We start from the raw sequence: 143228 nt of genomic DNA on the forward strand, positions 1-143228 counted from the left end.
GATGGAAAGTCAAGGATGATGCTCTGACTAGCCGGTCAGGTACACAGGGGTGTTTGTGGCTTGGTTCATCTGAAAGAAACAGGTCCCTGTCAATGTTCCCTCTAATTTTTGACAGGCCGTGTGCGCAAAAAATGTCTTCTGTGCAAATTGTTGTGCGTGCGGTGTTTCGCCGTGTGCGCAGGGTTTAGAATCTGTGTGCGTGCGCAGACGCACACAGCTTAGAGGGAACAGTGGTCCCTGTGCCACCACATAGATGACATAGGCATCATTGGTGCTGAAATATAATCAGGGGTTGGCATGATATCCTTATATCATGACACTGCCTCCGAATGTTATAACACTGGGTCATGACATGTCAGTGATGTAAAGGCATTTGCACCCTTGTGCTGATGTCACGTTGTGCCTCAGAGGACAAGGTAATAAAGGCAGCCAACCTCCTTCTAATTCTTTGAACTGTCCAGTCATCTCTGTCCTTATTTTTTAAAGCATGAGGTCTCAGCCTTCGGATCATGTCCCCTTTGGAAGGATCACAAGCATATGTCAAGGCCCTGGCCCTTCCCAAATTGCTAATTAGATTAGACTAACCAATCCTGACTATATCCCAGCTAGACTGAAAAGAGTCCCAGTATAAAAATGGTTGAGAACCACTGTTATCGGGTATTTGAATTTTGGCAGAGCTACCCCATTTGAAGGCTCTAAGCAGGAATATTTTCCCCCCCTCCCACACACAACACATACTAAAAAAGCGAAGAGCCCCCCCCACCCCCCCCTCAAGCTGCTCAGAGCCCTAAGCAATTGCTTAGTCTTCTTATGCCTAGTGCAGACACTGTTTAACTAATCAGAAGATAAATCCCACATGTATCTAGGTTGGAATTTCAGAGTTGGCGTCAGTTCACAAATCTGACTGTGCATATCATGCCCACTTGCCATTTATCCCTTCCCACTGAACCCTTAGGCCTTTGCTTCTATGTATATTTTAGCAAGACGATAATGGGAGATTAGCCTGCATTTGGAGTGCAGGGTTCATGCAGAGCTCTGAAAATGTAAAATGCTTTAGTGGTGCCACGTGCTCTTTCACTGAGTGAAATGAAATGCCCGTTAGGTGGCAGCAGAGGATATGTAATGATGAGAGAGGGCTGCAAAACTATAAGCAGCTTGTGCCACTGTGAGACCCCTTTGTGTATACCTTACCCTCCACACTCAGCGATGCATGCATGCCCTAAACAAAGCCCATCCCAAACCATACACGCTCCATAAGGTTCACACTATCTCTATGAGCTTGCTAGGATGCCCATATCAGCAGTACATCATTATTTCAGTTTGTTACAGGTGTATCCCACAAACACACGCTGTCCCCAAGTGAGGTGGGGTTCCACTTATAGAGGGAACAATTGGCCTGTGTCTTTGAAGGAGCTCCAGTCACCCAGCTCAGATATATACCTACGCTGTGCAGACTGAAAGGCCTAGTACCTTTTCACCCACATGGTACAATACAAGGTACCTATCTGGGGCTAGACATTCCTGTAGCCCTTCTCTCAACTGCAGAGCCAAGAGGGGCAGGTATTTCATTCAGACCCACATCTCTTTCTCTTTACAGTTGGAGTGAGACTCTCAGAGAAGGAAAAACGTTTATTTCTCTTTCCAAAAGAGTACGTTCCTCCAGGGGAGAGTTGGGATTCCCATTAAGGTCAGTGAGAACTAAGTCTATTTCTACATGAACATGGGGACTGGGTTCACCTCTTATCCCAGTATGAAGAAGGTCTCTCCAGGGGAAGGAAGAATTCAACTAATGGTAAAGTAGGATCCACCTTTCCCTGACACAGTCTTTTGCAGGTATCACTTCATTGATTTCAATGTAATTACTCCTGATTAACACTGGGGTAAGTGAGAGGAGAATCAGGCCAATGTTGTTGTTTCCTGTTCAGTACCCATCTTTGCTACAGAGAGAGAGCTTTATCTTCCAGACCTCTCTTCCACCCCAGTTGAATCTCACCACCTCTCACTCCCCACTGGATGCTGGACACATGAACAGAGAGAAGCAAAACACAAACCTGCTTTACTTAACCAGCGTTTATTATAGCCAACAGCTGGGGATGATTTCACCAGCCACCATCTGAATTTTGCTGCTAAGCAGACACCTGCCCCTCTGGAGAACCTGACATCTCCCTTACAGAACAGAATATATGATGGTACAGGTGAAATTTCAGAAAGTTGCTTATGCATAACACTCATAAAAAGATACCTGCATGAATTTGCAAAGAGGAAAGATACATATTGGGGATCGGCAAACCAACTGAGATAAACCTGGCACTGACCCAACCCAACCCAACCCTGAACTGACCCCTTTTTTTGTTGAAGATTCATAAAAATTCAATTAACTTTTTGTTTTATTTTTACAGCTGCCTCTGTATATTTGTTGTTGTTGTTGTTGTTTCAGCCAGGACCAGAAACATAAGTGCCCAACTAATTCTGAGGAACAGCTTTTTCTTTGGGTATTTTCAGCCTGACCAGAAACAGGGTGTACCAGAAGTAGCAGAGATTTCCACCCCAATTTTGCAGGCCCAAGAAGCTCAGTGAAGTATATAAAATCAAGGTGCTTAGTTGAATGGAATCACCAAACCTTTATAAATCTCCCCACTGTATTTTCCATTGACTGCATCCAATGAAGTGAGCTGTAGCTCACGAAAGCTTATGCTCAAATAAATTTGTTAGTCTCTAAGGTGCCAGAAGTACTCCTTTTCTTTTTACCAAACCTTTAGTGGTTCATGTGTTGTCACAAACATACACTTGGGCTGATCATCCCATTCTGGAACCTGATGGTGGCAAACTGCTGAACTTTCCCCATCACAACAGGAAGCATCAGGACCCTTCCCTTTCCAGTGAGTGCATAAGGATCGCTGCTCTCCACAGCACACCCACACACACTGTTGTATTGCTCATATTATTCACCCCTCATCTTGTATTTTTTTGGCAGGGGAGGGAACACAAAAGATCTTGCTGCCACCCTTTGTCATATTTTGAGTTTCTTCAGAAGAATCTCCTCTTTCTAAACTTGCTCTGGAACTTCTGTGGGAAGCAGATAAGATGGATTCTCCTCACCTTCCTTTCTCTGAAGAAGCTCAAAATACCATGGGAGGCCACAGAGGGGAATGCCTTTGGTAGAAGGATCACAACTAGTATTCAGCAGTCTCGGACTGGAAAATGGATATATGGGGTAACTTTTGCCATTGTGCTCTCATCAGTGCTGAGCAGAATTGAAGTGGGCCCAATCTACCTCTCCCTTTTCCTTCCTTCCCTTCCTCCCACTACCCCAGTCTTTATGGAGGTCAGACTGAACCCTAGCCAGGTGAGGGAAGGGACAGTCTCTTCTTCAGAATCTCCCAAAGTAACGCTGATATGCAGCATGAAATCCCACATGTTCGGACAAGTAGTCACAGGGGGCATAGTTTTCACACTGTTCCTTCCTCAGCTCCATTGGGGATTTGTACAATTCATAGTACCTGCAGTAGACAAAGAGAAAGATGCCACTCATGACTCATCAGACTCCTATGCCACCTGCTGAACTCAGGGAGAATGATTACCCAGCATTCCCTAGAGATGGACTCCCTCATAGTGAATATGATATTTACCTACAAAGGGTTAGAACCTAGTCCCTTTGATTAATGTCCAGGCATGGGAGGGAGCTCTATCAGTTGGGGATTGAAGCCAGTTCCCTATCTTGTCCACAAGGCTCTAACAGCTAAAGATAGAACCCAGGCTCCCTGGTTATTGTTCCAGGGGAGTGGGTCGGGTCTACCAGCTGGGACTTTACCCCAGGAACCTTAGTTATCCTTTCAGAAGCTTTACTAACTGGGGATTAAACCCAAGCCTTTAACTACCATCCAACGATGCTCAACTAGAAATGTCTTATCCCTCAGGGCCTCTGTGAGATGTAGCTTGGTGACCTCTCCCAGGACGTATGTGAAGCATGTTCTTGTGTCAATCTGTCAGCCAAAGTTCTCTGAGTCCCTGTCTCCAGGAGTGCTGTAAAAAAAGGTCTGCTTGCTATAGTATCTGGGCCTAGTCAGAATGAAAAGCCAGTCTGATCTGACCTCATCCCTGCAGCAGATCTGAGCTCAGAGCAGGAACTGAAGGCAAAGATGAAACCTCCTCAGTGCGCCCTGTGCAGCGGGTTGCTTTGGTTTCTGATGCAGGCTAGAGCAGCCTCTAACTTGCACCCCACTCTCCCTGGCCCCTAAGGGCAGTTCAATTAGCCAGAATTACCAGCAGCCTAGGAATGCTAGCCAAGTACACCCCTTCCTGAAATACTCCAAGCAACGCATCTGGCATGCCCCTGTGCTGGGGGCTCTTACCGGAGGTGATGTAAAGCTGACTATGGTCATTCTATGTCTGTCAGAGACTCCTCAGGGGATATTTATGGCCCTTTAAGGAAGAATGGGCCACTTGTTTCCAGTAAGTGTCTCCGGCATCCTTTTTTTCTGCTTCTGCGTGTGAGGATGTTATCCCAGACATGAATCAAATTCCTTGCCAGATCCCACTGCCTTCCTATCTCTCTCTGAAATAATCCATACACAGTTCAGTCCTGAACCCAGCTGGTGAGGTAGGGAAGATTTTACCTTTCATAATAGGGGTAGGACCTCTTCTGCCTCCTCACAAAGGCATTGGCTGTTTCTCTTTTTACCTTGACACCTGCCACGGGAGAATAGAACGGTGGGTTAGAGCTTTGGGGCTGCCCTCCTTTAGACCAAATACTAGAGTGTCCTCTGGAGATGGAACTCCTGCTATCCCTCATCACAGTCACTCCCCACCCTACTTCCCAGTGCACATCTGCCTACCCCAGCCTCCACAGTTCTGTCTCCCTCTCTTCCACAGTTGCAGGGACCTATCTCCCCCTCCACTCCAACCTACTTGGTCTCAGGGCCAAGTTCCCCCTTGGTCATGAACTCCAGGAGCATGAGTCTCTTGTCACTTACCCTGATGTAAATCTGGAGCAAAGCTATTGCAGTCAGTGGAGTCACAGGAGCAGTAGGAGAAGAGACTCAAGCCCCAAATCTGCAGGGACATGGTTCCCTCTCTCTCCAGTCCTGATGACCTTAGAGTTTTGCCTTCTTCTATACAATCTGACCCAACCTAATATGGACTGTCCCACTGGCCATTGCACAGTGAAGCCTTGGTACCAATGTCTTCAGAGCACCCCAAGGTGACTGAAGGCAGTGGAGGTTGTGTCACTGACTGTTGCCTGCTGAGACACTGGTGTCCACGCAGCCAGAATACCTTTAAGTGACTGTAAGAAGGCTGTGCTTATTAATATTGGTGCCCATGTGTGCAGAGTGCTAGGAAAGATTTTGAGACTATTGCCAACGGGGAAATACACCGCTAATCTCTGCACAGAGAGATCCTAGCGCTCGTGTGTGGAGAGTCTTGAGAGAGCAGAGGACCCTGCACCCCTTCCCCCAGCACACTGAGCACTCATGGAGAGTTTTGGATACCTGTGTTTGGGGAATGCTCCGAGATGGCTGCCAGGCTCTTCCTGCATAGAGGTTGTACCATTCCCAGCTCAGCTCAGCTCCTTAACCCAGGCTTTCAACTGCCAGCAAAATGTTCTTTCTGATGCCAGATTAGTTGGCCAGTGAGAGAGCCCAGCTCATGGGGAGAGAAGGGGTTATCTCTGGGGACCAACTGGCAAGCTGAGCTCAGATCAGGTCTGAAATACCACCTACAAATAAACCTTCACTGTAAGAAGTGCCAGCAATTACAACCTCCCTTGTAAAGGTGTTTCTCTCTCTCTCTCTCTCTCTCTTCCCTCCCCTCCCCCCATGTTTTGATTGGTTCTCTGGGAAATTCCAGCTTTAATTATCCCCAGCAGCAATTTATCCCTCGACCTATGGGACAAGAGAGGGGAAAGAGGGGGCCAAGAGAGCCAGGAGATAATTTTCCTAATGGATTTCTGTGAGCCAGGCTGCAGAGCAGAGTGAGGGACAGGGGAACATTTCAGACCCTAAACTCAGGTCCCACCCTGAACTGAACAGAATATGCACAGTCAGTACATAGTCCAAACGTACCCTTTTTCTGCTAGTTGAAATTGCAGTGATACAACATAAAGCTCAGCCTAAACTTTCTCCCAACACTTGACTGTTCTTAGGTTTTCCCTCAAGGGACCTCTCTGTCCCAAACCCTAGCTCTCTTTGTCACTCCATCTCCCTCATATCCCAGTGGAGCTAATAAGCTTCTCTTGCCACAGCAAGTCAGCAGAACTACTAACTGAGCAGCTTGGTGCATGTTTCTAACTCCTGCATGTTTCTAACTCCAGCCAACAGAGGAGCCCTGCCATTCTGTGACATCCATTATGGGTATCCCTCTGTTCTGCTATTACTTCAGCTAGCTCACACCCTAATCCCCATGTAGCTCCCAGGGCAACATGATTGTTGACTGGCCTGCCTCATGTCCTGGTTTATCTGAGAGTTGAAAACCTCAGCCTGCTCATGTCACTGCTGCCTGCTTCCTACTGTTTGCAGGGTCTTCAGTTCCACCAGGCCATGTGAAAATTGGACCTTTAGTTGTCACGGGTGTTCTGCTGAGGCGAGAGGACTCATGATGACACCTGCTATAGATCTCAGTGTTGGTCAAGGAAGGAGAAAGAAACGAGAGGATTCCATAAGCATCTCACTCATTCCCTAATCCTGATAATGGGAAAGATGGAGGCAGATGCAGGGCTTGAGACACTTGCAGAGATGGGGGAAAGTCATAGCAAGATACTCACCTTCAACACCGTGTGATTCCAAGGAGTCCTTTGAATCTGGAAAACAAAGAATAGGAGTCAGGGGATACCATGCAGGAACCAAACAAGTGACTCCAGTCCTTGGCCCCCATTGGATGACTGTATCTCCCTCCCTTATTGGGCAACACCATTTCCCTTCCCACATTGGGAATTTTTATCTCTCTGCCCCCACTAGGGCCTTGTCCGCACTAGAAGTCTGGGGCAAAAATTTCCCACCATTGCTAATACTGGTTCAGCTCTATCAGTGTCACCAGAGTTTATAGGGTATCTCTGCATGAGAGCGGGAAGGTGTAAATTCCAGCTCACAAAGATATACTTGACCTAACTCTGATTGAGCCCCGTGCACTGCAAACAGGAGTGTGGCTGCAGCAGTGTGAGCAGCTGGCGGGGCTATCCCTCCAAGTATGATCCTGTCCAAGAACATAGGTACATACTCAGGATGGCTAGCCACTCCTGCCGATCAGCGTTAGCACAGGTATGTCCACCAGCGCTGGAATCATGTCTCCAGCTCTAGTGTAGACATATGCATAGTGTCATTTCAGCTTGCTTGGAGCAAGATGACATAGTGATAAAAATGCCAAGATGGGAAGCCTGTCTACATTAGAGATACGATCAAAAGAACTTCAGTGGTGGTAGAAATAATGGGAAATTTTGCCCAAAATGCCTAGTGTAGACGCAGCCTGGATGGCACCATCTCTCCTCCTTCTCCACTGAGAAGGTGTGTTTCTTTGTTCTCTCTGAGGAGCTGAGGGTCTTTGACAGAATGTGAAGAGGAGGCAGGTATTAAAATACTTAGGAATAGTCCTGCCCTCTGGAGCACTGTAGACCAGAACTGAGGTACAGGGAAGAATGTAATGTCTGTGTTCGTGTCACAACACCAGCTTTCCAGTCATCTAAAGAGGAACATAAGAACGGCCATACTGGGTTAGACCAAAGGTCCATCTAGCCCAGTATTCTGTCTTCCGACAGTGACCAATGCCAGGTGCCCCAGAGGGAATGAACAGAACAGGTAATCATCAAGGGATCCATCCCCTGTCGCCCATTCCAGCTTCTGGCAACCAGAGGATAGGGACATAAGAACATAAGAACCCACTGTATGTACCAAATTCATTCTTAATTCTAACCTTCGATGGTCCCTGCAATCACCCAAGGGGAATTCCCTCTGATCTTACTGGGGGCCATACTCTGTTTGCCACTCCATACCACACGGGCTCTGCTCTAGTTCTTCACATATCGCTCTTCCACCCATGGCAAATCCCATCTGCTGTTGTATTAGAAGTGTATTTAAGGGGACAAAGAAGATTTAGGAACATAAATATGTTGATTAATTGCTAGATTGTAAACTCTTTGAGGGGAGGGTTGTGGTTTTTTGTTGTGGTTTTTTCCAAAGCACCGTGTGCATTTACACCAGCAAGACACATTTGTTGTCTGATCAGACCCTGCAGACTATTTGTGGAGAAAGGTGCTATTCAGCATGAGTCTGGGTATCCAAGTTTGACCCTAAGTCATTTAGGTTTAGCTTGTGACCCTCAGGCTCATGTTAAATACACCTTACTTAAGTAGTACCATTGACTTCAATGGGTCTGATTTGCAGAGTAAGGTCTTACTCAGCTTGAGCATGGGCATCAGAATCTGGCCGTTACCTAGCAGCGTCTGAGAGCTAACCAGCAGTTTTGCGGTGTCACATTCACCACAGTGAAGAGAAAGGGGAAAATAGTAGATGTCTTATTCACTACGTTCCAAATGAACTCTACCCCCAAGCAGTCCCCAGCTCCTCTTCTCAGCCATGCAAACAACCTGCCACCAGAGGCAGGCGGGGGAAGTTAACCTGGCCAACTTTCTTCTACCCCATCCCCTTCCCTCTGCCCCTAGAGGAGATAAGCAGACTTCACACCACCCCCATCTTTAGTCAAAGCTCCCCAGGCAGCCTCGTCATGGTCATTCTGCCCCAGTACACCCCATGCACCTGTCCCCCAGTGCTGTGCTCATTTGAAGTTCATGTGAGTCTAGAGCACTGACTCCCACACTGCATTGAATCCCCCAGCCCTTAGCCATAGAGAACCCAGCAGAGCAGCAGCCCTCATCAGAGTCTTAGTAATAATGTGATTAATAATAGTTCCAGTGTTTTTCATCTGAGGATCTCCAGGTGATCACCAAACACTAACTAGTTAATTCTCCCAATTACCTTGTGATTTAGGTAAGCACTATAATCCCCATATTACAGCTGGAAAAACTGAGGCACAGAGTGGTAAGTGATTTGCCTAAGGTAACACAGCAGAGAATAGACACTAGGACATTTGACCCCCAGCCTCCTGTACTAGACACTACCAGCAGGTAAGGCAGGCAGATGAAGGATTGTACTAAGGGAGATAGAAAGTAGTGACCACGTTGATACCCCCTTCACCTCCTCCTCTGAGGAGAAGGTTGCAGATGAGAGGGAATGGGGAGTCTTTAACTTAATGCTTTTTAACCTTAGAAAGATTCAGGAGTTCAACTGTGAGTTTTGGCAAAGGTATTGGCCAGTTCCTGTTTTATCCAAACTGTGCCACCTATACCAGGAGACAATGAGTCTTTACGAAATGTCAGAGGGCAACATGCTGTCTGCTGTAGAATGGAGCCCTCTGGAAATCTCTAGGTTTGTGGAGCCAATCTGTATTTTGCACTCCACATGGAAACTGATAAAGGACCCAGACTAATGAACAGACTGGTATACAATAGCTGCTTTAGAGCAGACTGTCCAGGAATGAAGGAGAGAAGCTCTCTGAGGGGAAAACAATCAAAGATTAAAAACTGTGTTGCAAAATATTAACTAATTTCTCACCCATCTGATGCCTGTGAGAGCGTATTTCGTTTACAGGGTCATCTTTAACACAGAGGAATTTAACACTGACGAGAACTGGCGTAGTACAGGCAAGTACAGGGCAAGCTTTCTACCCTTCCTGTCCCATCCCTGTCCATTCTGTATAAAGCAGAGAGAGGCTGAACACTTGCTATTTCAGATCTAGGTCTCCCACCCCGCTCCAGCTGTGCAGCTCACCCCTCTATGGCTACTTCAGCTATTTCCTATTTAAGAGGGTTCTGGAGCTTGCCTCCCAGCTGTAGTTTATATCCTATAACCATATTTTTTTAACAGTATCACTGCCATTTTTTCCATTGTGCCTTCAAAACCTCTCCCAGTCCAACATATTTCAATGGAATTAAAAAGTGTAGCTTTATTTTTCTCCTCAGATGTCTCTGGGCACGGTACAACTTTCCAGGGTTGTCAGATATAACATAGCCTTCCCCAGTGTCCATCCAGTTTAGCTAATTCCTCTCAATTCTGACCTGCAGCGAAATCCATTTGTCCAAAACTGGGGACCTAGTTTTGCTAATTCACCTAAATCCTAAACTGGATTTCTGAGATTGCCAGTCATGCCCAATTGTGCAATAGTTTGTGTCCTAGTGGAGGCAAATGTCTATTTGGGATTAGGCTGGAGACCCCCAAACCCATTCTTATTTGTGACCTATATAATATAACACCTTGCCAGTGCAGTAGCCCATTGTATACTGCCTAGCCCCAATCAGGTCTCCTCTTGAGCAGGCAGTCTTCTCAGGTTTTAAGTGTTCAATAATACACTCAGAGAACACTCCAGGTGAGATAAATGCTGTGTCCCCTTACCTCTTGCACAATAGCAGGAGACTGCCAGGGCCAGGGTCAGGAGTAGCAGCACCAGAAGTTTCCTCATCTTCTCCTTTTTGTCTAACGCGATTCTGCAGCCTCAGAGCTTCTCTAGGAGGGTTCTGGAACTTGCCTCCCAGCTGCAGTTTATATCCTGTGACCATCTGGAGAGATCAGGACTCTGGCCAGAGTCTCTCGAACTTTTACATTCCTGTGTCCCAGCTCCAACACAAAGCTTCGCATTTGCGCCAATAGATATCCGGTCCTGGCAGCCATGTGCACATCCAACTCAGTCCAAAGGCTCATGGCACTTCCAGATGACTTTATGGAGCTCCAAATGCTACTTTTAAAGAAAAGGGGGAAAAAAGCTTAATTACAAACATCCCATAGTTTAGTGTTGAGCGAGAAAGCAATTCCAGCTGCATGGAGGAGAGGCAATTGGAAAGAACCTTCATGTCATGACGTGGTGCAGCCGATGAAGGGCCATTAGCCCATTTTTGCTAATGAAACAATCTTACACCTCTGACAATCTGAATTTAATCAAATCCTGCCTCAGCTCAAATAAGATGATCTTAGTTTAGTCTCTGGCATGCTGAGGTCCCCACAGACGCAGTTTTCCTTCTGTGAGACAAGTGGAAAATGGTAAAACTGGAAATGGCAAGCTTGGCACATTGGCTTGCGTGGAAGGAACTCACCACATCACTCTTCACCTATTCCTCTGACCTGCTCAGGAACTCCTTCCAGACAAAATCATATGGAAGGATCCACTGTGCAATGCTGGGCAGGGGGAGCTGAGCAGAGAAGGCAGAAGGAGGAAATGAAGGTTAGTAATCTGATCTGTTCCAATCTCAAAACTAAGCAGCACTGTGCTCAGTTGTTTCAGGATTGCTTTCATCCAAATCAAGACTGATTTGAAATAATGCCCCAGAATGAAGCTAGGGGCACGTTGCTGCAGGAAGTGGCATCATTCAGATAAGGTATAAAACCAAGCTAAATTTCTGGGGTCAGACAGTACAGCTAGGCCTATATATACCACCTGAATATCCCACAATGCTTTTTGAAAGAGAATTAGCCTCAGTATCCTGGCCAAATTGCAATTTGGCCAGTTACATTCTGTCTGCCTAAATTGCCCCTGTAGTGTCAAGTAGATATGACATGTGATAGTTCCTGTCCTAAGATGTTGTTTGTACACTATTAAATGCCTACCAAAGAGACTGCTGCATGGCAAGGGAAGGAGGAAGTGATCCCTCCAGAGCCCAGTTTTCAAAAATGGGCCCCTCACTCTGCGTTTGGTGATTTTAGACGCCCCAAAGCATGTGTATACACAGGAAATGGGGAGGATGTGGCAGCAGTAGGGGGCAGAAGGAACAGTGAGTTGAAGATTAGGAAGAAGGAATAAGGGGCAACTACATAGGTCTGGGCAGGATGAAAAAAAAGAGGAGATGCACAGCATTGAAGGATGAAAAGGAAATGCAAAAAGATGAGCCTAGAGAGACAAGGTGTGTGAGGTAATATATTTTATTGGAACAACAGAATTCAATTTCCTGGGTTATCTACTATCCTAGGACCAACACAGCTACAACAATATTGCATATGAAAGATGACCCGGTAAGACAAGGCGGTGAGGTAATTGGACCAACTTCCATTAAAAGGTATTACCTCACCCACCTTGTCTCTCTAATGACCTGGGACCGACAGAGCTGCAACAACACTGCAAGTGACCCTGGAAGAGTCGGAAGAGTATCTGAGATGGAGTCCTGCCCCTCTAGGGCATCTAGGTGAAACATAAATGCTTTCAAGAGGGGTCTGGAGCAGTGCCAGGTTTACAATGGTGCCAGTGGTGCTATGGAGCCGGGCCCATGCTCAGAAGGAGCCCTGGCCTGCTCTGCTTGCACTGTGCCCTGAGACCCCGCCAGCCCGCTGTCTCCCCCCACCCTGCCCACCACTTGCTCCTCTCGGCCTGACCGCCGAGGGCTCCTCTTCATCCCCTGGCTCCAATCCGCCGACTTCTCTCTGCCCCCTGACCAGACCCCAGTGCACCTCCGGCACCGGGCAGTCTTTGCTTCCCACCACTTGTGGGGCTCCACCTGTCTCCCTGGAGCTGAGCTGCCCAGGACTGGTTCAGAAGCCTGGCTAGTCTCAGCCAGTTCGGGGGAGACAGTGTGTGGGGCCTGACTGGGCCCCTCCAGGCAAGTGGGTCCTGAGGGAGCCCAGCTGGGGCAGGCCCTGGCCTGGCTGATTGTACCACTCCCGAGGAGCCAGAGCGATTCCCCACCCCGGGACCAGCCCCAGCTGCACTGGCAGCTTAGCTCAGCAGACAGTTGCCTCCCAGCAGGGCCGGTGAGTGCAGCCGGGAGGCAGGGCATGGGGGAGTGGGTGTCTGGAGGGCCTGGGTGGGGGGGTGCTGGGCTGTGAGGGGGTGAAGAAGAGCTGTGTGTGCTGGTGTCTTTTCTGGTCCTGGCCTCTCCCACCCTTAGTTAATTTTTCCTGGTTTGTGAATGGTTGGATTGGCATACATCTCTATCATTCCCCCAGCTCCTGCTGCACTATCCAAGGGTCCATTATATATCTGTGTGTGTATGTGTGCTATACAGCTAGCTCTCTGTGTATGGGTATGAGAAAGTACAGTGCATATGTGTGGAAAACATTTATTAAATCTTAACTCTGCCAAATCAAATGTGATTTTCACTAGACTAATCAAAGGCACATCTACAACCTAGGGGCTATGTTTCTGCCAAATGTTAAGATTCCATCAGCTCTGGAGTTGTTCAAAGAAAGAGGATAACATTTTTCTTAGCAGAATAACTGCCTTTTTCACCCTTTCATACTTGAAAATGGCTCACTTGATTTGGAAGGATGGTTAGAAAAAATATGTCCCTTGACTGAGAGCAAACATATCAAATTTCAGCTGAAAATAGAAAAGCATTAAAAAACAATGGAAAAATGTCCTTTAAAATGGAAACCCTTAGGCAGCCTTAAGTATAGACCTTGCTATGATTCCTATGTATAATATCTATGTGTGTAAGTGTTTAATAATAGATTTACTTGGAGAGCATTATTCAGCTATTAGATTCCTCTGGGCTCTGTACAGATTTTCAGAAAGCATGTGTTTCCTGATAAATAAAGGAGACATAGTTGAAACTCAAGCTGTGTGGAAGTCTGCTTGTTTGTGTCTATAGTTTACATTTATTCAGTTTAATAAGCGCTTCCAGCTTAAGATGATATGTGGTCCCATATATTATGGCAATGTGTATGTATGGAATACATGAAGATGTGGGGTGCTATAAAGGATTTAAAACATGAGTTTTAGATAGCTGGATTGCTCATAATTGGTACAGCCATGAGTACATTATGCAGGTGATCTCAAATGAGCACTGCTAAAACCTTTATACCATACCACATTATGCTTTATTCTCTACATGCCATGTATTGTACGGGGGGAGGGAAAGATTTTATAAACATATCCGAACTCTTTTTTATTGCATTGTGATTGTTTCTTATATCTCTACACAGGTAACTCTGTATGCCTTAATTGGCATTTGTTCATCTGTTCAGAGCTCAGACATAAAAATGTTACAACTTTAAGGTCTGATATCTTGGGATTTTCAAGATCTAGATGTAAATTCTGCTTTGGGTCCCATTGGAAAGTTGGGAATTTCCCCTTTCATGTTGGGTAGAGAACCCATTTCTAAGCTTGATGCATCATGAGATCAGGCCACTGGTGGAGAACTTAAATATTGCCTGAGCTACAGTCTCAAACTTGGGTAAATTTGTGGTCTGGCATATGGGGAAATTGCACATTCTGGGGAAAGAGGCAGGGTGTTTTTAAGCATCTGTTTAGAATGTTAGAATCAGTCTCAGAGGACATAGATTATATGGCAGTATTCAGATGAGGTGCTCCAGGGTCAATAAAACCTCAGCAACATGCACTCCCGCTTCCCTCCCATAGATGTTAGCAGGACTCCCTATGGGCTTATTTCAACTGTTCCCATTTAAAAAAAATAAAAATCCACTATTAAAAATTTTTTCAACCTCTAAAAATCTGTTTCACCTTTTGAAAATAGCTCCGTGTCCCCAGGCTGCACTGCATGTACCACAGATGATTTCAACTTGCTGGGAAACGTTCAAAGGATGGCCTGGCTTGAGGTGCCGGAGTTAAGAAAAAGTTATATGGGGCCTTTCTATCCACCTCCAGACAATTCAAACGAAAGGCAGCTGAGCCACCAGCGTGCAGTAATTGCACTGCTACAGGAATCCTTGGTGATGGTCACCCCCCCCTCATTCCCAGTCCTGACACTGACAGTATACATACCGACCATACACACACAATGCCACCATAGTACAGGAGCCATTAGTAGTGCCTGCTTCTCTCTTCTCTGTTCCCTACCAGCACTGCACCTCTCTCACCACAACAGGAGCCATTAAAAAACAAAGTATTGGTGTGAGTGGATGTGTAGCAGAAAACTGTAAATCCAACTGATGTAACTGATATCGTTCCTCTGAAGTATATGCTTTCTTTTTTCAACAAACCTAATCCACCTCCTCCCTTTGATCTGGGAAGGACTGGGATTGTGTGAGTTTGTATATCAACCCAACCACTGCTTTTAACTCTTTTATGCCATATTAGCTTTTGCCTGAGAACCAGGGGATTTGAGTCTCCTCTCACTGTGAATTTACATTGGTTTAATTCCATTGACTTGGCTGGAAGTCCTGAGTAATGTAAATGAGAGAAGAACTCACCCAAGAAGATTAAACTAAACTGGGTCAGATTCTCAACTGGTGTAAATCAATTTTAGTTCATAAAGTTTGGCAGTGCCACTTCCCACCAGCTGGGAATCTGGCTGTCTCTAGGAGGTTTGCTTTCTGTATGATTTTGTATGTACTTGTGGTTTATAGATGCGGTTAATTTTTTGTTTGTTTGTTTCCCTGACTGCTTGAACCAGACATAGAGAAGATTTGTTCTTTCTTCTCTGCACATTTTCCCCTATATTATTTCCATGCTTTTGTGTGAGTTAGTAAGTTTAAGGAAACAATAGACCATTGATTACTTTAAGGCACAAGAGGCTCCTGAATTCTCAAAACAACTTTCTGCAGCTTTAAAATAACCACTCTTTGCCAGGGCCAATGATCATTCGTTGTTTACCACAGTTCCAAAATAAAGACTTAACCCTGGTGCTGTATAGTGATTTGCTCCCTGCAGTTTAGTAAGGCAGATGCTGCTTGCCGAGGGTTAAGTCTTTATTTTGGAACTGTGGTAGAGTCTCCAAAGATAAGATTGAAGCCTGATTATGAACTTGACGCTGTCCTGCTGAAATAAACCAACCAACCCATCTGAAATGCTTCATGTGTGAAGTGATTGCAGAGTAGACTTTTTGTTGGTGAAAGTGTAAGGCAATTTGTACAAGGCACTTTGGAGTGATGAGTGTTTTAAAGAAATGAGATATTTTTTGCTTCCTGGAAAGTTTCCTATTTATTTATTTTGCTTGTCATATCTCAAAAAGACTTGACCTAGAGATTCTACATTTGTTTAATCCTGTTGGGCTCAGTAACCATTAGTTCCTTTGACTAGTTTAGAAGAGTTAAGAATTTAGGGTCAATTGGTGGCTGAGCCATATACATGTGCCGAGGGAGAGAGGAATGAAAGGAGCCACATCCCCTCTTGCACAGGCCACAAGAGGCCCAGATACAATTACAGTCTCTGTGCTTCCTTTGCATGCCCTAAAGAGAGTGGCAGAGAGCTGGGGCCAGGCACATGGAGGAGAGTAGGCTTCATTCGTAGTAGAGGCCGTGTCAAGCTCTCTGTCTGCGCTCCCCCAGGGAGAGGGCAGATCCACATCACCCCCAACACTGGGATGTTACAACTGGTTGAAAAAAACAGTTTAAAAATGCGACTCTTTCTGTAATATTTTTGAAATGTTTTCCAAGTTCAGGGAAATGTTTAGAAAGTCTAACCATCTCGGTCAGCATCTAAATGCACAATTGAGCCCTCAGTTATTCCATGCAGTTTTGATAATGTTTGAGCTCCCTGTGATTGCATGTCGGACACTGTAATCTACACCTGATGCAACGCAGATACTCCAGTGCTTGCATGGCCCTTTGTTGGCAGACCATGCTCCTCTTAATCTGCAGGCTTCATGTTTCCTAAAGCTCAGATCAGAACAGCTTCTCCATATACTAGGCTAGGTGGGAGGGAACAGCCACCCGAGAGCCACTTGTGGGAAGCAAGAGGAGTCTGAGGGGAATGGGAAGAGAAAACAATTTAGGATGGAGGAAGTGGGCCCATGTGACCACTGCAATTTTCAGCCCTGCAGCCTCAAAGATCTGTAAGGAGCAGGGAACAGTGCACAGGAAGTGTCTATGCAGTAGGGGCAGCAGAATTACCATGTGGACTTTCTAAGCCTCATATAGAGGCTTGATGTGGGAATATTCACTGCCCATGGTTTCTGTCACAGATCCATTCTTAGAAACATTGACTTTTAATTTAAAAAAATCATTAAACTTGAGCAAAAATTGAAAATGCATATAACTTCAGAGAAAAGTGCCTTCAAAGAACAATGATAAATAAAAAAAGATGGAAAGTGTATAAATGCAAAATTCAGGGCACCCAAACAATCTGAAATCAGTTCCATCCTTTGCCACCCTCTGTGATTATCATATAATCTAAGAAATAAATACTGGTGTCATGTACAGTGAGGTAAATCCAGAGTAACTCCACTGAAGTCTATGGAACTAATCTGGATTTACATCCGTGAAACTGAGATTGGCATTTGACTAGAAGGATACTTTTAGGGTATGTCTACACTATGAAATTAGGTCGATTTCATAGAAGTCGATTTTTAGAAATCAATTTTATACAGTCAATTGTGTGTGTCCCCTCTAAGTGCATTATGTGCGTCCTCACTACCGTGGCTAGCATTGACTCACAGAGCGGTGCACTGTGGGAAACTATCCCACAGTTCCCGCAGTCTCCGCTGCCCACTGGAATTCTGGGTTAAGCTCCCAATGCCTGATGGGGCAAAAACATTGTTGCGGGTGGTTTGGGGTACATGTCGTCAGGTCCCCCTCCTTACCTCCCTTCCTCCCTCCGTGAAAGCAATGGCAGACAATCATTTCGCGCCTTTTTTCCTGGGTTACCCGTACAGACGACATACCACGGCAAGCATGGAGCCCGCTCAGCTCACAGTCACCGTACGTCTCCTGGGTACTGCTGGCAGACGTGGTACTGCATTGCTACACAGCAGCAGCTCCTTGCCTTCGCGGCAGACAGTGCAGTAGGACTGATAGCCGTCGTACGTCTCCTGGGTGCTCCTGGCAGACCTTGGTGAGGTCGATCAGGGGTGCCTGGACAGACATGGCTATCCTCTTCTTAGAGCACCGAATGGGAGTGACTCCAGGTCATTCTCTTCTTTAAGTTTCGTCTCATGGAGATTCAGTCCTGCCTGGAATATCATGCGAGCTGGAGGCTTCTGCCTCAGGCTGCTCTCCCAGCCAGCAGCACCGCACAGTTGCATCTACCCCAGCCTACCCCTTGCTCCCATGGCTCATGAAGCCTGGACAGTAGTAAGGAGCAGTTCAACTATAGGCTGATCAAGTGCAGAATGGTGGTAGAATGTGCCTTTGGAAGTTTAAAAGCTCGCTGGCGCTGTTTGTTGACTAGGTCAGACCTCAGCGCAACCAACATTCCCATTGTTATTACTGTTTGCTGTGTGCTACATAATATCTGTGAGAGCAAGGGGCAGATGTTTATGGCAGGGTGGGAGGTTGAGACAAATTGCCTCGTGTCCGATTTTGAGCAGCCAGACACCAGGGCGATTAGAAGAGCACAGCAAGGCATGCTGCGCATCAGAGAGGCTTTGAAAACCAGTTTCATGACTGGCCATGCTTCGGTGTGACAGTTGTGTGTGTTTCTCCTTGATGCAAACCAGCCCCCTTTGTTGATTTTAATTCCCTGTAAGCCAACCACCCTCCCCCCTTCGAAATAAAGTAACTATTGTTTTGAAACCATGCATTCTTTCTTTATTAATTTTTTTTTAAAAAATGAGATAACAGACAAGGTAGCCCGGGTGGGGTGGGGAAGGAGGGAAGGACAAGGCCATATTGCTTATTGTAGCCACACTAAAAATCAAACTGTTTGAATGACAGCCTTCTGTTGCTTGGGCCATCCTCTGGAGTGGAGTGGCTGAGTGCCTGGAGCCTCCCCCCTGTGTTCTTGGGCATCTGGGTGAGGAGGCTATGGAACATGAGGTGGAGGATAGGTGGTTATACAGTGGATGCAGTGGGGGTCTCTGCTCTTGTTGGCTTTCCTGCAGCTCCAATAGATGCTTCATCATGTCTGTTTGCTCCCCCATTAGCCTCCGCATGGCGTCCTGCCTCCGTTCTTCGCACTCACTTAATTCTTTCCTGGCCTCTGCCACTGAATGCCTCCATGCATTAAGGTGTGCCCTATCAGTGTGGGAGGCCTGCATGAGCTCGGAAAACATGTCATCGCGAGTGCGTTTTTTCCGCCTTCTAATCTGCAATAACCTCAGGGATGGAGACAATAGGGAGAGCATAGAAACATTCTACGCTCTACAATTCTGGGGGGACTGCATGGTCACCTGTGCTGCTGAGTGCTGCTGAGCTCGCCATGCTAACCAAACAGGAAATGAAATTCAAAAGTTCCCGGGATTTTTCCTGTGTACCTGACTAGTGCATCGGAGTTCAAAGTGCTGTCCAAAGTGGTCACAATGGAGCACTCTGGGATAGCTCTCGGAGGCCAGTAACGTTGATTTGAATCCACACTACCCCATATTCAACCCAGCAAGGTTGAATTTACCACTACAGAAGTTGATTTTAATAGCCCTTTAGGTCGACAGAACAGGGTTGCTTGTGTAGACGCATTCATTTTTAAATTGACATAATGCGTCTAAAATCGACCTAACCCTGTAGTGTAGACCAGGGCTAAATCATGCATGGCTGCACTTTGGCATATCTGGCTAGTAATCTTGGGCTACTTTTGCACTGCAGTAAAAAACCCACAGCACCAAATCTCAGAGCCCATGTCAACTGACTTGGGCTTGGGCTGCAGGGCTAAAAATTATGATGTAGGCATTCAGGCTTTAGCTGGAGCTGGGCTTTGAGTCCCTCCCCACTCTCATGATCTCAGATCCTGGGCTCCAGCCCAAGCCCAAACACCTACACTGCAATTTTCAGCCCTGCAGCCCAAGCCCCATGAGTCCAAGTCAGCTGACTCGGACCAGCTGCAGCCATGCCACAGGCCTTTTATTGTAACGTGGACGTGCCCTTAGAAATGTTTTGATTAGGGTTTCATATATAGAAGAATTTTAAATGCTTCTGTGGTGTGTATGTCCCAAGTTTGCCTGTGAATTTGACAAAGGCTGAAGTTTGTTTATGGAAGATTTGTGTTTATCATATGTAAAGTAGATGAGGGTCTATGCTTAATCTCACAGTATATCAACAAATGGGCATCTTATACCTCAGAGCCTTTGGTGGTTTTCCACTTCTATATTTGGGTATTTGCATATGAATCTGAGGAAGCCTGGAGCCTTGAATACTGAAGCAAGGTATATTTAGCAGATAGAAAAGACTTTATCTGTTTTAAGATCCCCACAGCTGCAGATATCCAAACAGCTCTGGTTGCTAATGGACTGGGGAGGTATTTACATGTTCGTGTATGGCAGCACTGGCTTCTCTTGATAAAGTCAGAAGGGCTTTGCCACCTCTTTGGTGTTGATATAAGTCACAGTGTCTTAGATGTTTGTGTTCTTCTCTTGTGAATGAGACGTGAAGCCTTGGGTGGTCTGGACATGGTGTTCAGGGATCAAGTTGTGTCTTGATTACAGATGAGGTGTGGACAGAAATGGGGACAAAGTTAAATCTGTTTGAATGAATTTAGCTGGGCATTTCCAAACACTGGTGGTTTTAAGCATAACCTTAACTTTGAATATCCTAGCTTTCTAAAAATTGGGGTTATTTATTATTTATTTGTTTATTTATTTTCAGCTACCATGCTCTTTTAAGACCTTTTCCCCAGCAGTCACCAACTTTCAATCTTAACACATTATTTTAACTTAAAATTAATATACAAGCTCCTTGTCAGACTAGATGATGGATTTTCAGCCAAAGATACACATAGACTCCCTGACACAAGGTGTACCAAGTATATATCTACCACTGAAACAATTTCTGAGGACACACAGATAAGAGAAAGCACTTGTCATGCTGTCTTTCAGAGTAGCAGCCTTGTTAGCCTGCCTGCCCCAGCCGCTTGGTCATAGAAGAAAGGAAGGGAACTGGAAGCAGGCAGGTGGGGACCTGGGGGCAGAGTGTGGGCGGGGCCATGCAAGGCTGTTTGGGGAGGCACAGCCTTCCCCTGCCTAGTCTACCCGCCACCCATGCTCCTTCCAGCGCTGCTGTGCAGCTGCGTTGCTGCTGCCCCTCTGCCTTGAAGCCCCTGGCCAGCCGCTCCTGGGACTCTCCTGCTTGCTGTGCGGGGGCGCTGATGTCAGAGTGTCCCCCTCGCCCTGCCTCCCCCACCGATGTACCGCATCTCCGCAGAGCAGGGGAGAGGGGACAGGGCTCAGGAGCAGGACGGAGCTGCTGGCGGATGCTGTGGTCTGAATGAGCCTGCTGGTGAATGCGGCTGTGCTTAAAGAGACAGTGCACCATCTCTCATAGACTTCCCCAGCAGCCAGCGCACACACACTCTGTGTCTGTCTCTTACACACATCCCCCCCCCTCTGTTTTTGACATACACACACCACTGCCTCTGCCTCTGACACACACACACACCCCCTCTCTGTCTGACAGACACACACTGTCTCTGACACACATACACACACACTGTCTCACACACAGAGACACACCTTGTCTCTGACACACACACGCTCTGTCTCTTTCACACTCACCTCCTAACATATACTTGTGTTATTATTGTTCCTGTTACTTCTTGGTACTTCCTGCAATGCACATGTATCCTCGTTAATTTTATTCTTTCAAAGTGCTGTTATTTTAGTTTTTTGACTGGCATATGCATTTCATAATTTTATTTCTCACTTATGCTTAAATTTAATTCTTTGTGTAGTGAGTTCTAAAAAGCCTAACCTGTCCTGGCTGGTGTAATTATCCCTATGGTAACATTTAAAAAATATATGAAGTGAGCTGTAGCTCACAAAAGCTCATGCTCAAATAAATTGGTTAGTCTCCAAGGTGCCACAAGTACTCCTTATATTAAATCTAGGTTTTTTATTTCTACTGGTGGCGCACATCTGCACCTTTCCTCAATATTGGTGCACATAACCAAATACATTCCATAAGGTGGATGGAAATAATTAGAGGGAATATTGCTGCTGGCCTCTAAAACAGTGGCTCTCAACCTTTCCAGACTACTGTACCCCTTTCATGAGTCTGATTTGTCTTGCATACCCCAAATTTCACCTAATTTAAAAACTACTTGCTTACAAAATAAGATATAATCATACAAAAGTATCCCAGCACACTATTACTGGAAAATTGCTTATTTTCTCATTTTTACCATATAATTATAAAATAAATCAACTGGAATATAAATATTGTACTTACAGTGTATAGTATAGTAGAGCAGTATAAACAACTCATTCTCTGTATGAAATTTTACTTTGTACTGGCTTCGCTAGTGCTTTTTATGTAGCCTGTTGTAAAACTAGGCAAATATCTAGATGAGTTTATGTACCTCATGGAAGACCTCTGTGTACCAAGGGTATGTGTACCTCTGGTTGAGAACCACTTCCCTAAAAGGTACAGTGAAGAATACAGTATGTTTACTCCTAAGCATCTACCACAATATACCTGCACATATATGCCAAATGTGTATACTGTGCCCTGAGGTTCAGGTCTTCTTCTGTCCCCTGGGGCCTACAGATTCCAGAGGAGGCAGCAAGAGAAAGGAGGGATATATTATAGGGATGGTATTTTGCCCTGTGAGCTCTGTTTGATTTCCCAACACAGCAAGAAAGAGGAGCAGAGCAAGAAAGAACAGGGTCTGTTTCATACAATAGTTTCTCATTTTATCAGCTGAGAATATTTCTGCATTATACTTCAGAGCAAAGGGGAGATGATTAAATACAATGGAAGTGTTGGAAGTTCCATCGCTCGAGAATAAACGTTGGGCTGTAGAGTATTCTGTAGCATACAGAACAGACCTGCATCATCATAAATGGGGAAGTTGTATGGACATGGTGTCACTTAGCAGGTCTTTTCCATCATTAACTTCTCTGCCTACATTTTCACAAGTGATTAGTAACTTTGGGTCCCACTTAAAACACCTTGAAGGGGCTTGATTTTCAGAAAGTATTGAGAATCCATTCACTGAAAATCAGGCCTCTTAAAGATGTCTCAACTTAGGCACCCAAAATCACTAGTCACTTGTGAAAATTTAAGCCGATTTCAGACCCCAGAGCAGTGGTGGGCAATCTGCGGCCTGCGGGCTGCACGTGGCCTATCAGGGTAATCCGCTGGTGGGCCGCCAGACAGTTTTTTTACATTTTCACGGCTGCCTGAAGGTCCCAGTGGCCATGGTTCGCTGTTCCCAGCCAATGGCAGCTGTGGGCAGCCATGCAAATGTAAACAAACTGTATGGCAGCCTGCCAGCAGATTACCTTGATGGGCTGCAAGCAGCCCACGGGCTGCAGGTTGCCCACCACTGCCCCAGAGTATAGAGGTCAGAGTCCTGATTTTGTTACAGCCTTTAAAACACATCTGACTCATAGATGTTCAAATTTACCACAGTACTGTTGTTGAGAGAAAAACTAACCCTCCCTGTAGAAGATCCCCAAAGAAAAACACAAAGCATCACAAAGAAATAGTATCAAACCAGCAGTTTATTGGGTAATAAACACCCACATCCTGGCTCCTGTCCAACCTCCTCTACAGCGGCATTGGGCTAATTAACACAAAATCTAGGAATCCTTGGTTACAGGGGAGTGAAGCCGTGGGCAGGCAGGATAACATATAGTTAACAAGCAACTTAATAGGTTTCAGAGACATCGCTCTTTCTAGGTACAGAATCCGGGCTCCAGGCACCAGGGATGGGAACTTGTTACTCAGACTTGCCCCTCCGCTGCCCAAAGTAGCGCTTATAGGCAGCGATGTAGCCATGGCGCATGGCGTAGCGCTCACAGGGATTGTAATCCTCGCAGATCTCTCGCTGGCGTTCCTGGGGGGTCTTATAGCGTTCTCTGATCCTGCATATGCAAGGAAGGGGAAGGGAAGGAGAGATCAAGTTGTCATTTTAAACTTTGCTGTTTGTGGCCAGGTCCTCCTGACCCACCTTCCCGCACATGCCTCTACAGTTCTTTCAGCTCTCCTTGGCTCTGCCAATGCAATAACCCTGCACTGAGCCATTACCCAAGTGCCGTTCACAACAGAAGGGGCCTGTAGAGGCTCTTGTTGGTGGAGGAGCGGGCCTCACTTCCCCAGTAGCTCAAACCTGCTGCTATAAGCTCTTCAGATCTTTCATGTTGCTCAGGATAGGGAAGAGGGCTGGAACATCCCACGAAGGGACCATTTAGCCCTCTCACAGGAGGTCATGTGAACTCATCACCTTCTTTTGAAGAGCAAGTTCACAGAGCTAACCTAATTACAGTGAACTTTGTTTCTGTTATTCATTTGACATAACCACATGGAAATTTCATAACAAGGGCACCTTCTCTCTGTCCAATACTGGGGCAGATACACCCACAGTTAGGGAAGCCATTCCCTTTCTGATGCCAACACAAACTGTTAGAGAAGAGTTTTGTCTTGGGAAAACGCTGGATGTACAACCTGGACCTCATTCTGATCTCTGTTCACTTTAGAGTAGCTACACTGAAATCAGTGGAGCTATTGTAGGTCGACAGCAGTGTAAGAGATCAGAGCTGCCTTTGAGTCTCTCTTACACAGAACTGTGCATTTCAGCTCTGGGTTCCTCTCTTCTTCTCTTTCAGGCCTCAGCCCCAATCCCCGTTTCTGTCTATTTTAGGGATTTGTATGGCCCCCAGCACAGCACTGTCATATCTGAGCACCTCATAATCTGTAAACTGTTTATCCTCTCCACACTCCTGTGAGGTAGGGCAGTGCTGTTATGGGGAACTGAAGCACACAGGGGCTAATTGACTTAACACAAAGGAAGTAGATCAGGGAAATAACTTGGGTCTCCCCAAGGCCTAGATTGATGTCTAACTCTTGGACCATCCTTCCTCTCAGGATTTACACCAATGATTTCCTCCAGCACTTTCTTCAGACTGATTAGTTAATGACCTATGGGCACTGAGAAGAATTCTCATACTCAAGAACACTCCAAGTTAATCTCCCTCTATTTTCAATCAGTTTTGGGTTCCCCAGTGGGACCCCCAGGTTGAGAGGAAAATTCTATCTCTAAATTAGTTGCACTGACCTTCCTCAATGGCACCAACTTAAACTTGGCTTAGGAGAGATCTTCATCTCCCCCAGCCTCCTCTATCAGTGTCCTAAGACCCTACGAAAACATACCTCTCCTGCACCATGAGGTTTCGTCTTGGCTGAGGTCTCATGAAGTCGTTGGCATATCGTCTGTTAATGAAGGGATCTGATGAGGTGAGAGAGTATTTATTTTGAATTAATGTATAGTTGAAGTGAAGATCATCAGCTACTTACAACAACCTGCTCCGCCAGTGTCCCATTCTCACCTGTCCTCCCATTCACAATGAATTCCTGGACCCCATGAACCTTCTATTTTCACTAGCCTCCTGTACTCCAAAGTCCTGTAAACTACCAGCCTCTCATTGTCATGGGCACCCCATGTTCCTCTAGCCTGACATTCTCACCAGCCTCCTATTCTTCATGACTTCATGTTCTCTACCAACCTGCTACTCTTACTCCATAACTTAATGATGGAAAGAGTCCACTGGGTCACTCTGTTCATCCAGCCTCAGCTGCTTGTTTCTTAGAGTCCATTCTCCAGATCTATTTTAAATAACCAGTCAATGGGGCTTCCCTCATTTCTCTAGGAAGATTATTCCACACTCTAATAGATCACATAACTTGATCTTTTTCCTTAATATTCAGCCTAAATTGTCCATTATCTAGTATCATCTCTTTGAACTGCACTGAACAGGTTCTTCTCATATCCCTTTATGGGGTTTACATTTGTCAAATACTTATCCAAGATTATCCTATTTTCTTGGGTTGTCATTTGGCCAAGGTACATAGATCTAGTTCTGTTACTCTTTCTTCATCACCCAGTGTCTCTAGCATGTTAAACATTCTGTTGTTTTTCTATATATTCCCTCCCACTCATTGAAATATTTCTGGTATATAGATTAACTGCATGTCCCAAGGACTCTCCAGTGCCACGTAAACAAACCCTATCACTGACCTGCAGCCCAGGTCAATGCCTCTATAGATACAGCCCAAAGTCATAGTGGCTCTCTCTTTTTTTTTTTTTTTTTTGCTACCATTTCATATTACAGGATTATGCCCAGTTTTCGGATCACTATGAACCTAAAATCTCCTTTGTAATTTACTGCTTTCCACGTGTCCCTCTGCCACTGAAGATCTATACTTTGAATTATTTTTTCCCAAAATGTATCAACTTGCATTTGTCCAGGTTAAATCCTTTATAAAAATAAAAAATAAAAATTCTACCCATCTACATTCTGAACTTGCTTAGGTTGCTCTATATTATTGCTCCTTCCCCAAATTTATCATCCTCTTCAAATTGAATCAACATGCTGTTTACTCCTTTTTCCTGATGAGTACTTGCTCCATGCTCTCATGCCTGCCAATCTTAGCTGCTCCCTGTAGTGAAGAGGGGAAGGCAGTGGGGCGGGGGGGTGAGTACCCTTACAGCATCTAATTAATGGTTTAATACCAGATGTGGCATTGATCTCTGCCGCACCTCTTAGGCAGCTCTTCCCAACCTCAGTACATTGCTGTTTAGCAATAGCATTTTCTAAGACCCTTTTCATGGAATATGTCAGTGATCAGAGCTAATTCCAGTTAGTTTTCAGGTAAGATTTTGTAAGACATTGTGTCAAATGCTTTTCTGGATTCAACATGTATTTTATCTTTTTTGTTTCCCCTTCCACTCATCCTGAAATTCTGTCACCAAAGGAATCCAATTTGTCTAGAGTGGTTTATTCTCCCCTTTCTAATTTCCACCAATTTCCCACTCTCGTGCCTGCCAGTCTCAGCTGAACCTGTAGCAGAGTGGTGAAGACAGTGGTGTATGGGTGTCCCTTAGTTCCCTTCTAATTTAAACAAAGTAGTAAAATTGTCTCTTACTGACAAACTCGTGGGATTCCATACTCTCGTAGGACTCTGGAGAAAGAAGAGAAAAACATTCAGTGAGGCACTGTAGTTCTGGAACACAGAATTTTTCACTCACTATTAATAAACCGAAGGGCAGACAGACTGAGAAGTCTCATTCACTGATTAAAAGGAAAAGCAAGGAAAGGAATAGTGCAACCTAGTGGTCAGAACAGAGGACTGAACCACTGGGTTCTATCCATGGCTGTGCCACTGATTTACTATGTTATCCTTGGGAGCGTCACTGACCCTCTGTTCCTTTATGTATCCCTCTGTATAACAGGTAGGACACCTATTTACTTCACAGTGGGGGCAGGCTGTTTAATTAATGAATTCACATTTGTAAAGCCCTTTGAGATCTTTAGATGGAAAATGCTATAGAAGTACAAATCACCACCAAATATGCATATTTCAGTGCAAGGTCAGATCGGTCCATTAATATGCAAGTATATGCATTCTAGAGAAAATGGGAGACATTCAAAAGGAGAAAGGGAAGGTGGGAGGAAAAAATCTCGCTAGCCATTAACAAAGGAAAGGCAGGCAGTTGAGGATGCAACAGCATGCATCCCCTCCAGTGCATCCACAAGTTGTGTTGACAAAGGAAGGACTAATTTAGGTTTCTTCCATCTCCTCTGTCTATGATCCACACAGATTGGGATTGTCAGGGATGTAGGGATAGTTTGCAGTGGTGACAGAATAGTCTGTGGTAAAGAGGAAGGGTCTGAAGTGCAGGCGGCTCTAGACTGGATGCAAAAGTATCTAGGTGATTGAGCTCTGCAGTAGAGGCAGAGTGGTCTCCCTAGTGGTAGAGGGAGTTCTGGGGTGGAGGATGGGCAAGAGGGCAGCAACAGGGAGATAAACATCAAAGCAAAACATCTGAACAGACCAAGAGGTGTCTATGGCTGGCTGACACTCCAAAAAAGCTTCAATAAAAGAGGTCACCTACCATAGCAGAAAGCTGCCACCATCAAAACAGCCAGGAGTGTGAGGACGATGAGGGTCCGCATTGTGTGGGAGTCACTCTCTCTTGCACTCTCTCGCTCTCTGTCTTACTCTCTTTCTACTGAGGGCAGCGGGAAATTCTGGACAGACTGCAAAGTTAGCAGTGGAGTGTTTATTATGAAAGCAGCAGCTGGGAGGGGAGGAATCAGATGAAGGAGCCTGGGGAAGGTTGAGCCTGGCTAGCACTCGCCTTCTGTGGGACTGTTACAAAACACCCTCTATAAACAGGTCTAATCAGGCTTTGGTGGTGGGATAGGCACGCTCCCTTCCCTGCCCTTGCTGCAGGGGGAGGGTGCAAGAGTTCAAAGGGAGGTGAGCTGTTAACACTGCATGTTCAGAAATGTTGAACTATATGGGTGTAATTCCAGACCCTGAGGAGGACCACACATGTTTTCCTCCCTAATTCCTCCTCTGATCTCCTCTTCTTGCCATCACCACGCTTGATCCAGACACACAGAGCCCGCATTGTCTGTCAGCTCCACGGCTGGAAGGAATGGGACCAAGCCCCTGCTTTCTGGAGAGATGGAGAAATTTGATCTCAAACGTTTCACCCTTGGCTTCCCCTCAGACTGGTCCCTAATGTACCCCAGTTCTGCTCTGGTTGAACTCAATCCACCAGGGGAAAGAGAGAAGTTCAATCCTGTTGTTTCCCCCATACACACCCTACTGTGCCCTTCGTGGTACTCAAACCCTGACGGGATCCCCACCCTCTGCTGGGATTATTGTTAGTTCACATGTATATAGCAGTAGTCCCTAGAAACCTGTCTCTACATTTATTCTCTGGGGTCCACACAAACACTGCTCCCTAAGTAGAATGGGGCCACCTCTTCTTTGGGTGAAGGATGGATCCTTCGCTCTGAGCTTCTGATTCTTGGACCGTGATTTGATGCTAACACTCTTCCCTGCCATACAGGGGACCCAGGTTCAAACCAAATCCATTGCTCTGCAGGAGCCAGAAGTACTGCACAGTCTGCTTCAGCAAACATACTCTGACTTGCTATGTGGGAAGCTCTAGTCCAGTTTCCAGTACCAGGCTAGCTGGCCCTGGGGGGAATCATAGAATCATAGAATATCAGGGTTGGAAGGGACCTCAGGAAGTCATCTAGTCCAACCCCCTGCTCAAAGCAAGACCAATCCCCAATTTTTTCCCCAGATCCCTAAATGGCCCTCTCAAGGATTGGGCTCATAACCCTGGGTTTAGCAGACCAATGCTCAAACCACTGAGCTATCCCTCCCCACTGTCATCTGTAGTCTCATGGCTGCCAACTCAAAGAGAAGAGAGATGGGATCAGTGGTTTCACTTAAACCACATGTGAAGCCACAGCCAGAGCAGCATGTGTGAGGACAAGACACACTGGGCAATGGCTTCATCTGAGCTGGGCAGTGGTAAGAGGCCATTCCAGCCAAATGGAGCTCACTGAGGAGCTGTGATGTAGCTCCCCTTGCCCCAGGCCAGCCTGTGGGATTGCAAGCAGTTTTCCAGGAGTCTGGAGCTGTCACACAGCCTGGGCAGTGGGCACAAATCCAGCTCAGTTCATTCCCTGAGGCCAGTGAGACAGCTGCAGTTGTCACTGTTACTCCTTGTGATTGTGGTTACACGTGTACAATCCTCTCCTGGAGAATTCACACTCTGCATGTGCCTCCATGGAACAGGGACCCTATAATGCACCAGTATTTTGCCAGGAACCAAATGATTCCCTACTGAGCTGAACCTTGGACCTGTGACAGGACCAGATTACTCTGGGCTTTGCCAATCACTCTACCAATGCCAAGAAACAGTTAACTCCAAACTCACAGCTCTTGTCCAGATCCTCTGATCCTCGGGGGGGGAGAAAAAGTCCTGAAAACAGTAGAGCCTGTAACCAGGGGCCCCCAGTGAGAATAAGGTGCTTTTCTTCCTCCTTTTGCCTATCACAGGAGAGGATGACCACATACCACGCCTTCCCCCTTTCTACCACCAGCCCCATTCCAGCTCACACCCATGCACCGATTCCTCATACACAGTCCTCAGCATGGGATGATGAGGAGCCCCCAGTTACTCTGTGGTAAAGAGCAGAAATAGGATCTGATATGCCCTGCTCCCGTTCCCCTCTTATTCCTTTTTCCCCAGCTCCCTTTCCTCTCCCTGCACACCAGCACCTCCTGGATTTGAGAGCAGGGTCTGCTCTTTTTAAGGGAGCCTATGAGCCTGGGTAAGGATTTGTTGCATTCCATGCGGTTCAGGGATTTTTACAGAGTGTGGATTTTATGGGCTTAAATCATGGCCACTCTAGCAGCCTGTGGGAAGGCTGAAGTGAGAGGGATAAGGAGTGAGCTTGGAGAGACGACGACTGGCACATAGAGAGGGAGATGCTGGAAGGACATGCAGAGAAAGGTGCTGGTGATGGGGTTGCACATGGATAAATGCCATTACCAACCCCTCTCCATGTACCTGTCCTGTCCTTCAGTGCTGAGTCCTCAGGGTCACTGCCCCAGCCTCTGCTTTCTTCCCAAGACATTCAGCGCTCCCAGAATGCCTGTGGCATCACACACACCGCCACCACAGAAGTGCGGGCATGTCATAAATGGGCATTAGCCCAAACACTTCGCTTTTATCCACAAACAGACCTTATTGGAAGGCAAATTAACCACCCTTCTGTGCTGTCCTAGGGTGAGCTCCTGTGCTGTTGCTGTGAGAACTGCATTCACTTGCAGAGGCTCATCCCCTGGCTGCCCACCTTACACACACGCATCCCTCCCCAGGGGCTACACCCCATTACCGCACCAGGTGAAGCCACAAATGCTCACACCCCATGGTAGAACACACCAAGCCCAACACCTGACTCCCAGCCTTTGCCATCTAACAGCATCCTGTGGTGTGCAGTAGTCACAGAACAGAAGCTAATATTGACTGCCTGCAAACTTTGTGGAAATTTCTGCAGTCCCTTGGTAAGGGGTAGCGCTGCAAAGGCTGCCCTGGGGCCCTTGTCATGGTGGATGAGATAATAATAGTACATTCCATAGTGTCTCTCTAACATTTTCCTGTTGCAAAGCACTGCACAGACATTAATAACTAACTAACTAACTACAGGGAGGTCTCTGCATACTCACTCTGGACTTGCTTCCTCTTCAGTTTGCAGCTCTTGTCTAAGGGGGAGTTCTCCTAGTGTCCTGTAGCATTAACTGGAGAAGAGGGAACCTTTTTATTTATTATCAGTGATCAGTGACTCCTCCTCTTCTCTGTCTCCCCCGCTGGATCCACCCTCCACCCCCAGGCTCCCACCTTCTCTGCCAAAAACACCTTCTGCCCTCACTCAGGAAACCAGAAACCTCAGGAAATTGAGCCAGGAGAGCGTAGGGGAGCCAGAGTGGATGCCAGTGGCTAATGGGGTCAAGGCTGTGTCTAGAGCAAGCTATCTGGGTCCAAACCATTAACCAGCAGTGGGCAGAGGCTCCCTAAATGGAGGTCTAGTCTCTTTCCTTGATGACTGAATTTACCTCCTCCTCACTAACTCTTCCAATAATCATGCACTGAGTCAGAACCACTCTCAGAAGAGCTGGTCAACAGGAACACCTGCAATGAACTGTGGGATAAGGTCAGAGGCTCCCCACTCCCCCATCCCATCCCCTCACACCTCCCTCACTATTGGCTGGAGTCCCTTCTTAGTGGCACAGTAACGTAGGAGAGAAAAGCTCAGGTGATTTGAGCTCTCTGCCTTGGAGGGGCCTCCAACAATGATTTTCTTTTTCCTCCATTAACAAATAGATGCCTCAGATGAAGTGAGAAGTACCACACTGACAGAGTGAGCTCAGAGAAGTTGGAATGGTGTGGGAGTTTGTCAGGGTGGCAGCTTCTAAATGAGCTGTTAGTAAAGAAAATCTATTACACACACTAAGCAAACAACTAAAAACCTTAGCTTCCCATTTACAAAAAAAAATCAAACTTAGTCCAGTTTAGTCACAGAATAAAAACTGCAGGGTAACTATTGACTTGGAGGACCAGCAATAGATTAATCTATATGGGGGCTCCCCGGTTTATTGTAGAACGTATGATTACTTGCTGGCTAGCCAAGTTGCATGACCCACTGCTCAGTGTGTGTTCCACATCTCCCCTGCCCAGTACACAGAGGAGGTGAGACTGTTACAGCCCCCTGTTACAAAGACTGGCTCGTTAGCTCACGATGCAGCAAGCGACTTATGCTTTTAGCTTGGGAGGCCTCCAGTGTGTTGGCCAAGAGAACAGCTGCCACGCGTGTTCCTGGTGCATGCACCTTCATGGTCCTCACCGCCCAGGTACAGCATCTTGAGGCCAGAATTTCCAAGCTGAAGAACAAGGGAATGATGCAGTTATTCACCGAGACAGCTTGGGGCTGGAGCAAAGACCCAGGATCTGGCCCACTTATTCTTCTAGGGCCATTCCTTGCATAATAGGGCTGAGCGATGTGCTCACCTACCCCCATCCCAGTGCACTGGCCCCATTCCACAGGCCAGCACAGAGGGAAGGAGGGCATCGCTTCACCTGCTCCCTGGGGTAGGGATTGAGGGGCAGAGCCTCACCTTCTCCAATGCCATTTATCAGCTAGCAATTTTCTGCATTACTCTGAGGCTTTAGAACAGGGCACAGTTCACAGACTTCACTTTTTGTGCTTGTGGATGGTGGAGGACTTCCTCCTGTCCACAGACAAGAGAAGCACATCCATAGTCATCCTGCTGGATGCCTCTTTGGGGCATAGATCTTGAAACACGCCTGTTCCAACTCCAAGAGGCTGTGAAGACAAAATGAAACATCCTGAGATGGCTCAAATCTTCCTCTTTGATCAAACCTTATGGATGGTTATGGGCAACTGTTTCTCCCGGTGCAGAGTCTCCTGCCATGTTCAGTCCACTCCCCATGTTAGTCAACATCAAAAGAAAACAAGAGGGACAGCTAGTGAGATAACTGAAGTACCTGGACAACTTCCAGCTCAGCATCTCCTCTACATGAAACATAAACAGCACCATCTCCCTTGAAGTCAAACTGAAATCAGCACCTGGGTGAAGACCAACTGGCTAAAGCTGAAACCAGGGTAAGACCAAGTGATGCTGGTAGGATGTGGAAAGTGCTTTGAGGAACTGCCTTCAGTTCATTAAGTTGTTCTGCAACCATGGGATTTGTTTGGACTACACTCTGCTGTTGAATGCCCAAATAGCATGTGGTTCGTACCAAACACAGCAGCCCTCTTGTTTAGTAACACAGGTCCTCAGGAACATATCACCCCATTGTTTCGTTCCCTGCACTATCTCTCCATTGAATACAGAGTCCAGCTTATGCTTTCTATCCTAATATTAAAAGCTCTCCATGAGATTGGCCCTAGCTACCTGATAGATCAACTCTCTGTCTAAGACCATGACTTCCCACAACAGCTTCATTAAATTGAAACAATAAAGCTGTTACCAATTGTGGGGAGGGGGGAGGCGAGTTGTGAGCCGAGGAGACAGACCTTTCACAGGAGCTGGACCTAGGTTGGGGAGCTCACTACATACAGTGATATGAATGCCCATGGGCCTCACCATATTCAGAACTAAGTGCAAACTTGGTGCCACCGGACTCCTTGTTGTTTTTGTGGATACAGACTAACATGGCTACCCCCTGATACTTGACTCTCTGTACTTGGCTTTCCCTCAATGAGCTCTTCCACACACACACATAGGCAAACTTATCAAGCTATTTCTCCTACAGCCTGGGAAGGAAGGAAGGAAGGAAGGAAGGAAGGAAGGAAGGAAGGAAGGAAGGAAGGAAGGAAGGAAGGAAGGAAGGAAGGAAGAGAAGATTGCGAATGATATTTTTGTTTTACTATTTGGCTGGGGCTCACACACTATGGCATAGGCATCCATATGAGTAACTAGGCTGAACTTGTACATCAAGCAACACATAAAAATTAGGTTAAAAAAAAGCCAAAATCAAGACTCTCACTGTAAAAACACAGGATGCCGCTGAGCTGAGCTCCTGTGGGATGGCAAAACAGAGTTCTTCCCTCCTCTGCACTTTCCTTCCCACCTCCTGCCACTCAAGTTGCGCAATGTCATGATCTGACTCATTCTCTGGAGCCAGATGAGTTTTATCCAGCCTAGTTTCCTGTCCAGACTTGCAGAGAGATAAGAAAGTGACTGTGACCTCATTCTGTTCAAAGCCAGCATCTCTTATTCATCTGCTGGATAAAGAGAATCATATTGGTAGTTTTGGACCAAAGACCCTAGATAGGTTTTTAGATCCAAAATCTGCAGTTGTTTTGAGATGCACAATTGGATTGAATCTATTATTATAAAAAACACCCTATTTTGTCCAACTGGAATGGAAATACCAGTGGCCTACCATCTCGGTACACAGTCTACATGCTTTTTACCCTCAAGGTCTGAGGTGCAGGACCAACACAGGTCTATGCTACCTCTGAAAAGCCCTCACCCTAGATTTCCTCTTTCATAAGGAAATGAGATTTGCTGTCCCAGATCAGACCAAGTCTGTTTTTTTGTCTCTGTTTGCATCCAGTGCCTTGGGGAAGCTGTGGGTGAGGAGGGGAGGCATAATATACCCAGCCTATTGTGCAATGCTGTGCGGGGAGTAGGAAAAAAATCCCTTTAACCAGAAGCATAAGATTGGATCACTCTTATCTTCATATGCATAACTATACATAGTATTAATGCCCATAACATTAAGTTCCAGCAAAAGTATTTGACCTGATGACTTTCAGTGATAGAGAATTCCACAGGCTAACTACATGCTCTTTGAAGAAGTATTCTTATTTTTATTATTATTATTTGTAGTAAATTTACCAGCTGTTAATTTTTATCAAGAGATTCCTTTTCTCGTAAAATGGGAGAGGATGCAAAAAGGATGAGGGTCTGATCAGTTTTCCCTATACTCCTATGTACTATTTCTCCCTTCTGCCATGGTCCTGATTTTGTTTGAATGGGAAACAGAAAGGCTACCAATGGTTTAATTTTACTCCAAGCCCCTGGTGTATAATAATCCTCATCTCAAAACTATCTCACACAGTTCTGCAGAGTTTGTAGTTGCTCACGTAGTAGGGAAAAAAATTAATCTTGGAGACCAAGCTTTGTCCAGTTTTAGCTTGGAGTCCATTGGTAGTAACACAGGAACATGGAGAGAAAACCCATGAGAGAATAAACATGGAGAGTAAAGGAATGGATGCTGCTCTGTGTGCAGGTTTCAGAGTAGTACCCGTGTTAGTCTATATCCGCAAAAAGAAAAGGAGGACTTGTGGCACCTTAGAGACTAACACATTTATTTGAGCAAAAGCTTTCGTGAGCTACAGCTCACTTCATTGGATGCATACAGTGGAAAATACAGTGGGGAGATTTATATACACAGAGAACATGAAACAATGGGTGTTACCAGACACACTGTAACAAGATCAGAGTAGCAGCCGTGTTAGTCTGTATTCGCAAAAAGAAAAGGAGGACTTGTGGCACCTTAGAGACTAACCAATTTATTTGAGCATAAGCTTTCATGAGCTACAGCTCACTTCATCGGATGCATAAAGTGGAAAATGCAGTGAGGATGTTTTATACACACAGACCATGAAAAAAGGGTGTTTATCACTTCAAAAGGTTTTCTCTCCCCCACCCCACTCTCCTGCTGGTAATAGCTTACTAAAGTGATCACTCTCCTTACAGTGTGTATGATAATCAAGGTGGGCCATTTCCAGCACAAATCCAGGGTTTAACAAGAACGTCTGAGGAACAGTGGTGGGAGGGGGGGGTAGGAAAAAACAAGGGGAAATAGGTTACCTTGCATAATGACTTAACCACTCCCAGTCTCTATTCAAGCCTAAGTTAATTGTATCCAATTTGCAAATGAATTCCAATTCAGCAGTCTCTGGCTGGAGTCTGGTTTTGAAGTTTTCTGTTGTAATATCGCAACTTTCATGTCTGTAATCGCGTGACCAGAGAGATTGAAGTGTTCTCCGACTGGTTGATGAATGTTATAAATCTTGACATCTGATTTGTGTCCATTTATTCTTTTATGTAGAGACTGTCCAGTTTGACCAATGTACATGGCAGAGGGGCATTGCTTGCACATGATGGCATATATCACATTGGTAGATGTGCAGGTGAACGAGCCTCTGATAGTGTGGCTGATGTGATTAGGCCCTGTAATGGTGTCCCCTGAATAGATATGTGGGCACAGTTGGCAACGGGCTTTGTTGCAAGGATAGGTTCCTGGGTTAGTGGTTCTGTTGTGTGGTGTGTGGTTGCTGGTGAGTATTTGCTTCAGGTTGGGGGGCTGTCTGAAGGCAAGGACTGGCCTGTCTCCCAAGATTTGTGAGAGTGATGGGTCGTCCTTCAGGATAGGTTGTAGATCCTTGATAATGCGTTGGAGAGGTTTTAGTTGGGGGCTGAAGGTGACGGCTAGTGGCGTTCTGTTATTTTCTTTGTTAGGCCTGTCCAAGGCTGACAAAGGAGATGCTGTTGTCATCATGAATAGGTTGGAATATGAACAAGAGGCTGCTCGGCAGCTCTCCAACACCACTTTCTACAAGCCATTACCCTCTGATCCCACTGATCTCCTTTTCTTTTTACTGTAACAAGAGTGATCACATAAAGTGAGCTATTACCACAGGAGAGCAGGGGGGAAAAACCTTTTGTAGTGATAATCAAGGTGGGCCATTTCCAGCAGTGGACAAGAATGTGTGAGTAACGGGGGCCGGGGGAAATAGTTTTACTTTGTGTAATGACACATCCACTCCCAGTCTTTATTCAAGCCTAAGTTAATTGTATCCAGTTTTCAAATTAATTCCAATTCAGCAGTTTCTCATTGGAGTCTGTTTTTAAAGTTTTTTTGTTAAAGAATTGCCACTCTTGTTACAGTCCAGGCTGCCTAAAACATCAACAGACTCTGTTGGTCCGACAGGAGAACATGTTCCAGAGTCAAGGGCCCTCCAATGAGGTATCTGAGTTGTATACATAGCAATGTCTGAACTCTCTGAATCTTCAGGATGGAGTCTGTGACTGACACTGTATGGAAACCTAAAGGCTCTGGGTTCAAGTTATTGTATAGGTGACACTTGGAATCCCTGAGACCCTTTCAAAGCACTGACACTATTCTGAGTTAAGGTCCCAAGCCTAGTGAAGGGTGTGTTTTGGTGTCTCACAGGATGGGAGAAGGCAAAAGGACAGGACCGGCCTGGTCCTGTGAAACTTGCAGACCCCACAGGACTTCCATGGTAGGCCTGAGGTCTCATGAGATTTGGCCTGTAATTTGGAGCCATGATAAGACTCATGTGCTCAGAGCCACTTCCTGTTTGTTGGTTTCCAGTAGTCAAGCTCCCCCACCCCTCCCTTATCTCGGTCGCTGCAGGCTGTGCTAGTTGCTACTTTGGGGCTGGGAAGGAATTTTTCCCTATGCCACCAGATTGGCCAAGGCAGGTTGGGTTTTTTTCACCTTCTTCATGGTGAAACCTAGGGGTTGGATTTTGGGCGACCAGAGGGCTGGAATTCTCCCCCCGCCCAGAGGTCACAGTTTGGACCTACGGGTGAGTCATTTAGTTGCCACAACTTTTGGCAAGTGCCCAATGCAGAAACTTGCAGATATCGACTCCAGATCCAAAAAGGTAACGTAATGGGCATCCCAAGGGCATCTCCTTACAAGGTGGGGGCATCGTGTCTAACCCCCTGGGGGCAAATACAAAGCTGGGGCTGGGGCACTACCCCAGAGGGACCACCCAACCAATGCGCTTGATGGCGGTGCTGGCTGGGGGTCAAGGTCCCCTCTCATCTCAACCCCCAAAAGGGAGGGGGATGCGAGTGTGCAAGTGGAGGAGCCCAGAGACTCTCCTAGTGTCATGATTGGATTCCCCTGCAGTGAGAGCCCCTAAGAATTGGCAAAGAATCCACAGGCACCAACTTTCCAAACAGCCTTAGTAAATAGTCTGCGCTAGTGTTGCACGCACTGGGACCTGAACCCATGCTATAGCAACAATGGGAGATTTAACAAAAGGCTCAGAGAGGACACAGCAAAATTAGAAGAGAGAAGGGAGTGACTCACACAGACAGAGAAACAGCTAGGAGGTCTACTTCAACTCCTTCTCACCTACCTGAAAATAAAAACCAGTGTTTGTGTTATTGCCTTTATCACTCTTTTGTCTCCTCCTTGGCACATTCAATCCTGGGGTTTGAAATTTACTTTAAACTGCTCCTGACAAACATGTCCCAGCCAGCCTTGGGACTGATGCCATTTCCTATCTTGTACTGCCTGGCTAATTGCACACCCTGTGATTGTTGGTGCCTCTGAGAAGGCCCCAGGGCTGAGCCAGCATTCCTCCTGTACTGCCTAATAGAGGCGTTGGCTGCTTCTCCTGAGACATGCAACAACAACATATGGGGCTGTTCTCATTGATCCCAGCAGAGATAAGAGGCTTTATGCTGCTCAGGACTAGGAGGAAGAGAACTGAACAGGCTCTCAAGCCAGGCTGGCAGCTTGGGGCAATCAAAACAAGAGATCTAATTTCCTAGGTAGCTAAGAAGAGAGATCCATTCCAGTTAGCTTCAAACCACCGTATTAAAGGTCCCAACTAAGGCTGTATCTAAACTGCCACTTTCAGCACTAAAACTTTAGTCATTCAGGGGTGTGAAAAAACACTCCCCTGAGTGACAAAAGTTTTAGCACTGAAAAGCAACAGTATAGACATCGCTCGTTCGGGGCGGTTATTTTTTGTCGCCGGGAGAGTTCTCCCCCAGCGATAAAGCGTGACTACATTGCCCAGGTCACAGTGCCGCCGCAGCCATGCTGTAACGTGGGCAGTGTAGACATATCCTAAGGCTATGTCTACACAACAGCTTATGTCGACATAACTGATATCACTCAGGGGGGTAAATAAACCACCCCCCCCCCAGGCGACATAAGTTACACCAACATAAGCACCGGTGTGGACAGCGCTCTGTTGATGGGACACCTTCTCCAGCTCACATAGCTACCGCATCTGGTGGAGGTGGTTTTATGATGCAGACAGGAGAGCTCTCTCCCACTGGCATAGACTGAGCATCGTCACTGCACGTGCTGCATGGGTGCAGCGGTGCTACTTCAGTGCTGTATGTGTAGGCAAGCCCTTAGTGTCAGGAAAAGACACTGAAGTAGAAGTCTTGTGGCTGTGGGACTGCTCTGCTATATGACTATCCCAGGCAGAGGTGATGGCTCCTGTTTCCTATTCAAATGTTACCATTAATCCTTATTTTGTCTCATCGGTACCGTTTGAACATTCCCAATCTATTAAATGTTAGAGTCCTTTATTATTACTGCATGTACCATTCATCAACGACCCACTGCCTCTTGTGAGCTGGGCAGGGGCTTGAGTGGGACTCCCTCCCTCCTAAGCAGCTAAGAGCAGGGGAATGAGGGATGCATACCGGGAAGTAGCTGGGGCCCGTTCCCCATGATAAAGCTAATCTAGCTGTGTACTCTTTGGAGAGAGGCAAAGGCTGGCAGCCAGTTCATGTTTACATGGAATAAGAAACAAGATTAATGTCTGGTTTGGCAGCACCCTGGAAGACGGCTGGAACACTAATGTCAGTCATGGGGAGAAGTGGCTCAAAAACCCAACCTGTCCCATCTAACGTGTATTTTGGCTGGCAGGTCTTGGCTGGCTGATAGAAGAGAGAAAAGGACCCTTCCCCTGCTCATTGCTTTTCCCGCCTCCTCCACCTCTTTCCACTCACAAACGCAGTCCGTTTTGGTACACAGCTAAACAAATCTTTCCAGCCCGCCTTAGTGACTATATTTTATTTTGATGGTTAGTTTCCTTTAGCCACTGTGGCCCTCCCCCTCACCCCCTGCCACATCCCTCTTAACACACCACTCCCCTCTCCCTGCCAGTCTGGGGTTAGATTGAGTGGCTACTTGGTGATAGGCCATACCAGCACTTTTCTGGAGCCCTCATCCATTTCTGCAGATGGAACATTTCATTTGACAAAACTGGCATATTTCAACATAACCCCACTGAAGTCAAGGCAGCTATACTGATTTACACTAGCTGAGGATCTAGCCTTGAGTTTCTAGCCCTTTCAGTTGTGGAGAAGCCCTTCTGAATTTGACTCGATGCAGCAGTGTCTGCAAACAGCCTGCAACAATAGTTCTATGAGCAGTATGAATCTCTTGAGTGTTGACACTGAGCCACAACGATGACCATTCACATGCCAATAACAGTTTCGCCACTGAGCATTTTAGCAAAATCATCTAATTTAGGACTGGTGTCTGATTTTAAGAAAAGTACCATCACATTTACCCCTTAATCTGACCTTTCCTAACCCATCCCCCCCTTCCAATCCCCTCAAACTGCCCTGCAGACAGTAAAGCAACCAGATTAGGGCTCCTTCGTCTACACAACAGGAGTGGATTAAAGGTTAAATGTGTTCTAGATCAATGAAAAACGCAGGATCTAAACAATGTTCTCTGAACAGTAGGGAGCAAAACAAAATTCACAAGCAGGGAAGAGGGATCACCTGGAAGAAATAGTTTGTAGATGGCAGCTCCTTGCAGCAGAGAAAGGTTGGAGCAGGAGAGAGGCAGCAGGACACTACATTGTCAAAAATAACAGTGTAGGCGTGGGAGGCACTGCTTGGGCATGTAGAGAGCCATGTGGGGCTTATTCCCAGAGGTTCTGGAATGTCTTTACTCGCCTAAGCAGTGCCTCACCATCTACACAACTATTTATACCCGTGCTGGGGGTGGGGAGCACATAGTGTATTTACTTGACACCTGGATGTAAGTGTAGACATAGCCCCAGAGCCTTTCCCCACCGCAGGGAAAGACTCCAGCAGCAAAGAAAGGTTCTGGTGTGGGGAGGCAATGGGGAAAGGCTCCGGCTGCACCTTTCCCCCACTGCCTCTTCCCTGCCAGATCCTTTCACTGCTGCATGTAGCTGCACACCACAGCGTGGACACAGCCTGCTTTTCACTGTGGAGTATTGCTACATCTCTCCTACATGCCACCGCAAGTGTATGCAAGGCCTTAGCGTGTGAGTCCTGAATGGGATCAGTCATCAATCCACTGCTGCTCCTCCCCCCGCTGGTTCACTGGAAAGAGTTTCCATATCATGTCATCCCCTTATTTTCTGCGTCTAACTACAAAAAAATACCCACTTTGTAAAAAAACCCATGTTAGTTTCTTCCTCTCCCTTAATCTGCTGTGGTTTCCTCTTCCATCCCAGCCTCCCTTGGCTTCCTCACACTCCCTGTGTCCCTTGTTTTCAGGATTGCCGACGCTTACGATTTCATCACGAGAAACATGATTCTGGCGCCTGCTGGAGTCCGTCTCACAATGCTGCGGGGAGCTTCAGCTGGCAGGCATGTAATTTCTAAACCCAGCCTTCACGCCTCCTGGGAAAGATTCAGCCACGCAGGGCTGCAGCAGAAGCCAGGCAGAAAATTGAGATGGAGGCTTGGGGTGCATAATTCATTACTGAGATGGGGTATGGGCCCATGTGGGGCAGAGAAGGGCACAGAATTAATTAATTAGAATTTGGGGAAAGCTGGAAGCTCCACGCTGTCAGGCAGCCAGCGAGAGCTCCAGCAGGGGGGCCAGAATCACCTTCCTCTCTACATTTGGGAGAGTTGACAATACTGTAAACTGCCTCCCCCCCACCACCACCACCACACACACACTGCAAATGGGTTCCAAAATCAAAAGACAAACTAAAAACACAATATAATCTTTTTTTAAAAATCATGATTTGAGGGTCAATTTAATGATTTGGGGGGAGGGTCTGATTTGTGATTTTTTGGGGGGTTGGCAATGCTGTGGTTTCTTACCTCCTCCCCCCACCCCCTTTGCTGCTTCAAAGCGACTGCTTGCACCTTGTGTCAGTAACTAGGCTCCTTTGGGGCTTTTTAGGAAGGGAGTGGGGGTGGGTGTTTACCATGAGATAAAGCCCCTTCCCCGTCCCCCGTCCCCCCCCACACATACACACCTTCCCAAACATAACATAAACTGTCTGGAACTTGTTTGCCAGTTGCAGACAAATTCTTACAAACAGATTTAATTTATTAAACAAAAATAAACTGGAGGCTGAGTCAACTAGAAATAGAACGAGCCACTTCAGGGGTTGGGTTTTGGATGCCCTGGTTTGTAATGCAGGGATGGATTGAGGCCAACTTAAGTTAAACTCCCACTCATATATTTCCGGGGAAGAGTTGCAAAAGAGGGGGGCTCCTTCAGTGCACAGGTCTCAAAACAGCTGGTTCATTTGCTCTGGGGGCGTTTTTCTTTCAAAGTTTGCCTTAGAGCATGTTCTGGGTAAAGGGTTCTAATGAGGAGTAGTGGGTGTGCTGAACAGGAACACAGTATCCATGACAATAGACCATCCAGACATCATGTGCAACTGCTCACTTGTATAGATCCAACCTCTGAAACAGCCCCAGATGTCCTGTCTAGTCTGTCTTTTTGTGCCACAGTTTCCCCTTCTGCTGCATGAGAATAATACTTCACTACAACAAAGGTGTGTCGTGTGTCTTTAGTTAATGTTGGCAAAGCAATCTTTAAGTGCTAAATAGTATGATTAGCTTTTATTATTAAAAGAGTAGTCAAGCATCTAGGTTTTTCTGCTTCCTGAGGCTCACAGGGCAGGGCCCACTGACAATAACCCTTCTCAAATATCAGAGCCACATATCAGTAGATTTTGCTTAAATCTATTTATCTTCCTGTTCTTCCTTTGGTGACCACTAGCGAGAATGTTTGGCCCTTGCCCTCTCTATAACATCCCTTCCTATAGACACAGAGAATTATCATGCCTCCCCCCATTCCCTGCCACAGTTAGTTGACTGAACATATTCAGTTCTTTCACGTGTTCTTTTTTGCTTCCATTCTCCAGAACTTTTCTGCTTTTCATTGTCCTCCTCTCAACTCTTTCCGTGTCTTTTCTGAAATGTGATACCCAGAACTAAACTCAATCCTGCAGAACCAAGTAGAATGGAATAGTTACCTCATTTGTTTTGCAGATGATACATAAAATCATAGAATCATAGAAGTACAGGACTGGAAGGGGCCTCAATAGGTCACCTAGTCCAGACCCTGGCACTCAAGGCAGGACTAAATAATAACTAGACTATTCCTGACAGGTGTTTGTCTAACCTTCTCTTAAAACCTCGAGTGCTGGAGATTCCACAACCTCCCAAACAATTTGTACCAGTGCTTTACTATCCTGACAGATAGGAAGTTTTTCCTAATGTCCAACCTAAACCTCCCTTTCTGCAATTTAAGCCCATTACTTCTTGTCCTATAACAGGTTAACAAGAACAATTTTTTATCCTCCTCCTTATAACAACCTTTTATGTACTTGAAAACTGTTACCATGTCCCCACTCAGTCTTCTCTTCTCCAGACTAAACAAACCCAGTTTTTTCAGTCTTTCTTCTTACGTCATGTTTTCTAGACATTAAATCCTTTTTGTTTCTCTTCTGTAGACTTTCTCCAATTTGTCCACATCTTTCCTGAAATGCGGGGCCCAGAGCTGAACACAATACTCCAACTGAAGCCTGTCAGCGCAGAGTAGAGCAGAAGAAATACTTCTTGTGTCTTGCTTACAACACTGCTAATACATCCCAGAATGATGGTTGATTTTTTTGCAACAGTGTTACACTGTTCACTCATATTTAACTTGTGATCCACTATAACCCCCAAATCGCTTTGAACAGTATTCCTTCCTAGGCAGTCATTTCCCATTTTGTATGTGTGCCATTGATTCTTCCGTCCTAAGTGCAATACTTTGCATTTGTCCATGTTGACTTTCATCCAATTTACTTCAAACCATTTCTCTAGTTTGTCCAGATCATTTTGAATTTTAATCCTATCCTCCAAAGCACTTGCAACTCACTCTTCCCTTCCACCACCACCAGCTTGGTAATGTCCACAGACTTTATAAGTATACTCCCTATGCCAAAAAGAAAAGGAGTACTTGTGGCACCTTAGAGACTAACCAATTTATTTGAGCATAAGCTTTCGTGAGCTACAGCTCACTTCATCGGATGCATACTGTGGAAAGTGTAGGAGATCTTTTTATACAGACAAAGCATGAAAAAATATCTCCCCCCACCCCACTCTCCTGCTGGTAATAGCTTATCTAAAGTGATCACTCTCCTTACAATGTGTATGATAATCAAGTTGGGCCATTTCCAGCACAAATCCAGGTTTTCTCACCCCCCCCCCCACACACACACAAACCCACTCTCCTGCTGGTAATAGCTTATCTAAAGTGACCACTCTCCTTACTATGTCATTATCTAAATCATTTAGGAAAATATTGAACAGAACTGGACCAAGAACAGAGCCCTGTGGCACCCCGCTCAATATACCCTTCCAGCTTGTCTGTGAACTACTGATAACTACTCACTGGGAATGGTTTTCCAACCAAGTTATGCACCCACCATATAGTAGCTCCATGTAGGCCACTGGTTCTCAAACTTTCTGTATTGGCGACCCCTTTCACATTCCAAGCCTCTGAGTGTGGCCCCCCTATAATTTAAAAACACTTTTTTATATTTAACACTACTTTAAATGCTGGAGGCAAAGTGGGGTTGGGAAAGGAGCTGGGCTGTCAGCCCAAGCCCCGGCCGCCTGGAACTCACAGCCTGAGCCCTGCCATATGTGGCGCTGGCAGCTCACAACCCCTATGTAATAACCTCACAACTCCCAGTTTGAGAAGACCTGATTTAGGCTACATTTCACTAGTTTGTTTATGAGAAAGTCATGCAAGACAGTATCAAAAGCCTTACTAAAGTCAAGATATACCACATCTACTGCTTGCTCCCTATCCACAAGACTTGTTACCTTTCAAAGAAAGCCATGAGGTTGGTTTGACATGATTTGTTCTTGACAAATCCATGTTGACTGTTACTTATCTCCTTATTATCTTCTAGGTGTTTGCAAATTGATTGCTTGATTATTTGCTCCATTATCTTTCTGGGTACTGAAGTTAAGCTGACTGATCTGTAATTCTCAGTGTTGACCTTATTTCCATTTTTATAGATTGGCACAATATTTGCCTTCTTTCCATCTTCTGGAATCTATCCCTCTTCCATGAGTTTTCAAAGATAATCGCTAATGGCTCAGATATCTCCTCAGTCAGCTCCTTGAGTATTCCAGAATGTATTTCATCTGGCCCTGCTGTCTTGAAAACATCTAACTTGTCTAAATATTTTGTAATTTGTTCTTTCTCTATTTTAGCTACGGATCCTGCCTCATTTTTCATCGGTGGTCACTGTCAGACATCTAATCACTGCTAACCTTTCTGGTAAAAACTGAAACAAAAAAGTCATTTAGCACTTCTGCCATTTCCATATTTTCTGTCATTGTCTCTCTCTCCTCACTGAGCAATGGGTCTACCCTGTCGTTGGTCTTCCTCTTGCTTCTAATGTATTTGTAGAATATTTTCTTGTTACCCTTTTTGTTTCTAGCTAGTTTAATCTCATTTTGTGAATTGGCCTTTCTAATTTTGTCCCTACTTGCTTGTGTTGTTTGTTTACATTAATCCTTCATAATTTGAGCTGGTTTCCACTTTTTGTAGGACTCTTTTGTGAGTTTCAGATCATTGAAGATCTCCTGGTTAAGCCACGGTGATCTCTTGCCATACTTCCTATCTTTCCTACGCAGTGTTATAGTTTGCTCTTGTGCCTGTAAAAATATCCTTGAAAAACTGCCAATTCTCAAATTTTTCCCCCTTACACTTGCTTCCCATGGGATCTTACCTACCATTTCCCCGAGTTTGCTAAAGTCTGCCTTCCTGAAATCTATTATCTTTATTCTGCTGTTTTCCCTCCTACCTCTCCTTAGAATCATGAACTCTACCATTTCACGATCACTTTCACCCAAGCTGCCTTCCACCTTCAAATTCTCAACCAGTTTCTCCTTATTTGTCAAAATCAAATCTAGAAAAGTCTTTCCCCTAGGTGCTTTTTCCACCTTTTGAAATAAAAAATAGTCTCCAATGCATTCCAGTAACTTGTTGGATAATTTGTGCCTTGCGGAACTAACATCTGTTAATACAACCCAACATGTCATTGACCTTTTTTGCTACAGCATTGCATTGTTGATTCAATTGGACAGGGCCAGCTTTTACATTCTGAGGGTATCTCTGACAAGGTTAGTCTTAGGGAGTCCATATCCAGGCAACTTCTATTTGGGATGTTTGTGTCTTTGCACCATGCCTTTGCATCACTGTGTGACCAAGTTGCACCATCACATCGTGATTAACTCAGCTTGAACATATTAGTTCAGTGCCACTGTCAAGGTTCCTCCCCCACTCTGAACTCTAGGGTACACATGTGGGGACCTGCATGAAAACCTCCTAAGCTTACTTTTACCAGCTTAGGTTAAAACTTCCCCAAGGTACAAATTAATTTTATCCCTTGCCCTTGGAATATTCACTGCCACCACCAAACTCTAACTGGGTTTACTGGGAAACGTAGTTTGGACACATCTTTCCCCCCAGAATCCTCCCAACCCTTGCACCCCACTTCCTGGGAAAGGTTTGGTAAAAATCCTCACCAATTTGCATAGGTGACCACAGACCCAAACCCTTGGATCTGAGAACAATGAAAAAGCATTCAGTTTTCTTACAAGAAGACTTTTAATAGAAATAGAAGTAAAGGAATCACCTCTGTAAAATCAGGATGGTAGATACCTTACAGGGTAATTAGATTCAAAACATAGAGAATCCCTCTAGGCAAAAGCTTAAGTTACAAAAAAGACACACAGACAGGAATAGTCATTCTATTCAGCACAGTTCTTTTCTCAGCCATTTAAAGAAATCATAATCTAAAACATACCTAGCTAGATTACTTACTAAAAGTTCTAAGACTCCATTCCTGTTCTATCCCCAGCAAAAGCAGCATACAGACAGACACAGACCCTTTGTTTCTCTCCCTCCTCCCAGCTTTTGAAAGTATCTTGTCTCCTCATTGGTCATTTTGGACAGGTGCCAGCGAGGTTACCTTTAGCTTCTTAACCCTTTACAGGTGAGAGGATTTTTCCTCTGGCCAGGAGGGATTTTAAAGGGGTTTCCCCTTCCCTTTATATTTATGACAGCCACCATACCTCAAGGCCTGAAATGAATTTGAGACTGTTCAGCTGTGATGTTACCAGGGCTTACAAATGACAGGATGCACCTATGAAAATGAGACTGTCACATGCATTTCAAAATGGTCGTGACCCTGTCCTATTAAATCACTCTCTCTGTCATTGGCCTAAAACTTTAAACCCCAAATTTATGTCCATCTAGCTACATTGCTCAGTGGTGAAAAATTCACACCCTGTGGAGATGTAGTTAAGCCAACCTGAGGCCCAGTATAGATACTGCTAGGTCGATGGAAGAAGTCTTCTGTCAACCTAGCTACTGCCTCTCAAGGAACTGGGTTTAGTACAGTGAGGGGAAAAACGCTGTCGCTGCTGTGACAAGTGTGTACACTACAGCGATGTCGCTGCAGTGCCACAGTTGTGCCTCTGGAGCACTTGCAGTGTGGACGTATCTTTTGTACATTTATCAACCACTTTGGTGCTCCCCAGATCCTTCTTTGCTGTACTGCTTCCTCAACAAAGGCTTTACTGTATCAAGCCATGGCTGATATATGTGTTCCTTTGACTTCTCATAGATTTTATCTCCTAACTTGTAATCGAAATATTTTCTCTCCTGCCAAACTCTCTGATTAGGGAAGGGTTGAATAATTGCCACAAGGCAGGTTGGAAATCCGAGCTTCCCAGAAACCAGGAGAGCACTAGAGTTATTAACTGAGAAACCCTAAATGGGAAAGTCATATGATGGAGGCATATGTTCCCCTCCAGGACTCAAGAGAACAAAACTGTTACTTGTAAAGGAATGTTCCTATTGGCAGGGGAGCAGCGAAGCCCAGTGGGGCTAGCCTGTTTAACTTGATTGTCTCCAAACCCAAGCCATAAGCATCCCTTTTGCAGATTTGATCCAGGGCAAAAGTTTGCAAACTGCTTGTGGCAGCACAATGAAGGGCAGAGGTTTTACAGGTGAAAGAGGAAGGCTAGTCATGTGGCTAAGGCCCTGACCTAGCGCTCAGGAGATCTGGCTTCCATTCCCAGCTCTGCCACGGACTTCCTGTGTAGCCCTGGACAAATCAATTAACCTCTCTATCCCTCAGGCCATCAGCTGTAAAATGATTGCTGAGCAAAGCAAAATCCTACACTCAACTTGATGGCATTTCTCTGTTTGGATGTAATGCAATAATATTTGAATGCCATACCCAATCTATGCCAAAATTTCAGGGAATGTTCTAGGCTTCAGTGGACAGAACACTGTTGATTTTGGTGAAAATTGGCAAAACGGTAAGGGGCAAATGGGGACACATGGAGGTCCTAGCATCTGGTTAGGTCTGTAATTGTCTATAGATCAAAGAACTGGTTGATGACAGCCATTTACACCTTCCAGTATAACAATCCCCCCCCCATCCCATCTCAGCTCTGTCCAATAAAGTTGAACACGTTGACACCCTGAAAAATGTATATCCCAGACAGAAAGAAAAGACATAATGGTGGGGAGAATGGGGGGCACACAGAACCCCTGCCAAAGGGAACAACATATAGAGGCACTATCATGGCAAGGAATGGGGGACACATAGAGCTTCTGGCATGGGGAGAGAAAATGGGGGACAGTGATATGGGAGTAGTGAGACATAGACTCCATATGCAGGCTTTTTTAAAGCTTCCATATTGTCCTGGTTGGGCCTATGTCTCTGCTCCACCTTTGGGGGTTGTAGATTCATTATAGGTGCGGCTGGTAGCACTGCCTATTATTAAGATTGTCCAAAAGCTTAGTACTGTTAAGCTAGCGAACAGGAGCAGCAAATAGGGGCGTTTTGCAGGAGAGTTCTCCAATTACTCATACAAAATTATGGGGGTCTAAATTAGCTGTTACCACTTAAGAAATAGATCCTGGGAGTCAGGGGATGGATCATTCAATAATTGCCCTGTTCTTTTCATTCCCTCTGAAGCATCTGGCACCAGCCACTGTCAGAAGACAGGATACTGGGCTAGATGGACCATTGGTCTGATACAGTATGGACGTTCTTATGTTCTTAACACTTCCCATTATAATAAGGGATTTTTTATGTTTGTATGTGTGTCCGTCCAACTCGAGTGAAAAAAAGAGTAATCCAGAGGCAAAGCTGACTTTATATATTTGAACAGAGCTAGAAATCCAGCCTTGAAAGTCCAATTGTTTATATGCAGTATTTATGAGGACCTGACATGGCTTGTCCAAGACCCCACATGACAGTGAAAATATGGGCATGAAGAAGGCACAAGCTTTTGCTTAGTGCTCCCACTGCAGCTACATGAATCAAACTCAGATCTGTTGACTCCCAGGCCGGTGCCTTAATCACAAGACCTTCCTTCCTCTGGTATAAGTACGGTAGGACTCTTCACATCTTCCAGTTGATCTGAGGAACAATTGTCAATGATTTAAAGTGTTCTATCGCTCTGCTTACTGATTTACAGCCCATTCTCTATTTATTTAGATTGCAGGATCCTGGGCGAAGGGACTGTGACTTCCTTTCTGTCTGTACAGGACTGAGAATACAGTTGGAACTTATAATATATAATAAATAATAATGATATTCCCACGGTGAATTCTTTATGCATCCCCAGATGAGTTTCCTCTGCCCAGGCTACCTGAACTAAGAAGTGAATTGAGGCTGGTTGGGTCCTGATTCAGCAAGGTACTGTAGCACTCGGCTAACTTTAATAACAGAAATATTCCTTCTGAAGTCAGTGGTTCTTCTCAGCTACTTAAAGTTAGCTTTCAGAGTAGCAGCCATGTTAGTCTGTATTCACAAAAAGAAAAGGAGTACTTGTGGCACCTTAGAGACTAACCAGTTTATTTGAGCATAAGCTTTCGTGAGCTACAGCTCACTTCATCGGATGCATAAAGTGGAAAGTACAGTGAGGAGATTTTATACATACACACAGACCATGAAAAAATATACATTATACATGTATACATTATACATATACAAGGGGAAATAGTTTCACTTAGTATAATGACTCAACCAGTCCCAGTCTCTATTCAAGCCTAAGTTAATTGTATCCAATTTGCAAATTAATTCCAATTCAGCAGTCTCTCGCTGGAGTCTGGTTTTGAAGTTTTCTGTTGTAATATCGCAACTTTCATGTCTGTAATCGCGTGACCAGAGAGATTGAAGTGTTCTCCGACTGGTTGATGAATGTTATAAATCTTGACATCTGATTTGTGTCCATTTATTCTTTTATGTAGAGACTGTCCAATTTGACCAATGTACATGGCAGAGGGGCATTGCTTGCACATGATGGCATAGATCACATTGGTAGATGTGCAGGTGAACGAGCCTCTGATAGTGTGGCTGATATGATTAGGCCCTATGATGGTGTCCCCTGAATAGATATGTGGGCACAGTTGGCAACGGGCTTTGTTGCAAGGATAGGTTCCTGGGTTAGTGGTTCTGTTGTGTGGTATGTAGCTGCTGGTGAGTATTTGCTTCAGGTTGGGGGGCTGTCTGAAGGCAAGGACTGGCCTGTCTCCCAAGATTTGTGAGAGTGATGGGTCATCCTTCAGGATAGGTTGTAGATCCTTGATAATGCGTTGGAGAGGTTTTAGTTGGGGGCTAAAGCTGATGCCTAGTGGCGTTCTGTTATTTTCTTTGTTGGGCCTGTCCTGTAGTAGGTGCCTTCTGGGTACTCTTCTGGCTCTGTCAGTCTGTTTCTTCACTTCAGCAGATGGGTACTGTAGTTGTAAGAATGCTTGATAGAGATCTTGTAGATGTCAAGATCTTTGTAGATGTCAAGAATTATAACATTCATAAACCAGTTGGAGAACACTTCAATCTCTCTGGACACTCGATTTCTGATCTCAAAGTGACTATCCTTCAACAAAAAAACTTCGAAAACAGACTCCAACGAGAGACTGCTGAATTGGAATTAATTTGCACATTGGATACAATTAACTTAGGCTTGAATAGAGACTGGGACTGGTTGAGTCATTATACTAAGTGAAACTATTTCCCCTTGTTTATTCCTTCCCTCCCCCTCCCCCCCCCCCCCCCCCCCACTGTTCCTCAGAAGTTCTTGTTAACTCCTGGAAATGTGCTGGAAATGGCCCACCTTGATTATCACTTCAAAAGGTTTTCTCTCCCCCCACCCCACTCTCCTGCTGGTAATAGCTCATCTTAAGTGATCACTCTCCTTACAATGTATATTTTTTCATGGTCTGTGTGTATGTATAAAATCTCTTCACTGTACTTTCCACTTTATGCATCCAATGAAGTGAGCTGTAGCTCACGAAAGCTTATGCTCAAATAAACTGGTTAGTCTCTAAGGTGCCACAAGTACTCCTTTTCTTTTTAAAGTTAGCTGTGTGCTTAAGTGTTTTGCTGACTCAAGCACAATGCTCCAGAAATGTCCTACTGCCCATTCTCTTCTGTGTTTCAACTCTCATAATGGTACTTACCCTCTCAGCTCCCCATCACCTTCCACTACTGTCCCAATGTTACTGACTGACTGAGCCCAAACCCTCTAGCTACAGCCTAGAGATTGGGAGCAGGGTATTAAACGCTAATGGAAGTTATTGTCCAGGTATTATACCTCCTGAGAAGTGAGTCTGTCCCTCTCCTGTTCATGTCTATGAGGTCACACAATCACAGTGGCTAGATACCTTGGGCCCATACCTCAAAACTGCATGTCAGAGGCTTTTGAGGAAAAGGATCGAAGACAGACCCCTTCTTTCAGCAGCACCACTGCCACCCAATGCTCCTAGTCCAGGGTCTGTTGCGGGCAGCACGCTGTGGCTTTCTGTATTGTCACAGTATTGGACTACGGCAAGGTCGGGGAGGAATGGGAAGCGGTTTTGCCCGCATTGTGGTTCAAGGATTTGTAGGTTTACATTTAGCCCTCCAGAAGACACAGAAGGAATTAAACTCACCAGTGTACATAGCAAGGCTCTTTAAAAATTGTCCCTATAATTAGCTGTGTACACTGATGGGACAGTCACTGGGGAGGCTTCTTCTGCTCAGGAACATGTTTCCATAAACACAGCTCCATCTCACTTCCTGTTTTGTTTTTCTCCAGCCAGTGTGGCTGACGAGTAATCACCTTGCACTGTGAAAGGCACAGCAGTGCAGCTGCTCTCCCCACTAAAAGCAGTGGTCTAGCCTCCTCTGAAGTGTCCTTGCTGGGCCACTTCCCCATTTATTTTTATTTATGCAGTACCACAGGTGTGCGTGACATTTATAGCATATACCAAGACAAGGCCCCTGCCATGAAGAGTTTACAGTCTAAGGCCCTGATATTGCCATGGGCTCTGCCCTGCAATGAGCCCCTGCAATGGACAGAACCTCGCACCCATGTGGAGCCCAATTGAAGTAAATGAGTCCCCACACATAAATCAGAGTCTAGAGTGTTAGAGAGCACATAATTAAAATAGCACAGCATGTGAAGAGAGGGAATAGAGACGAGAGAGGTGCAGTGCATCTCTCTGCTTGCTGTGAGTTACTCTGCCTTTCCTTGCACCATGACTTTCGCAGTGTTCTGACAAGATGCTGGCTTTGGTCTCTGAGCTGGGGAACTTTGTTTACCGCACCAAGGAGAACAAACCATGCTTTCTACTCCAGTTCTTCCCTCTGGGCCAATCTCTCAGGAGGGCCTGTGGTTTCTCAGCTCTGCAGTACTTAGGCACTTCTCTTCAAAGCCACGTCCCGTCTTGAGAAATAATGTAGTGACTGTTTGTTGGGAGCTGGAGCATTTCAGGCCAAGAATGCTGAGCCAATCGCAAGGCAAGCTTGCTGCATAGATGTGAAGGAGCAAAGCAGTAAGAAGGATCATAGAATCATAGAAATGTATGGCTGGAACGGATCTCAAGAGGTCGTCAAGTCCAGCCCTGTGCTGAGGCAGGACCAAGTAAACCTAGACCATCCCTGATGGGTGTTTGTCCCACCTGTTCTTAAAAACCTCCACAGCCTCCCTTGGAAGCCTATTCCAGGGCTTAACTACCATTATAGTCAGAAAGCTTTTCCTAATATCTACCCTCAATCTCCCTTCCTGCAGACTAAGTCCGTTACTTCTTGACCTACCTTCAGTGGACAGGGAGAAGAATCGATCACCATCCTCTTTATAACTGCCCTCAACAGATCTGAAGGCTGTTGTCAGGGCCCTGGTCACTCTTCTTTTCTCAAGACTAAAGATGCCCATTTTTTTTAACCAGACCTTATAGGTCATAGATTTCACTTTCAGCGTCCCCTGCTAGTCTAGTCTTGGGACTCAGCACACCTTAAGAACATAAGAATGGCCATACCTGGTCAGACCAATGGTCCATCTAGCCCAGTACCCTGTCCTCCCACAGTGGCCGGTGCCAGATTCTTCAAAGGCAATGAAAAGAACAGGGCAACTATCGAATGACCCATCTCCTATCCTCCAGTCCCAGCTTCTGGCAACCAAGGGTTCAGGGACACCCAGAGCATGGGGTGGCATCCCTGACCATTTTGGCTAATAGCCATCGATGACCTAGCTTCATGAAGTTATCTAATTTTTTTATTTAACCCAGTTATACTTTTGGCCTTCACAACATCCCCTGGCAACAAGTTCCACGGGTTGACTGTGCATTGTGTGAAGAAGTACTTCCTTATGCTAGTATTAAACCTACTGCTTATTAAATTAATGGGGTGACCCCAGGTTCTTGTGTCAAATGAAGGTGTAAATAACACTTCTTTATTTACTTTCTCGAAATCACTCATGATTTCATAGATCTCTATCAGATCCCCCCCCCCCCCCGCCCCGTCATCTCTTTTCTAAGCTGAACAGTCCTTGTCTTTAATCTCGCCTCATATGGAAGCTGTTCCATGCCCCTAATCATTTTTGTTGCCCTTCTCTGTACCTTTCCCAATTCTAATATATCTTTATGAGATGGAGTGACCAGAACTACATGTTGTATTCACAGTGTGGGCGTACCATGTATTTATATAGTGGCATTATATTTTCTGTCTTATTATGTATCCCTTTCTTAACGGTTCCTAACGTTCTGTTAGCTTTTTTGACTGATGCTGCACATTGAAAAGATCTTTTCAGAGAACTATCCATGATGACTTTAAATTTTGTCTACATTGCAATTAAAAATCTGCAGCTGGCCCATGCCAGCTGACTTGAGCTTTCAGGACTCAGACTAAAGGGCTGTTTAATTGTGGTGCAGACATTCAGGCTTGGGCTGGAGCCTGGGGTGGGATCTGAGTTACCCAGGAAAGAATTTTCTGTAGTATCTGGCTGGTGAATCTTGCCCATATGCTCAGGGTTTAGCTGATCGCCATATTTGGGGTCGGGAAGGAATATTCCTCCAGGGCAGATTGGAAGAGGCCCTGGAGGTTTTTCGCCTTCCTCTGTAGCATGGGGCACGGATCACTTGCTGGAGGATTCTCTGCTCCTTGAAGTCTTTAAACTACGATTTGGGGACTTCAATAGCACAGACATAGGTGAGAGGTTTATTGCAGAAGTGGGTGGGTGAAATTCGGTGGCCTGCATTGTGCAGGAGGTCAGACTAGATGATCATAATGGTCCCCTCTGACCTAAACATCTATGAATCTATGAACCTTGTGAGGATCCCAGAAGTGGGGCTTCATCCCAAACCCGAACATCTAAACCACAATTAAACAGAACTGCAACAGGTGCCTTGGAGGGCTGGGCTGCCTAGCAGTTAGAGCACATGGCTCTTCGTGCCCTGCTCCCCCTCCCTCTTCATCAGGCCCCAGCCCAGGGCCATTTGTATGTCAACCACTGAACGCGGTAGAGGGCCTCCCAGTAGGGAGTCAAATCTAGTGCCCTGGGTTACTTCCCACCAATCTGTTCAGTTTGGGATGTGGCCCCCTAGTCCTATTTTCTGGGCAATTTGCCTCCTGTAGGGTCCTCTCTTGGGTGGCACCTTGCCAGGGTCCTAGGCTTCTTCAGGCGAGGCAGCCGCAGTTTGGTGAGCGCGAACCCCACAATGTTTCTGCAGTTCGCTCACTCAGTTACCTCAGGTGCTGGAGGCTCCTAGGTCCCCTTTGCAGTCTCCCCAAGCTGGGAAGACAGTGCCTCCTCCCTGTTGGCTGCCTTGGCTGGCAAGCTAGTGCTCCTTCCCCTCAGGGAGGGATACAGCTGGGTCCTGCGTCTTTTCCAGTCAGCCCCAAACTCAGCCAGGCTTTCTCCTTTTCTCCCTCTCTCCAGGCCTGGCATTGGCTGCACCTGCAGGTATGAGGCTGGGCTAGCTGGGCCCAAAGGCTCCCTTTAACCCCTGCCATGCTGACTGTCAGTTTTTCTGCTTCATCATAAAAAAACTTAGCCCAAGCTCTGCGAGCCCGAGTCAGCTGGCAAGGACAAGCCATGCTTGTTGAATTTGCAATGTAGGCATACCCTGTGATCTCTTTCTTGAGTGGTAACAGCTAATTTAGACCCTATCATTGTGTATGTATAGTTTGGATCATGTTTTCCAATGTGCATTACTTCACACTTACCAACATTTAATTTCACCGGCCATTTTGTTGCCCAGTCACCCAACTTGGAGTGATCCCTCTGTAAATCTTTGCAGTAAGCTTTGGACTTAACTATATTGAGTAATTTTGTATCAGCTGCAAATTTTACCACCTCACTGTTCACTCCCTTTTCCAGATCATTTATGAATATGTTGAACAATACTGGTCCCAGTACAGATTCCTGGGGGACCCCGCCAATGTTCTCTCTAATTTTTCCCACCCATGTGCAGAATGAATTTTGTTATGCCATATTGGTGCACATAACAAAAGTCATGTGGCGGGGTGGGGCCGAGGGGTTCGGAGTGTGGGAGGGGGCTCAGGGCTGAGGCAAAGGGTTGGGGTGCAGGGGAGGTGAGGGCTCTGGCTGGGGGTGTGGGCTCTGGGGTGGGGCTGGGGATGAGGGCCTCAGGGCGGGGGCAGGGGGTTGGGGCGTGGTGGGAGGAGGGGATGGGCTCTGGCTGCAGGCTCTGGGGTGGGACCGGGGATGAGGGGTTTGGGGTGCAGGAGGTGCTCCAGGTCTACATCAGGGAGATAGGACTCCCCCCAGCTCTCTCTCCCTGCAGCAGCACCTGGGCTGGGGGGGAGAGGCGCCTCTCTCCACCGTGGTAGGTCTGGGCCGGGGCTGGGTTCAGGCCGCCCCTCCCCTGGATGCAGCAGGTCCGGGCCTGGGTTTGGGCCAGGGGAAGGGCACCCTGGCCACAGCAGGTTCAGACTGGGAGAGGGGCACCCCGGCCACGGCAGGTCCGGGGCTGAGTTGGGGCTGAAGGAGGGGTGCCTCCACCCCGGCCATGGCAGGTCCGGGCTGGGTTCGGGCCATTCCTCCCCCGGCTGCAGGTGATCCGGGCCTGGGTTCTGGCTGGGGGAGGGGTGTCTCGGCCACCCCAGGTCCAGGATTGACTTGGGACCAGGAGGGGGTGCCCCTCCCCAGATCCCGGCAGATCCCGGCTGGGCAGGTTCCCTGAGCACGTGTGCAGTGGCTACGCAGCTTACAGAGAATTTAGGACCCACTATTTACTTTTCTCCACTGTGAAAACTGACCATTTCTTCCTACCTTTTGTTTTCTGTCTTTTAACCAGTTTTTGATCCATGAGAAATTTCTTTCTTTTCCCATGACTGCTTACTTTACTCAAGAGCCTTTGGCGAGGGACCTTGTCAAAGGCTTTCTGAAAGTCCAAATACACTAGATCACCTTTGTCCACATGCTTGTCGATACCCTCAAAAATTTTAATAGATTGGTGAGGCATGATTTCTATTTACAAAATCCTTGTTGATGCTTCCCCAACATATCGTGTTCATCTATGTGTCTAATGATTCTGTTCTTTACTATAATTGTGATCAATTTGCCAGATACTGAAGTTAGGCTTGCTGGCCTATAATTGCCAGCTTTGCCTCTGGAACCTTTTTAAAAAATCAGCGTGACCTCAGCTATCCTCCAGTCATCTAGTACAGAGGATGATTTAAGCAATAGGTTACATATGCCACAGTTAGTAGTTCTGGAATTTCATATTTGATTTCCTTCAGGACTCTTGAGTGAATACCCATCTAGCCCTAGTGACTTGTTACTGTTTAATTTACCAGTTTGTTCCAAAACCTCCTCTACTGACAACTCAGTCTTCTCAGTCCTGACTAGAGGTAGGAAGGAAATGATTTTCCATCCCTTGGAAATATTTGGGATATCAAAACAATCTTCTTTCCCAAACTAGGATGAAGTTTAAAAAGGGTTCATCTCAATTTAGACCATTTTAATTTTTTTTTATTTTACTATAATCAGTTTAAATTTCAAAACCAAAAGTCATTTCAAACCAGCGAAACAAAACTTTTCATTTAAAAAATTGTCGAAAGAAAACATTTTGCCAATTTTGAAACTTTTTCCCCAACATTTTTTCAAGTAAAAAATTTAGTTAAAGCTGACCCTTGCCCAGAAAAAGTTTAGGTTTTGATGATTCAACATTTCCCAGTGATAAGAAGTTTCATTCAGAAATTTCAAACTAGTTGTATACCTGACCCACAGCACTTCTTACTATTCCATTCCTCAGAAACCCACCACCTGGCAACACATCATTCCATTATAGTCTTTGGTTCCCACACAGTTCTGCCTTTGTACCTTAATCCAAACTAGCAGCACTTCTTGCTTTTCCAATTCTGCACTCCCTGGCAGCTGTGCCAATGTACGTCAATCCCACCCCTGTAGTACCAAGTGCAATTCCAGCCCTAGACCTCCACATAGAAGCCCTCAGTCTAACTGTAAAACAGAAATATCTAAGTCAAACATAGGGCACTCCGAATATAAGTTGAGGAACATTATTTACTGAATAATCTGACTAGTTAGATACAGCAAGGTTATTTAAATTCAGCCAAAAGAGAGACTTGAACCTGCTCTTTTAGAGATATTTAGGCTTATTACTTAAATTAAAAAAAAATCACACAAATTCAGAGAATTCACTTTCTGCTTTATTTAGTAAAATGTAATGCTATAGGTCATGTAACCTCAGGCGACAAATCAGCTTCTAGACCCAGAGAGATGTGTAAGGGAACCCCAACATGGTACCAGTGCCAGATGAGGGGGAGAGAACCATGTATTAAGGGGGCAGAGACAGAGTTATCAGGGAAACAGAGCTGCCAATCTCTGCATAAACTTTCTGCAAGGCGTGTTTTTGACACGGCAGTTTCATCATATTGCCTCTTGCTCTCATATATGGCAAGAGGCAGTGGGAACCCAGAAGGACCAATGCAGTACAGTGCCATGGTTCCTGGAGCATTAAGATGAGCGAGGGTGGAATTGGCAATTGAGAAGGAGAGAGAGATACCTAGAGAGGAGAAAGAGCATATATGTATATGGAATGGAGAAGGGTTGATCACAGTTGACTTGGCCTCATATTCCTATTGTCTCAGGGTCTCCAGAGATGTTGGGCACAGTGAACTCTTCTTATACTGAGTGCAGGTGGCACTGGGCAGAGCCACAGTCTTTTATCTGGTGATTGAGATGGGAGTCAGAGCTCTGTCTTCTCCTCTGGGCTGGGATCTTCTTTCTAAAATACAGTAGGGGCAGGAAAGCTGGGTTGATACCATCATGGTTTTCCGCACAGAGATTAAGGGGGGAAAATATTTAAATTCCTGCTTCAACAGCCTATGTTGCCTAATTTCCCCATTCCATTTCAGTAGCCCCTGAGTTACTTTCATGGGGCAGCACAGGCCATGGGACCTCTGGCACACAAGGGCTCTTAGTACAGCAAGCTAAGCCATTATAAAAGCAATAGAAGCTCAGCACTGAATGAAAATGGAGGTTAAGTTTCCCCTCCCTCTGCAAATGGGTGGTGATTAATCTCAGGTAGATTTGGCCCAACTTTGAGTCCTTTGATCTGAAAGGTTCTTGGTGAATTTTCATTCTAAAGCCACGTTCTGTCTCCCTGACCCCCATTATAGCTATATTCAGGGTCCAAACGCATTCACCCCTGCTCCTAATCCCTGCATCCTGATGCAGCCCTACTCTTCATCTCCCCAGGCACTGCTCTCAGGAAGGGAAATGGCTTCCTTAAATGAGACTCTCACACCAGTCCTGAAGTCAAGGAATATGACACCTTATTGCTCTAGGCTAAAAAGTAAAAGTTGGGGCAGACAGAGGCTCTCCAAACCCAGTCAGCTGTACTATCGCTGAGATCTGATGCCCAAGCGTGGTGGAAGAAATGACACAGGCGAGGTTGCAGAGAGCTAAGAGCATCCTGCTCAGAAGCGTGTGAGCAGCAATGCTCTCCCACATACTGTACACTCACCCTTTGCTTTCTCTCTAAGAAGCCATTGCAGAAGTCCTGCACACGCTCCACTGTGACCTCACCCAGGGGCAGCACATCCTGCTCCTCATCTGGCATGTGGAATATAGCCAGAGCTGGCAGCTGGGACTTCTTCAAGTTGAAGAATGATATCACACGTTCATTGCCCTTCACCTTGCTGTCCACCAGGATGAAAAGAATCTGCATTGGAGAGAGAGCAAACTAGAGACCCTGAGGGACAGCAGACACACATGATCACACAAAGATTTAGTAGGATACCATTGTAATTAACTGTAGATACTAGACCTCTACAGCCACACTCCTGCCCCTGCGGGGCTTGAGAGTGCTACTACAACCCTGCCTGTGTCTCAGAGAATGCAGCTTTTCCTCCAGTTGCCACAGAAACAACAACTATCTTGCCTCTTTATCCAGCCCTGCATGAAGCCGACTGATAGCAGCACTACAACTTCAAGACAAACGCGGAGGTAGCATACAATCTGTTCTCTACACCAGATTTACAGCACCTAGACCCTTCGCAATGTCCGTTATGATGCATGTAATAAACCCTCTTTGTCCTTGGTGTTTTCATGTTTGTTTTCTACAAATGTTTGAGCATTCAAGCTTTCCTAGCCCGGCTGCTCTTGAAAAGTGCGTTTTTAGCTCAAATCGTCACTCAAAAGCTAATTTCAAATTGTGGGCCAAACCCTCAGCTGGTATAAATTAACACAGCTCCATTTAAATCAATACCAGTTTATACCAGCTGTATAGTCAATTATAAAACTCAAAATTAATGCTCTGCTGTTAGTTACAGTATATAACTCCAGGTTTCAGAGTAGCAGCCGTGTTAGTCTGTATCTGCAAAAAGAAAAGGAGGACTTGTGGCACCTTAGCGACTAAACAATTTATTTGAGCATAAGCTTTCATCTGATGAAGTGAGCTGTAGCTCATGAAAGCTTATGCTCAAATAAATTGGTTAGTCTCTAAGGTGCCACAAGGCCTCCTTTTCTTTTTGAGTATATAACTCATGTATTGTTATGCTTCCATTCCCTGAATACCTCTCAACCTTCAAACCTGCCGAGGTGTGACACAAGCCATCACTATTTAAATGGCCAAAATATGTAATGGCTGAGTTTTGTTGAGTGCTGCAGCATAGGTGACACATCGTATTTATTATTAATTATTATTATTATTATCATCATAAAATGTGTTTTAAAGATTGTTTTGTCACTGTGTGAATCAAAGGAAGTAGTTTTGCAATTGCGTACAATGTGTTTCCACACACCAGACATGCCAAACCCACAAAAATAATGCAGAAATTGGGCTTCTTTTTGGCTTAATTGGCTTGCGAGTTGCTTGTTGGCTAGTTTTTGGCTTGTAGCTTGTTGCTTCTTTTTTTTTGATCAGCTCCCGGCAAGCAGGGGCAAAGGGAGGAGAGAGTCAGGGGTGCACAGCGGGCCCACCACAGTCCCAGACTGCACGCCAGGGAGATCTAGTCACATAGAGTGTTGGGGCTCTTAGGGATTGGCTTGTTTTGGCCTTGTTTTTAAATGGGATTAGCTTGATTTTTGGTTTATTGTGAAAGTTGGAGTGCTTATTTACTGCATGAAAGTTGACAACTGTCATCCTCTTGTGCAATAACTACAGAAATATGTGTTCAAATGAGACCAACTTATATTGCATGGAAAGAACTTGTCTTTTACACTTAACTCCTAACACCTCTATCTTCGTGGACTGGCAAAGCTGAGTTTTCACTATTCTAACCATAGTGAAACCGCTTTCAGGGTCAACATTTGAATGGAGGAGGCAAAGTAAAATAATGAGATGTCTTCTGAAATGAGGCAGTCTTTCAGATGCACATAGCTACTTCAGCAATTCCCTCCAGTATTTTGACATACAGGAATGTGGTCCACTCACTGGTCCAGTGAATTTGTCAATAACCTCAAACTGATATGCTGTTAAATCATCCAATAATTGGTCACAGTATTTTCAGAAATTACAAACACCTGGGCATCAAACCAAATCTGGTACCAAGGCCCCTAGATCTGAAACTGCCCTTGCATTTTTCAACAAGTGATCCTCAGGGAAAAAAATTCTTCAGCATCTGCACAAGGCAGCCATTTAAAACATCAGTCTGTGTCCAAAAAAATCCATCTCCTCACTCTCTTTCAAGTGCTTCTTCACATGATGTCCAACTTTGATATCACGGCTGGGAAAATATGTTGTTAGGGTCATCCAAAACTGAAAGATCATTCTCCTATAGAGCATTATGCTGTCGAGTAGCAGCATGTTTCAGTTTTCCAGCATACTGCTGAAGCAGTCTCTGGATATCCCCATGCAGTGTCACCAGCTGGGTTGGGTATCTATACTTGGAGGTCTGGTATTAAATGCAGAAGTGGATCCAGTGTATAGTTGAGGAAGATGAAGATTAGTTGGATATAGTCCTGTAAGGATAGAAATCAGCTCCACTTTTTCTGGTCTTTTCTCTAAGGAAAGAAAATAGGAAAAGAGGGCAGACCTCTTATGCAGTGTGTGACTGATTACTTTGTGGAATTTCAGCTCCCTGATGGGAACATGTTTTATGATTATGAGTGGGATTTCATTGGCAAAGAGGGCAAATTCTTTCAGCTTGTGTTGGCTCTGGTAATTTGGAGCAAAATGACAAGACCAAAATCAGCCATCAGCTCTTCAACAAACAGTGAAAAAGCTTAGCTGCAGCTATCTGCCAAGTGAGGTATCTGCAGCCTGTATTTACAATTTTTTGATTTGCTTCTTTTAGCCATGAATAACACAGAGTTGTGTTTCCTAGTCATAGAGCCATAGAGTCTGATGAGAAAAATAAAAGGGTTGTAGATGGGCATGCTAAACTTCTGAAGTGTTCCCATTAGATAGTCAGATGTGCCAGTTCATGTTCCTGATGTACAGTGTACCATGTCTAGAAATTAAAAGACATTGCAGCCTTTGTTTTCATACAAGAATCCCACAAGGATAACCAGCAGGGTCTCATGTCCCAGGTCTGTATTCCGATCCACGCACACACCAAAAGAGACATTGTGACCAACAGCCACCACATCATTTTGGTACCAAACTCCAAGCTTATCCCTTGCAGTGGGGATATCTTTTGTTGCTCCATGTGTCATCTTCTTGAGAACATCTGCATCCATGCAGTATTTCTTTATGAACTTCACCAGTCGTTCTCCAGCAGTAAATGGCACATTGTATTCACCTAACATGGAAACAAAACCATTGTGCCTCCAAGACATTTATGTTCACTTCAAGTGATGAAAAATCTGACACTGTCACCCGCTTGGCATTTTGGCAGTGCTTCTCCGAATTGACATGGGGTTGACACCTAATGATCATCAAAGCTCATACAGAAGGTATGTTTCGATCCCTGTCTGCTCTCTGTCACCATTCAAAAGTGCTTTTCCGGGTTTGTGGATAAGTAACACACCTCCTCTCTTTTCTCTAGTGACTTATCACTGGTTGAACATCTGGCTTCCTCTTCTAGCATTTTACAATCTTCAGGTTCCACTCTAAAGCAAAAAGAAATATGTATTGGAACAATAGCCCAGCAGCTGCATCATGTATCCGCCTAAAGCAATTCAAGGTACGGACTCAGACTGTCTCCATTGGGTGGGGGGCACTTCAGGCCCTCTCCACTGTGGGATCCCAGCCAACCCCCCCAAATGGGTTCCCCAGCTGAGGCTTGAATTTCCTCTCAGTTGAAGAAAGGACCTCACATTGGAGATGACAGGAATGTTTCTCACACACTGGCAGTGATGGCTGAGTGACTTCTTCTCTTCCAGTCAGTGGTGTCCTCTTCAGCCTCTGGTAGGTCCAGTCAGCACCAGGGTCGTCTTCTCTTCCTTCTCCAGTCATTCTGGTTGTTGGCAGGATCTTCTTCCTGGACTGTCTGGGCATCAGCAATGGAATGCAGGCTCTCATTTCTTCCTTAGCTGGCAGGCTCAGTCGGCAGTGGTGGATGACAACAGGTGTTGATGCAGTGCTATAGGGGACTGAAATCTGATACCTTTTACAGCGATGGTTCTCTGACTGAATTACTAATGTGACTAACCACCACAGTGCAAAGTATGAATATTTACAACAAATCCTTTGCCACCAATCACAGAACAAGATTTATTCACTGATCATCAATGTTCCCTCTAATTTTTAACAGGCTGTGTGCGCAAAAAATTTCTTCTGTGCCACCGCCAAAGCAAAAAAAAAAAAAAAAGCCGTCGCCGAAGCCGGAGTGCGTGCAGTGTTTCGCCATGTGCGCAGGGTTTAAGATCTGTGTGCGCGCGCTCACACACACAGGACTTTTGAGAATCTGGGCTTTAGCCTTTTTGTGCCTCATCTCCCCATCTGTAAAATGGGGATAACAGCACTGTTGTACCTCACGTGATCTCATGTTTGTACATTACAAACATTTGTACGCTGTCATCATGAATGTGTATTCCTCCCTCCGCTTTTGTTGTCTCTGAGCTGACTTACACATAGTTAGCCCTTTTAATCTTTCCTCAATGATAATTTCCTCTGGATCCCTAATTTTTATTAGTTGTCTCTGAATTCCCTTCAGTGTCTCTCTCCTTCTGGTAATGTGGTGCCCAGAAATAAACATCAAATTCCAAGTGTAGTGGCACCAGTCATATAAGGCCCAGTTCTGCCACCCTTGCAGTCAGAAGAACCTTACTCCACAAAGAGTCCCATTGGCTTCAATTGGCAGAGAGACTATGGCTTCCCTGCTTCATTATATGATGTCTTTGAATGTGCAGCCAAGGTTTCTACTGTCCATTTTGGAAAATCATGTCCAATTTGCTGTCAGCTAGCACCTCTACTTCTCCTTCATCGTTATTGCTTTCCAGAATTCTCCCTCCCATTGTCCACAAATGCTATGGATTCCTTTTCTCCAGATGTGCTACGATCAAATCCTTTATTATTTTCTGCCCATGTTTCCTGCCCATCTGTCCTGACTAGTGTTTGCAACTTCTTCCAATTTAGTATCCTTCAGGAACCTCATTATATGCTGTTTATTTCTGCTTTTTGATCATGAATGAAGATGCTAATCTGGCCAGAGTTAACACAGTACACTAGAAATCTCCACTCCCACCAGAGGAGTTGTATATCTTCACACTTCCAAATATTCCATTACCTGTTCTCTATCAAAAGTTATTTTTACTGGGTCTTCTTTCCATATTCATTGTTCAAACTTCTTGCTATATGATTTTCATTTAAGACAGATTTTCAAAAGAAAGTGCTGTATCTCAGCAATTTCTGAGTCATGATTAACTTCATTCCTCTCTTCAGGAAGTTTGCTCAATTCAGTAAAGCTCTTAAATGCAGGCTGAACTTTAAGCATGTATTTAAGTCACACCAAAGTCAATAGAATTTAAGCAGGTGATTAAAGGTAAACATGTGCTTAAGTGCTTTGCTGAATAGGGATGCTTGGTTGAATTAGGGCCTAATGGGCCTACTTTCTCCCTAGTACTTTTCCCTAATACATTTGTAGAAGCCCCTCCTTCTTGCTCTTAACCCTTCTGACTAGTATTAACTCCTTTTGATTTTTTGCTGCCCTTTTCCCCCCAGTACTCTTACATGACTGTGTATTCCTTTTTTATTTGCTCCCTCTTTTTCCATTTCCAGCCAAACTAATCTAACCCCAGGCTTTCGAGCAGTCCTTTATGAAGCCACATTGGCTACTCCTTATCTATCATACTCTGACATTGCACAGGCATAAATGGCTACACGAGGTGCAAGGTAACGGAGATCATCTGTCCTGCCTCCCAAGCTTTCTCTTTCATCTCTCTTCTTTAATACCATTGACATCAGCAGCAGCCTTCCCATTATCAAGGCTCACAGCCTTGGAGTTATCTTTATTTCCCATCAGCAGTCCAGCTATCATGGTGATGGGACATGCTAGAAAGTGGTAGATAAATGAGATCAGATAGACTGGACTCTCCTCAGAGCTAGGCTCTCATCAAAACCTGCCATGACTTCTTGTACACCCAGGTAAAATTCCTCCCTTCCTCTTTCCCAAACTGATAAGACAATCACCTGTGCCCTAGTTAGTGCACTCATGGATTACCGCAACCTCCTTCTGTCTGACTTCCCATTTCTTCCTGCTTTAATCCATTCAAAATGCTGCCAGCAGAACAAGGTTTTTCAGCCATTTTTATCAAATCTCTCCACCTTCTTGATACCCTTTCTTGGGTTTATGTTTACTTCCACATCAAAGTTATGCTTTTCCTCTTCTCCTTCAGCCCCTGCCTATACCATTACCACCACCCCTTCTTCCTCCCTCTCTTCCTCCTGAGCTTCATTTAAAATCACTTTAATTCTTTGCTCATTCCCATTTTCTGCCATTTTTTGTCCTACCCCATACGTCTGGAACAGCTTCCCAGCTAACATATCCAAAGCTCCCGCACTCTTGAGGCTTTCAGCTAGAACAGCCAGTCACTGCTCTGCTTAAATTGGGTTGGTCTGTGTTCTGCTGAGGTCTGTTTTGTTTTTCTTGGATTGTTCTATTTATTTTGCTTTGTTCCAGATTGTGTTCTTAGGGGTCCATTGTGAGTTCAGATACCCTTCCAAGTCACAGTTCCTTCCCTACTCCCTGCTTGCTATTCAGGGCTTGTAATTTACTGCTGGCCTGTAGCAATAGTAAATAACTTACCCGCCCCCACCCCCATGCTGGCTCAGCTTCTCGGGCAAACAGGTAAGGGGTGGAACCAAGGCTCCACTCATGCTCCCATCCAGTCCACCACCACTCCTTGTTCATCTGCTCTGGGAAGAGAGTAGGCAGGCAAGTAGCCCTGCTTACTCCTTTGTGCCCAGACCTAAAGCCCAGGTAGCCCCCGTAGGGATGTAAGCAGTGGTTCTTACTCCCTCTCAGGCCTTTGTGTGGGCGTGTCAGCCAAGTCACCATCTAGCCCTATGGGGCAGGGAACTTGGTATTGGTCTGGTACAGTCCTAGTGTTATGCAGAATTATGTACATCTCTGGCGCTACATACATAAAATAAAATAACAATAACAACAATAAATAATGGGTCAGCTCCTGAAATCTTCCCTCTCTTTTCACTCAGGTAAACTCCCATTGAGTTCTGCCTGAGTCAAAACTAACTAAAAACTGAGTGAGGAGTCAGGACTTGGCTGGCTAATAATTTATAAACTATCTGGATCTCAGAACACCATTTGGAAAAGTGCCTTGTGAAGTCTTGCTTGGAAAGTGAATTCATATTAGCTTGGAGCTGGACATGTCACAGGAATGGAAAACTGGCTGTGGAACCCTATTCAAAGGCGTATGATGGTAAAGAGCAGTGCACTGAATTAGACGAGATGTCTAGGGGTGTGTAGCAGGGATCAGTGTTAGGGCCATGCAGTTTGGAGCTGCGTATAAAGAGACATCATATAATTGAGGAAAGAGGGAACAGTCTCTCGTTACAGGACACTGGTGAGACCACACCTACTGCACAGTAGCATTCAGTGAGTGTCTCACTGCTAAACAAATGTAGACATACAAGAGGGGATTCAATGGAAAACGAGTGGGGGGCAGGAGGTTGTTTGAGATCTATGTAAAGTAACTGCAAGGGATGCCTTTATGACTGGAGCTTAACCCTTAAAACACTAAGAAAAGGAGTACTTGTGGCACCTTAGAGACTAACTGATTTATTTGAGCATAAGCTTTCGTGAACTACAGCTCACTTCATCGGATGCACCCCATGTCCCAGATGACTGGAAAAAGGCTAATGTAGTGCCAATCTTTAAAAAAGGGAAGAAGGAGGATCCTGGGAACTACAGGCCAGTCAGCCTCACCTCAGTCCCTGGAAAAATCATGTAGCAGGTCCTCAAAGAATCAATCCTGAAGCACTTGCATGAGAGGAAAGTGATCAGGAACAGCCAGCATGGATTCACCAAGGGAAGGTCATGCCTGACTAATCTAATCGCCTTCTATGATGAGATTACTGGTTCTGTGGATGAAGGGAAACAGTGGATGTATTGTTTCTTGACTTTAGCAAAGCTTTTGACACGGTCTCCCACAGTATTCTTGTCAGCAAGTTAAAGAAGTATGGGCTGGATGAATGCACTACAAGGTGGGTAGAAAGTTGGCTAGATTGTCGGGCTCAACGGGTAGTGATCAATGGCTCCATGTCTAGTTGGCAGTCGGTGTCAAGTGGAGTGCCCCTGAGGTCGGTCCTGGGGCTGGTTTTGTTCAATATCTTCATAAAAGATCTGGAGGATGGTGTGGATTGCACTCTCAGCAAATTTGCAGATGATACTAAACTAGGAGGAGTGGTAGATACACTGGAGGGCAGGGATAGGATACAGAGGGACCTAGACAAATTGGAGGATTGGGCCAAAAGAAATCTGATGAGGTTCAATAAGGATAAGTGCAGGGTCCTGCACTTAGGACGGAAGAACCCAATGCACCGCTACAGACTAGGGACCGAATGGCTAGGCAGCAGTTCTGCGGAAAAGGACCTAGGGGTGACAGTGGATGAGAAGCTGGATATGAGTCAACAGTGTGCCCTTGTTGCCAAGAAGACCAATGGCATTTTGGGATGTATAAGTAGGGGCATAGCTAGCAGATCGAGGGACGTGATCGTCCCCCTCTATTCGACATTGGTGAGGCCTCATCTGGAGTACTGTGTCCAGTTTTGGGCCCCACACTACAAGAAGGATGTGGATAAATTGGAGAGAGTCCAGCGATGGGCAACAAAAATGATTAGGGGTCTGGAACACATGACTTATGAGGAGAGGCTGAGGGAACTGGGATTGTTTAGTCTGCAGAAGAGAAGAATGAGGGGGGATATGATAGCTGCTTTCAACTACCTGAGAGGTGGTTCCAGAGAGGATGGTTCTAGACTATTCTCAGTGGTAGAAGAGGACAGGACAAGGAGTAATGGTCTCAAGTTGCAGTAGGGGAGGTTTAGGTTGGATATTAGGAAAAACTTTTTCACTAGGAGGGTGGTGAAACACTGGAATGAGTTACCTAGGGAGGTGGTAGAATCTCCTTCCTTAGAAGTTTTTAAGGTCAGGCTTGACAAAGCCCTGGCTGGGATGATTTAATTGGGGATTGGTCCTGCCATGAGCAGGGGGTTGGACTAGATGACCTCCTGAGGTCCCTTCCAACCCTGAGATTCTATGATTCTATGATTGATTCTATGAAATTGGTTAGTCTCTAAGGTGCCACAAGTACTCCTTTTCTTTTTGCGAATACAGACTAACACGGCTCTTACTCTGAAACCATAAAACACTGAGGATTAGTATATTTGCTCTTCAACCCACTCTCTCGCCCACTAATAGGTGCTTCAGCCCTCTGCCAGCAGCTGACCCATCCCTGGGCTCTAACGCAACAGCCCCAATTCTTTCCAGCTTCCATTCCCTCCCACAAAAACCCCTTCCAAAAGGGCTTCAGCTCAACCCCCTGCCCCACTGTTGGTTTCTTCCCCCAACTTGTCTGCCATGCCCAGGACTTCCTATTGCTGCCAGGTCTGCCTCCTAACTAGTTCCATCCCCATGCGCTCCTGTCCAGCCCAACTGCAAGCTGAGAACCAAGCCTGGGAAGGTGGGCTGTTTGGGGAGTGCTTGTTTGTAGTCAGGGAGAGCAGGTGGCAGCGGGGAGGCAGGGGAAATCTGTCTGTGGAATCCCCACTGTGGGAAATCTGTTCACATGCCCAGGGGACCCACCTGCAAATCCCTTCAAACAGCAAATTCACAGGTCTTTTTCCTGGGAACTAATGAGAGCTAAAAAATCGTTGTGGCATTCATGCTATCTGGCCATTTCAATAGCACTTTTCAGTATCCAAAAGGGAGCTCCAGCTGTATAGCCAGAGATCACTTGGCACACCAGTGGAATGTAACCATTGCTGGGGTGAAAGGCAGCAGCTGTTTGTCATCTCACAACAAAATACATCAGCTATTTAGGACAAGAAGCAAAGAAGAGCACAATATCCAGCTGAAACCACAGGGCAGATTTTAGAGATGCAGCGTGTATTGGGCACCTTCCCTGTTAGATCATGAACCAAAGAGGGTTGAGCAGATTGGCTCCTTTTGTCTTGGACTATCACCTATCTCCACTTGCTTCTCCTCTTCCCCACTCACCTGGCCTCTGTTCTCCCTGGGCATGTGGGATGACTTCCTCCCTCCCCCTGGGGGAAGTCACTCTTCTTCCCTCTCAAATAATCCTCTCTTATGGCCTCTCCTCCCCTCCTTTTGGCCTCACCTTTCCTCGGAAGAGTTCCGCTGCCTCCCGGTACCTGCGCACTCGCTCCGTATGGTCCTGGGAGGTTTTGTCTGTGAAGAGGAGGAGGTGGGTCTGGACTGTACTGTTGAACAAACCTATTGCCGTCTGCCAAAGACAAACGTGACACCAACAGACAGACACAGCGATTAGGAATAGTAAATCTGCTGCATTATTGGAGTCCTAAATCCCAATGGCACAGATGAATTCGCTCTCTACGAATCACAGCCCAGGCCATGTTCTCAGATTGAAGTCAAACTCTGGAGGAACTGAAGTTGTGTCCCTGAAGGCTCCTAAAGTCATGGTTTGGGGGACACCTGAGCCAAGGGTCTGGAGGCCCTGGGGCTAAGGCTTGGAGGAAAGACAGACTGTTCAGGGAGAGGGCAGGAAGACAGAGTCTGGGGACAGCAAGCTGAAGCCCAGAGGGGCAAGAATCTGGAATTGGGAGCTCTTGAGGTGCCTGGATAACAGGGACCACAGGGAACTAGGGGTTGCAAGGGACTCGGGACTGGGATCTGGAGGGGATGGGAGTAAGCAACTTGGGGAGTTCATGGAGTTAACCAGGAAGCTTCTCCAGCACCTTGTTTTCTTTCTTTAACATTAGCTGTGAGTGGTGGGGATGCGTCTTAAAATAGAAACTGTTGACTAAGCAACGTGTGAGCTGGGTAGGTGGGAGCACAGAGGGTTAAGTCTCCATCTGCAGCTCTTCAGGAAGAAATGGGTTGGACACCCCCCACCCCCCAGGGAAGGGGGAAAGCAGGCAGCACACACTGGCCCTCTGTGAAGACACTCTGGGTTGGTACCGCCAATGGTGTTTTTTGCACAGTCTCCAGTTGGTGGGCAAATTGTCATCTGACTTTTCCCCCCACCCACTTCCTGAAGTGCCGCAGCCGCTCCCTCAAACCAAACAGAAGTCTGGCCAGGCTGCCTCTGACCCTGTGCCTCTCCATGTGCCAGTCCAGACCACAGAGGCAGCCTGTGTAAATGCCTGCCAGCATTTCTATGAAGGAGAGGAAAGAGTGAGCCGACTAATAGGGATGGGGTCAGGGAGTGCATTTCTGTAACAGCCTTCCATCAGGGAGCACCAGGTCTCAGGTAGTGTGGGAGGGCCTAAGTACCAGAGTTTCACCTTAGCCTAATTGCTAGTGGACTTTCATCCACCCCCATAACACCTCTGCATAATGTTGCCTGAGGGTGGGAGAGGTCAGGACTGGAATAGCAGGGGGCTGCAAGTCAAGCGTGAGGAGAGCTGGAAGACCCTGTGGGAATGGACAGGCCTGGAGAAGCAGGCGGTGAGGTGAGTTGAGTCAGGATTGAGGTGTATTGGAAGTGCTGCTTGAGAGGGCACAGGCCTGGGAAAGCAGGAGGTGTTGCAGCAAGCCAGGGTTCACGGGTCCGGGGGAAGCTGTGAGGGCCCAAAGAATGGAAGGTAGGGAGTTCTGCAGGACTTGCTTTGACCCATGTGGCCTTATATTGTTTGGGGCCTATAATATACTTAAAAGAAACTAGTTTATTTATACATTTGTGAGCCTAGAATAAATATTAAACTAAAGAAAGGCAGGTATATTAGCAGAGCAGGTTGTGCTCCGGGACTGGACCAGCAGGAGGCCCGCCAGGTAAGAACTGTAGAGCTGTGCTGTGGCCTAACGAATGAAACAACATGGGCGCTCCAAGTCAGACTTGAGATGGGTGGGCTAAGTAGTTTGAGAGGGGGGAGGCAGGAAGAGGGGCTGGGGATTGAATTGAAGGAATAATGCTGCAGGTCAGGACTGAATGGCTTTTGCAGAGCTGTGAGATGAAGGGCAGGACTCGAATAATAGATAATTAGCTGGTAGAACTCACCACCACAGGATACCTTTGAGGCCAAGAGTTTAGTAGGATTCAAAAAGGGGCTCGACATTTATATGGATAATGAGACTATCCACAGCTACATTAGACTGTATGTGGATGTTTGACGAGGGATAGAAGTCTTCATGCTTCAGGGCTTAAGCCAACCACTAATAGATCAGAGTTAGGAAGAAATTTCCCCTGTGGGAAATCCTCTGCAGGATTTCCTGAGCCTTCTCTGAAGCAGCTGCTACTGTCCACTTCTGGAAACAGCATACTGGTTTAGATGGACCACAGGTCTGATTCAATATGGTGATCCCTTTGCTCCTGTGAATACAAGGGGGCATTGCCCATCAGGAAAGAGAGGCAGTGGTAGAGGTGTCTGCACAGACACCTGCATGGCTCCTGCACTGTGCTCTTTGCCCACCAACAGTCGCTGCAAGTCAGGATCCTATCATCCCCCCAGAATGAAAAACCAGCCAACTAGACAGAGCTTAAGAGAAGGTGGGTGCGTGGGAGGGGGTTTTGGGGATCCTTAGTTACCACAGGGTTGTACTCTGTCACCAGTCGCAGCTCATTGATCCGAATGAAACGGCTCATCTTGGTGGCATCCATTTTTTTGCCATCGGTGAGTTCCAAATCTTGACGTTTGTCGTCCACCTACAACAATGCAAGGAAACCTTAAATCACTGCTGTTCTCCATTCAGTACCCCTTCCCTGCCCTCTGTCCAGTGGCACGGGCAGACATACACAAATGCTCCTGTGCACATAGACACCTGTGGATGCCTTCATACACACACCTTTCACCACTGGAAACTCTCTTGGGGACCACTGGGCCTATAAATCTGCCATCTTGCTCTTTTGCCCAGTCTCTTCCTCAAGCTTCCCATGACAGGACAAACTCATGGAATAGGAGGAAACACTAAGGGTGCCAGACATCCCTGTATCGTCAACTCAAACTCCACTGGAGCCAGGGGGGATTAGCTGACAATCTCTCCTGGGCCTTCTGGGGAGACAGCATTAAACAAACCCAACTCCCTCCATCGCTCTCGCCCTCTCCTTTAAAAAAGTTCTGCTTATTTCATTCTTTCTAAAAGTAATAAACATTGGCACAGGCCTGTGTGGATTTCCTGGAAACATTGTGCAAGCAGGAAATCTCTCCAATAAAGAGAGGATTTTTTCCAGTACAGCCAAGAGAAAATCAGGCCTCGCAAAGATCATCTTTAGGGAACAATCCCATCCCATCTCCCCCCTCCAACCCTTCATCACTATCTGGAGGCTGTTTTATTGAAAGTCTCTTCCGCTCTCTTCCCCATAAACAGGGAGAAAGGGAAAACATCAAACAACAGCTAACCCCCGAAGTATAACAGCTACACATGCAGTTACATTTCAGGAGACGGCTAAATCAAGGGATTGGGCTGTGGAGCTACAGAACAGTAGAGTACAGCTGAGCCCTTTGGAATTTAATTGCCTTTTCCAAACATGCTGTGCTAGGCTCATGGAACTTGTGTCCACATAGATGTCCCATATTTTATTCGCTATGTCTGCTCACCCTCTACATGTACGTTAGCTGTGCCAGAGGTGTGCAGGCATGCAACCCTTTTTTCCATCCCATGGTCACTGTCACTGTGTCTTTGATCCAATATGTTCCTATGCTCCTTTAAGCCACTGAACTAGTTGCTCCTGAAATCACAGGGGATGATTCTTCTCTCACTTACACTGATGTAAATCAGGGGTAATGCCACTGAAATCAGTGGAGTCCCACTAGTGCAATCCAAAACCAGCACAAGTAAAATCAAACAGGCCCTTGGGGCTGATCCAAAGTCTATCAACACCAAAGGCAAAGGCTCCCATTTACTTCAGTGGGCTTTGGACTGCAACCTATTGATTCCCATTCCTGAGAAATTATATTCAGATATACTCTTGGATTATGCAAAGGATGCATCTCTAAAAAAAAGTGTTGCATTTAACAGTTTAGCTCAGATCCAAATGGCTCTGTCACACCCTACCCTCATAACATATAATTACCTCAATTAATTATGTCCTTTTTCCGTTGATCAAGCCAGATCCTCAGCTGGCAAAGATCAGCATACCTCTACTGACTTCAACAAAGCAACACCAATTTATATCAGCTGAGGATCTGGCCCAGGAGTATAATCATTGTGGTTTAAGTTTGGTACCCTTTATGGTGTTTCCATGCTATGCAAAAATAAAGGAACATTGTTTTATGTCTTTGATTAATTGCTGTCCTTTTGATTTGTCTGCCTGTCTTCCCAGTGCTTCCTCTGATGAATATTTTATTCCAAGTTCCTGTTCCAATTTCTTTTTTCAAAAAGATCTGATCCTACTCCTACACACTTATTCAGAAAAAAAAAATATCTAATATAAACTAACTTTTGTCAGTGGAAATTTTACAAACAAATTGCCAGTCAAAATTTATTCTGGCTTGGGGATTCAATCTGTTGTTTTTTTCCATTAAATGATGTTTCAGTTGCAAAAGTGGAAGAAGCATGCATTGGGAAGATTGTATTTAATGTGAATTGTTTCAAATGTCATGCAATTGCCTCTATCAGTTTCCTCTATCCTCCCGCCTTAATTATCCTTAATCTCTCCCACATTGCAAAAACAAAAGATCCTTAAATGTCCTTGGAAGAAAATGATTATGACTAAGAGCCCATCGTAGAGATAAGTGTTTTTGCAGTTTGTAGCACCTGCTGACAGTAAATCCGGTGTCAACTACTAGATCTCATGTGATATTCACTCATTCTCTTTTACACAGAAGGGGGAGAGATCTAGCTACATTATATGAACTAGCAAAAAGAAAAGGAGTACTTGTGGCACCTTAGAGACTAACCAATTTATTTGAGCATGAGCTTTCGTGAGCTACAGCTCACTTCATCGGATGAACTAGACTATCCATAAAGCGCCTGAGCTCAGCTCAGGAAGTGATTAGAGCAGGCAGAAAAGACAAAGGTGGCTTACACCATCTTTGCACCTGAGGCCAGCTGGGGACAGGAATAGTCCCTGGGGCATCTCTAATTTATGTTCTTCTGAAAGAGCCCTCTATGGGCCATTAAAGCAGCCCAGAACAGCCAGAGCAAACCGTACTCTGGCCACTCTCCTGCCTGTCCCAAATATGCCTTGCTCTTTCCCCCAGCCACTTTGCTGTCATGCCCCTACATCAGGGACTTCAAGGGGATGGGCACCACAGGGAACTCCAATATGCCACAGGCATTTCTGAGTGAGAAAATCTGCCAGCCCTGAGGGCCCTATACACTGGCAGAGCTGGTGTACAGGGGCAGCAGGGAACCCCAGAATCAGGGCCTTTCTAAAGATGCCTCAGATCAGGACATTCTTTACTAGTGAACATGAACAGTGTTTATACAATAACACTATCCATCTTAGATATTTATAGGATACCCAGGCAACATCTAGGCACAACACTAATAAACTTATACTTTCAAAACACTGTACAAACATTCACTAATTTATCATCACAGCATCCCTGGCCTTGTCTCCACTAGCCTTTTCTCCTAATTTTTTCCACCACTGCTAACCCCGGTGGAGCTCCACCAATGGAAGAAACAGCTGAAGCTGTAGGGAACAGAAGGCACCAGTGGCTGCCACTGTTGCATTTTTACTACCATGTCATCAACTACATTTGTTCCGACCAGGGCTAGACAATACAATAGTAAAAATGCTGGTGCCATATCCTTACTGGATCTCCTGCTATTGCTACCTCCAATGAATTAGTAATGGTGGGAAATAGTCAAGTGTAAACACACTCCATTGTGAGGTAGGTAGCTAGATAACTCTTATTATCTCCACTTTATAGCTCGGGAAACAGCAGCACAGAGATGTGTGATTTGCCCAGTACCACACAGTGAGTTAGGGAAGGAGCTGGGATTCAAACCCAAATCTCCCGGCTGTGTCTACAGTCAAACTGTTCCCGAACTAAAGTGGCTCAACACTACCCAATCACTTTTGAAAGTTTTTCCACCGCTGTTTTAATTCACCCCTTGAACAGTTAGGATCCTACTCAAAATGCAAAAGTGAATTGTTCTCCAGAAGCCCCCATCCTTCCTCCTTTGGTCTGGCCTTCTCCATGCTAGCAGAAACCTTCATCCATATCACCCTGAACATGTTCTCTGATACCCAGGCAGCGGTGAAGGGGAAACAGTTCTGTATCTCACCATTACAGAACGGTTTTCAGTGCCCCGAGCAACGTGGGCAGACGGGGCAGAGGCATGAGGCAGACATACCATGCGAAAGATGGAGATGGTATTGCTCGTGATGTTATAATGAGACAGGACCTCGGGGTTGGTGCTGAGTCCAAACGGCACCTCCTGGATTTTTCCTACAACAGTGTGGAAGTTCGAAACTTCTGGCCTCTCTAATTCCTGAAGGAGTGGGAAAGAGAGTAAAAAGGAGAAGGAAGATGGAGACATGGAGGGAAGGAGAGATGGACAAGAAGAGAGAGAAAGGGCATAGTAAAAGGAGAGAGAAAGAGAAAAAGAAGGAGGGGGAAGGAGAGGTAAAGAAAGAGAAAATAATATTAGAACCAGCTGAAGTTACTCACCCAGGTTTTCTTCTCCCTCTTGACATTGGCCAGACAGCTGCTTTGGCAGCAGCTGAGATTTGCAGGGACTAACGGTGACATCTTGTGGCCGCTCAGACTAGAGCGGGTGTAAGCACTCTGCCACTCTACCCTCCAAGTCTCAGGAGAAGAGGGGCTTCGTTTCCAAGCACAGCTCAAGTCTCCCCACCAGAACATGTGTTCCCAATCCACCTCCCCACACCCCACTCACATCCTGCCTGCTTATTTCTAGCTGTGTGCACATCATTGTGGGGAGGGCGAAAGCTTGGGGGTTAAGAAGGGACTGAGTGTCAGCAGCAGGGAATTGGGGAGGCGTCAGGGAACCTGTACTGAAGGTCAGGTAGGGGCAGGTGAGCTGATGGGGTTCAGGGAGAGGGAAGTGGGGGTCATGGAGACTATTGGGTATCAGAAGGAGGTGAAGGGACTGCGGAGGGCTTAACATGTGTTGTATCTGAATCTAAAATCTGACTGTCTGAGGAGTGGGTACTGGAAGAAAGTTGAGGGGCTGGTTCCTTTAGCGTCATCCATTTCCTCCTCCTTAGCAATCAGCATAATCATTGTCCTTCATGTTTATTCTTTGTTCACCCCCCCATACACACACCATCCCCTGCACAGCAATGTGACTGTGTGTGTATGAGTGTAAAAACAGGTCCTGCAAGCTAATCTCTTTTACCCCATACTCTTCCTCCTCATCAGCTTCTTCCTTCCCTTGTTTCCAGGACATTGAAGGGAAAGTCTCCCTCTTTCCCTACCTCAAGCTTCCCGGGCAACAACTCAAAAGATGTACGATCGGGACACCATTTGTCCCGATATTCAAGTGAGGAGGCAGGCGGGAGATGGGTGGGCAAGAGGGGTGAGGAAGCGAACGGGGAGGCGAGCGGCAGGCAGACGCACGGTGAGGAGGAGAGCGGCAGTCAGGTGAACAGGAGGACGCTGGACGGACAGCGAGGAGACTAGTGGGGAGGCGAGCAGTGGGCAGCAGGCGGGTGGATGGAGAGGAGAGCGGTGGCTGCATGTGGCAGGTGGATAGCGAGGAGACTAGTGGGGAGGCGAGCAGTGGGCAGCAGGCGGGCGGATGGAGAGGAGAGCGGTGGCTGCACGTGCCAGGTGGATAGCGAGGAGACTAGAGGGGAGGCGAGCAGTGGGCAGCAGGCGGGCGGATGGAGAGGAGAGCGGTGGCTGCACGTGGCAGGTGGATAGCGAGGAGACTAGAGGGGAGGCGAGCAGTGGGCAGCAGGCGGGCAGATGGAGAGGAGAGCGGTGGCTGCACGTGGCAGGTGGATAGCGAGGAGACTAGAGGGGAGGCCGATTTGTCCTGGGCCCCGCACCGCTCTAGGGATGGCCCTGGATATAATATCGAAATGGCTAGCTGAAACAAGGCATGGAACAATCCTCCCTGAGAGTGAGTTTGGGAGGCTTCCAGTGAAAAATTGGGTTTGATTTGGGCCTGTGGCCATCGCATTTCTCACACTTCCAGGGCATGTGCAGTGATAGTACTCTTTTCCCCAGGACAGCATAATGTTCTGAGCCAAGGCAGGGTGTGTGCTGCGTCTGTGTTACACTAGTTCAGCTGCATGCTCAAAACCAGACGGAAGGTTTGTAGAGAAGAAATATGCCTTACTGTGTGCAGTGAAGCCCAGCCTCATGCAGGGTGAAATTAACCTCTGTGCAGATGGTCAACGCAAGGCCTAGGCCCCACTTAAGAACGAGTCTGAGAGCTGAGCCAGGACATAAGTGATGATCAGGCCTCCACCTGGCCCTCTGCACAGGAATCACTTTCACCCTGTGTGCCCCCCTTGTACTAGGCGTGCCGAAAGAGAAGACCCAGAGAAAATTCTGTGACACTATAATCTGAGAAGGTAGCGCTTGTGTGGTAGACACTCAAACAGCAGAAATCATCAGTTCTGTTTAAAACACCCAGCCTTAACTCTGCCCCTTACGAATCACCTTTTGTTACATGGACATGTATTATTTCTGAAATTAGAGAGTCTTTCCAATAAACCAGCCATGGGGAGTCCTTTATAGCCCCCCCCCCCCACCTCCTCCAACCAAAGGAACATGTGGGCTAAGGGCGTAGAAGCTCCTGGGAAGCAGCCTGTTTGGAGAGTACAAAGTTTCCCTCCCTGACAAAAGCCATGAGCCAAGGAAGCAACAGCAAATCAGTGGGGCTGGCAGGAGGCACCTTTGGAACCTTAGACACCAGTGATGTCCTTTGGGCGCTACTTCCTTCAGTTCTTACTCTGGGAGTTTTGTTATCCTTCCTGCTGATTGGGTGCCTGCATAAGTCTCCTCCCTCACTGTCACAGAATCGTAGATATGTAGGGCTGCAGGGGACCTCGAGAAGTCATCAAGTCCAGCCCCCTGCACTGTGACAGGACCAAGTAAACCTAGACCATCCCTGACAGGTGTTTGTCAAACTTGTTTTTAAACACTCCAGTGATGGGGACTCCATGACCTGCCTTGGAAGCCTATTTCAGAGCTTAACTACCCTTATAGTTAGAAAGTTTTTCCTAATATCTAACCTAAATCTCCCTTGCTGCAGATTAAGCCCATTACTTCTTCTCGTACCGCCTGTGGGCATGGAGAACAATTGATCACCATCCTCTTTATAACAGCTCTTAACATTTGAAGGCTGTTATCAGGTTGCCACTCAGTCTTCTTTTCTCAAAACTATACGAGCCCAGTTTTTTCACCCTTTCCTCATAGGTCAGGTTTTCTAAACCTTTGATAATTTTTGTTGCTCTCCTCGGGACTCTTTCCTATTTTTCCACATCCTTCCGAAATTGTGGTGCCCAGTACTGGACACAGAACTCCAGCTGGGACCTCACCAGTGGAAAGTACAGCGGGACAATTACCTCCTGTGTCTTACATACAACACTCCTGTTAATACATCCCAGAATCATATTAGCCTTTTTTGCAGCTGCATCACATTGATGACTCATATTCACTTTGTGGTCCACTATAACCCCCAGCTTCTTCTCAGTGGTACTATTGCCTAGACAGTTAGTCCCCATTTTGTAGTCATGCATTTGACTTTTTCTTCTTAAGTGAAGTACATTTCACTTGTCTTTATTGAATTTCATCAGTGCAGTGAGGGTCCTGCAGAGGGTCCCTCCACTGCAGTCTTGATCCCCCTGCCTTCCATTCTCCATTAAGGTCCTTTCTGGCCTTAAATTCTGTGACCTATGCTCCCCTGCATCCTTCCCTCCATTCCACCTCAATATTTCCCTTCTTCCATTTCCTATTCCTGTGCTCCTTAACTCACCCCTCTATGCCCCCCCATTACCCCATCCCCAACTATGGAGTTCACAGAATGTTTACCCCTTCGCCCTGATCACTCTGCTTGTTTGTTATTATCCCCTCCCCTTCTGCCCACATCTGTCTTTTCTATTTAGATTGTAAGCAGTTTGAGTTGGGGACTGTCTTTACTCTGTGTTTGTACAGCACCCAGCCCAAGGGGCTCCAACCCCGGTGGAATACAAGTAATCAATAGTAATGTAACTAGGGAACTGAGAGATTATCTAAACAGACCTGGAAGAATCCAATGACGGCCACCTCAGCAGCACTGATGAAGACTGTTGTGGCTGCAATATCTCTCAAAAGCACAGGTTTCTTTGTGTCTCCAGTGACGTCTGGAGGGAGCACGAGGACGAAATGTCAGAATCATATCAGGCATGGAGAGCAGCCCAGAGCTAAGAACCCACCCGCCCACCCACACACACACACACACCCCACTACCATACACGCGCGCACTTTGTGCATGCTGATCTCGGCAGATCTCTCCCCCCTCTGGATACTGACAAACCTCTGTGAGGGGACTTACATCTCACATCCCTTCATCCACTGTACACGCTGACCCCAGTGGCTCTCTCACCCACCCCATTCGTTTTCTGGCCTGACCACAGGGTCACTTTCTTACCATGGGGCGCAGGGCTCTCCTCAGCACATCCTGATGGGCAGCCCCAGGTGAGGAGGGAAAAAAAGAGACACCACAAGGCAGAGGTCGCCATTATCCTGATGTCTCCTCTCCTTGCCATGGGCTCTGCTTTGGACTCTGCCTGGAAAGGTGACACGTCAGTGGTTTCTTGGTCAGGCGTCGTTCTCCCAACAGTGTGGGAACTAAGCACCTGGCACTGGTAAAACCTTCAACTTTGGAGATAAAAGTCTGGCAGAAAGATAGGGTCCCAGTGCCTCACTGTTCTGCACAGGTTACGGGGCTGATGCCGAACAATCTGACCCTGACACCTCTGCACTGAGACCAACTGGAGAGCAGTGACCCCTGCTGCTCCCACAGAGACATTTCCATGCTATGCACTCTGGAGGGGCAAGGCTGGTGAGAGTACCCCATGCTGGCACCAGGGAGCAGCTCCAGATGCCCCTTTCCTTTCTTCTGAGCCCTGGGCACTCCTCCCCAGTCCTCTGCACCCCAACCCAATGAGACTACCCCCTGCTTGTACCAGAGAAGCTATTTCCCTTCTCTGTGCACTAAGTCCCGGAGGGTCTCGTCCTCCCACTGCACCATGGCCAATCAGACAGTCTGGCCTCAGCATGGACCACTCCCGGGACAGCTGATTGTATGGGTGGCACGAGAGACCATGTCTCTGCTATGGGAGATAAGGAGCAGATGCCTAAAAATGCCATGGAGGCCACATTATACCAGACTAGACACACAACATAGGAACACACAAATGCTAGACTGGATCAGACCAGTGGGCCACCTAGTCTGGTATCTTCTCTAATAGTGGCCCACACAAGAGGCTTTGAAGGAAACTGTATAAGGGAGCTATGAAACAATTTGCCCACAGGAAAAATGTCTCCCTAAACGCCATTAGGGTGAGGCTGGTTTATGCGCTGAAGTATGAGGGTTATAGTCCTTATTAGACACTTGGGATTTTTTCAGTCCTTTCTCTAACCCTGGATACTGTTTAGCCACATACGATCTTGCAATACTCTGCATGTGTGAAAGGCGGAGTGAGGAGACATGTTCCACAAAAGACTGAGAGCCTCACTCAGAAGGGAAGAAAGAAACTGACTTTATTCTTGGGACACTGGTGTCTTTACAAGTCATGGCAGCTAATTGAGTCTCCTTGACTGCTTTTGTCTTCAAAGGCAGGACTATGATTTGGGCACCACACCAGGATAAGAAGACCATAATGGGAACAGCCATTTACAGTGAGCACAAGGCAGAAATAACACCATGGAGGACCATTTAGGGGGGCAATTCGCCCTGCCATGAGAGTTGTAGAGCTGGCAAGATGATTGTGTTCCCTCAAAAAGGCACTTCAGAGACCTGATTTGGAGCAAAAGAGGGACCAGAAAGGAGAGGGATTCTTCCCAATTTAGCCCCTCATATGTCACGACAGCTCTAGGTGGGTTATTTTCAATATAGCAGCGGGAAATGCAGAGGCTGTCCGTGGGCCTGTGCAAAGACCTGCTTTTAACAGAATCTCCTGTGGCAGGAAGGAACAAGGGTTAGGAGGGTTCTGGAACCCTTTTGTGGGGGGCAGCATGGTGTGCGACTAGTGCAGCAGGCAGGGGAAGGAGAGAGAAGGCAGCTTGAGTGAGCTCACTCTGTCCACTCCTTCTTAATGGACAGATTCCACTCCCAGGTGAGATGGTCATGCTTGTCATCATCAGTGAAGAAGGACTTGTTATGATAGGTGCCCCGAGCCAGCATGCCCTTGGGTGTTTCCTCAATAGGTGTCAGGAATTCGTACTCCTCCGGCCGTGGCCCATAGCTGCCAACCATGAACGTAGCTTTATCCACTAGGAGTAAACAATCCACAAGGGAAAAGTCCATGAGGAGGGAAGTAAACAAGGAGAGGAAAAGCTGGGTTCCCGAGTACGGATCACACAGGAACTGAGGCAGGCATGAGCGGGAGAGGGCAGAGGCAGGGGGCAGACAGACTCACTGAATGAAATGATGCGAGATTTTTTTGCAGAGTCTATATATAGAATCTATGTGTGGAATGAGGATCTCCCTCAGGATAGCCTGAGAAGGGCTGTGTGTGTACAAAAGGAAGAGGGCTCTTTATACGGTTAGAAGCTCTGTGGGGTAGCACAGAACAGGCTGTTTTTGCCTGTGTCTGTTTGAAGGCTCTGTATGGAATGGGAAATTCTGAGAGGGTGGCTTGGGCAGAATCTGTATATAATGGAAACCTGTGTGATGAGTGGTGTACACATGGCTGCCTGTGTCAGGGGAAGGCTCAGTGTAGGATGAGAGCCTTTGGAAGGGGCTCTTTGATCTGAGGGATATCTCTATAGGCTGAGAGAATTTGTGTGCAGGGTTGGGAGTGCATGGGGGGGTTGGTGTGTTTGGGAGGAGAGGGGGTTCTCTCTTACTCACCCTTCACCCCCGTCCGGTAGCTGTGCTGCACATATTTCAGTCCGGACACAATGTCCCTATTTACCTGCAAGAGGAAGTGATCAGAGATGAGTCTAATGAGGAGGGTCTCAGTGCAATCTCTCCTGCTCTCCTCCCCTCAACCACACACAGACATTCCTATACCAGCTCCCCCCGCCACTACTCTCCTCCTTCCCTGTGCTGGACAGGGCGGGACAGGCCTCAGGGCCCAACATGGAGCAGACATTGCTGAGGGAAGCCCTGGCAGTTCTCAGTAGCCAGAGATGAGTTTTCACACAACCTGGATACTTCTGTTTCTCTAATGTGCATCAGAGTTCTTCCTCTCCTTGCCCAAGCCCCCAAGGTGGTTTGGTGGGGCGAGTTAACCAGTCTCTCAGGAGGCTCTGCAGAGACGATTGGGGGAAGGCTGAATGCAGGAAAAGCACAAGGTTCACAGCTGAGCATTCCCATGTTAAACCCCAGAACCAGCTGACTGGAGTCATGCATTCTGCACAAAGAGATGGGGAAAGTCTAGGGTAAGACTAACTGAGCTCACTCCCTCACCTCAAGGGCTGCAGGGGACTGGGATCACTGAAGGGGTGGGAAGCTCATTCCCAGGATATGGAGGGAGATGGTTCAACTAGTTAGTTAGCTAGTGTAGACACAGCCCCAGTAATCTCAATATTCTCCAGGAGAGTCACAGCCTGGCTGCATCCCCTGCTTCTCCCAGTCTGGACACAGTGCCTCACTGAAGCATTATTAAATCCGAAAACAACACAACATGCTCCTTCACATCCCAGGGTTCAGTTTGCTGTGCCTACAGTGATCCCAATCCTGGCCAGCCCTGGGAGCCAGGGAGAGAGTTAAGATAACTAGTCTGGCCATAGCCTTATCCCATCAGCAAGGGTGGGAAATTTAAGGAAACATTTCCTAGCAAAAAGAAGACTGGGGTGTAACTCTTGGGGTGTCATTATCTCTAGGCCTGTGTGCAGTAGAGCTGCATGGAAATGGTGGAAAATTTGTCCACATTAACATTTTCACTTTTTCAGTTCAGGAGGTTGAACATCTCTCAAATTTTGCTTTTCTGCAAAATGCAGCTACTTTTTTAACAAAAACTTGTAAAGATGAACGTGTCTGCTTTGCATGCCACCTTGCTCTTTGAACGCACCCCATTTTCAAAAGGAAGCAGGTGGAAATGGCATGAAACGCTGTTGAAATTTTTGGCAATGTGAAGCCATTTGGGAGGGCATAACACAATGCAGAAAATCTCAGATTCTGTGTATTTTGTCTTGTGCTGCAACTATTTTACCCACCTCTAGGTGTTTGGGAAGCCCAGCAACTCTCAGCAGATCAGCTTCACAGGGCTTCATTGGAAGCTTTTTTTTCCAGCTTTGGTTTGTATGGAATCAAATTTTGCTTTGAGTCCCAAAAACTGAAAGCAAAACTCAGTCACGGCTACTGAGTTTCACATAATGACATGTATGAACCATTTCCAAGCATGAATTTTGACTGGTTTCCATGCAACCTCCAGTTCACCACCTTAGTTTCATCAGGTTCACACAACAGGCTTACAAAGGTTAGCAAATCTTTAGGTGCATGTGGTCCAAGGTGATTTGTAACAATACCCCAAATCACTGGAGTTTTACATGGTTCAGAGCATCATTTCCAACATTTTGCTCAGCTCTGGTTATCTGTGATGACTGGCTGGTGACTGGAGCGTGCACTGAGCAACCTATGGGAAGGGACCAGAGAGAAAGTGACTCACTTTGAAGTGGATCTTAACTCTATATTCAACTCCTTCCTTTAGTACAAATGTCTCTTTCTTCAGTGCCGCAACATCCCCTGTAGAGAGAGAATCAGACAGATAGATAGTACTGCCACAAAGAGAAGAAACCAGACTCTTCCAGGGAATGGATGTGCCCTTTCATTGGTTTTTCCTATAGCGCACCTGGGAAATGTGCATGCAGGTGTGTGTATATGCAAGCTTCTTTATGAATGTGCATACATACAGGTGCGTGCATATCCAAGTGTGTACGCAGGTATATGCATGCATAGACATATGTGCTCCTCTTCATACACAAAAATAGAGCATGCTTGTGTATATATATTCATGTGCACACTTGTGTGTGTGTGTGTGTGTGCACATGCATTCACAAGAGGCATGTGTGTGTGTGCGCAGATACACAAATGAGAGGCACACACGTGTGTGCAGATGTGTTTTGCCCTCCTGTTACTCCAGTGAACCAGGTGCGTAGCATGGCCCTCTATGCACCACATGTTAGCTGTTTCGCTCATGTGGAGTCCCTGGTTCTAGTGAGAGGGAGTGGAGGCGGGGAGTGTCTCGGCTGGAAACTCAGATGGGCTGCACAGTGTGTGAAGATAAATGGCTTTGCAATGCTGTGCATGCGTGCATGCTGGGGATTTCAGTTGAACAGGAAGTATCAATGCCTTGCCAGTCCTGACTTCCTCTCTCTGATAAGAAGCCCATATAAGGTGAAGCATGACTCTCTCACCATGTCCCCTGAAGCCGGAAGTGCAAGGTTGCTTGATACTCCAGTTTCAAAATGGCCTGTTACTCTAACATGTACCTATATCTTGTGCTGTTAGGAGCTAGCTGGGCAGAAACCAGAGCACACGCCTTTCCCTTTGTACAAAGAACTATAAGACCTGCAATTCTTAGAGATTTCCAAGATCTTCTGCAGAGGAGTTGAAGATGGAGACCACAGACATATGTCTTTATTACTTCTAACCTTCTTTTTACTGTAATTGTACTTTAAATAAGAAACTAGGCCCGAGATCTCCATAGGGAATATTCCCCTAGGGTTTACCTCACTTTCCACAGCACCAACTTCAAATGGGAAACAGGGCTCTGGAATTATCCTTAGACTTGAAATTTGGGCTGGACCTCTGATCATTCCCATATGTGACAAAGAAAGAAGTCTTCACCTACCCGTAAGGTCCATGGTGATTGATCCTGGAGCAGTATCACATACCAGGGTGAGCCGTGTGACTACCACGTTGGGAGCTGTTGGGTCTGTAGGATTGGAAAGAGGAGGCCAATTGGCTTGCAAAATCAAAGTGGAGGGAGGGAGAGGAATTAAGGAATCCAGGGTCCCTTCCTCATCTCCCTGTCTAAAGAACGCTCTGTTATCTAACATGGAATAATGACTGGGTCCTCTTAGGAAGACAGAACAATGCACCTTGCCCAATGGGAACCATTCCATAAGCCACATCCCACTACCCCTCTAGAAGAGACTGTCAGGAACATACCTTCCACCACATGACGCTGCCCCAGAAAGAACTAACCCGGGCATAGCTGCCACCTTGGGTCCGTCCAGGCAGGATTCCCCCTTAGGCACATACCTGAGACCACAAAGCTCTTTCTCAGTAGGAACTCTCTCAGGCATGCATTCATGCCTCCACAAGCCTTCGCCCCATCCCAGACATCCCTAGCCACAGACCTGACACTATAGACCCTATCTCCAATTGAGTCCACCCACCCCAGTCAGGCACATATCTGGTAGCTTGCTCCCATACCCCAGCAAGAGCAATGCATATATGTACTGTACCCTCCCCATTGGGGACAACCTCAATCCTTCCCCACAATGCATTCCACCATTGTGTCCTCCCACAACCAGGATTGGACACACACTGTATTTCTCTGTGAGCCTTTTCCATCAGAGATCCATACCTGCCACCACAGGCCCATCTCCCAGCAGGGATTTCTTGTACTTAGCGAGGCTTTCATCATCCTTGTCCAGCTCCTGCAGCTCCTGAAGCGATTTCTGGGGTGGGGGCTTGTAGTTGATTTTGCCATCCACATCCTCCTCCTCTTCCTCTACATGTAGGTCTGGGGTTTTCTCAGTCATGGTCTCTTGGCCTGAGGAGGGCAATACAGCCAGTCAGTGGCAGAACAAAGCAGGTGGGTACAGCCGGGGGGGCGTGGGGGGTATTTGTTCTCTGGAGAAAGCAACTCAGTCTCCAGGGTTGTCAGTCAGACACCTGGCACCATAGCTACTGGAACTAGGGGTGCTCACGGTGCTGCAGCACCCAGTGGCTTGAAGTGGTGTCTATCATATACAGGGTTCACAGTTTGGTTCAGTGGCTCTCAGCACCTCCACTATACAAATTGTCCGAGCACTGCTGCCTTGCATCAGCACCACATTCAACGTCGTAACCTAATGCCAAAGCAAAATGCTCAGAAATCTGATGCTTGAGGGTTGAATTAGTCTGTTGTTGCTGTTTTTGTATTTTCAGTTAGACATGCTTCCCCCCTTGTCTTTCTTTCTTGTTCCGCCCCCCGCCCCCCTGCTCTTTGTGGGGCCTCCAGGAGTGAGGAAAACAACTGAGACTGAACCAATGACAATTTGCAACAAGCCACCTTGTGCAACCCTAGCACAGGACTACAATAACTTGGGCAAGCAGCCTCAGCACTGATCAATGAGTTCACATTAAAAGCGACTGTCACATATAGAAGCATGGAGGGAAATAAAAGTCATTAAGGAAAAGGTTTAATTTTCCTGCTTCTAATGGGCTATAAATAACACTTAGAAACGCAGAATTTACAAGGAGGTAAAATACCTGATAATGACTCTCTTAACTGAACAGATTAAATAAACCCTCTTTGCTCAAGAAAATGAATCCTACTAAATACAGCTGCACATGCCCCAGACTTTCTCTGCTGCACACCCTTGAAAATAGCTCACTTCATGCAATGACAGGGTCCACTTCCTGTGTAGGAAGGAAATGTGTGGTCTGTTCCTATGACAATAGTTGCCCCAGCTGCAGACCTGCTCTGAGCAGTAGCATTTCAACCATAAGACATCTCCGAAGTGAGAGGAAGTGAGAACTAAAGTCAATGAGCAGTTGTCTCAGCGCGGGCTTAGACAGGAGCTGCTCAATGGACTTCCTCTTCCATGAAGACAACGGCGGGTTCTTTCCCCACGGAATCCTGGGATTATCCCAGACTTCCAGAGCCACTTCTGCAGTTGGTATAAATCAGTGCAGCTGCACTGAGGTCACCAGTTGGAAGAATGAACCTGCTCTGGTGGCTGCACAGAAAGAAGTAAAGAGAGACAGAAAAAGCGGAGGGAGGATGAGGAGATAGGTGGATGGATGGAGAATGGATGGCCAAAAGGAGAGAATGAAGTAGAGTAGGGGATAAATGGCCAGAATAAGGAAGGAAAGGTTGAGCGGTTGAGTAGATAGGACTGTAGGTTCTGCCTTAATGAATCAGATGACTGGTCCATCTAGTCTGGTATATGGTAGTGGCCAATTTTTGATGCTTCTGAGAAAGGTTTAAAAAACTCCAGCCACAATGCCATAGCCAATGGTGGATACTGCACATCAACCAAATCATTCTTTGCTGTGTGACAGTTTTGTTTGATTTGTTCTATATATAGTGGACATTCATTTTAGTGACTGACCGTTCATTCTTGTGTCATGGGACAGTATGAAAAGGGGGAATTGATACACTTCCACTTTACCCTTAGTTATTTTAAATTTCTCAATCAATTTCCCTCTAATTCTTCTCTCTAGGTAGGTAACCCTAGTGTTTACCCACTCACACAATGGATATGTTGATGATAATGACATATTTCACTTGGTCATCAAAAAAACTTAAATTAAATTAAAATGACTCTCCCGGGATGAGTTTGTGAATAGAACTGTGCGAGGCTGAGTCACACCCAGCTTGGCAGCTTCAGACACTATCCCAGTCCTGGTGAGACTGATGGAAAAACTCCAGGAGGAGCATGTTAGCAGATGCCTTTGGTGGCGTAAAGGTGATAGATACGCCACCAAAGGCATCTGCTAACATGCTCCTCCTGGAAATGGAGTTTCCATTGTGTGAGATGTCAGTGGTGAGAAAAGGAAATCTGAGACAGCCCTACGGATGAGGAGAAAGCTCAGATCTTCCAATTGGTGATTCATTGCAACTGCACTGATTTACACCAACTGAAAAATTGGTTCAGGGAGTCTGCATTCCATGGCAAAAGAACCTGAGATTGTCCTCATGAAAGAGGAAATCCAGGCCTGTTCCAGGACCCTATGGGAAAAAATCTGATTGATCCCCCAGCTTCAGCATGAATAATGCAGGATGAAGCCCTGAAACTGTTGATCATTCCCTGCACCATCTTGTCCGCCTGCCCTCCCCACTCCCTCCATGAGGGTCTTTATGATTTATGATAGAGGGAGACACAGAGGGAGAAGGAGAAAAAGTCATTGATAGAGGGAAAGGGAGGGAGGTGGAGAATAGAGATTTTGTCCTGGAATTTCTGATTACTCCCCTTCCCTAAGATCTTCCTCCTGCTTTGCCCAGGGCTGAGGAACTTTTCCATCAGAACTAGTGCAGAGGACTCCCCTTCTCAGGAATTCCTTTGGGTGCCCTAAACCTCCCAGAGATCTTAGCAACCCACTGGGCAAGCTGGAATGGAAGACTACCTGATTACCTGAGTGAGCCAAAGGGATAGGGCTCTGGCTAGTTCCCTCCTGGCTCATTCGTATGCCTACGCTGCTGATCCCTACTACATGGAGTAGGTCAGACCCACGCCTGAGTTTTACTTCTAGGGTTCAAGAACCCAATCCTGCTTTGTACAAAACTCCCATTAACTTCAGTGGGAAAGGATGGGCCTTCTGTGCATATGTGTCCTCACTCACTACTGTCATCTACAAAATGGAACACATCAGAGCTTCTCCTGGACACCTCAGTTTCCTCCACCTTGTTTATTAGTGCACACGGGTGTGGTTTGCCTCACTGGCCCAACAGGAAGGGCGATGCCCCTGGGGCTCTTCTGATATATTGTCTACATACTAAATGGCCACTTTTACAATGAAAAAATAAAATTAACCCTTAAAACACTTTTGGAAAGAAATTAAAGATTTGTTTCCTATCACGAATGCTTTCTCTTTCCCTACCCACTCCCACAGATTCTTCAGCCCTCCCTGTGCCCCTGCCCTGCCCCTCGAGACCTCCCTCTCTTCACGCACTAGATTTCAAATTGTGTCTGTGAGGCCCGGGGGCTCATCTCTGGCCATGGGGGAGAAACAATGGTCCAGAATTAGGGAGCCCCTGCCAGAAAGTGACAGCTTCAAAAGGCAAAGAGCAAAAACACCATAATCATTGGTGCCAGCCACCCACTCTGGCAGAGTCCCAGGGCTGAACGGGCAGGGGAGGTTGAAGCTTCAGACGTGCTCGCTGTAGGTCAGAGGGAGGCATGCTGATAGGAGGCAGCAGGCAGAGAAAGACCTTACTGCCACTCCCTGTGATGTATGGTATCTGCCCTGGGCATAAATAGGGGGCATCAGCCATTTTACCAGTGCTTCTTAAGAGCATCAAACTCACGTACAACGTAACCCCCAAATATAGCGCTTATCTACGCAACCATGAGGATTTGGCAGAGGGAATGCAATGGAATTTTCCATGATGCAGGGTAAACTACTTCCTCTCCCAGCCCCACCCTTCAGGGATGAAAGGTAAAATACCCCCCTGCCTGAGCAGGCCTCTTGAGAAAGCAAAGCATAGCGTTATTTACCAAGAGAGCCTGGGCAGGAGACAACTCCCAGCCCCCTCGAACCCTTCACGAGCATTTCCCAGGCTCACTGACAGCGCAGTGCAGAGCTGAACTCCGGCTGCCCAGTCATCTCCCCTTTCCCCTCACTGCTGTCTAACTTCCCTTTTCTGGTGCAGCCAGGACCGTCCTCTTTGCATTTCAGACCCTTCCCTATTGTCAAGCTGTGCAAATCAATCCTCCCTCCGCCACAGGGAACAGGCTCAAACTGTGGTAGCAGAGTGAGGAGGCTCTTTTCCAGCTCCCCCTCCCCCGAGTTATCTGCATTTATACTCACTGGCAGGCGTCTGCGTCCGGGGACCCTCTCTGCTCTCTGCGCTCAGTTTTGAGCTTTGGCCGTTAGAGCAGGAAGGAAGTTGAAGGGGGGGAAAGCGCCCACACTTGAAGAGGAAGCCCTGAGCTAGCTGCAGAGTCACTGCTCATGCTGCAGTGCTCACTTTATCTGGATCCTCCTACATCTTGATCAACGGGGTCTGAGTAGCATCCTTTCCCACAAACAGCCTGTGTGTGTGTGTGTGTGTCACTGTGTGCTTGCATGGGTTTGGCTGTGGGTGTTTTGTATATTACTGTGTACCGTACCTCTTTGTCCGTGCCTGAAAGTCTGTGTGGAGATGGGAATATATTGTTGCATGCATTTGTGCTCAGATGTGGGTGCGTGTACTGCAGTCCTGATTCTTCTCTCGCATTCGTTTTCCGCTGGTGTAGCTCCACTGATTTCAACAGGGTTATTCCTGGTGTGGGGGGGAGGGGGGGAAGAGGGTGTAGATATAGGTGTGCATTACAGAGGCACCCCCATCTTCCCCAAATTTAAGGTGTGTTTAGTTTTCCACTTAAAGCAGGGTGTGAATCCCTAAATTAAGCATGGTAACTCACAGGAATCAGGTTTCAGAGTAGCAGCCGTGTTAGTCTGTATTCGCAAAAAGAAAAGGAGTACTTGAGGCACCTTAGAGACTAACCTAGAGAGCTACAGCTTATGCTCAAATAAATTGGTTAGTCTCTAAGGTGCCACAAGTCCTCCTTTTCTTTTCACAGGAATCAATTATCCTCAAACACCAACAACCTCGAGAAGGAGAAACTTTGATTTTCTATGTGCTTTTCACGCTCTTTAGAGCCTGCTTTTCAGACATGTAGCAGTTTTAAAACCATTTCCTCTTTGAAATGTCAATAAAGATTCTTTCTCTTCCAACACAGAACATCCTCACCAAGTGCACATCTAATGCCTCACAATCACACAGAACATCCTCACCAAGTGTGTCTGTATTTGCAAAAAGAAAAGGAGGACTTGTGGCACCTTAGAGACTAACCAATTTATTTGAGCATAAGTGAGCTGTAGCTCAGGAAAGCTTATGCTCAAATAAATTGGTTAGTCTCTAAGATGCCACAAGTCCTCCTTTTCTCCTCACCAAGTGCACATCTAATGCCTCACAGTCACACTCAGATGCCAAACTTTCCTCTGACCTCATACTTTTCCAGATACAAATACAATAACACATTAAAGACCTAACCCCTCCAGGTATGTTCACAGGCACACACCTTAGAATGCTCAAGAATCGATGGGGGAGGGATGGGTGTGTAGGCACCACTAGGTAGGTTTTATAGTCCATCCAGCTGAGATTAGAAAGAGTTATTGTTTCTGTTTCAGTGTGATTGTTTGAGTGTGATTGTGAAGGATTGGATGTGTGTTGGGTGATTCTGTGTGTTGGAACTGAAAGCATGTTTGTTGTAGAACCACAATCTGAGGGCCAAATTCTTCTCTCAGTTACACTGGTGCAAATCTGGAGTAAATCCGCTGATTTTGATTTACTCCAGATTGACATGGGAGTAGCAGAACAGAATTAGGACCTGTGAGTAAACAGATCATGCAAAAGCATGTGAGTTGAGGCTGTTGTGAAATGGGGGAGGGATAGCTTAGTGGTTTGACCATTGGCTTGCTAAATCCAGGGTTGTAAATTCAATCCTTGAGGGGGCCACTTAGGGATCTGGGGAAAAAATTGGGGATTGGTCCTGCTTTGAGCAGGGGGTTGGACTAGATGACCTCCTGAGGTCCCTTCCAACTCTATGATTCTATGAAAGTAAATGTCACAGGTGGAGATTTTTAATGATTGTGTGGAAAGGAGATGTACCTGAGCAACTTTAAGTGAATGGAGTTTTGTTGTTGCTTTTTGGGGGTTGGGGTGGGAGGGAAACATACACATCTGTGTGTATATGCATGTTTGTGTATTTAAGTGTGCAAGTGTGTGTAGATACCAAGATGTACATATGAGTGTATATAGCTATAGGAGTGTGCACAGGTGCATGTAGGAAGGGGTGCATGTAGCTGTGTGTTTTATAGGTATGCGTGTATAATGTACATACGATATTGTATGTGCAAGAATGTGTTTGTGTATAGCCATGGATGTAGGAGTATGTCTGATGTGGCCTATTGAATAGAATGCTGGAATGGGATTCAGCCAGTCTGTAGTGGCACAGGGAGGTGAAGTGACCTGTGACTTCGGGCCAGTCATGTCACCGCTCCGTGTCTCAGTTTCCCCAACTGTAAAATGGGAGATGATAAATCTTAGCTCCTTTGTAGATCCTTGGGGATGCAGGAGTCATGTACAGCTCAGACAATGGAACCTACCTAGCAGTGGCCACGCACCCACCCCTCCCCCATCTGTTCTTGAACATTCTAGAGTGTGTCACACCCTGATCACCTCAGTTCTGAGAGAAACTGTGATAAGGAGGGTCATGCCTAGTGGTCAGAGTTGGAATCAAGAGTCCAGGGTAGAGTTAGAGTGAAAGCATGGATGGAGAAAGAACAGGCTAAGGCTTGGGGAGTCTTGTCACTGTCAGTCAAAAATGAGTTCCAAGCCCTACAGAGACACTGAGCAGACTGAGAGGCTCTTTCTTTTTGAGAGGCTTATATACCTGGTCTGGAAGTCACATGGCCAGTTCCTAGCTTGTGGATTGGCTGGAGCCTAGCGCAGGAGTGACTCATCACCTTACAAGTTCCTTCCAACCACCAGCTGCAACAGACCAGGAGCAAATCTGGAAAGAAGATCCTGAACATAAGAATGGCTATACTGTGTCAGACCAAGGGTCCATCCAGCCCAGTATCCTGTCTACCGACAGTGGCCAATGCCAGGTGTCCCAGAGGGAGTGAACCTGACAGGTAATGATCAAGTGATCTCTCTCCTGCCATTCATCTCCACGCTCTGACAAACAGAGGCTAGGGACACCATTCCTTACACATCCTGGCTAATAGCCATTAATGGACTTAACCCCCATGAATTTATTCAGTTCTCTTTTAAACCCTGTTATAGTCCTAGCCTTCACAACCTCCTCAGGCAAGGAGTTCCACAGGTTGACTGTGTGCTGAGTGAAGAAGAACTTCCTTTTATTTGTTTTAAACCCGCTGCCCATTAATTTTATTTGGTGCCCCCTAGTTCTTATATTATGGGAATAAGTAAATAACTTTTCCTTATTCACTTTCTCCACAACACTCATGATTTTATATACCTCTATCATATCCCCCCTTAGTCTCCTCTTTTCCAAGCTGAAAAGTCCTAGCCTCTTTAATCTCTCCTCATATGGGACCCGTTCCAAACCCCTAACCATTTTAGATGCCCTTTTCTGAACCTTTTCTAAGGCCAATATATCTTTTTTTGAGATGAGGGGACCACATCTGTACGCAGTATTCAAGATGTGGGCGTACCATGGATTTATTATATAAGGGCAATAAGATATTCTCTGTCTTATTCTCTATCCCTTTTTTAATTATTCCTAACATCCCATTTGCTTTTTTGACTGTCGCTGCACACTGGGTGGACGTCTTCAGAGAACTATCCACGATGACTCCAAGATCTTTCTCCTGATTAGTTGTAGCTAAATTAGCCCCCATCATATTGTATGCTCTTTAGACAGAGCCTCTAGTTGTTGGTTTAGTCAGTTTAGGTATTGTCGTTTAGGTTTGATGTTTAACTTAAAAAGTTAAAGGTTTTAATGCTAGTTATCTTTGGCCAAGGGCCAAGAGACCAGGTTTGACATGAGGCATATCATGTCTGATGGTATTCCCGGCATTGAAGGCACACACTCAGTGCCTCACTTGTCTTGACTATAAAGAAGCCCTGAAATACTAAACACATCAACAGGAGGGGGTGGTCAAACTTCAAAATGTCAGAGTCTGAGTTTGGATCAGAGAAGTATCCAGAAGTTTGACCGTTTCTTACTAGTTTAGCCAAATCTTTAAAGGCACCTTCCTAAACCACACGACCTTTGCCCCCTAAGGCCAAGTGTTCTAAAATCTAAAATCAGTCAAGTAGCAAAAATCATGAGATTGGGCTAAAAATCATAAGAGTTTTTAAAAATAAAAAATAAATGTGGGGTTCTTTCTAGTTGCCATCTGGTACTGGAGCCTTTAGGGTTCATGTTTTCAAGCTAGAAACTTAGTAATTAAGAAAAATGCTGAGGTTCTCATATCATCACAGGAATCCAGGAGCTTTAAGGAATAAAACCCTAATATTGTGATAAAAGCAGGAGAGTCATCAACACTCCCCTTCCAAACCTCCTACAGTCCTGGGCTTCCGTCTATTTGAGGGTTTTTTTCCCAGCGGGTCAGGGTGAACTTCTGCGCATCTCACAGACTTTTTAACATCTTCAGGAGGCTCTCATGATGTTTGGAAGAGCTGAGAAGTAAACCCATGCACTCCTTCTAACACCATCCTGCTTTATCTTTTTGGAGGAGGCAGCCTTCCTATCCACCCCTTTAGTTAGCTGCAGAATTGGAAACACTCATTTGAATCTCACTAAAGCTGCACATTAGCCTTTCAGTGCATGCAAATCTGTCTCATCCCCAAAGTACAAACACCATGCAACAATCCCTGTTCTCTAAAATTGTGGAGGAGGGCAGGAGGCGTAAAAGATCAATCAAACTCTCCCCAGTACACCACTCATCATTTTGAGAGACCCTAGAACATAATTAAGTATTGACTAGCCCTCTTTGGAAGAAGAGATTTCTGTGACTGTAATGGAAGGGGTAGAGGATCATGTGATGGTTAGATCTCCCAGTGACCATTGGGTTATCTCTCCCACTGAAACCAGGAAGGCCAAACCCTTATCAATACATTTCAGAATCTCACCAAAAATAAAAGAGAGAGAGAAAGAGAGGATCCAAGTGGTGTGGTGGTTTATATTCAGGGTTTGTCTCTGGAGTTCTTAATTTTTGGAATCAGTGTATTCACTTCTAATCAACAGGCAATAGACAACATATTGTAGGTAACTACATTTTGCTGTCCTGAGTTCAGTTGGATATAGTGTCCTCTTCATTTTGTGTCTGAAATTTTGCAGAATGTTGCTGTATGTTGTTTAATGCCTTTGGTATATTCCACCCCAGAGGTAGCTGCATTTCAGCAAGGGATGAAGTGATCTTTATATTCTGCCAGTTGCAACTGGTGACCACCAGATTTAGTTAACACTGCAGACCAATTTCTGTCATAACCTTTTGTTTTCACATGCTTGTAAGTTTCCAAAACATTCATCTTTGAGGCGAAATTTTCTAGTTATGGGCTCTGACACAAGGTGATTGAAGTTGGAGCAGAGATTCCAGCATTTTTTAATGATGAGAAGTTATAAAGCCTATGTTTTTCCTAGTGCAAACAATGTTTAATGTAGAGATGTTTGAGTGAGGGGTATAAATGTGCACTTGTATAGAACTTTACAAGTATTATTATTTAATTAGAGTTCACTCTACTCTGTATAATTTCCTCTGGTCCTGCACCTACATCATTAACTGTGCCAGCCGTACAAGTGACTGATCTTTTCTGGGAGGAATTCACAGTTGTGTTGCAGCAACCTTATGCCCGTAGAGCTGATGCAAAGTAGTTGTAAGTCTCACCCCGAGGCTTCCCCAGAAAGATAAAACAGTTGTCATTTATTCATAAAAAGCTACAAAATCTTAACTTCAATGGTGTCACCCTCGGCAGTATGGCAGGGGGACTCACTGCCCTCCTCCCCAGGCTCCCAGCTCCAGGTCCTCTGGTTGGTGGAAATGTTGATAATACTGCACAATGTCGTCAAAAATGCGCATCATTCAAAGGCCCTTTCTCCCACGAACGCAGTAGTACCAAATATGACAAACCTAGAACACTTATATAGATAACTATTCAAGAAAATGTTGAAAAATCAACTTTTTAAAATTATACTTTAACACAGGCATGACAAACATGCATCCCTCACCAAGTTACATTGTAGCCCTTGACTGACAGTACTGTGTTACCGGCTAATGCTCAGAACATGATACCTGGTTACATAGGCGCCAACTCCGTGGGTGCTCATGTCCTGGTCATGTCCAGATCTTAGTATGATGTTGATCTACATGAGACTTTGGGAAAGTCCGAGTTCTCCAAGGTATCATGATTGATGTTCGAATGCTATGGAACAATGCATGTGTGCCAGGTGAAAAGCAAACTAATGCACATCTTGTATGGTCCTCCTAAGCCAGGACCTACTGACAATGTAACCGGCACATTATGTCGGCAGGGGCCTTTCAGCAGAGCAATCATAGATGGTATGACTCAGGTACAAGTTCTTGGCAAACCAGAACCTGTTAACACCTGCTGAGATTGGGCTGAATACTTCAGTATGAGGTCACGGAGAAAATACTGGACCTATGATGAAATCCACCTAGTGTTTGACATGTATACAGAAAAATCAATTAAAAATATTACCAGAAAGAAGAGCCTCCATGCTATTGCACCTGTGTAATACAAATTCACTGACTCCATGAACATCTCCAGTGCCACAATGAAATAGCTACTATCTCATATTCACACGAAGGATGAGTTAAATGCATATCTTGCAGGAAAAACACTCCAGCATGTGAAGAATTGCTTGAAGAATTTGGTTGTCACATGGTATAATCAAGCTGCTGCCTCTCACTATTCAGTGGAGTTTCTTTGTAGTTCCCATGAGGAGGCTGACACTAATATAATCTTGCATGCTATCAATGCCACAAATGCTACTAAACTTTGGATATTTGCACAAGACACAGATGTTTTAGTGCTCACTGTGAGATGCTACCCAAGACTTCAGCAAGATTTTGTTTTTGTGCCTCCTGCTGGGGAACAGAATTGCTCTATATCCATCAGAATTGCTCTATATCCTATAATTTGAACCATTAAAAGACACCATCCTGAAAGATTTCATTCCATTTCCGAATGTGACACTACTGGACAATTGGCTGGAAACATCAAATTATCTTACTGGAAGGCATTTGATTCAGCCACCAAAGACTCCTTCCTCGCTCTGAAGATGCTTGGAACAGCTGGAGGCATTCATATGCCAAGTTTAGTATTTGAAGACCATCATTGTGACATTTGCTGAGCTACATAAGTGGATGTTTTCCAAGAAGCAGACAAACAGAGAAAAAATGCCACTGACAAAGGATGCATTTACATCTGTTATCAGGAAGGCAAATTACCAGGCAATGGAATGGCCTCAGGATGATTAAGTGCATCTGTCATAAATATAAAGGGAAGGGTAAACACCTTTAAAATCCCTCCTGGCCAGAGGAAAAACCCTTTCACCTGTAAAGGGTTAAGAAGCTAAGACAACCTCGCTGGCACCTGACCAAAATGACCAGTGAGGAGACAAGATACTTTCAAAAGCTGGGGGGAAGGAGAAACAAAGCCTCTCTCTCTCTCTCTCTCTCTCTCTCTCTCGTCTGTGTGATGCTTTTGCGGGGGACAGAACAGGAATGGAGTCTTAGAATTTAGTAAGTAATCTAGCTAGATACGCGTTAGATTCTGATTCCTTTAAATGGCTGAGAAAATAAGCTGTGCTGAATGGAATGTAGATTCCTGTTTTTGTGTCTTTTTGTAACTTAAGGTTTTGCCTAGAGGGATTCTCTATGCTTTGAATCTAATTACCCTGTAAGATATTTACCATCCTGATTTTACAGAGGTGATTCTTTTGACTTTTTCTTCTATTGAAATTCTTTTTAGGAATCTGAATGCTTTTTTCATTGTTCTTAAGATCCAAGGGTTTGGGTCTGTGTTCACCTATGCAAATTGGTGAGGATTTTTATCAAACCTTCCCCAGGAAAGGGGGTGTAAGATTTGGGAGGATTTTGGGGGTAAAGACGTTTCCAAACGGGCTCTTTCCCAATTATATCCCTGTTAGATGTTTAGTGGTTACAGCAAAAGTCCAAGGGCAGAAGGTAAAATAGTTTATACCTTGGGGAAGTTTTAACCTAAGCTGGTAAAAATAAGCTTAGGAGGTTTTCATGCAAGACCCCACATCTGTACCCTAGAGTTCAGAGTGGGGAAGGAACCTTGACAGCATCCAAAACTACTCTCCTTTATCGGGCATAGATGGATCTTGGAGAATGGACTGATCACACCAGTTATGTTTGAAATACCACACGCTCTGGAATCAATCCTTCCGCTAATCGAATGGTCATGTGCAAAGACCAGATGCTCACCACCCTGCAAATGTTTGGCCATCAGCCTATCACTTATGGAGATGTATGAGTGTGGAACGGATGAGGATTAGTGTGACAATGCATCTAGCAGTGGTGCCCTAGACAGAGACAACACTGATGATGACTCCGATGAATGAACGCTTTAAGTCTTTTTTTATGTAAGCAATGCATCCTGGTGTTAAAGTGTAATTACCACAACTTTGCCTTTTAAACATTTTCTCCAATATATATCTACATAATTGTTCTAGGTTTGCCTTGTTTGGTAACTGAGTTTGGGTGGGGTGGGGAAAGGGCTTTTGAATGATACCCAACTCGCCCTATTTCCGATGCATTATATTATCAAAATTTCCACCAGCCGGAGGCGCAGGAGCTGGGAGCCGAGTTTAGTGAGTCCCTCCTGTGACACTACCAAGGGTGACACCACTGAAATGATGATTCTGTGGATTTTTATGAATCAGATGACACCTCCCTGACCCTTCCATCACTGACTTGCCCACACAATGAAATTTGACTATATTAGGCTCCTAGGCTAGAGTAGGAAGCCTCCCTTCTAAATGCAGAAATCCCCCCTGCCCCAATGAAATTTACAGTATCTCTTGGAAACTGTCTCTATGGTAAGCTAGTGATGTACTTTGGAATTCTGTGGGAAGAAAGTTGCAAAATAAATGTAGAGCAACTTCAGTGGGATTGACAGGAGAATTTGGCCCAGTAACTGAAATTGTATAAATGCATATATGCTATACAAGTCCCCAGCCTGCCTGAGGGATCATTTAAAAGCATAAATCCTGTTGAAGTTATTGCTACTCACAGGAACTTACAACATATTTTCCCCATTGTTACACTACTTCACTCTACTAGTACACTAGTTTATGTGGCAAGTGAAAGTGACAGAGATGTGAATACATACCTTGGTATGGGCGCAGATGTGCACAGTGTGAGAGCCTCTGTATAGATAGGAATGGGTGTGTGTTTAACATGCCTCAGCACTACATGTGGTAGGCTGAAGGTCACAGAGCATGTGTTTAGCAAAGATGGGAGGGGACACACATGGAATGGTCCAGACACACAGCACACAGCAGGGGCCTTCATGGGTTTCCGTAATTCCTGACCCATATTACTGTAGAAGGTTTCCTGTGGAAGTAGGTTCCTGAAATTCATTCAGAGGGATGAGACTGCAGGTGTTTTCCAGGTTGGGTGGCACGGAATCGGTCAGGTGGGAACCTGAGCCCAGGGGAATGTGATGGAGTGCTCTGCCTGAGGGGGGCGGGGGAGAGATTGGAGACTTAACGCCCAATTAAGCAGCTTTTAAGCCAGCTAAAGTGCTAATCGCATAACTCCAGTCCCCAGTTCAAAGGTGAGGAAGGAAGACACAGGAACCCTGGGCAACTGCTGCTGCCTCTCCCACTTGCTTCGGCAGCACATATACTAAAATCGGAATGATACAGAGAAGATTAGCATGGCCCCTGCGCAAGGATACACGCAAATTCATGAAGCATTCCACCTATCAAACACACAAAGGGGGCAAGGCTGGGGGAGAGGGTGTTGGTGAAATGAGAGGGTGGTTCAGGCAGGGAGAAAGAGACTGAAAGGTAGAAAGTGGCGGGAGGGGGCAGCTGGAAGAAAGGGGAAAATAGGGACCTGGGTGGGGACACAGAGAAGGGGCAGAGTGGAGTGAGCCAGAAGGATTGAAAAACAGTCTGGTAAAGGAAAGAGGGGTCAAAGACTGCAAGTATGTCTACACTGCAAAATGGGTGTGCTCTTAATGCAGGTTAGCTAAATCAGGTTCAAATGGCAGCAAAGACACAGCAAGCCCCCCAGCCCACAGAGGTAGACTCGTGCTAGTGGGGCTCAAGCTAGCACGCTAGAAACAGCAGTGTGGATGTTCCAATACAGGCGGAAGCTCAGGCTTTCAAACCAACACAACCCCCTGTGCTTCCAGCCCGAGCCTGGACATCTACACTGCTGCTGTTAGCATGCAGACACAAGCCCCACTAACACACGTCTGTCTACCTGGGCTGGGGGGCTCACTCCCAGCTGCAGTGTAGAGATACTTTAGGGGAGCCTGGGCTTGTCTTGAGCTGCTAACCTGAGTTAGGTCGACTTGGCATGTCATCCCTGCTATTTTAACCTGAGTTTGCTAACATGGGTTAGCTGACCAGAGTTAAGAACACACCTCTTTTTGCAATGTAGACATACCTTGAAAGAGAGACCCAGGAAGGGAGAGGGCACTCTAACTAGGAGAGTAGGGTTGCCACCCATCCGGTTTTCACCTGGACAGTCTGGGTTTCGGCTTGTGTGTCTGGATGCCATTTGACAAGCTCTGATGTCAGGTTTTTTTTTCAATCTGGGGGGAAGAGTCAGAGCAGGCGCAGGGCCTGTGGAAGAAGTGGAGAACAGGGAAGGGCCTCAAGCATGGGAGGCAAATTCTATGGGCCCGTGGAGCCTGGGCACCAGGAATATTCGTGGCCCGGGGCCCAGCTCCAGCACTGTTTGAGGACGGGTCTCTCCCTCGGCCCCACCTTCCACCCCTGGACACTCCCCCTGCACCGCCAGGTGATTTAAAATGGCCCGGGGCCCCCACCCATCACCGGCAGCGCAGGGGAGCTGAGCAGCTTCCTGCCTGCATGCTCCAGGTAGCTGCCGGCCCCTCCCTGCTGTCCCTGGGCGGGGTGGGTCTATGTCCCACCCCAAGCACCCCTGTGGCCAATAGGAAGCTGTGGGGGCAGTGCCTGGGGGTAGCAGCACACAGAGGCCCCCCGGCCCGCCCTGCCTAGGAGCCCCAGGTAAACGCCACACACCCCCATCAACCCTCCATCCCCCACCCCTTACCCTCCCGCCCCCAAACTCCCTCCCAGAGCCTGCACCCCCACCCCCAGCCCAAAGCCTGCACCCTCACCCCCTCCTGCACCCCCCTCCTAGCCCAGAGCCTGCACCCAGCACTCAAACTCCCTCCCAGAGCCTGCACCCTGACCCCCTTCCCACATACCTCATCCTGCCCCAAACTCCCTCCCAGAACCTGCACCCCCTCCCTCCACACCCCCTCCTGTTCCCAAACTCCCTCCCAGAGCCTGCATCCTCACCCCCAGGCCAGAGCCTGCACCCAGACTCCATCTTAGAGCCTGCATCCCTCAACTCCTCCGGCACACCCACCCCCTGCCCCAGCCCAGAGCATCCACCCAGCACCCAAACTCTGTCCCAGAGCCTGCACCCCCACCCACTTCCCACACAGCCCCTCCTGCCCCCAAACTCCCTCCCAGAGCCTACACCCTTCACCCCCTCCTGCACCTCCACCCCGTGCCCCAGCCCAGAGCCTACATGTTCTGGGCACCACCAAAATTTCTACAAACCTGCCATCCCTGGCCTCAAGGGAAGAGGTGAAACAGGGGTAGGGCCTTGTGGGTCCAAAGTTACCAGCCATTAGAAAGGTGTCAACCCTAAGGAAGAGGGTGAATACAGGAAAGGAGACAGGTTTCTGGATAGGGAGAGAAGGATTCTACAGGTCCCCCTAGGTGCAAATTAGAGAACAGCAAGTGAATGTCTCAGGCCTGGTCTACACTACAGAGTTAGGTCAACGTAAGGCAGCTTAAATCGACCTAAGTCTGTAAGCGTCTACACTAAAATGTTGCTCCTGCTGATGTAACTCGCCTGCTATTCTGACTTAATAACTCCACCTCCATGAGAGGCATAGCACTTAGCTCAATGTAGTTAGGTCAATGCAGCGTCAGTGTAGACACTGCGTTGCTTACGTTGACTTTAGTGGCCTGCAGGAGGTGTCCCCCAATACCCCACCGTGACTGCTTTGGTCACCGTTTTGAACTCCACTGCCTGGTGGCCAGGTACACGCCTCTCCCCTCAAAAGTCCCATGAATTTTTGAAATTCCATTTCCTGTTTGCTCAGTGTGGAAAGCTCACCCAACGACTGTCTAGCTGACCATGCCAGCTCCACGCTGCAGACAGACTCCTGCCAGGAGCACATAGGAGGTGGTGGATCTCCTATGTTTCTGGGGAGAAGAGGCCGTGCAAGCACAACTCTGGCCCAGCCATAGAAATGTCGCTATCTACAAGCAGCTCAGTCAGGGGAGAAGGGCTACAAAAGGGACCCGCAGCAGTGCCATGTGACAGTTGTACCAGAAGGCAAGGGAGGCTAACAGTTACTCTGGTGCAGAGTCGCAGACATGCTGCTTTGACAAAGAGCTGCATGCCATTGTCGGCAGAGACCCCTTCCCCTCCCGCCCTCAAGAGTCCCCCGATACTTGGGAGGAGCTGGAGTCATAGACCCCCAAAGTGAACAGTGAGGAGGAGGTGTTAGGCAAGGAAGAGGAGGAGGAGGAGGAGTATGGGAGGAGTGTTGTATGTAAGACATAGGAGGTAACTGTCCCACTCTACTGGGCACTGGTGAGGCCTCAGCTGGAGCACTGTGTCCAATGCCGGGTGTCACACTTTCGGAAAGATGTGGACAAACTGGAGAGAGTCCTGAGCAACAAAAATGATAAAAGGTTTAGAAAACCTGACCTTTGAGGAAAGGTTGACACAAGTGGGCATCTTTAGTCTTGAGAAAAGAAGATTTGTGAGGAGGCCTGACAAAGTCTTCAAATCTGTTAAGGACTGTTATAAAGAGGACAGTGATCGATTGTTGTCCATGTCCCCTGAAGGGAGGACGAGAAGAAATGGCTGCTGCAAGGGACATTCAGGTTAGATATTAGAAAAAACTTTCTAACTCTAAGGGTGGTTAAGCACTGGAATAGGTTACCAAGGGAGATTGTGGAATCCCCATCACTGGAGGTTTTAAAGAACAGATTAGACAAACATTGGTCAGGGATGGTCTAGGTTTACTTTGACCTGATGACTTTTTAAGGCATCCCTTCCAGCCCTGCAGTTCTATGACTCTAGAATATAAGTGAGATCGCAATCAGGGTGTAAGTATTTTTATTGTTTGTTGGAAATTCATTTCTGGCCTAGGTGGGATTTAGAAGGACAGAGAATTTTGTGAAAAGGACAGTGACAAGTTAGTCCAAATAACAAATATTGTACATGTTTTGTATCAGCTGGTTTAGGTCCTCAGCTGGTGTAAATTAATGAGTATAGATCCACTGATGCCAGTGGAACCACCAGTCAAGGATCTGGCCCACTATATTTCAGCCTCAGGTCAGATATCTTTTCATAGCAAGACAAACTCATCCATGGAATTGTGAGTTTATTTTAAATTGTGTGTTTCCTGTATCATTAAAGTTTGCCAAATTTGTTGTTATTTCCAGTATAGTTATGATTACCATAGTTACCCTAGGGTTTGAGATCTTGGGGGAGGGGTTGCAAAAGATTTCTTAGAATGGAAGTAGGGGGAAAGGTCATAGAATATCAGGGTTGGAAGGGACTTCAGAAGGTCATCTAGTCCAACCCCCTGCTCAAAGCAAGACTAATCCCCAATTTTTGCCCCAAATGGCCCCCTCAAGGATTGAATTCACAACCCTGGTTTACCAGGCCAATGCTCAAACTACTGAGCTATCCCTACAGCAGCATTGAGAGTGGTGGTTCTCCCTTCCGGGGCCATAGAGACAGGATTACTGTTATTGTTTGACCCCAGTTTCTGGCCCTGTTCAGGTCTAAGCTGTGTTACGTGGGAGTTGAAAAAAAGCATGAAACTCAATTTCTCACTGTGTTAGTCAATCACAAGAAGGGATGGAAGCCAGAGTATGAAGCAGCAATGTGGGAGGCCATAGCCATGGACACACAGAGGGAACTGATCTGGTACTTGACTCCTGGTCAAGCCATCATGCCCAGCAAATCCCATCATCCAGCTGGGATGCTCCTTAAAATTACAACAGTCACTCCTGCATGTCTGTTAGTGCCATGCAAAGGGAGCATTAAGTGCACGCTTGCCTGCATGTTCACACACACACACACACACACTGCAAAGCAGAGTCCAGCACCTTCAGGAGAGAAAGAGAAGCGAAAGGGGAGGGTGAGAGAATAGATGGAATGAGAGCAGTAGAAAAAGGGAAGGCAACAGTGGGAAAGAGTGAGAAAGGGATGAAAAAGAGAGACAAGAGAAGAACATAAATGGAGCTGGTTGAGTATTTTCTGTCAAAATGTCTTTTTCACTGGAAAATGACTTTTTCAACAAAATGGAAAATTTCATTAAAAATGACAATTTTCGTCAAACATTTTCAGGTTTTTCTCAGAAAAAAAATTATTTGTTTTAAACTGCAAAATTGGGAATTTTGGTTGCTGAAAACCTACATAATTTAGTTTTACTTTTAGAACAAAAGCCTGAAAAAAGTTTCAAAGAAAAATTTCGACAAAATAAAAAAAAGTTTCATTTTCATCAACATTTTTCACAGGGGAAAACAAAACAGTTGTTTCCCAGCATGCTCTCAATATAAGAGAGAGGGACAAGGAGAGAAAACAGACATCTGGGCCAGTTGGAGGCAGACAGAGAACTGGGAATGAGCAGTGGGTGTGGGAGGAGAGTCTGGTGCCAACATACTGCAGCTGCTTATATCCCCAAGGCTGCTCCAGCCTGCAGGAAGCTGCTGACCATGTTTAACCTCAGAGTATTTGTGTGCCAGAGCCAGTCCCTGCAGGGAGGAGGAGATGACAACCCAAATATTAAAAAATCGTTAGTCCAGCCTCAAAAAATTATGAGATTGTCTTAAAAATCATGAGGATATTAGAAAAATATATTTCAGCTTCTTTTTCTTTGTCTTCTGGTTTCAGACCCTTTAGGTTACACCCAGGTCACATTTTCAAGCTTTTCTCCACAACCGTGAAAGTAGGGACTTACTGACATTTTTTAAAGAAAGCTGAGATTCTCACACAGGGTATGTCTACACTGCAATTAGACACCTGCAGCTGGCCCGTGCCAGCTGACACAGGTTCACAGGGCTCAGGCCAAGGGGCTGTTTAATTGCAGTGTAAACATTCCAGCTTGGGCTGCAGCTTGAGCTCTGGGACCCACCCAACTTGCGGGGTCCTAGAGCCCAGGCTGCAGCCCGATCCCGGACATCTACCCTGCAGTTAAGCAGCCCCTTAGCCCGAGCCCCACAAGCCCAAGTCAGCTGTTGCAGTTTTTTAATGGCAGTGTAGACATGCTTGTAATGGCCAACCTGCAAGATGTGACGCTTCAAAGAAAACACCAAGGCACAGATCTTCAGAGTATTTAAGTCAATATCTTTGTAAATCTGGACTTAGTTATGGTGAGAACTGTGACACTTGCTAGAGTTGGCAATACTGCCAGTATTTGATGCACCTCTGACATTGCATTCAGGCCAGGCAGAAGGTGGGCTCAGCCCAGCACTGCACTCCCTTCATGATATTTGACATAATGCAGTATGACTGAGCAATGCAATCGTACATGAGGTGGCCACAGGCCTGAACTAAGTGGGTAGTTGCCTCGGATGCCACACTTAATAGGGCACTGGAATCGCACTGCGATGCTGTGGTAACTCATCAACAGTCCAGTCTTGAACTGTTCTTCTGCACCAGGAGTTTCTGCTCAGTTGCTTTACCCTCTCAGAGAGTTCCCTGTTCTTGTTCAGCCGGCCATTTGGGTCCCAGATGTGCCCCAGAATCCTTTCTATCAATAGGTGCAGCATCACCTTTTAAACACCACTGTAGCTACTTCAAAGGTTACTGGGTAAGTCTGGAAGGTAGAGATACCTGCTTCCGAAATACAACACTCTCTCTCCCACTCTTCTCTCTCTAATGTTATGTTTGTGTCCTTCTCCTCTTGCAATTTCTGTATCTCTTTTCATTCCACTCCCTGTTCTCAGAACAGTATACCCCTTCCTCTGTGCCTTGACCTCACTCCCTGGGCCAGATCCTTAGGTGGTGTAAATAAGCATATTCCCACTGAAGTCAATGGAGTTACATCAGCTGAAGATCTGGCCTTCTTCAAAATCATCTTCAGACTCACTGCTTTCATCTAGATCTCTGTCACTGCTCTCCTCTGAGGCTCGTGCACCTGATCATTAAAAGACATCCCAAATAAAAAACAAAGGTCTTTAAAAAAAGTATGTTAAAATCAGTGGAGTTATTCCAGAGTTTAATTTGGACCAATGTATGATCTGCTTCCCTTGTAAAATGTCCTCACAAAATGTTGTATTTCCCTTGTCTTCTCTATCACACCCCTACCTGCCTCTTCTGTCACTCCATTCATCCACAGGCCTAATCTCTCTACTCCAGTGCAGGGGCACCCAGAAGACCTAGCTGTTACCTTAGCCCATGGGCTATAATAGTGGCAGTGGGCTACTCAACTACTTTGCCTCAAGCTACTAGATTGTTGGAGATGAGGGAGGATTCCTTTTCCCCACATTCCCTTCCCAACTCAGAAAACCGACTTGGGCCTTCCGTTAGGAGCATGTCATGGTTATAACATTTCTTTAAATCTTCCCCTAGATGCAGCCTCAATAAAGCCAGGATCAAAGGTCTTGGAGACGCGGTTGCCATCCTCCAAGGACGAATGCCTCATGATTGGTGCCTTGAGTCTGTGACGTCACCTGCGGGCAGACTATTTCTGGAGAATGAGTTGCGTCTTTGAGAGATTTTTCTAATCAGGCCGGAGGAAGGTAATTTAATGATTTCCGAGAGAAGATCTCAGCACTGTAAGTTTTCCCTACAACCTCTGTGTACCCCAGACTGATGGTGGGGAGGGAGGGTGGGAGGAAAGAGAGAAACTGAGCTGAGAAAAGTCTAATGAAACCACTGGGGAATTGTTTGGAGTTTTGTGTCTGGAAGAGACAGTTTTTCATTTCTTAGGTAATGTTTTGCTCTGTCTCTTACCTTAGTATAAGGTAGGGTGACCAGCTGAAACTGACAAAATATCAGGACACTTGGGGGAAGCTAAAAAAAGGAAAGTGGCCGGAGTGGCGTTGCCAAAGCAAAGAAAGCAACAAAACAACAACAACAACAGCAACAAAAAAGGCGGCTGGAGTAAATGGAAATCTTGCACGAATAGTCAGCCTACCTATAAGAGGCTGGTTAGTTTGGAAGCAGCTTCTTCCTTAGTGTTTTTCTTGGTGACTGTTTGGTTTGGACTGTTGCTTGGCTGTTGTGGAATTCATCTGAGTCTTTGTATGGCTGGCACTGGCAGGGCATTGCTGTAAAATGTGTACAGTCTGGTAAAGACACTACTGGAGTCCAGGACTCAGCTGCTGTTTACAAGGTACTGCTGAAACCCCAGGAGGTATTTGAAGGGTTCTGCTCACACAGCTAGATACCCCCTTCCCCAGTCTGGTAATAAACCCTTTCTCTCTGTAACAGTCTGTCTTCCAAGCTCACCATTTCACCTTAGCAGGATGGGATGGGATTTCCTAGGATTCCCATCAAGGAGGGGGCTGCAGGACTTCAGTTCTACTTAGAACTAGCTTAAAAGCTGACTCTCTTTTTAAGTGTATCCTTTTTTGTTTCTGTTTGGTCTTCAAACCATTGCTAGAGAAAAGAGTCTGAGAGCTCAGAGCAGTAGGTTACAGGCATCAGCAGTGGCCGAGGCTGGAAATATTCATTACATCCCCAATTCAAACAACTGGCACTGGAGCTGTGGGTCTTCTCTCCATTCAGCCACAGTTATGTCTGATACTGGATACAAAGTCCTCTAGCTAGAGCACTGCTGCAAGGAAGACCACTGCTGCAGCACACATGGGGCCCATAGCTGAGATGGTGAGGACATCACCACCTGGAATAAAACAGCGAGAGCATTTCTACCTGGAGACGGTGTGTGTTTCCAGGGCATCATTGCGAGGAAGATCACAACCCACCTGGGACATTTTGGGGGCTGCACTGCAGATCCCAGCACACATGCAGTAGTGCGTGTCTGACCTTCCCAGGGCACGGACCCGAGGAAGGTCACAGCCCACATGGGGAATCTGTTTGATGTTGCTATAAAGAAGATCATGTCAGATGTCTATTTCGCCTGTCAGGGAAATTTTCCATAGAGGATCAGAGATTAAAGCTGTGAAGGGGGTGGATTAAAGAGCAGCTATTTGTCACTAGTACTCAAGCCTCCTTAAGTGCATTGGAAGCACAAGGTAGGATGTCATCTGCCAGCACTGGGATAAGAACATCACTGAGAACAGATTGTATTAGGTAAAATTAGTGTTCAGACGCAAGCAAGGCTATTACGCAAATGGATTAAATCCTGGGCCAAGTAGAGATCCTGTCAGAGCCAATTAGATAACACTGTGTGAGGGAGGGCAGAGGATGTGAAGGAACATTCAGTTGTCCAGCAACCTTCACTGGGAAAGGACAGGAATCCACAGCTACTGGCTCTGTCAGTTCTCTCACCCTGGGACTATCTTTCACTGTCTGGCAGTGACATTAGTGGCAGGGGAGCTGTGGCAAAGCCTCTGGAACGTATTGAGAGGTAAGGCGCCAGAGAACTCAAAGAGGTGCCATAGAGAAAGATCAAATCTAGTAGGAGTTTGGCAGGCACCTAAGTATTGGGGTGACGGGGACCATCTGAGTACATAGATAAATGGATAGAGAGGGTTTCAAAACACAAGCGGAAGGCTGTGTTGTGTGTTTCCCCTACTTCTGTGAGTCTTGGGCTGCAGCCCCACTCAGTGGTCCTGCATGGTTCCGGAGGAGTTGGTCACAGAGGACAAGAATTGGTGCAGCTCTTGTGTCCATGAGAATTGGTCTCCACTGCAAGAACAGAGACATCTTTGCCTGTGTGTGAATGGAAATTAACTCTCACTGGCCTGTCAGTGTAATGGCAGTACACTGATGTTGTGCTGTCTGGTGCCGAGCTTGAGATGAAGGAAGTATGAACTCTCCCAACACTGAGGCTACTTCCTACCCAAAAGCTCTGTGCTCTTTCCCAAGGCACCATCAAGATGTGGAGATGGGTAGGGAGAACAGGAGTAATGAAGGTGCTGAGGGGAAGAGAGAACTGTAATTCCTTAACCCTCTTGAATCCCATGTCTCCCCCTCTCTCTTACATCTCCTAAGGTCCCTTCCAACCCTGTGATTCTGTGACTCTGTGACATCGGTGCAGATGAGAAATAGGATGTAGTATGGTTTTGTCTTGAGCTTTCTCCCACCATATACCAGGTGGAGGTGGCTGAAACATCACTTAGGAGTGGGGTGGAGGAAAGGCTCTGAATCCCACAGACGGAGCCCTCCTATTATCTGCTTGTCTTCCTGAGCTCGGGGCCAAGGGGTCTTTGAGGGACTGGAGGCCGCTGCCTCTCAAAGGCGTTATGATCTGGAAGAAGTGTGGTGTTAGCACCAGCCTGGTGTCTCACTGACAGATGTTAGCCCCGTTGCCTCTCCGGTTTCCTGATGTCAGTATCCAGGCTTAAAAATCTCAGTCAGCCATTTTTACCATCATGTCACATTTCGTGGCCAGGATAGGAGGCAGCCAGCACAGTATCTGGGTCTGTCAAAGTGGATCAAAGCTGGTTAGAGATGTTCTCTGGATATGGATTACACATTTCTGTTGCCCTGTGCCTCTAGTACTCCAGGAGGGTGTCTACATCATTGGAACTGTGTACTACCCCTTGATTATTATTGTTCTTCAGAATAGTGCACAATGCTTTAACCACAAGTGTAGGCAGGTATAACCCATGCACGATGCTTAATTTTTATGCTTAAAGCTCTACATTTCTTAGAGCAAAGCAGCAGGGTTTAAAAAAATTTTTGTCAATTCTTTAAATAACACATTCTCAGAAAGGAAAGATGGTCTTGTGGCTAAGAAAATAGGGACCAAACTCCCTGCTAGTGTAAATTAGCACAATTCCATTTACTTCGTCAGTGAATTTGGCCCTAAACTGAGAGTCAGGAGATCTAGGTATAATTCTTGGCTTTGACACAAACTTACTCTGTGACCTTGGACAAATCACTTAATCTCTGTATCTCAGCTTCTCTTCTATAAAATGTAGTTTCCCCACTCTGCAGGGTTGTTGTGAGGATAAATTCATAAATTCCTGGGAGATGCTCAGATACTATGGTGACAGGATTCATATAGGTAACAAGACAGATACATAACTAGATTTACTGTGACTAGGTTTGTGATCAAACTGAGTGTATAGCAAGTGTGCCTTGGAAGATTATGGATATACTGTAGGCAGCAAGGCTAGTGCATATACATTTCAAACTATTCCTGGCTGTCACTGCAAACTCTACTGTCTGTTATTTCACTTGGGATGGCTTTCACCGTTCAGTCTCTCGTGTATTAGTGTATGGAAAGATGTAGCTATTGAGGTATTCATAGGGTGTTCAGCACTTAGGTATCTGAGCTCCTTGTATGGAACACTCTTATTTCAAAGTATGTGGTGTATCAACACACATGCACACGTTAAAATGGAATTGCTAAGAATATATTTTTTGCTCCTCAGGCTGTCCCCCCTGACCTTTCCAGATTTTGTTTAAAGGAAAGAATTACAGCAAGTGCAGGCACTGATGAGGGGCAAGAAGCCCTCTCATTCCATGGTTGTCAATGATCTAAAAATATTCTCAGCTCTTTGGTGGCTTTTATAGGCTGGTGATTAGAAAGATCTCATCTCTGCAGACTGTAGCGTCATCACAGAGGGTGGGGGAGGGAAAGAGGATATTTGGAGGATTATACTAAAGTTACTGCGGTGACATAAAGGGATTTGACGTCAGTACTGAGACCATGAAGCTAATTCCAACACTTGTTAGCATGAACATTCAGTAAGTGAACCAACAGAAATGCTTTAGGACAGGAGTTACATGATGAACACAAAGAAGGGAAGTATGTGACTTCAGGAAGGGAGAAAGATGGACAATGGCCTTTTCCATGGGTGCACATAGGAGTGGAGCTGAGGGTAAAATGAGTAAACAGAGTTTACTCCCTTCTCCTTTGGAGAATATGGAATGTATTGTAGGCTAGTTTATCCACTTTTTTTTTTTTAACCAGTATACCACTGGGTGCTCTTGAACAATGTGCAATGAGCTGCATCAGACTTAATGAAGGGATGGTGACACCATGGGACACAGGTGTCAGGGATCCATGTCCTGTAGGGTGTAGAACCACAGGACCCTCAGATACCAAAGCAGCAAAAGAGAATGTATGTCCTCTACGTGCCAGCAATTGAATTCATATCCTTTCCAGTCCACCATCCACTAGGGGATGACAGTGACCAAATGGTTCCTTGGCACTTTTACAATCTGCTGAACAGATGTACAGATTTGAGAACCACACAGTGTTAATTACTTAGCCTTGTTCCTGGATTTCCTTTTTATGATATGGAATTGTGGCCTGATCCATATGCAGCAATGGAGTATGCAAAACCGTTGTTCATGGCACTTAAAATCATCAAAATTGGAGATGGACAATGTCTATTGGGCCATCTCACCCATTCACACTCTCCCACATCCTAGTCAATGAAGGATTGTTTCCTAAAATATATTCTCCACTGGTCCAGTTTAAAACATCTTGGGAAAAACTATTTCCCTAGGAGGCTAATAGTCCATATTGCCTAGATATTCTGTAATGATTATAAACATTTTCTTATGGTGAAGTGGCACCCAGTAGGTAAATACTAAATCTGCAAATAAAAATATAGGCATTACCAGAGTAGGACAAACCAATTGTCTAGCTCCATTAGTACTAGTCTTCCTGCTCCACCAGAACAGATTACTGGGCTTTCTGCTCTAGCAACCTGTCTCCAACATTAACCAGTAATGCATGTTTCAGAAGCAGGTGTAACCATCTGTCTGCAGGTCACTGTGCAATATCCTGCTATGGGGATAAATGTCTCTCTGCCCCCAGCTGGTGTCCCCATGGCTTGGAGACTGAGAACTTGCCATTTTTATCCAAGCAAGTGTGACTGCAGATGCTGTTCTGATTCTTATACTGTACATAAGAACGGCCATACTGGGTCAGTCTAAAGGTCCATCTAGCCCAGTATCCTGTCTTCTGACAGTGGCCAATGCCAGGTGCCCCAGAGGGAATGAACAGAACAGGTACTCATCAAGTGATCCCTGTCACCCATCCCAGCTTCTAGCAAACAGAGGCTCGGGACACCAAACCTGCCCATCCTGGCTGTTGAATCTCCATCCAGGCTCTGGTCAAAGTTATAGTCCTTTCTTCCTCCTCTAGTTGATGGTATCTAGAAGTCATAAGTTGAGCACTCTCCTTCCATTTCATTATCTGCATTTGTCTTACAGACAGGAAGATTTGAAAGAGTACCTCGTGCATACAGCAACCCAAGAATGAGCGACGCCAATACCCTCAACACCACAGAAGTGGCAACTGGTCCCACCACACCACGCAAGGGACCTCCCAAGTTCAAGCAAAGGCAGACAAGACAGTTCAAAAGCAAGCCCCCAAAGAAAGGAGTAAAAGGGTAAGAGTACTAATGAGAGCTCCAGGGAGTGGTATGTCCCTTCCCATATATTAGGTGAAGCAGTGAGGAGATCTGATACACCTTCTCATATCTGGGAGCTTTCAGATGATCTCTGTATGAATAGAACATGAGAAGGCAAGATACATTCTCATAGGGAGGAAATCATGCCAGAAGTGACACTTCCCCCATATGAGTCCGACAAGAGAGTTGCACCAAATTCTCCATGGAACCCATTAGGCCAAACCAGGAAACACTTGTATTATACTCTTGTGTCACTCCCTTTTAGTGTTGCCAATCCAGTAATTAAAGATTAATCTTTAATTAAAGATTATGTCATGTGATTATGTCCAGGAATTCATCCAATCAAAATTGGCAACCCTACGTCCCCTTGGCAGTGAGGAACTTCTTGTGAGCTGTTCACTCCTCTGCTGCTAATCTTTTGTCCTTTGTCCCTGTAATTTAGCAAAATCCTCGTTGAACTATTCCCTTTTCTCAGGTGCTGATCCAATCTCCCTTCAGTTAGGAAAGACCCTGTGTGAGGTAATACTTCTCTTTTGGTTCTGTTCCAGCCTCACCTCTCCTCTGTTGTCCTTTCTCACAGGTTTGGAGATGACATTCCAGGTATGGAGGGACTTGGAACAGGTAAGTCATATTTAATATTGCTCTTCAGATGCCTTTAAAGTATTTCTGTTACAAAAACATAGAATCATGGGGCTAGAAGGGACAGCAAGGGTGATCTAGTCTAACCTCCTGACAAGATGCAGGATTTGTTGTGTCTAAACCATACAAGACAGATGGACAATCAGCCTTCATGCTTCAGGGCTTAAGATGATTGCTTACTATGGTCAGGTATAAATGTCATTTTTGTCCTTCCATAATGTAGCACTGCACAAGTGGCCAAGAGGCCTTGTGAGTGTTCCAGCCTCCCTTCCTTGTAATCTTCTATCAGCTGTGGAATTAGGCAAATACTATGAAATATTTATGTCTGTTTGAATTTTTAAATGGATTCACTTGGCTGTGAATGGGCTCACTTGTGTTTTGCTTTCTGCAAATATTGTAGCAAATTACTTCACTGGCAGGAAAGTTCACAGAAACAGTTACTTTAATGCCAGTAATGCAAGAAAATCACAGAAAGTGAATTTCAAATTGCTAATTGTTAGCATTCTCACCAGATTGCTTATTCTAAGAGTTACACTCGTCCACCCAGTGACAAGAAATGTGTCATGTGATCTGTCCAATCAAAACAGCTCAGATTTCAAACATCAGACACACCCCAATAATCTACACACCTAGAACAGTGTGCCAAGATTATTCAGCAAATAGTGTCAGATAACAAAAGTATTCAAGAAAATCACAATCTGGTTATAAAAACAAACAAACGGGGAAGCAAAATTAATCAGAAGTTTTTAAGTGAGCTGTTCAAATAGCTCTAGTTATCAGTTGCTGAAGATGAGATACAAGACTGCATGGACTATGGTTTTTTTTCTGGTGCAGCAAGAGGTGAAATGCCACATGAGAACCATTGATCTAGTTCAGTGTAGCGGGAGGCAGGAGTCTGCCCACTCTTACCCTGATGGGGTGGGGAAATATTGTCCCTCACCTCTCTGCCTAGTCTTTGAATAGAGGCCCATTTTCCTTTCTCCTTCACCTAGCACTATTTCTTTAATAAAGCAGCCTGCCCATCCCTATAGGACAGAAGAATCAATCAGGTATACGGAGCTTGTACTGAGCTTGTCAAGTTTCACTCTCTGTCTTGCAGATATCACAGTGATCTGTCCATGGGAGGCTTTCAGCCATCTGGAACTGCATGAGCTGGCGCAGTTTGGTATCATCTAAGTCACCAGAATGGTGTCTTCCAAGGTTCCAGAATGGTCTTCTTCACCATTGACACTTATTTTCGGCCCTTCCATCCACCTGCCGAGATTCTGTTGAGCACGTGCAGGGTGGCTTCATGAAATTCACCTAGTCCTAAACAATTCCTTCTCAGATTAACTTGGCAAGAAGTTATCAGGGACCCTGAATATTCACCAGGCCTCATCTGATGAAACTACTGGAAATGTTTAAACATCTCTGTAAAATATCCTCTCTTCCCCCTGGAGTATTCATGTGTGTGAAGTCTTACCTGTATCCCCTGACTCCTGGGATGCTGTATGTATGAATTTTCACCCTATATCCCCTGCTCTGAGTTACCTGAGATACTGTCTGTATGTGCCTATTTGAAGTCTTATCCTGTATTCCCACCCTTGACCCTATGAAATCTAACTCTGAATTAAACCTATCCGCCACTCTCAGGACACTCTCAGGCTTTCCATGTGTATGTGAAGTCCAACAGATGTGGATGATATTCCCATGATATCTGAGCCAGCAATCAATTGCTCTGTGTATATTCATAGGGAACAGAGTCCTCAGAGTCACCTATCCACCTTTCATTAGGAAGGAGAACCTGGAGTCTCTCATGTGAGCTCTGCATAGGGAATCTGCCACTAAAATTCACCTCACAGCCATAGAACAGAAGGGCTTGGGAATACTACATCTTCCCTATATTATCCACAGGTTAGTGGAGTAGTCATTAGATTTCTGTTGCTCCAATAAGGACAGCTGACAGCCTGAATGTTCAAGATCACTAGCTAAATCTATCACAGCACTCACCCCTCTGCTATCCTGCGAGGTTGCCATTCTGATCAAGTGACTCTCAGAGTGATATAAACGTTCATATCCTATAAGTAGAAATCCCTTCCTGTTCCTGGTACAAGCTAGTCCTCATGTAAATATGGTATCTGCCAGTTGTTGGTTAAGAAAATGGAGAAGCATTGCAATCATCACTTGACAGTGACATACAGCACATTAAGGGTATGTCTACACTGTAACGTAGGCCTATGCATGAACCTTGGCTCAAGCCTAACCCCCCAGTGTACACTGCAATTGCGCTAATCCAGGGCTCGGACCCAGGGTCCCAGACCCTGCAGGGCTGGAGGAGTTAAGCTGTAACCCAGGGTGCGACCCTATTGCTTTGCAATGTTGACAGAGCCCCGCTTGTCTTGGGCCTGGAGTCAGCTGGAAGTATCCCACAATTCCATGGGACAACTTCCTTGGTCCTCTCTATCCCAACAATCTGCAGTCCACTCTCGTGAAAATGGCAAACGGCAGCAGCTCAGGTCAGTGTTAACCCATTCTCTTCTGATCACTGGTCTGCAAGCACACTGTCAGACGGCCTCCTGGGCTTGCAATGGAAAACAAACCGAACAAGCCTTTTGCAAAGTGACCTGCTTCCTGGTAACGTGCAGGGTAGGCAGTAAAGTTTTCCCACAGTGCACCATGGTCCTAGGGCTAGAAAAGCCACATTTCAGAGGGTGGAGGTGCTAGGGACTCTGGGATATGGTTACTAAGACCTGGGTCTGCACACTGCAGTGTGGACGCCAGAGCCCTACGCTTGAGCCTGGGTTAGAAAAGTCTTAATATAAGGTAAAAATATAATGTAGCCGCTCAAGCCTAGAGTTCCCTCGCACAGGCAGCCGACTCAAGGTAGACATATCCTAAGGCATGGGCTGTGTACCAGCCAGATTTAGGTCAGTCCTTCTAGTACAGGGCAGGTTTAGCATAAGCTGGAGTCCTACTTACCTCCTTCTCCCTCACATTCAGCATACAGTAGCCCTCCCCCCGCCCCCATCCCCTGTCCCCGCCCACATCACTCCATCCCTATCAACCATGGAATGTGAAGCATTTTCTTTCCGTGCCCTTCTCCAGTTCAAGCTTTGCAGATTGCATGTGTTGAAGTTGAACACCAGATCTCAGAGGTTGGTGCAGCAAGTTGGGGTGCAGGTGGAAGAGAACAACTGAGAGTAGGCAGAAGGAGAGTAGTTCTACTTAACCTTATGGATCTATCTCTTGATCTCTGGCAGCCTTTGTCCTTGTTGGGCTGGTGAATGGTGTTGCATTTAGCCACACTCAGAATTGTGCAGAGAATGGGCAAGAATATTCCCTTCCCCTCTTGCATTAAGAAAGGATTTTAATTTTGTTCAGAGTCAAGGGACAAGTGGTTTTTATTGTCTGATACTCATAAAAGAGGATGTCATCTTTCTAATCATTGTGGTGAGCTTCATTCAAATTTACCTTTCCGTGGTTTACACTGCATGTGTCAAACTAATGATTTCTATATATATCTCTATTCTTACTTGAAAATGTTTAGCAAATATGTGTAAAGTTTAAAATCAATTTACGCAAAGATTTGTTACAAATACATGGCTGCATCATCATCACCAGCTATTGTGAGGATCTTTAATCCAAAAAAACAAGACTCATCACTTTAAAGATAAAGGAATATGCTCATTAGCTGTCAGTTGTACTGCTTTTATTTTCAATAGGCCAGTCACTAGAAGGCAGTACATAGTACACAAACAGGAAACACATTACAGCAATGTAACCATTACAAGTACAAGTTGCGTGTCAACTGGCAAACTACATCACAAGACTACTTCATACTGGGTTCCGGGAAGTCGGTGGACACAAGCCCGCCCACTGGTAAAGCACCCTCCTGCAGCCCATGGGGAGGATCCACTGGGCCCGGGACTCAAATAATTGCATGGGACAATGGAAAAATAACAGGGATAAGTGTGAGGGTCAAAGGTAGGAAACCTGTGGGGGACACAGAGCAGAGAACCCTGGACAGCACCACTGCTCCTCAAAGGTGTCAAGGGAGCCAGTGGAGGCTGCCCAGAGGAACTCTGCCCAGATGTGTGAACAGAGGGAGGATCGAAAGTAGGCCCCACAGTTGCAGGAAACCCCCTCAACCAATCACAGGACTACTTGTTAGGCAGATACCATCTATAACCTTTGTTTTTCATGCACTGTTGCTCCTCGTTTCTTGCACCCTTTGCTCCTTTTACAGCTCTTCCTCTTTCTCAAAATCTTCTCTGTGCAGGTCTGATTTGTATTTAGCTTTTAAATATGAGTGACTTATTTCATTTATCTTCAGTCATACTTAATAGCCTTTGGTTTTTTGATTAAAAAAGGATGTCAGTTTTCTTGTGCTTTCTCTCACCTTAAATTGCTCTATTTATATGACCCTTATCTCTCCCTCTCAGATTCTGACCCTCTCTTATAATTTGTCTGGAAAAAGGCCTATTGGTTCCACTTACTGGATCACACAGAGAAGTGTGATCATTGCTTCTCTCATCAGTGTGCTTAATTAGGAACATAACAAAAGGACTGAGCATTAGAGTAGCCCTTGAGCTCCCATTTTTGTCCCAGGTTGAGACATGACCTTGTGACATTGGGACTGTTCTCTGCCAGCAAACACTGGGGCATTCTCAAAGTTCCCTCTTTCTAAAGGCGTCCAGAGATTGGGACATTCTAGTGAACATCAAGGTATTGATATAGTTTCTCCTCTGAACCCTGTGTTGGTACATTCCCTTCTGCCATAAGAGTATTGCTAGGTTTCCTCTTCAAAGGAGTCCAAAATCAATACATTCCCTGCTAGCTCCCATACCTGGCTGAAGTCCTGTTTTGCAGGGGCTTTGGGGCAGCTGCTGTTGGTCTTAGGTTGTTTTGTTTTTTTTTTGGGGGGGGGGGTTAAGATGATAATTGTTCCTTTCATTTTAAGGAGTTTTAAGATTTATGAAAGGAATTTTAAAACATGTTCTCTTTTGGTCTTTAAAAAAAGAGAGAACAAGAGAGCCCCTGCAATCTTAATTTTCAGAAGAAGCTGTGAGAGTTGTCAATGTTGCAAGGAAAAAAATATATGTAAAAAAACCTGATGAAATACTACTGCAGCATGTACACATTGTAACAGGTTATTCTTTGTTCTTTTACTATTAAAATTGTTTTTAAAATCCTGAAGAGATGGTCTGAAATTACTTTTAACAATAGACACATCATGTTTTCACTAGAAGCATTTCATGCTATTTCCTTCACCTCTGGCCAGATCGGACTGGGACAGAAGGAGCCTTTTAGAAACACTCCATCACTGCCCCCACCTCTCATCCCCCCTTGAAAGAAGGCAAGTTATTTTCTGAGCTATTGTTGCCATGTAGCCAATAAGCGACAGAGTTCAGTTATGACATCATTTGAGAAGCAAATCTACATTCTCCTCTGTTTGTGCTGCTACTGGGGAGATAATACTTAGTCACCGATTCCTGTGACAGGCCACTGTCAGTGGAATCGATAACAAGCAGGAGTGGGATTTAGCCCATATTTTCTGGAACATCATAGCCTACATTTTCTGTAACTTATGGACCAGCACCTCAGGTGGAGTAGCTCCAGCATAGCTCCATGGATATAGCCTTGAAGCTGTTCGCAAACTCTTTATATGTTTCCCAACTCACTAATCCAAAACATATTTCAATAGCCCTTTTACTTCTAAATTCAAGAACTCTCGAAGCTCAACACTAAGCAGCCCCATGATGACAAATCAATGTGTGAACAACCTAGTGCATAAGAGTCACTCTACAGTAACAACCCAGTCTGGATAGGCCATCTCTCATGAATCACCCTATAAAATACCCTAGGGTACATACACGTGATGGGGGAGATGTGACAGTTGAATAAATGAGCAGATTTCCATATTACCAACACAAGTATTCATAAATCATGAGCCAGACCCCCACAAAATCATGAAATGTGCTTAAAAATCCAAATATTTTTTAAAATAATAAATATTGGGTTCTGTTTCTGAGCTTTAGGGTGCCTTTGCTATACACGTTACACTTTTTCTCCCCAACCCTTCAAGGCTGGAAACTTACACATACACACACAAACAAAAAATTAAATGAAACTGAGATTCTCTAGTAATCACATGACTCCAGCAGCTGGGGCTTTAAGAAAATCACCAAATGTCACAGAAGTCGGCAACACTGACAAACTTTCAATCATTCATCCTATGTAACAGTAAAAAAAAAAAAAAAAAAAGGTTTAGAAAATTTGAAATGTAATGCCCTCTTTCTGAAGACTGCCTCCTTTCCCAGCTTCATACCTGTAACTAGGTTCCTGACACACTGATCACATTCACCACCCTCTCAGAACATGCTCTCCTCTCCCCACTCTACCCCTGCTCTAAGCAATAATAAAAGCTTTCCTTTCTAATGGGTCTGATCACAGAGTTGAGGTATTTATTGCCAACCAAGTCCAAGCGTCCCCCCTCAGAGTAAATTAGGTGTTTGGTTCTTTGTGTAGGTTACATGATAAGGCCTACAGTAAATCCCAAGTAAACCAAAATAAATCAATTCAGTTATATCTCAAAGGGTCATACACATCTCACAATAATCTCTCTCAATAGCAAAGATGCGTTCAGAGTAAACAATCAGAAGAAATACAGAAAATGAAGTGAGAGGATTTAGTGATACATCTTAAGCATTCCTCCCTTGGTTAAAAATACTCAATTGTATAGCTTTTTTAGTATTATTTTATTATGGTAGCAGCTGTGCTGTCGTGGGGCTGGATCACACCTGAACAGCCTTCCGGCACTTTTACTGAATGGAGGGATGCCATTTTGTTCTCAAAATGGCATCCTCTGCATAGCATGGCCTCGCATGCACTGTACTTGTGTGAGGTCACACCACATGGAGGATACTATTTTATACAGAAACAAAATGGTGTCCTCCATGCAGCTGCATGGAGGTGTCCATTGTAAAGAACAAAACAGCATCTCCGCACAGCGTGAGCTTGCACACCCTGTATATGCATGGCCATGCTGGCAGAGCAGAGTACCTATACTTTAAATAGCAGGACTGCACCACAGAGTAGCAGCTAGCGGTCCCAACTGAGATGTGGATCTATTGAACTGCTAAGTGCTGTACAAACACATAGTGCGACAGACAAAAGGTAGGAGGGGAAACAGAAGCACAGAGAGATGAAACTACTTGCCTGAGGTCACATAGAAAATCAGTGGCAGAGGCAAGCTTAGAATCCAGGTCTCCTAATTCTCAATCCAGTGTGAGACACATCTGGCTTTGCTGATGTCCTCTTCAAAGTACCCAGGGTAGAATCTTAGCAAAGGTTTTAACATCCTGCTCTTGAAGAATTTGCTTTTAACTAATTAAATACTACATTCAAATGTACCTCCAAGTAGAGGCCAGATCCTCAGCTGGTGCAAACGGGCATAGCTCCCTCAAAGTCAGCAAACCTGTGCTGATTTACACCAGCCAGGGATTTGGCCCCTGTTCTTTAAGAATACATTCAATAACTTGGAAATAAACCCTCATTCCATAACCAATTCTCCCCTTGTTGTGTGAAAGGATCTCTTCTTTCAGAGAGAATGGGAAACATTACTAAAGATAGGTGGGCACCATAGAGTAAGAGGAGGTAGAGATTGAGAGATGTAAAGACAAAGAAGTTTTCAGACAAGATTTAAAAGGAAGTGGAAAGTGAACAAAGCCAAAAGATACCTGAAGGCTGCTTCATTGGCAGAGGCGGCAGAGGAGAAGGCTCCTGGATTACCTGTGGGAGGAATGTTATGAGAAGGGACACAGAAAAGACTGCTGATAGGCACCCACACAAGTGAAAAGTTCAGCACACCACCACTTTACTTTTATAGCCTCTTTCTTTCAAAGTGTACCTCAAAATGCTTCACAGAGTCAAGCAATACAGCGACCATGTTATAGAAGGGAAGGAATAATAGCAGAAATGAAAGAGCCTAAAGTCAAAGAGATGGAAATAACAGGAAGACAGCTCTGCATGGGCAACTTGCCACAGGAGAAGGCCCTCATACCAACAGCTACTAGATTGCGTGAAGGACGGAGAGGAGGCCTCTGCTAGATATGCAGAGGGAGTTGGGGGGCGGGGGGTGAGGAACAGAGAGAGGATATGTCTACGCGAATACTTCATTCGTGGCAAGCTGGGGTTCTCCAGTGCCTCACTAATTATCTGTGTGGACCCCACTGCTGAGCACTAGAAGTTCCCTAGTGTACATTGATGTACCGTGGTTTGAAACAGAGATACAAGGATTCTGAGGCGAGAGGAGGAGATTTTCAGTGGACATTCACTGTCCTCATTTAATTGGCATCACTTTTTTCTCTCCAGTATTTTTCTCACTTCTCCTTTCTCCTCCACATTCCTGAGGCTGTAAATAAGCATGAGTGTCACCACCATATACATCACAGATACCAGCTATCCAGACTGCTAGACAAGCTGGAGGTGGGGCACGTGTATATGAAGCTCATCCTCCCATAGAAGATAGCAATCACTGTCAGATGGGAGAAGCAGGTGGACAAGGCCTTTACTTTCCCGTGGCACCCAAAGTGCTTTCTCAGGATGATGGGGAGGATGTAAACATAGGAGATGCAAGTCAGGATGAAAGAACTCACCAGAGTCACCCCACTCCGACGGCAAAGATCAGGACATCATTCAGGAAGGTGTCAGCACAAGCCAGCTCCAAGAGCGGCTAGATGTCACAGTGAAAATGGTGAATGACAATGGAGCCCTAGAAAGGCAACCTGGACATCAGGAGAATGTGTAACAAGGATGTTGTGAAGCCATCTGTCCATGAGCTGGCCATGAAGGCAATGCACACTGCTCTGCTCATGACCGTGTAATGCAGGGGTGGCAAATTGCCACCTAGCAGTCATATCCCATGGCTGCCAGCAGCAAGAGCTCAGTGTCCGCCATGGTGATGAAGAAAAAAACCTATCTGCACAATGCAGCCACTGAAGGAGATGCACTTCTTCTCCAACAAGAGGTTTACCAGCAGGTTGGGGGTGGTGATGAAGGAAAAACAACTGTCCAAGAAGGAAAGGTGGCTGAACAAGAAGTACATGGGGTGTGGAGGTGATGGTCCAGCCAGATCACCATCATTATGGTCCATTCCCCAAAGGGGTGACAACCAAGAAGATAACTAGGCATATCCCAAACAGTAACGTCTGCACCTCACAGAGGCCGGAAAAGCCCAACAAGTGGAATTCAGCGACCTAACTTTGGTTTCCATTCCACAAAGACATTGAAAATAGCAAAGGATCAAGCTGGACATCCCCATGTTTGTTAATACAAGAGCAAACACATGCAGTTATTACAAGCATTCATACAAAACTGTTATTAATAGAGCACCATAGAGATGCTTAATGGCTTACAGACAGCGAAGAGACAAAGGGCCACTACAGCTGCTTTGCAGACCTCCTGCATAATATGTTACCAAACATTGTATTATTCAAAACTGATTCAAATTGCTTTGATAGTTTCACAGTTTGGGAATTGTAAACAAAGGAGAATGATTCACCTCAAGGTATCAGGATGGGACAAGGTGTCTAATGCGGTCCCCCAAGGATCAGTATCAGGTCTGGGCTTCTTTAACAGGTGTCTCGGAGGCCCCAGGCAGGACTGAGGCCCTATTGTGCTAAGCACTGTGTCATTAGAAAGGTAAACAGCAGTGGCCTGATTTTCAGAAGTGCCCATCACCCGCCAGCTCCCATTTTTCTCACTGGGAGCTGTTGAGCTAGGAACACTTATGAAAATCAGGCCATTTGTTAATTAAACTTCTGAGTGATATTAAACTAGGAAGTTTTGTGAAAACCACTGAAAACAAAGATGTCACACCCTTGGGTCTGGAGAAGTCAGATAGATGGAGAGGATATACTGATATTCAGCATGGAAAAAAATGCAAGCTAAAGCATCTGGAGGCAATCATTCAAAACACAAGCCTTATGTAAGAAGAAATTTGGTAGGAACTGGTCCCAGGAGAGACCCCCCGGGTGACAGTGTGCAGGAAATTAGCTATGAGATTGCAATGAGATACGTCAGCAAAAAAAAGCCAGTGTGATTTTGGGCTGCATATACTGAGGCATCATTCACAACACAGAATCCTAATTCGGTATGAGGAGACTAAAAGGAGCCTAACGTTGTTGTTACCACCCCCAAGAAATCTGCCCTCAGTTCTACGCGCTCCAGAAACCACAACTTTGATAAACTATAAGAAATTCAAAGACTATCAACAATAATGCACAACGATGGGAGAGGAAATTTAGAGGAAAAGAGGAAAGGAGCTAATGAAACTCCATTGACTTCAATGAATTTATCCCAAGCAGAGTTTTGATTCCCACCTGTCAAAAGGGTATAAACAAGAAAGGATGACAGAGGTGGTGACCTCATGAGAGTCTATTTGATGACAACAAGCACATAAAAATTTAAACTGGCTACATCAGGGAACTTTCCTAATGGTGACATCCATTAGAATGTACTCTTCTCTCAAAGGAAGTGGTGAAGCTTCATTGCTTGGGTCATTTGAAACTAAACTGCATAAAATACCCAAGAATACCCTCCTAGGAACAATCTTGAATGGGTCAGAGGAGAGGAAACTAGATGACTGACCATGTTAAGTCTTTTCCATCTCTGCTTTCTATGTATCTATGAAATAATAAAGAACATAAAATGAAAAGCTTGTAAAATTCAGAATCACTCATTACAACAGCAAATTTAAACACAGAAATCAATTCAGTTCTTTGGGCATCTACAAACTTTTGGATTCAATAGCAAGACAGAAAAGGTGGTAAAAAATGAAGATGTTTTAAGCAATAGAAACAGCAGCCTGTGAAATGGTAACTCTTCACTTGCCATCCTTTTCATGTGACTGAAGCAAAACCTTTTAAGTCAAGATTCCATTCATCTCCCTACTTGTTATCTGCCAGGATCAGTTATCTCTCAAGATTTCCAAAAAAGCAAGCATAGAGAATGAGTGTGGACACAGCTGATGAGGGATTGTTCTTTGTGGACTTCTAATATCACATGGATAGTGGCTAAACACCTTTAATTCCTAGATCTAGAGCATTGCCTGGTGCCTTAAGGAAGGTGTTGGATAAGGGTTAGCTAATAGGAAGGTACCAGCAACTAGGAAGCAGGTTAGTTCCCATGGAGTTTTTTGGAGGTGAGGGGCAAGTTAGGCAGCTGCTTCAGGTTACCACACTCTTTTCATCCATAGTATTTTAAGAGGTTTATTCTGTATCAATTGAAAGTGACTTTAAAAAAATGGAGAATCTTTTTTTTTAAATAGTATTCACCCCTATATAAAATGTTAACAAGTCTGATTTGGGCAACTGCTGGTGAAATAGAACAAGGGGGAAGCCACTATGACCTAATCAAACATTACTGCCTTCCCCCATTTTGCCTCATTTCCCCATTGACCTCAGCCTCGACCATGTCTTCTAGGCTCCTCCTGCATCACTTACACTTTCTTATCCAGCTCACTAGCTTTGTTCCCTCCCTCGCTTCCTCCATTCTCACCCCCACTCTCTTTCTCCCTTTTGCCCTCCTTTCCCTACCTTTCTCCCCTTTCCATCATCTGTTCTGTACATAAGAACATAAGAGCGGCCATACTGGGTGTAACCATGCCTCCATGGGTCACAGCTGAGAATACCAAATTCAGGACAAACTGCTGAGACATAGAGCAGATACATCCCAAAAATGAGGTTATTCTCCCATGAGATATACCAAACCAGCAACAAAACTAAACTTCTGTTTCACCACACTGGCTAACAAGAAGTCGGAACAGCAGTTTCCTGAGGCTTTCCAGTCCTTGTATTACCAACAAAAACACTAGATTTAGAGATGAGTGGTTCTTAGCTCAATAATATGATATGGCAGCCAAGGTCTACAGTTCAGTTATAAGGGACGTGATTCAACATCAGCTGAAGTTCATGGGAGCCCTTCCTTTGACTCCGGGGGACTTCCTTTTATCCACTTTAAACGATCTGTCTTTCAAATTCAAGTTACCCTTGTCCTTAGATTACTAACAGGCACAACCAAAAGGCCTTCTCAATGCCATCCCTTCTTTTATATACCTTGATCTTATTTCCTCTTGCTCCTTTCTGCTCTGAAGTTCTGAACTGCCTGAAGAATGAGGTGCTTTGATGTTATACCCTTCTCACATAGACTTTGTCTGCTGTTCCTATATATTCAAAAACATTTATAGCTATTTCATGCAGTGTTTAGCTTGAATAACTCTGGCTGCACTAAACCCCAACATTGTCTAACTTACTTTGCAACAAGCAATGATTTCCTTGTGATATTATGCAGCCCATTGACTAAGGTGGTGGTCCAACATGAGTGTTTAAGTTAAGTTCTTCCAGCAGCTGGTCCCTGAGGAACCTTATCTCACAGTCACTGATTAAAAATAAAACTTCAAACATCGTACACCGGGACATAATGGAGCCGAAGTGTAATTTATAATGCTGGCAATTTTGTTTGTGTTGTTGCCAGACACACAAGTTTATTTTCATAATATTTTCCCTTCGTTCAAAGAAGTGTGAGTGAACTGAGCACTGGTGAAACGTTTCAGACAGTCACTAGAGAATGAAATCTTCTATTTTTCAACCAAACTGATACAGCAACTAGTGATTACAGTGGAAACATCACCATACTGCCCCTCATTGATGTGTCTTAACCTTGACCTCATCTAGAGAGGAGAAAGGGAGATCAATCTCCATTGCCCATTCAGTCCTTTACCTCTCTGATGAGACTGCCAGATGTGTTTTTGTGATGTGTTTAGCTGTTCACTACTGTCCAGGACCCCAGACCAGATATTAGTATGACCATTACTGGAATTATGTGTTTAGTTCTGGTGTCCACTCTTTAACAAAAGATGTTGACAAATTGGAAAGCATTCAGAAGAGAGCTACAAAAATGATTCGAGGTCTGGACAGAGACTCAGTGAACTCAGTCTATTTATCTTATCAAACAAAAGGTTAAGCGATTTGATCATGGACTAAAGTACCTGTATGGGGAAAGATTTCTAATAGTAGAGTGGTCTTTAATCTAGCAAACAAAGGCAAAACAAGGTCCAATGGTTGGAAGCTAAAGCTAGACAAATTCAGGTTTTTAATGGTGAGGGATAATTAACCACTGGAACAACTTACCTAGGATTGTGGTGGATTCTCTGCCATCTGAAATCAAGACTGGAACATCTGCATAGGTGGTGGGTATAATAGTCCAGGGAAGGCTAAGTCGCCACTGAGGAAACAATGTCTCTTATTTCTGCCAGAGATACAATTAGATATATTCAGAAGACAGCTTCATGGACAAATGGGTAAAATCACAGCTTTTGAAACCTGAAGGCATCCTTTACCACTGGTCATGTATCTGGTCCCATGAAGGCACACTCCATGGCACCATTTGTATGAGGCCCCACTTGTTTATGCTGTGCAGACTCCAAGTGTTACTTATCCTTGCTGATAGCCTGGGCTGGAGGGGTCCTTTTGGAGGCTCCATTACAACATTAATTCTCTTAACATATTGACTCTGAGATCTCTATAATTATAAACAAACAACAGGATGATGCACGGGGTACGTTTTGGTCCTGTTCAGGTCAATGACATCTCAGTAATGGGTTTGTTTACAGCCCACACACAGCACAGAGATACAAATAGGTTATTTTTCTTTATTTTTCTTTATAATCTATATAAAAACCTATCCAAGGCTCTCGGTGCCTTTGCCAAAAGTTAAAAATACAGTCAAATCAAAAATAGAGTCAGGAGCTGCTCCCAACCTCAAATCAAAAAATAACCAACCACAAAAAAAAAAAAAACCCAACCAGTATGTCCCCCACCCGCACCAAATAAGAACCCTTGTGCTAACTCTTATGCTTCTCTTCACCCCACACCAACCTCCTGAAAAAGAATGTCTCAAATACCAAAGAATATTTCCATGCCATAGCTTCCTAGTGTTATTCATTACATTTGTTCAGTAACATGTTCTTCCATGCACGCTCTCTCAATATCCTGACCTCCAAAATGTTTCTTGTAAGCTTTGCCTTGTATAACGTGCAATTGTTTAACTGGATGTACAGTCAATCCACACTGACATTCCCACTGAATTATACTCAGTGTCACTGTAGCTGGCAGATGCCAGGAAAAAAACAGCTGTTAAGTTAATAGGTTGGAGATGGGCCATGGAAATCTTGTACCATGGGTGCTCGACACCCCCCCCCCGCCCCTGCCCCACCTCTTCCTGCCCCTGCATCGCCTTTGTCCCACCCCCATTCCACCCCTTCCCCAAAGTCCTGCCCCACCCCACCTTTTCCCACTCCAGCCCCGCCCCCTTCCCACCCTCATTCCACCCCCTTCCCCCAAGTCGCGGTCCCTGACCAGCCTCTTCTCCACCTCTTCCCCTGAGCATGCCACGTCCCTGCTCCTTCCCTTCCCTCCCCTCCCGCAAAGTCCTAAGCACCACCAAACAGCTATTAGATGTTGTGGGGGTGGTAAGCGCTGGGAGGGAGGAGGAGAAGCAGGGACGCAGTGCATTTGGAGCGGGGTAAAAGGAGGCAAGGAGGAATGAGCTTGGCTGCTGGTGGGTCCAGAGCACCCGCTAATTTTTTCCCATGGGTGCTTCAGCCCCAGAGAGCCCATGGAGTCAGTGCCTATGTCCTGTACCTATGCAAAGAGCAGCAGTCTGCTTCAAACATCTCATAGAATCATAGAACTGGAAGGGACCTTGAGAGGTTGTCTAGTCCAGTCCCCTGCACTCAAAGCAGGACTAAGTATTATCTAGACCAGGGCTCGGCACCCTTTCAGAAGTGGTGTGCCAAGTCTTCATTTATTCACTCTAATTTAAGGTTTTGCATGCCAGTAATACATTTTAATGTTTTTAGAAGGTCTCTTTCTATAAGTCTTTAATATATAACTAAACGATTGTTGTATGTAAAGTAAATAAGGTTTTTAAAATGTCTAAGAAGCTTCATTTACAATGAAATGAAAATGCAGAGCCCTCCCGGATCGGTGGCCAGGACCCGGGCAGCGTGAGTGCCACTGAAAATCAACTCACGTGCCGCCTTTGGCACGCATGCCATAAGTTGCCCGCCCCTGATCTAGACTATCCCTGACAGGTGTTTGTCCAGCTCTTAAAAATCCCCAGTGAAGGAGATTCCACCATCTCCCCTCATAGAATACAAATGCTTTATATGTAGGGTACAATCAGGCACTGGGTAGCTGGGGCAGAATATCTCTTCTGCTGTTTGTGATAGCTGTATGCAACAGGAAATGCTATGGTCACATGTTTTAGAGAAGACAGAGAACTCAAACGAAAAAATTCTGAGTGTTTAGTTATTGCCATCTTTGTTTCATGGGCTCAGTGGCTGTCATTTCCTAGTAGCAGACACAGAACTTCTCTCATTTAACAATTTATTTTAAATATTTCTGCAATACAGATTTATTTTGTAGATGAACCGGGTATCAGTTTGGATTCTTCACTTTCTCTTTAGGCATCACATCGTCCATTCGGTAGCATTCCAAGCTCGATGCAGATCCCTTCGAACTGGAAAAGAATGAGGGGCAGGTCAGTTGCCTGACCTTTGTTAGTTGTCAGTCCTTTCTGTTGACAAGTTGGCTTGCTGATCTGCTTAACTCAGAAGCGTATCTAAGGGTATGTCTACACTACGGAATAAGGTTGAATTTATAGAAGTCGTTTTTTTAGAAATTGGTTTTATGTATTCGAGTATGTGTGTCCCCACAGAAAATGCTCTAAGTGCATTAAGTGCATTAACTCGGCGGAGTGCTTCCACAGTACCGAGGCTAGAGTCGACTTCCGGAGCGTTGCACTGTGGATAGCTATCCCACAGTTCCCGCAGTCTCCGCTGCCCATTGGAATTCTGGGTTGAGATCCCAATGCCTGACGGGGCTAAAACATTGTCGCGGGTGGTTCTGGGTACATATCGTCAGGCCCCCGTTCCCTCCCTCCCTCCCTCCGTGAAAGCAAGGGCAGACAATCGTTTCACGCCTTTTTTCCTGAGTTACCTGTGCAGACGCCATACCACGGCAAGCATGGAGCCCGCTCAGGTAACCGTCACCGTATGTCTCCTGGGTGCTGGCAGACGTAGTATGGCATTGCTACACAGTAGCAGCAACCCATTGCCTTCTGGCAGCAGACGGTGCAGTACGACTGGTAGCCGTCCTCGTCGTGTCTGAGGTGCTCCTGGCCACGTCAGCTGGGAGCGCCTGGGCAGACATGGGCGCAGGGATTAAATTTGGAGTCACTCTCTTTAGTCCTGCAGTCAGTCCTATTCAACCGTCTTATGGTGAGCAGGCAGACGATATGTATTGCTGGCAGTCGTACTGTACCATCTTCTGCCGGGCAGGCAAGAGATGAGGATGGCTAGCAGTCGTACTGTACCATCTTCTGCCGAGCAGCCATGATATGTGGATGGCATGCAGTCCTTCTGCACCATCTGCTGCCAGCCAAAGATGTAAAAGATAGATGGAGTGGATCAAAACAAGAAATAGACCAGATTTGTTTTGTACTCATTTGCCTCCTCCCCCATCTAGGGGACTCATTCCTCTAGGTCACACTGCAGTCACTCCCAGAGAAGGTGCAGCGAGGTAAATCTAGCCATGTAACAATCAGAGGCCAGGCTAACCTCCTTGTTCCAATAAGAACAATAACTTAGGTGCACCATTTCTTATTGGAACCCTCCGTGAAGTCGTGCCTGAAATACTCCTTGATGTAAAGACACCCCCTTTGTTGATTTTAGCTCCCTGAAGCCAACCCTGTAAGCCGTGTCGTCAGTCGCCCCTCCCTCCGTCAGAACAACGGCAGACAATCGTAACGCGCCTTTTTTCTGTGCGGACGCCATACCAAGGCAAGCATGGAGGCCACTCAGCTCACTTTGGCAATCAGGAGCACATTAAACACCACACGCATTATCCAGCAGTATATGCAGCACCAGAACCTGGCAAAGTAATACCGGGCAAGGAGGCGACGTCAGCGCGGTCAGGTGAGTGATCAGGACATGGACACAGATTTCTCTGAAAGCATGAGCCCTGCCAATGCATGCATCATGGTGCTAATGGGGCAGGTTCATGCTGTGGATGCCGATTCTGGGCTCGGGAAACAAGCACAGACTGGTGGGACCACATAGTGTTGCAGGTCTGGGACGATTCCCAGTGGCTGCGAAACTTTCGCATGCGTAAGGGCACTTTTATGGAACTTTGTGACTTGCTTTCCCCTGCCCTGAAGCGCATGAATACCAAGATGAGAGCAGCCCTCACAGTTGAGAAGCGAGTGGTGATAGCCCTGTGGAAGCTTGCAACGCCAGACAGCTACCGGTCAGTTGGGAATCAATTTGGAGTGGGCAAATCTACTGTTGGGGCTGCTGTGATGCAAGTAGCCCACACACTCAAAGATCTGCTGATATCAAGGGTAGTGACCCTGGGAAATGTGCAGGCCATAGTGGATGGCTTTGCTGCAATGGGATTCCCTAACTGTGGTGGGGCCATAGACGGAACCCATATCCCTATCTTGGCACCGGAGCACCAAGCCGCCGAGTACATAAACCACAAGGGGTACTTTTCAATAGCGCTGCAAGCTCTGGTGGATCACAAGGGACGTTTCACCAACATCAACGTGGGATGGCTGGGAAAGGTACATGACGCTCGCATCTTCAGGAACTCTGGTCTGTTTCAAAAGCTGCAGGAAGGGACTTTATTCCCAGACCAGAAAATAACTGTTGGGGATGTTGAAATGCCTATATGTATCCTTGAGGACCCAGCCTACCCCTTAATGCCATGGCTCATGAAGCCGTACACAGGCAGCCTGGACAGTAGTCAGGAGCTGTTCAACTACAGGCTGAGCAAGTGCAGAATGGTGGTAGAATGTGCATTTGGACGTTTAAAGGTGCGCTAGCGCAGTTTACTGACTCGCTTAGACCTCAGCGAAACCAATATTCCCACTGTTATTACTGCTTGCTGTGTGCTCCACAATATCTGTGAGAGTAAGGGGGAGACGTTTATGGCGGGGTGGGAGGTTGAGGCAAATCGCCTGGCTGCTGGTTATGCGCAGCCAGACACCAGGGCGGTTAGAAGAGCACAGGAAGGTGCGGTATGCATCAGAGAAGCTTTGAAAACCAGTTTCATGACTGGCCAGGCTACGGTGTGAAAGTTCTCTTTGTTTCTCCTTGATGAAACCCCCCACCCCTTGGTTCACTCTACTTCCCTGTAAACTAACCACCCTCCCTTCCTCCCTTCGATCACCGCTTGCAGAGGCAATAAAGTCATTGTTGCTTCACATTCATGCATTCTTTATTCATTCATCACACAAATAGGGGGATGACTACCAAGGTAGCCCAGGAGGAGTGGTGGAGGAGGGAAGGAAAATGCCACACAGCACTTTAAAAATTTACAACTTTAAAATTTATTGAATGCCAGCCTTCTTTTTTTTGGGCAATCCTCTGTGGCGGAGTGGCTGGTTGGCCGGTGGCCCCCCCACCGCGTGCATGGGCGTCTGGGTGTGGAGGCTTTGGAACTTGGGGAGGAGGGCGGTTGGTTATACAGGGGCTGTAGTAGCAGTCTGTGCTCCAGCTGCCTTTGCTGCAGCTCAACCATACACTGGAGCATACTGGTTTGGTCCTCCAGCAGCCTCAGCATTGAATCCTGCCTCCTCTCATCACGCTGCCGCCACATTTGAGCTTCAGCCCTGTCTTCAGCCCGCCACTTACTCTCTTCAGCCCGCCACTTACTCTCTTCAGCCCGCCACCTCTCCTCTCGGTCATTTTGTGCTTTCCTGCACTCTGACATTATTTGCCTCCATGCATTTGTCTGTGCTCTGTCAGTGTGGGAGGACAGCATGAGCTCGGAGAACATTTCATCTCAAGTGCGTTTTTTTTCTTTCTAATCTTCACTAGCCTCTGGGAAGGAGAAGATCCTGTGATCATTGAAACACATGCAGCTGGTGGAGAAAAAAAAAGGGACAGCGGTATTTAAAAAGACACATTTTATAAAACAGTGGCTACACTCTTTCAGAATAAACCTTGCTGTTAACATTACATACATAGCACATGTGCTTTCATTACAGGGTCGCATTTTGCCTCCCCCCACCACGTGGCTACCCCCTCAACCCTCCCCCCTCCCTGTGGCTAACAGCGGGGAACATTTCTGTTTAGCCACAGGCATACAGCCCAGCAGGAATGGGCTCCTCTGAGTGTCCCCTGAAGAAAAGCACTCTATTTCAACCAGGTGACCATGAATTATATCTCACTCTCCTGAGGATAACACAGAGAGATAAAGAACGGATGTTGTTTGAATGCCAGCAAACATACACTGCAATGCTTTGTTGTACAATGATTCCCGAGTACGTGTTACTGGCCTGGAGTGGTAAAGTGTCCTACCATGAAGGACGCAATAAGTTTGCCCTCCCCAGAAACCTTTTGCAAAGGGTTTGGGAGTACATCAAGGAGAGACGCGAATGCCAGGGCAAAGTAATCCTTTCACATGCTTGCTTTTAAACCATGTACAGTATTTTAAAAGGTACACTCACCGGAGGTCCCTTCTCCGCCTGCCGGGTCCAGGAGGCAGCCTTGGGTGGGTTCGGGGGGTACTGGCTCCAGGTCCAGGGTGAGAAACAGTTCCTGGCTGTCGGGAAAACCCGATTTCTCTGCTTGCTTGCTGTGAGCTATCTACAACCTCATCATCATCATCATCATCATCTTCTTCGTCCCCAAAACCTGCTTCTGTATTGCCTCCATCTCCATTGAAGGAGTCAAACAACACGGCTGGGGTAGTGGTGGCTGAACCCCCTAAAATGGCATGCAGCTCATCAGAGAAGCGGCATGTTTGGGGCTCTGACCCAGAGCGGCCGTTCGCCTCTCTGGTTTTCTGGTAGGCTTGCCTCAGCTCCTTCAGTTTCACGCGGCACTGCTTCGGGTCCCTGTTATGGCCTCTGTCCTTCATGCCCTGGGAGATTTTCACAAATGTTTTGGCATTTCGAAAACTGAAACAGAGTTCTGATAGCACGGATTCCTCTCCCCATACAGCGATCAGATCCCGTACCTCCTGTTTGGTCCATGCTGGAGCTCTTTAGCGATTCTGGGACTCCATCATGGTCACCTCTGCTGATGAGCTCTGCATGGTCACCTGCAGCTTGCCACACTGGCCAAACAGGAAATGAGATTCAAAAGTTCACGGTTCTTTTCCTGTTTATCTGGCCAGTGCATCTGAGTTGAGAGTGCTGTCCAGAGCGGTCACAATGGAGCACTCTGGGATAGCTCCCGGAGGCCAATACCATCGAATTGTGTCCACAGAACCCCAAATTCGAGCCAGCAAGGCCAATTTAAGCGCTAATCCACTTGTCAGGGGTGGAGTAAGGAAATCGATTTTAAGAGCCCTTTAAGTCAAAATAAAGGGCTTCGTTGTGTGGATGGGTGCAGGTTTACATCGATTTAATGCTGCTAAATTCGACCTAAAGTCCTAGTGTAGACCAGGTCTTAAAAACTAACAAGCAAAGTATAACAAATATTTTATACAAACCACATCACTTCCATAAAAAATATTTGCTCATTGAAATAAGATACCTTACCGCACATATTCCACATGCTACAGTGCCATAACACAACTCAATCCATGTTAAGAGGGGTTTTAGACATGTAATAGATGCAGTAAGGAGTATCAAGAGGGATTTGTTGCTGTTTCTTACAGGAATTACTGGGTGAAATTCTATGGCTTGTGTTATGCAGGAGGTCAGACTAGGTGATTTTATACTGGCCTTACCATCAATGAAGCTATGGAGGTTAGAAATTCAGCTTTATTCCTCTGACAAATTAGAGTGTTTAGTGTAGCTATGCTCCCAAACTCCGAGTAAAACTATGAAAGATGCACTTTGGTGAAGTATTGCTGTGGAACAGGACTAGCGTTCAAAACAGCTTTTTTTTTTTTTTTAAATGATTCCCCATATTGACAAAGTAGGACTCCGTCACCATCCTTCCCATTTCTGCATGTTTCCCACAACAAGAGTTTTCCCCCTTCTCCAGGACACTTCTTTCCTTGTCAGCTGCTCCTCTGTCTTTCCCTTATCTTTTTGCCAGGTCAGGGAACATGTCTTCTGGTCTGCCTGTCTTCCATAGCCTGTGCTTTGGGGGTGGATTCTCAGAGCCCAGGGACGCTTCTGGACTGATTACTTCTTACAGACAAATGCCTCCTAAACTCATGGGGCCATTATTTCCTGAGAATGTGGTACCCTAGGTAACCATTTATCAAACCTGTACCTAAAATCACCCCTGTACAAATTACAACATTAAAGCAGCGGCACGAATTCAGAAATTTCTTGGGGGGAAGAAAAGAGGGGACAAATTCTGGTGTCCCCTCACCCCTGCACAGTCCTCGTTCTAGTCCCCATTTATGTCCCCCTCCCCTCCCACAGGGACCCCGGATCTCCCTCAGCCAGGGAATTTCCAGTCTTTCTTACCCACACAGAGCATGTGCTGGTGCTGCCAGAACTCAAATTCTTGGCAGACTCCCCTGCACTCAGCTGTACAGGAACAGACTCTCCATGCACCAGGTCGCAACGCCATTTGGCCTGGCTGCCCCTCTGTCTGGACAAAGGACAAGTATCTATGGTGTTTGGGCTACACCGCAAAAACTGTATTTATTTAGTATAGGACCACAAATGATGGCAAGTGGTCAGGGCAAGGACAAAAAATCTGGGAGGAGGCATGTTCACTCCCATGCCCCCCACTCCTCTTTATTGCTGCGATGGGGGCAAAGGTTTTATTAAAAAAAAAAACAACAACCCACTAAAGGCAAGGCAGTCTAGTTGGATCTTGTAAGTTACCCTCACTGCTCATTAAAATAGTCTTGAATGGCCAGCAATAACCATTCAGGAGATAGAAAATGAGTACTTGTGGCACCTTAGAGACTAACCAATTTATATGAGCATGAGCTTTCGTGAGCTACAGGAGATGTGTGAGAGGGAAGGTGGGGTAACACCTATGTCTTGTGTGATTTCATATTGCAGGCCTGTTTGTGTAGTCACATGCAGTTCTTGAACTGATTGAAGTTTTTTAAAAGGCTGCCTGGGGTCTGGGAAAGCAATTTTGCCTAATACTGATGTCAATAAAATTGGAAAGAAGATAGTAAAGAATGGCAGACGTGACAGACTGTGTTTCAAAAGATTCCCTGGTTAGCTGTCAAGATGTTTGCAGAGGCAGCTGAGGAAATGCCAACAAAGCCCTTGCTTGCATGCACAACCCCATCCCACCCCCAAAAAAACAACAAACACATATGCCCCGCCCACACACAAAGGAAATTAGATAAAGAGGGAGACAGAGAGATTAGTTTGCTCTGAAATTGGCTCTTCAACCCTGTCTATATTACAGCTGTGACTGAGTAGGTTACAACAGGTTTGCAGTGTAGTGTAGCGTCCCTATAACCGGGCTCAAGCCTTGGACTGTCTGTCCAGGGTTCTAACTCTTTTATGAAGGTATGGTTAGGCCTCAATAACATTATAACTTTTAACCCCTGATTTGATTATAGCTATAGCATCGAGTTTTAAAAAATGAGCTAATCGCAGAAATCAGTTCACACCGATATAGTCACGGCAATGACAGGGATAACCATTGATAGAAGCAGTTGAATACTGAGTATGAAAACAAACTTTGTGGAAAGATATCACATTTCAAGAAGAGTTATAGCAGCCATTGGTTAAATAACACAATTATTATTTGTATTCCAGCAGCACTCAGATGCACCAATCAGGGATCAAAGCCACATTGTGCTAGGCGCTGTACAAACACGGAGCAAAAAGATGGTCTCCTCCCCCAATTAATTTATAATCCAAATGGCAATGGAATCAGCTAGAGCTGTACAAAAGTTTACAAAACTGTAAATTTGCATAGATTTCTTCCTTGCATTTCATGTCACGTGGGTCCACTCCACCTCTCATTCCCCCTCCTAGTTTTGTGCTGCAACAAATCCAACATCATGGGTTTGGAAAGAAACCATGAAACACCAGGGGTCAGCTCAAAACTGGAACAACGTTTATGAACCTTTTGACAAACCAGGGCCAAGTTTATAATACTAAAAAACAATTTCCCCTTTATGTCATTTCAAGTTGTGGCTAAAATGTCACAAAGCTGTAGCCAAGACTTTAAAATGGAAGGAGGCAGAAAAGAAAGACGCCAAGAATAAGAAAAATTCCTCGAGGTACTCAAGGGGGAGAGATTTATTTTTTGTACAAAAGTCAAAGAGTTAGTCGGAAAATATGAACAAAGTACATTCCCCACTAATGATAATATTTATAGAATTCCTTATCCCACAATAAATATGGGAAGGGGCTTAGACATTTAGACAATCTCCAAAAGAATGATTTTTTAATGATGATAGAGATATTGAAACATTCACTTACTTTGTTCCAGGGCTAAAGAGATGATCTCAGGTATTTCTAGGCACTCATCACCATACAGTCTGAGAATCTCATTGTTAAACCCTTAAAATAAAATTGAAAAATGTCTCACTAAGTTCTTGATCCAAATAGTAACATAAAATACAAATAATGATTTGTTTTCCTATAGACCTGGGGTGGCCGACCTGCGGCTCTTCAGAAGTTAATATGCGGCTCCTTGCCTAGGCGCCAACTCCAGGGCTGGAGCTACAGGCGCCATCGTTCCAATGTGCTACAGGGTGCCCACTGCTCAACCCCTGGCTCTGCCCCAGGCCCCAGCCCCACTCCACTTCTTCCCCCAAGGCCCCCACGCCTTCCCCTGAGTCTGCTGCACCCTTGCTCCTCCTTCTCACCCCCACCCCCCAGCCTCCTCCACATAATACAGCTGATTGCGGCGGGCGGGAGGTGCAGGGATGGAGGGTTAGGTGCTGAGCGGCGGTGCTGCTGGTGGGTGGGAGACACTGGGGGCGGGGAAGAGCTGACGGGGGGGGGGGCTGCTGATGTGTTACTGTGGCTCTTTGGCAATGTACATTGGTAAATTCTGGCTCCTTCTCAGGCTCAGGTTGGCCACTCTTGAGACTGTACCTTTCAAATAAAGATCAAGAGACTTATCAAAACTGCAACCAGGACAAGAAAAACAAATGCAGAAACACAATTAATACTAAAAAAGACAAGGAGGACTTGTGGCACCTTAGTCTCTAAGGTGCCACAAGTCCTCCTTTTCTTTTTGCGAATACAGACTAACACGGCTGCTACTCTGAAACCTACAATTAATACTGGTTGTTAGGGATGTGACTCTTGCTAGACGAGCTAAGGAAAGAAAAGTGGCTGAAAAGATCAGGAGAGGAAAACAAAGAAGAAATATTTAAAAGAATATGCTTGACCGAGCACTTCACAAATACTGTAAAGATCCAGCAAAATCTGCAGAACTCTTTCAGCAAGATTGTTCTAATAGTATCTAGGAATATCACTGATTTTAAGGGCAAAGTTAACAAATTAGTGAAAAATGATTAGCAGGAATATATATGTTTAAACAGTTAATTAGTAGGTTAAGCGAAATAATGTGTCTTTGAAAGGTTTGGGATAAGAAGATAAGTTTTATATTTTGATATCTGTTTTATACTATATCTACATTAAGTCATATGGGACTAGAAAAAATTATTGGGAGGTGAGCATAGGGCATAATATCTAGACAGCTGTCTTCATTTTGGTGTCTTATCTCCAAGAGATATCTGATTATCCCCAAATCTCCAATGGGAGGAGAGGGAGTAGGAGTAGAGACTTAGGTCAATTTGGGGCATGCTGAAGTGATATTTTAATTAAGTCCACATCCTGAAAACATTTGCATTCACGCTTAGCTTTACTACTGTCAGTTCTGTTGAAATCAACGGTAAAGATAAGCATGTGCTAAAGTGTTTGCAGGACTGGAGACTTAATGAGCAACAAATGAGTTTTAAAATAATTCAACATTAAAAGAAGAATCATATATGAGAAATAAAAATGGACTATATGAAGGGAGCAAGAGTGGAACTAGTTTATGGGCCCCATTCAGCAAAGCACTTACCCACATGTGTAGATCCTACTGAATTCAAGTACTTAATGCTTTGATGAAGTGGGGCCTATATTAGCGCCAAACGTCCTTGTTTGATTTACAGAGGTTTAAGATAGAGAGGCATTTCTTAAGTTGTATGAGCATGCTGTGAAATAACCCAATCAAACGTTGCTGTGTTCCCAAGAGGGTTAGCTCTTGAAGCTACAAAGCGGCAAGACTGCCGTCTGGCAGCCTAAGGCTCGTCTTCACTGCAAAGTAAACTCCAGTTATAACCCATATTGCTGCTAACTTTAGACTCATCCACACACAAAAAGGCTTATAGTGAGTGCAATGGTGCTTTTCTCTCTAGCTAGCTGGCCCATCAGGTGAAACAGTCAAAAGCCCAAAGGCTGCTAATGCTCAATTCTAACATGACCTCTCTTTAGTGTGGATGCAGGCTAGCACCACTCAAGTACCACCATTACTCAGATACCTTCCCACGGTTCCCCCCAAGTGCCCAGAAAGAATCAATCAATTCTCTCAAATTCCCTGGGAAAGAATTTAGAGAGCAGCTCAGCTTTTGACCGTGCTAAGAACCTTGGAATGTGCCCCAGCAGTCTGACTGTGACACAAAGTGAGTGCAGTGCCAGCAGGGAGGCAGCAACTTTCGTGTTCTTTTGCAGCGTGGGTGCCCTCACTCAAGCTAACTCAGGAGGAGTAACTCAAGTGTAGTTAACTCTGCAGTGAAGACATACCTACAGACAGCCTGAATATTGCAGGTTTTCCCCTGTGCTCCTATACAGTGTAATCCAAAGCCCACATATGACTCCATGGCTTAGTGAAAAGCAAAGCTCTGAGCCATTACTCTACATTCCTTATCAACTACCACCACCATGTGGCCACGCTGCTTCAAAATTTATAACTACCAATACTCTTTTTAAGAAGTTTCAGAGTAGCAGCTGTGTTAATCTGTATCTGCAAAAAGAACAGGAGTACCTGTGGCACCTTAGAGACTAACAAATTTAGTAGAGCATAAGCTTTCGTGGGCTACAGCCCACTTCATCAGATGCATAGAATGGAACATATAGTAAGAAGAAATATATATATATACAGATAAGTTGGAAGTTGCCATACAAACTGTGAGAGGCTAATTAGTTAAGATGAGCTATTATCAGCAGGAGAAAAAAACTTGCGTAGTGATAATCAAGATGGCCCATTTAGACAGTTGACAGGAAGGTGTGAGGATACTTAACTGTAGGGAAATAGATTCAATATGTGTAATGACCCAGCCACTCCCAGTCTCTATTCAAATCTAAGTTCATGGTATCTGGTTTGCATATTAATTCAAGCTCAGCAGTTTCTCGTTGGAGTCTGTTTTTGAAGCTTTTCTGTTTCAAAATTGCCACCCTGATGAGAGAGTCCACATAGGAAAAAAGGCTGACAAAGGAGGTGCTGTCATCATCATGAATAAGTTGAAATAGGAACAAGAGGCTGTCAGGCAGCTCTCTAACTCCACATTCTACAGGCCATTATCCTCTGATCCCACTGAGGATTACCAAAAGAAACTGCACCATCTGCTCAGAAAACTCCCTGAAAAGGCACAGGAACAGATCTGTGCAGACACATGCCTAGAACCCTGACCTACACTACCAGCACTCCCCACTGTCTTAGAGACACCACTGACTTCCTGAGGAAACTACAATCCATCTGTGATCTTCCAGAAAACACCATCCTGACCACTATGGATGTAGAAGCTCTCTACACCAACATTCCACACAAAGATGGACTACAAACCATCAGGAACAGTAGCCCCGATAATGTCACAGCAAACCTGGTGGCTGACCTTTGTGACTTTGTCCTCACCCACAACTATTTCACATTCGGGGACACTATAAACCTTCAAATCAGTGGCACTGCTATGGGTACCCGCATGGCCCCAGAGTATGCCAACATTTTTATGGCTGACTTAGAAAAATGCTTCTTTAGTTCTCATCCCCTAACACAACTACTCTAGTTGCACTACATTGATGACATCTTCATCATCTGGACCCATGGAAAAGAAGCCCTTGGGGAATTCCACCATGATTTCAACAATTTCCATCCCACCATCAACCTCAGCCTAGACCAATCCACACAAGCGGTCCATTTCCTGGTCACATAAACACCCCCCTATACCGGAAACCTACTAACCACTATACTTACCTACATGCCTCCAGCTTCCATCCAGACCACACCACACGATCCATTGTCTACAGCCAAGCTCGACGATACAACCGCATTTGCTCCAATCCCTCAGACAGAGACAAACACCTACAAGATCTCTATCAAGCATTCTTAAAACTACAGTACCCACCTGCTGAAGTGGGAAAACAGATTGACAGAGCCAGAAGAGTACCCAGAAGTACCTACTACAGGACAGGCCCAACAAAGAAAATAACAGAACGCCACTAGCTGTCACCTTCAGCCCCCAACTAAAATCTCTCCAGCACATCATCAAAGATTTACAACCTATCCTGAAAAATGATCCCTCACTTTCACAGATCTTGGGAGACAGAACAGTCTTCGCTTACGGACAGCCGTCCAACCTGAAGCAAATACTCTCCAGCAACCACACACCACACAACAAAAACACTAACCCAGGAACCTATTCTTGCAACAAAGCCCGATGCCAACTCTGTCCACATATTTATTCAAGTGACACCATCATAGGACCTAATCACGTTAGCCATGCCATCAGGGGCTCATTCACCTGCACATCTACCAATGTGATATATGCCATCATGTGCCAGCAATGCCCCTCTGCCATGTTCATTGGCCAAACTGGACAGTATCTACACAAAAGAATAAATGGACACAAATCTGACATCAGGAATCATAACATTCGAAAACTGGTAGGAGAGCACTTCAACCTCTCTGGCCACTCAGTAAAAGATTTAAGGATGGCAATTTTGCAACAGAAAAGCTTCAAAAACAGACTCCAATGAGAAGCTACTGAGCTTGAATTAATATGCAAACTAGATACCATGAACTTGGATTTGAATAGAGACTGGGAGTGGCTGGGTCATTACACAAATTGAATCTATTTCCTTACAGTTAAGTATCCTCACACCTTCCAGTCAACTGTCTAAATGGGCCATCTTGATTATCACTACACAAGTTTTTTTCTCCTGCTGATAATAGCTCATCTTAACTAATTAGCCTCTCACAGTTTGTATGGCAACTTCCAACTTATCTGTATGTATATATATTTCTTCTTACTATATGTTCCATTCTATGCATCTGATGAAGTGAGCTGTAGCCCACGAAAGCTTATGCTCAAATAAATTTGTTAGTCTCTAAGGTGCCACAAGTACTCCTGTTCTTTTTAAAAAGTTGTTCTATATTTTCTTCTGTTCATTATTTACCCTATTTTCTCCTCTTATGTTAGCTGTGTTTGTGACACTTTGGCCTGGTCTACACTGGCAAGTTTCTGTGCAGTAAAGCAGCTTTCTGTGGTGTAACTCCCAAGGCGTAGACGCTGCCAAGCCACTTAGTGCCCAGAAACTGCACAGTTGCAGCGCTGTAAAAAACCCACCCCGACGAGAGGCGAACAGCTTTCTGCGCCGGGGCTACAGTGCCACGGTGCCAGTGTAGACACCCTGGCGATTACAGCGCTGCGATTGGCCTCCGGGAGATGTCCCACAATGCCTGTTCTCGCCTCTCTGGGTATCGGTTTGAACTCTACTGCCCTGCCCTCAGGTGACCCACCGGGAGTGCCACCCCTTAAATTCCTTGGGAATTTTGAAAGTCTCCTTCCTGTTTGTTCGGTGACACGTGCAGTGGTCTCAATGCATCTTTCCAGGTGGCCAGGCCTGCTCCACGCACCAGGCGATTCCCCACTTGGAGCAATGCCGAGCGGCTGGACTTCATCGGCGTTTGGGGAGAGGAGGCTGCCCAGTCCCAGCTGAGCTCCAGCCATAGGAATTATGATACCTATGGCAGATTTCACGATGCATGACAGAAAGGGGCCATGACCGGGACACACTGCAGTGCAGGGTCAAAGTGAAGGAGCTGCAGAACGCCTATTGCAAGGCGCGGCGTGGCAGGCAAACCGCCGCTCCGGTGCTGCACCCATGAGCTGCCAGTTCTACAACAAGCTGGACGCGATACTCGGTGGTGACCCCACCGCCCCACTGCGAAGGCCACTGTGGATACTTCGGTGGCTCGTGTGCCAGTCGAGAGTGGACCGAGCCAGGAGGAGGAAATCTTGGATGAGGATGTGGAGGGGGAGGGGAACCCAGAGGCAGAGGATGGCTTGGAGGTCAGAGATGCATGCAGCCAGGAGCTCTTCTCTACCCCAGAGGAGGCTAGCCAGTCACAGCAGTCAGAGCTTGGTGAAGCGCAAACAGGAGAGGAGGCAACTGGTATGTGGCTTTGATTTGGGGAATTGCTGAAGCGAGTTGTTGGGGGCAGGAGGTTTGCAGAAAGCAGGCTTGTGTCTGTATGATGCACATACCACCACATGCCTAGTCTGAGCAATGGAACAGGGTGTTGATTGACTCCCTCACTTCATGGGAATCTGCCTCAGAGATCTCCACGAAACTCTCATGGACATACTGGGTAATCTGCTGCTGCAGGTTCTTTAGCAGAGCTGCTTTGTTTCTTGCCCCATTAAGGGTAACTTTCCCACGCCACTCTGCCGTCACTGCGGGGGAGAACCATTGCTGCACACAGGCGAGCTGCATAAGGGCCAGGGCAGAAGCCACAGTCTTGGAGAAGACCCTCCCTTGATTCCCTGCTCACCCTCAGCAGCGAGATATCTTCCATAATGAACACAGCCTGTGGAAAATGTGGGGACAGGAATGATTATAAGCCTCCCCACTGACAGTGCAGGGTCTCCCCAAGAGCCACATGCCCAGTGTACAGTATGGTCCTGGAACACTGATTTCCCCTGCTCCTGTGGTTACTCACCATTTTGGGGGTCTTGTGGCTCATGTTACTTGCATGGGGTCAGCCAGTTAGTGACAGGTATGTGAATAGTGGCTGTGTTTTAAATCACTGCATCAGTGGTCTGTGTGTTGTAAACAATACCGCTTCTGTAAAATGTTGAATTTTGGCTTCACAGATATTACCTTGGGAGCCCAGCCTCCCTCTTTGTTATCGCCAGCTGAACGGCTGTGCAGAATTAGAAAGTGGACAGAAAAAACTAAAGAGGACTTTCTACATGATGTCATAATACACTCCACAGCCAAAA

General features: G+C 45.8%; 5 protein-coding genes and 1 non-coding gene across 8 annotated transcripts; 2 read left to right on the plus strand and 4 right to left on the minus strand.

The window, feature by feature from the left end:
* Positions 1 to 2069: 2069 nt before the first annotated feature.
* LOC140906614 (osteocalcin) lies at positions 2070 to 10544 on the minus strand. Its single transcript, XM_073330854.2, has 4 exons — positions 10437 to 10544; positions 6761 to 6796; positions 4617 to 4689; positions 2070 to 3500 (listed from the first exon to the last, which is right to left on the minus strand). Exons 1-4 carry the CDS (start codon positions 10501 to 10503, stop codon positions 3371 to 3373), a joined length of 306 nt encoding a protein of 101 aa, XP_073186955.2. The 5' UTR covers positions 10504 to 10544; the 3' UTR covers positions 2070 to 3370.
* A 12731-nt stretch (positions 10545 to 23275) lies between these two features.
* Positions 23276 to 30913, minus strand: LOC140906618 (matrix Gla protein). Of its 2 annotated transcripts, none has more exons than XM_073330869.1 (5): positions 30831 to 30913; positions 27685 to 27829; positions 26715 to 26750; positions 24942 to 25017; positions 23276 to 23656 (listed from the first exon to the last, which is right to left on the minus strand). In XM_073330869.1, exons 2-5 carry the CDS (start codon positions 27743 to 27745, stop codon positions 23512 to 23514), a joined length of 318 nt encoding a protein of 105 aa, XP_073186970.1. In that variant the 5' UTR covers positions 27746 to 27829; positions 30831 to 30913; the 3' UTR covers positions 23276 to 23511. The 2 variants fall into 2 exon arrangements, with proteins under 2 accessions (XP_073186970.1, XP_073186980.1); XM_073330879.2 differs by lacking the exon at positions 30831 to 30913 and adding an exon at positions 29536 to 29580.
* A 26789-nt stretch (positions 30914 to 57702) lies between these two features.
* On the minus strand, positions 57703 to 79335 carry ERP27 (endoplasmic reticulum protein 27; the record flags this gene model as incomplete). The annotated part of the gene is made up of 6 exons (XM_073330895.2): positions 57703 to 58278; positions 59020 to 59217; positions 69237 to 69362; positions 71625 to 71741; positions 75344 to 75481; positions 79210 to 79335. Coding segments are annotated over 6 exons (744 nt in total), but the record flags the coding sequence as incomplete, so codon positions are not given.
* Positions 79336 to 80687: 1352 nt separating this feature from the next.
* On the minus strand, positions 80688 to 90103 carry ARHGDIB (Rho GDP dissociation inhibitor beta). The gene is made up of 6 exons (XM_073327386.2): positions 89867 to 90103; positions 85713 to 85901; positions 84972 to 85055; positions 83787 to 83863; positions 82025 to 82088; positions 80688 to 81444 (listed from the first exon to the last, which is right to left on the minus strand). The coding sequence occupies exons 2-6, from the start codon at positions 85888 to 85890 to the stop codon at positions 81245 to 81247; spliced, it is 603 nt and encodes a 200-aa protein (XP_073183487.2). The 5' UTR covers positions 85891 to 85901; positions 89867 to 90103; the 3' UTR covers positions 80688 to 81244.
* Positions 90104 to 97259: 7156 nt separating this feature from the next.
* On the plus strand, positions 97260 to 114638 carry PDE6H (phosphodiesterase 6H). Of its 2 annotated transcripts, XM_073327387.2 has the most exons (5): positions 97260 to 97339; positions 106442 to 106611; positions 112175 to 112353; positions 112955 to 112995; positions 114113 to 114638. In XM_073327387.2, exons 3-5 carry the CDS (start codon positions 112220 to 112222, stop codon positions 114187 to 114189), a joined length of 252 nt encoding a protein of 83 aa, XP_073183488.1. In that variant the 5' UTR covers positions 97260 to 97339; positions 106442 to 106611; positions 112175 to 112219; the 3' UTR covers positions 114190 to 114638. The 2 variants fall into 2 exon arrangements, with proteins under 2 accessions (XP_073183488.1, XP_073183489.1); XM_073327388.1 differs by lacking the exons at positions 97260 to 97339; positions 106442 to 106611 and adding an exon at positions 108292 to 108404.
* On the plus strand, positions 99453 to 99554 carry LOC140905682 (U6 spliceosomal RNA). The gene has a single exon (XR_012156921.1). It is a non-coding gene; the product is annotated as a U6 spliceosomal RNA (small nuclear RNA).
* Positions 114639 to 143228: the final 28590 nt, after the last annotated feature.

The sequence above is a fragment of the Lepidochelys kempii genome, chromosome 1 (genome assembly GCF_965140285.1).
Source record: "Lepidochelys kempii isolate rLepKem1 chromosome 1, rLepKem1.hap1, whole genome shotgun sequence".
Lineage (NCBI taxonomy): Eukaryota > Metazoa > Chordata > Testudines > Cheloniidae > Lepidochelys > Lepidochelys kempii.

Excerpts from the sequence above, each read along its gene's own strand:
- LOC140906614 (XM_073330854.2), bottom strand. The coding sequence starts at position 10,503 with ATGAGGAAACTTCTGGTGCTGCTACTCCTGACCCTGGCCCTGGCAGTC. Across the intron at positions 6,797-10,436 it reads CTCCTGCTATTGTGCAAGAG|ATTCAAAGGACTCCTTGGAA; the intron begins GTAAGGGGACAC and ends TTTGTTTTCCAG. Across the intron at positions 4,690-6,760 it reads GGAATCACACGGTGTTGAAG|GTGTCAAGGTAAAAAGAGAA; the intron begins GTGAGTATCTTG and ends CTCCCGTGGCAG.
- LOC140906618 (XM_073330869.1), bottom strand. The coding sequence starts at position 27,745 with ATGCGGACCCTCATCGTCCTCACACTCCTGGCTGTTTTGATGGTGGCA. Across the intron at positions 26,751-27,684 it reads GGTGGCAGCTTTCTGCTATG|AGTCCTACGAGAGTATGGAA; the intron begins GTAGGTGACCTC and ends TTCTTTCTCCAG. Across the intron at positions 23,657-24,941 it reads AACCTCATGGTGCAGGAGAG|GATCAGAGAACGCTATAAGA; the intron begins GTATGTTTTCGT and ends TTGCATATGCAG.
- ARHGDIB (XM_073327386.2), bottom strand. The coding sequence starts at position 85,890 with ATGACTGAGAAAACCCCAGACCTACATGTAGAGGAAGAGGAGGAGGAT. Across the intron at positions 83,864-84,971 it reads AATCACCATGGACCTTACGG|GGGATGTTGCGGCACTGAAG; the intron begins GTAGGTGAAGAC and ends CTCTCTCTACAG. Across the intron at positions 81,445-82,024 it reads CTACCGGACGGGGGTGAAGG|TGGATAAAGCTACGTTCATG; the intron begins GTGAGTAAGAGA and ends GTTTACTCCTAG.
- PDE6H (XM_073327387.2), top strand. The coding sequence starts at position 112,220 with ATGAGCGACGCCAATACCCTCAACACCACAGAAGTGGCAACTGGTCCC. Across the intron at positions 112,354-112,954 it reads CCAAAGAAAGGAGTAAAAGG|GTTTGGAGATGACATTCCAG; the intron begins GTAAGAGTACTA and ends CCTTTCTCACAG. Across the intron at positions 112,996-114,112 it reads TATGGAGGGACTTGGAACAG|ATATCACAGTGATCTGTCCA; the intron begins GTAAGTCATATT and ends TCTGTCTTGCAG.